At 34.5% G+C, this 134,228-nt stretch overlaps 10 protein-coding genes, 2 long non-coding RNA genes and 4 pseudogenes across 14 annotated transcripts; 6 read left to right on the top strand and 10 right to left on the bottom strand.

Moving 5' to 3' along the window:
- The first annotated feature begins 18,999 nt into the window (after window positions 1–18,999).
- Window positions 19,000–21,111, top strand: LOC124821885 (hexose carrier protein HEX6-like). Of its 2 annotated transcripts, XM_088110195.1 has the most exons (3): window positions 19,000–19,691; window positions 19,923–20,614; window positions 20,816–21,111. In XM_088110195.1, exons 1-3 carry the CDS (start codon window positions 19,242–19,244, stop codon window positions 21,000–21,002), a joined length of 1,329 nt encoding a protein of 442 aa, XP_087966321.1. In that variant the 5' UTR covers window positions 19,000–19,241; the 3' UTR covers window positions 21,003–21,111. The 2 variants fall into 2 exon arrangements, with proteins under 2 accessions (XP_087966321.1, XP_047149786.1); XM_047293830.2 differs by having other exon boundaries at window positions 19,008–19,691; window positions 19,923–21,111.
- Window positions 19,308–22,568, bottom strand: LOC148201580 (uncharacterized). Its single transcript, XR_015785084.1, has 3 exons — window positions 22,206–22,568; window positions 21,746–21,991; window positions 19,308–19,424 (listed from the first exon to the last, which is right to left on the bottom strand). It is a non-coding gene; the product is annotated as an uncharacterized LOC148201580 (long non-coding RNA).
- Window positions 22,569–22,940: 372 nt separating this feature from the next.
- On the top strand, window positions 22,941–25,375 carry LOC148201579 (uncharacterized). The gene is made up of 3 exons (XR_015784928.1): window positions 22,941–23,058; window positions 23,208–23,277; window positions 25,186–25,375. It is a non-coding gene; the product is annotated as an uncharacterized LOC148201579 (long non-coding RNA).
- Window positions 25,376–25,704: 329 nt separating this feature from the next.
- LOC124821883 (Myb/SANT-like DNA-binding domain protein) lies at window positions 25,705–26,817 on the top strand. Its single transcript, XM_047293828.2, is given in 3 exon segments — window positions 25,705–25,783; window positions 26,035–26,171; window positions 26,251–26,817. Coding segments are annotated over 3 exon segments (783 nt in total).
- A 2,458-nt stretch (window positions 26,818–29,275) lies between these two features.
- LOC124821882 (pentatricopeptide repeat-containing protein At1g11290, chloroplastic pseudogene) lies at window positions 29,276–31,217 on the bottom strand (annotated as a pseudogene).
- A 5,561-nt stretch (window positions 31,218–36,778) lies between these two features.
- On the top strand, window positions 36,779–42,175 carry LOC124821884 (phospholipid-transporting ATPase 1-like). The gene is made up of 7 exons (XM_047293829.2): window positions 36,779–38,667; window positions 38,788–39,094; window positions 39,520–40,222; window positions 40,306–40,429; window positions 40,562–40,781; window positions 41,105–41,563; window positions 41,733–42,175. Exons 1-7 carry the CDS (start codon window positions 37,059–37,061, stop codon window positions 41,950–41,952), a joined length of 3,642 nt encoding a protein of 1,213 aa, XP_047149785.2. The 5' UTR covers window positions 36,779–37,058; the 3' UTR covers window positions 41,953–42,175.
- Window positions 42,176–59,654: 17,479 nt separating this feature from the next.
- On the bottom strand, window positions 59,655–63,643 carry LOC148201578 (uncharacterized). The gene is made up of 5 exons (XM_088109439.1): window positions 63,078–63,643; window positions 61,396–61,508; window positions 60,572–60,620; window positions 60,397–60,448; window positions 59,655–59,762 (listed from the first exon to the last, which is right to left on the bottom strand). Exons 1-5 carry the CDS (start codon window positions 63,641–63,643, stop codon window positions 59,655–59,657), a joined length of 888 nt encoding a protein of 295 aa, XP_087965565.1.
- Window positions 63,644–63,758: 115 nt separating this feature from the next.
- Window positions 63,759–66,999, bottom strand: LOC148201577 (uncharacterized; annotated as a pseudogene).
- A 4,033-nt stretch (window positions 67,000–71,032) lies between these two features.
- LOC124832639 (G-type lectin S-receptor-like serine/threonine-protein kinase At4g27290) lies at window positions 71,033–76,834 on the top strand. The gene is made up of 8 exons (XM_047306898.2): window positions 71,033–72,365; window positions 72,453–72,569; window positions 72,915–73,075; window positions 73,154–73,219; window positions 75,100–75,256; window positions 75,353–75,590; window positions 76,090–76,240; window positions 76,317–76,834. The coding sequence occupies exons 1-8, from the start codon at window positions 71,048–71,050 to the stop codon at window positions 76,623–76,625; spliced, it is 2,517 nt and encodes an 838-aa protein (XP_047162854.2). The 5' UTR covers window positions 71,033–71,047; the 3' UTR covers window positions 76,626–76,834.
- Window positions 76,835–78,285: 1,451 nt separating this feature from the next.
- Window positions 78,286–81,996, bottom strand: LOC124832643 (uncharacterized). Its single transcript, XM_047306901.2, has 2 exons — window positions 80,891–81,996; window positions 78,286–79,397 (listed from the first exon to the last, which is right to left on the bottom strand). The coding sequence occupies exons 1-2, from the start codon at window positions 81,033–81,035 to the stop codon at window positions 78,415–78,417; spliced, it is 1,128 nt and encodes a 375-aa protein (XP_047162857.1). The 5' UTR covers window positions 81,036–81,996; the 3' UTR covers window positions 78,286–78,414.
- A 150-nt stretch (window positions 81,997–82,146) lies between these two features.
- LOC124832640 (large ribosomal subunit protein uL5-like) lies at window positions 82,147–84,414 on the bottom strand. The gene is made up of 5 exons (XM_047306899.2): window positions 84,259–84,414; window positions 84,064–84,171; window positions 83,922–83,964; window positions 83,262–83,457; window positions 82,147–82,474 (listed from the first exon to the last, which is right to left on the bottom strand). Exons 1-5 carry the CDS (start codon window positions 84,259–84,261, stop codon window positions 82,279–82,281), a joined length of 546 nt encoding a protein of 181 aa, XP_047162855.2. The 5' UTR covers window positions 84,262–84,414; the 3' UTR covers window positions 82,147–82,278.
- A 1,268-nt stretch (window positions 84,415–85,682) lies between these two features.
- LOC124832633 (serpin-ZX pseudogene) lies at window positions 85,683–87,697 on the bottom strand (annotated as a pseudogene).
- LOC124832638 (histone acetyltransferase of the MYST family 1) lies at window positions 87,697–93,891 on the bottom strand. Its single transcript, XM_047306897.2, has 9 exons — window positions 93,582–93,891; window positions 92,257–92,345; window positions 91,774–91,836; window positions 90,348–90,557; window positions 89,665–89,733; window positions 89,002–89,163; window positions 88,461–88,554; window positions 88,209–88,351; window positions 87,697–88,121 (listed from the first exon to the last, which is right to left on the bottom strand). Exons 1-9 carry the CDS (start codon window positions 93,817–93,819, stop codon window positions 87,918–87,920), a joined length of 1,272 nt encoding a protein of 423 aa, XP_047162853.2. The 5' UTR covers window positions 93,820–93,891; the 3' UTR covers window positions 87,697–87,917.
- A 7,167-nt stretch (window positions 93,892–101,058) lies between these two features.
- GEX3 (gamete-expressed 3) lies at window positions 101,059–111,795 on the bottom strand. The gene is made up of 9 exons (XM_088110854.1): window positions 111,559–111,795; window positions 110,701–111,030; window positions 109,777–110,023; window positions 108,648–108,932; window positions 108,456–108,542; window positions 108,060–108,095; window positions 102,275–102,334; window positions 102,053–102,195; window positions 101,059–101,485 (listed from the first exon to the last, which is right to left on the bottom strand). The coding sequence occupies exons 1-9, from the start codon at window positions 111,793–111,795 to the stop codon at window positions 101,075–101,077; spliced, it is 1,836 nt and encodes a 611-aa protein (XP_087966980.1). The 3' UTR covers window positions 101,059–101,074.
- Window positions 111,796–112,953: 1,158 nt separating this feature from the next.
- BIOF (biotin F) lies at window positions 112,954–119,158 on the bottom strand. 2 transcript variants are annotated; one of them, XM_047306900.2, is made up of 11 exons: window positions 118,746–119,158; window positions 117,790–117,932; window positions 117,546–117,653; window positions 117,089–117,327; window positions 116,951–116,992; window positions 116,059–116,146; window positions 115,679–115,812; window positions 115,473–115,561; window positions 114,015–114,165; window positions 113,715–113,783; window positions 112,954–113,424 (listed from the first exon to the last, which is right to left on the bottom strand). In XM_047306900.2, the coding sequence occupies exons 1-11, from the start codon at window positions 118,987–118,989 to the stop codon at window positions 113,298–113,300; spliced, it is 1,434 nt and encodes a 477-aa protein (XP_047162856.1). In that variant the 5' UTR covers window positions 118,990–119,158; the 3' UTR covers window positions 112,954–113,297. The 2 variants fall into 2 exon arrangements, with proteins under 2 accessions (XP_047162856.1, XP_087967238.1); XM_088111112.1 differs by lacking the exon at window positions 118,746–119,158 and having other exon boundaries at window positions 117,546–117,649; window positions 117,790–117,929.
- Window positions 119,159–127,078: 7,920 nt separating this feature from the next.
- LOC148201576 (uncharacterized) lies at window positions 127,079–129,708 on the top strand (annotated as a pseudogene).
- Window positions 129,709–134,228: the final 4,520 nt, after the last annotated feature.

Here is a 134,228-nt window from a genome sequence, read left to right as displayed (position 1 = left end):
TGATTAATTATTTTTCCCCTTTAGATAATATTCCCTTTTAATATAAGCCATAAATAAATAAATAAGGCATATCAAATAATAGGGCAAAATTTTATTAAACAAAACAAACAACACTAGAGGCAAAATACAACAATAAAAAAAAATCAAATTTTTCATGTTAAAAACTCCCCTTAATTTGACAAACCATATTTTACCAAGTTTTTGTGCACACCCAAAAACTTCTTCCTTAATTTTGAAATAACCTACAAAATAGAGAAATAATATTTTGGTCCAAAAAAAATACTTATTTGGGTCCTTTGAAGTTAGAGACGAGTTATTTTATAATAGGAATCCATGCATATATTCCATTTGGAACACCATAATGTTTTATTCTACATTTATTTAATGTATAACCACTTTTCATGCAATAGAAACAAGTAACAACATTTGGGTTCTTATAATTAGTTCCTTCTTCTACCTAAATTCTACAGGTTCTTTTAGTTCTATTTTTATATTGAGGAACATACCTATTTTTGACAACCTTTTTGTTTTCTAAAACATTTATACTACATTCTCCTTTATGACTCGCATATCCAATGGGGCACCACCCATTAGCCACAACTAGATCTCCTTGTGCCAACAACCACCATGGTTTGTGTTCACCCAACACCCCCACTAACCTTCTCCCTCTCCCCCATATACGTTGAATCACTTGAAAAAATAGAATTAGAGAAAAACATATTGTTTCGTTCATTGCGAGCGAGAACATGTTCAAAACCACTAACGCTATGGACTTTGTGACACTATCAAAACTACCACATATCTTCACACGTCGTCGCAAGCAAACAAGAACCCTGGATCTGCCATGCAGGATGCACCTCCTAACAATCCTACCAAATCTAGTCACCAGCAACAACCCTACCACTAGTGTGACCAACCAACACAACCACTAACAGAAAGGGGGAAGAAGGACGCCTTTGCTAGGGAGAAGAAGGAGCGACATGCCTCCCAATAGTGGCACCTCAACAAAAGAAGAAGGAGCAGAAACCGATTGGAGATTTTTCCAATTTTAGGGTTTTGTAGAGAAATTGAGATTTCCTAATTGTTTGACCATGATTCAAAACTCACGAAACATAGGAGAAAATCCAACGGGCCAACAATTATGATTTCTAAAGTTAAGATTTTACATAGATTCAGTGATGATTCACGAGAATAATGAAGATGACAAATTCAATGGTGACAGAATAAGATGTAACATTAACTGGGGCTTATATTATTTTAACAAATCCTTATGAAAAAAAAATCATATTCAAGCCATAACCAGTTAGACAAAAAAAAAACCTAACTAAATTTCACAATTAAGAATTCTAATAAAATTAGGGAAGATATTAGGATATAAGCGAATAAAACATAAACTAACATACTTTAATACTCATTGTTACATTAATTTTTTTATGATATATATGTTCTTTAACTATAATTTAATTAATTATATTGTTTTAATAAATTAATTAATAAAATATAATGTGTTTCGGTTGCGATGCCGACTCACCGAATACCTTCACAATTTGCTTTCTTCCACTGCCCAGTCTCGCTCCTTGGTCTCCTATCTCGCTCTTCCGTCCGGAGGCGTACCTGTTAAAGGTGCTCCAATCCCAGTAAATGAACCGTTCGGTAGTCCAATACAACTTTATGACATAGTAAATACACAGCAAATGCGATCCTCTACCTCTTACCTTTGACTTATATTTATAGTTTTTGGGTGTGGACCTAGGATTAGCGATATTTTAATCTCAGCCCAATCTCGGTCCAATACCATTAAACGTGGTTTACCTTAATCACCTTGGGATTAGTCGTTCTCTTTGTGGGGTCGTATGTCCTCGCCGAGCGTCCCCTTGAAGGCTCTTCTGACCATCCGGTCATACGGCACATTAGGCCCCCCAAGCCCTAGTCGACGTAGGTGACATTGGGTTTAAATAATCTTCGGCGGTTGCTTAGAAGATGGGTGTCCCTAAGGGTCTTTTTGAATGTAGCGTTTGGGCGAGAAAACACGTGTCACGAGCCTACACGGCCTCCCTCAAAGATAGTGGAAACATCGCTTGATCTGGGTCGTTGGTCGTGGTTGATCTCAACAGTTATCGTGAGGCAACGATTTTCAGAAAATTTTCTATAAATAGGGGTGCCAGGGATCATTATTTTCATTCTTTGCTCTTCCTTACTCCATACAGTGCATTCTTTTTCCAAGGTAACTTAATAATGTTTGTTGTTAGTATTTCTTTGTTTGAGGAGTCGTGGTGACGCTCGGTCTCCAAGCTCTGTGTCGTCTTCTTTCCTCGAGAGGTATGATCAAAGAGAGGCAGAGTCAAGGCCGGAGTCGGCTTTCTACGGGGAGAGAGTGTCATAAACGAAATGTCCTTCTTCCTTCTGAAGGGTGGCGTTCAGATTGAGCGGAGGACGCAGAGCCTGCCGGTGGTTGGCCGCACATCAGGGGGTATGGTTGGGCTTCCCATGATGTCGGTACCTTTGTTTCTAATTACGGTACTTAGGAAGAGCTCCAATGGTGGGTCGATCGATTGCACTAGCGCGAGATGCGGTAGACGCTTGTCTGTTTCGCCTTGGGGTGAGCCACCCGAATGAACAGGTTTTTCATGGGAAGGGATTCATCTAGGAGGACTTCTTCTTTGTGTATACTTATATGTTCAACCAGTTGTTCATTCTGGTGTCGTTCATAGCCTTTCAGGTAGTCGTCCTTCGGGAGCTAAATGTTGCCCCGTCTCAACTTCATCCTAATAGTTGGCCGACCATACAAGCCTTTGTAACGTTGTGCGCTACTATAGGGATTACTCCTACCGTGGCGGTCTTCCTCCATTATTTCAATGTTTGGCCTTTAGCGAGGTGAGGATGGGTGTCGCTTTCATCTGTCCAAGATCGCACCCTATTCAAACCGTACACTGAATCTTTCAAGAATTTCAAGAAAATATATTTCAAAATAATGATAAGGGATTCCGGTCGGTCTGAATTCCATGATGAAGCGGGTCTCCCTCTGTTCCCCTTTTATTGGACAAGGGACCCTCGGAAAATAAACGCATGCACGGTCGATCGAATGATCCCGAAAGAGCTGGAGGGTGTGAGGATCATTAATACCCTGCCCCGCCGCCTAAGTGTCCGCGGCTTTGTTGAGTATTTGGGTCATGAGGATTTTGACCAGATGGAGTTCGATATGGTGTTTTTCCATGGATTTGCTTGTTGTCTTGTTGTTTAACTTAAGCTAAATTTTTGTTTTATTTTTAGGCTACATGTCTCTACTGGTGTCACGCAAGACTAGCTTCACTTCCTCCCAGAAACGCAAGGGGGAGAGTAGTTCTAGGGCTCGAGATCCCCCGACAACCTCTTCTAGTCGCGCATCTGCCTCTATTAGGGACCGTCTGGTGGCTCCTCTAACCGGTCAAGTGACTGCGACTATTGCTCCCCAACCTACTTCAGTGGTTGATTTGGAGCCCTTCGTGAAGACTATCCCAATCGCCCTGGTCGTTCCTTCTACTAAGAAGAAGAGGAAGTCAAAGGAAGGGGAGAAATCCTCTTCGAAAAGGAGTCGTCAGGAGGGAAGCATGTTGCGCCCTATTCTAGCCGATGTTTTCGACCCCGAGTTTCATGTGAGTTCTTGTGTGAACTTTCACATGAGCTCCTCCCAACGTGCTGTTGTGGAGCTAATGTCCGAGGGGGACTTAATTAATGCCACCTTGGAATTGATTGCCCGGGGGGCGATGCTGACTTGGTGCGCTCGCGAACTTGTCAATCGTCACAATGCTCGTGACTTACAAGCTGAGTTGGACGAGAAGAAGACCTCAGATGTACTCCAAGCCTGATTGAAGGGTTTGGCCATTGATCATGCTGGATGTGCCGAATGGTGGACCAGTCTACAGACCAAGTTTGATGATGTTCGCGAAGAGTTGGCTAAGACCGTTGATTAGTTTAAAGTCGCCCAGGTGAAGGATGATCAGGCGAGGGAGGAGGTCAGTAGGTTGAAGGTCGAAGTGAAGAGGCTGGGAAGAAGATAGGAGGAGTTGTTCGGCCAGAACGAAACCCTCAACTCCGAGCTGCATAAGGCGAACGAGGCGATCTCCACTCTGAATTCGAATGTGGTGATCGAACATGAGGAAGGTTTCAATAAGGCCATACGCTAGGCGACCTTCCTCCTCAATGTGGATCCTTTGGCCTCGGGTTTTGATATTAACCAGGATGTGTTCAACGGGAAGATGCTCCCGATAAATGAAGGTTGATGATGACGATGTGGGTGTTGACGAACCCGCTAATGATGAAAGTGTGGCGCCTGAAGGCAATCCGACTGAGGAGGATTGAGCTAGGGGAGAGTAGACGAATGGTCGGTTAGGGGGGCTTATTTTGTTTATTTTTTGCTAGGTGTGGTCGAACGTTAAACATTAGGTTTGATAAGTGTTTGTGTTTTCGACCCATCAATACCATTAATGTATACGACTTCCTCCTTTTCCTTACATGAATAGAATATCCGCTTTTTGTTTAAGTGTTTACGCTACTTTTATCTGGTTCTTTGTTTGTCGAATATTTTTAAATGTGGCTCAGCGATAGTGACCCTCGATTTTTTCAATGGCCGTTTCTTAAATGACAATTTCTTATTCATTTTTGACGAAGTTTCTTGATTTAATCAATGGTTCTTTTCAAAACTCCATTCAATTTTGGGTTTTTGAACCGAGCGGCAAGGAGACATCCTAGAACGCCTTCCCACAGTCGATATCCCATTTGTCGGTGATCCTCTTTTCATTCTCCTCAAGATGGGACGGACGTGCTCCGCTAGCTTAGGAATGAAATGAGACAACACGGTGAGATGTCTGACTAGTCTTTGAACTTCTTTCAGCGTGGTCGGGTTTGCATCTCTAAGACGGCTATACACTTGTTTAGGTTGGCTTCGATGCCTCGGGCGGTGAGCATGAATCCCAAAAATTTCGCTGCCGCCACCCCGAAAGTGCACTTAGTGGGATTTAATCTCATCCCGTACCGCCTGACCTATTTGAAGACGTCCTCCAAGTCCTTCAGATGTTGTTTTCCATCGATAGACCGGACCACCATGTCATCTACGTACACCTCCATGCATCGGCCGATTTGATCTGCAAAAATTCTATCCATTAGGCACTGGTACGTGGCCCCGGCGTTCTTCAAACCGAAAGGCATGACTTCGTAGCAGAAGTTGGCCTTATCGGTGATAAACGCGGTCTTCTCCCAGTCAGGTTCGTACATAGGAATTTGGTTGTACCCAAAGTATGCATCCAAGAAGCTTAACATCCTATGTCCTAACGCTCCATCGACCAGGGTATTAATGTTGGGCAGGGGGTGGGAATCTTTGGGACAAGTCTTGTTCAAATCCGTGTAGTCGGTGTACATCCGCCATTTCTTACTGACTTTTTTAACAATGACAATGTTGGCGAGCCAGGTGGTGTACGTCACTTCCCTCACGAATCTAGCCTCCCTCAACTTACCCACATCTTCCTCTATGGCCCTCCTTTTCTCTTCTCCTACCCTCTATTTCTTCTGAGCGACTGGCCGGACCTCTTTGAACAATGTTAGCTTATAGGACATGACCGAGGGATGTATTCCCGGTAGGTCGACGGTACTCCAAGCAAATAAGTCTCCATTACACCATAGGACGGACCCGATCTCCCTCTCCATCTCTAGCTCGACTCCCCTAGCCATAGTTGTGGTTTGGGAGCTTTCTTTTCCAACTACGATCGATTGTGTTTCTCCTAACAGCTCCAACCGGTCCTCGGTGTTTGTTTTTGGTTCGAGGTCTGCCATGGCTACCTCTGATCGGTTAGTTTTCCTCCTAACTGTTCGAGGATACATATTCAAGTCAGCCGCATAGCATTCCCTTGCGGGTCTTTGGTCTGCCTGGATTGTTCAAATCGTCCCCTTACCGAATGGGTATTTCATGGTGAGGTGTGGAGTTGACACAATAGCCCCAAAGGCGTTTAGGGATGGCCGCCCTAGGAGGACGTTGTATGAAGTGTTAGCTTCTACCAATAGAAAGTGCACTCGCTTCTCTTCACTGTCCCGATTGGTCCCCAAGTGGGTACACAGGTCTACATATCCCTTGGTGTCCACTCTTTCGCCTGCAAATCCAACTATTTGTTTGTTATAGGGGACGATCAAGTCATCTGAAACATCCATCTGTTCGAAAGTCTTCCAGTAGAGGATGTTTACTGAACTTCCTTGATCTACGAGCACTTTGCTTATGTTGTAATGGGTTATCTATGCGGTAATGACCATGGGGTCGTCATGATCGGGGTCAAGGCATGGAAATCTTCATCTGTGAAGGTAATGGGGGGCATAGTTTTTCTAGGCTTGTCCACTACGTAGACGGATCGCAGCGCTCGGACATGACGCTTTCGTGCGGAGGACGTTGGTCCCCCGCCCGCAAACCCCCTCGAGATTATGTTAATGTGTCCTCTTAGTTGGCGGTCGTTACTTTTCTCGTGGCTCCGGCTTCGTCGTCGCTCGGATCGAGGGTGATCATTTCGGTCGTATGTCGGTCTTGCTCACTCGTCCGACTTCCACGGACTCCACCGCTGTGGACTGCGCGATCGTTGTGCCGATACTTTGGGACGGTCGATTTTTGCATACTTCTTCAGTTGTCCTGCCCAAATCAGTTTCTCAATTTTGTCCTTCAGGGTCACATACTCCTCGGTGTTGTGGCCCGTGTTTTTGAGGTATAAACAGTGTTTGTTGTCGTCTGCCCCGAGCGGCGTGGGTCGTCTCTTTGGTTCACAGATTAAGTCAGCGCTTAGGGCTTCCTACAATATTCTTGCTCGAGGGGTGTTCAGCGGTGTATACTACTGAAATCGCGGTCCCCTAGGTTGTTCTCTCTGTTTGAATCCGTTGGACTTTCCGGGTTGACAGTGAGACTTCTTCCCATCTATCTTATCTCCCTAATCTCTTGGCCCTCCTTCTTGTATGATTGCTTCATTTCCTCTACTCTTATCTCATCGGCTGCCCTCTCTCGCGGTTCTTCCATTGTTTTAGGAGCTCACCGGCAAACACTATCTTTAAAGGGCCCTAGCTTAAGGGCAGGCAGAACGTATTGGAGGGCGAGCTCAAGGTTTAATCCATTTACCCGCTGTACAATTTTCTGATAACGATCTATGAATGTTTTCAAAGTTTCCTCTTTCCCTTGCTTCAGGTTCACCAACTCGAAGATGGTCAAATCCTGAGTACTATTACTCGCAAACAGACGATTAAACATGCGTTGCAATCCCCCAAAATTCTCAATGGAGTTGGGAGGTAGTGAATTGAACCATTACAGCGCCTCCCCCTCTAGTGAAAGGGAAAACGCTCGACACCAAATGGCGACATTGCTTGTGCGATACACCATTGTGTTGGTGAAGGTATTAATGTGGGCTTCCAGTCTATCGTCCCATCGTATATTTTGAACTGGGTGGACAAACTACTCTGATATGTGGACATCCATGATTGCTTGGACAAAGGACAGTAGGACGGACGAACTCTCGACCTTCACTACCAGTTGTTTGCTTACAACAACATTCTCAGGATCGACAGATTTGGCTTTACTCCTATCGACCCCTGACTCAGTTGGTCTCCATTTCTCGTCCGGCATACTGCTATGTTCGGTTTTGTCTTCCAGAGGGGCCTTGCAGCGCTCACTAGCGCGCTCCTCTCCTTCCTTTTCTCCAACTCCCGCTCCCTTCTCTTAGGTAATCCGAGCCGAGCATTTCGCTCAAGTGACCATCATCTCTGCCTCGTGGCGCTGCTACATCTCCTCCATTTTTTGTTGCAGCATCCTGATCATCTCTATTGGGTCGTCAACGCTCATGTTTCTCATGGTCACCATTGGGTTGAACAAGTAACTCGACCCCACGGTGGATGTCAAAATGTTTCGGTTGTGAGGTCTAGTCACCGAATACCTTCACAATTTGCTTTCTTCCACCATCCGGTCTCGCTCCTTGGTCTCCTGTCTCGCTCTTCCGTCCGGAGGTGTACCTGTTAAAGGTGCTCCGATTCCAAACTCAGTAAATGAACTGTTCGGTAGTCCAGTACAACAATATGACAGTAGTAAATACACAGTAAATTTGATCCTCTACCTCTTACCTTTGACTTATATTTATTGTTTTGGGGTATGGGCCTATGATTAGCGATATTTTAATCTCGGCCAAATCTCGATCCAATACCCTTAAACGTGGTTTACCTTAATCATCTTGGGATTAGTCGTTCTCTTTGTGGGGTCGTTCGTCCTTGCCGAGCGTCCCCTTGAAGGCTCTTCTGATCGTTCGGTCATACAACATATATATTTTTTAATTTTATTATACACTATTGCATCTTTGATGTTAGATTTCTTTCTATATCCTTGAAAAATAATAATGGAAAAAGTTATGATTTTTGGGTTTAAAATTAGGCTAATATTTGGTTTTTTCTCTAATTCTTACAAAAATTTTAATTAAATCTTTAAATTTTATTTAGTTCAATTTAATTTTTTAGTTTTAAAAAATGATTTAATCAAGACCTTTTCATTAGATTAATATTCAATTTTTTTATTTTTTTAAATAGAATGATTAGATATATAAATTTTAAGAAGAATTTAAGTCAATATAATAGAAAAAATTTAATTGAATCATTTTTAAAAATTAAAATGCTAAATTGAATTAAATAAAAATTAGAGTTCTATTTAAATTCTTTATAAAAAAATAGAAGATCAAAATAGATTTTAACCTTAAAAATGGAAGATTTTAACCAAGTACTAAATCGGCAAGCCATATCTCCAGTGGTCAAGAATAAAGTAAGAAGATGTGAATAATGATTATTGAAGGATTGACGGAATGAATCAGATCTTAAGATGTTGTTATGTGGTGTTGTAATATAAACTCAGTATTATCTTAAAGGGGAAATGACCAACTACCAACAGGAATGGAATAGAAGATTATAGAAATGAAGAACTACAATTATTATCTTTATAGGAATGAACAACTACGAGTGTCCCAACTACGTACCCTTTACAGGGCCTGCATTTATGCACAAAGGGCCGGGGACTTTCCTGGGGCCTGCATTTCGGAAATCATCATATTTTAAAATCAGGTTAAGAAAAGTCATTAAATTTTGCAATTAATTGAATTTTGAAATTTCGTTAACAAATCACCAAATTTTGAAATCAAATTAAGAAATCATCAAATTTTAAAATAGAAAGTTATTAAATTTTGGAATCGGACTAAGAAAGTCACCAAATTTTGAAATCTGAATAAGAAAGTCACCGAACTTTGAAATCCACCTAAATTAGAAAGTCACCGAACTTTGAAATCTAGGTAAGAAAGCTATCAAACTTCGAAATCCAAAAAGAAGGTGGTCGAATTTTGAAATTAAGTTAAGAAATTCGTCGAATTTTGAAATTCAATCAAGAAAGTTGTTGAAGTTCAAAATTTACTCAAGAAAGTCTGTGGACAAAATTTACTTAAGAAAATAATCGATTTTCAAAATCCAGTTAAAGAAGTTACCAAATTTTAAAATCTAATTAAAAAATCACCAAAATTCAAAATTTAATTAAGGCTTAATACCCTGTTTTGTCCCCAGTTTCGCTCGACAATGTCAAATTAGTCCATCCTTTAAAAATTGCGTCAATTACGTCCTTCCTTAATAAAATTTATATAAATAAAATCCCTTCCGTTAAATCCGTACAAACGGCGTTAATTATTTTTCTCTCTCTTCTGTTAACGGATTTAACGGAAGGGATTTCATTGATATAAATTTTATTAAGTAAGGACGTAATTGACGTACTTTTTAAATGATGGACTAATTTGACATTGTCGAGCGAAACTGGAGCCAAAATAGGGTATTAAGCCTTTAATTAAAATAGATAACAAATTTTAAAATTCAATTAAAATTATCACCAAATATTTTATTAAAAATCTCGTCAAATTTTAAAATTCAATAATTATTTTTTTTCTAAAGTTCGAAATATATACTTTTACGAAATTTTGAAACTCAATAATATTTTTCTCAAATTTCAAAATTCCGTAAACACTATTACCGAATTTTAAAATCAGATAATATTTCTCGGGATGTTCTCAATATTGAATAGATTTCACCATTGACAATTCTTACTCAAAGATATTTCTCCTTTTTCGAAATATTTATTATATTATGTTTATCTTTTAATAATAATATTATTATTTAATAAATAATAATAAGAATAATAATAAATATATTACTTTTTAAATATGTTTTACTTATTTTAATAAATTATTGTAACATCTCAAAAATACAGTATAAACTATAAAATAGAATAATTACATTTAATAATAATTCAGATCAGTCTTACATTTAGAAGAGTGTACGGTTATGGCCGAACGGCCTTACAGACAGAGTTACAAACTTAAACTGTACAGCAGTACAAAACTAACCGAACGGTTTATAAAATAATATACCGATCAGTCATACATAACAAAAGGGGAAGGTGATCGAACGACCACCTCACTACAAAAACTAAACTACTGACCGAACGTTCTACTGTTCGGTCTTAACTTCAACCTCAACCAAATTTTCTTCTTCCCACGCATCTTTCAACAGCTCGTCCCCTTCTAGTCACATCCACACGGATGATCATTACAACGACAAGACGAACGTACAAAACAAGACAAGACATGAAACACAGGGTAAGCTTATGTAATTTAATTCATGCATAAACATACATTTTAAACAATTCAACATACAAGGTAAATTTCAACATACGTATCATACAAAACCTATTTCTAGACTGACTGTCCGGACTATATGAAATCTGTGTAGCTACAGGCGTTCGTGCACCCGGGTGATGTAGTAACTGGGATGCCCTCAATAGCTGCCACCCGAGGTTAGTCCTATCTGTCCAAAGTACCCCTAAGGACTAGGACCTCCTGCCGTTCCCACGCATGACCAACCCTTTTCTACGTGAAGACAAGTACTCACGGAACATCAGGATGAACAGCCAGCTTAGCATGCCCACAGTCATACTTTACAAATTCCAATATTCATACATGAGTCGTTCCTCCCCGGAACGCTCGTCCATAATCCACAACATTTCCATATCACCTTTTCTTCATCTTTCATTAATAAGTATCTCCTTTAACCACCTCGCACAAAGATTCATACGAATTCTAAATAACGAACGTTCAAAACGAACTCAGAACGAGACCGAACACGTAGAGCGAGATCGCGAGATCTCAAATTTTCGAATAGATTAAGAATAAGGGGTTGATATCGGGTTGAAAAAGATAACGAACACTATCACATATTCCAAGAAACGAATAGAACGAACGTCCATTACAATACTGAGCCAATTAGATGAACTGACTCTTGAGAATTCCATCTGAACATCAAAAAGACCAGACCAAGAACGAAGACTCCAGAATGAAACCAATGAATAAGGATACTTCAAGGCATTCAAAACTAATACTTAGAATGATTCACATGAAGGAACCGAACACTTGTGAATACTTAGTTTAATTGAGTTTAGTATCAAGAAATCCAAATGCCAATCAAAGACTAAACACTATAGTGAGCGAACCCTAGAGGGCTTGAACGAACGCTCTTATTATGAAGTTTAGCTTAAGAAGCTAGAACGAGTGCCTGGTGTAAGACCAAACACTTGCTTAGGACGAACACTTAGTATAAGACCTAGTGCTACTAAATTTAAAGAGAAGAGGTTTGATAAATATACTAAAATAATATTGGAGTAGTGTTTAAGAATAACTAAAATATACAAATACGTATAGAGATATATATACTTAAGCTTATCACGGAATACCAAGACGCAACTATACTTGGCCAAACGCCAAAGCATAGTATTACAACACGAAGACGCTCGTCCTCAACTAGGATTCTTCCCAAATGAAAGAATCCAATTCTAACCAAGTTCACTTAGAAAACCGAACGGTCAAAGACCGTTTCGTAACGAACGTACACTTTCATAAGGGAATTTCACACTTAGGAATCATTTATCTCAATTCAATTTCTCAACATTTAACTACATAAGTTCATACATCTATATCATATCAATTTCATATATTTCGTACATCAGAACATAGCACAACCATATTTCATTTCCAGTCATCAAATCAACGAACATTCATACAACACAGTAAACATACAAATTAAATTAAATAAGCTTCCCTTACCTCTGAGCGTGAACGAACGTTCCTAGAGGCAGAATACAGTTCACCACTACCAGTTCTTCTACCCTCAATGCTCGACAATTTTTCCAACTAAACCAAGTAAAACCAAAACACTCTCAGAACCTCTCATTTGAAGAATGGTGATCAACACATGAAACCAGATCTAGGTTTGCATGTCTAGGAAAATGAACGGTTGGTGAAGAGAAAGACTTACCAGCTTAGTTTCACAAACCGAACGGTTTAACTGGAAGCTCTTGACGCCGGGAGTGCTTCTACGGTGTCTGAATGGAGATCGGAGAAGAGAAAGGGTGAGTTTCCTTAGAGAGAAGATGAAGGAGATGTAGTGAGAAGGAGGAGAAAAAAAAGATTTTTAAGAATCTAGGAAGAAGGGTGCATGCAGAGAGTGAGACGGAAATTTTCAAAAAATCAGTTTTGCTTCCCTCGTCAAAACGAGTGTCCGCTCATCTGCTGACACCTGTCTTCCACTATCTGATTTCCAAATCCTCGTTGCTTGACACCTGGCGTCCGTTCAGAGGGTTTTGGGTGCGTTTTTAATGGTTTTGACAATTATATATGGTAATATTAAAATATTTACATATATTAAATTACTTTAAAATATTAATTTAAACTAATTAAAATATTTATTAAATCTTATTAAATTAAAATTGATTCAAATAAATGAATTTTATGTTAATTTAGAAGAATATTTAAAAGATATATAAAAGAAAGGTATACTAATTAAAATATTTATTAAATTTTAATTAAAAACAAAATTTAAATATATGTTTAACAAAATTTATTGTAATTTAATATTTTAATATAATTTAATATATGTTAAAGTTAGGTTAACATATTTTTTAAAATTTTGTTTTTTAAGTTAAAATTTAATAAACCTTTTAATTAGTATAATTTTGTTTTATACATTCATTTGAATTAACATAAAAATAAAATTTATTTTATTTGGATCAATTTTAATTTAATAAAAACTTAGATAATATTTATTATATATTTGAAGTAGTTTAATCTAATTGAAAATTTCACAAGTTAACACGTGGCACAACTTAACGAGCCAAATTGAAATTTTTAAAAGAATTGAAGGATTAAATTAAATCCAAAAAAAAAAAATAGGAGACCAAAATAAACCAAATTAACAAATTAGAGGACTAAATCACTAAGTCTTTTATTTCATACCTATTTTTGGATATTTTGAAAATAATTGTTATTCAACCAGATGAAATTTGTTATTGATAGGTCTAATGCAACAATGATGTTTCAAGTGGCTCACCCGTAGTTCAATTGCTTTGATGACTACTTGGAGGTCTGTTGGTTATGAGTGTTTACTAGATCTACTTGAGGAAGTAGGAGATGACGTGACAATTCCTAGTTGGTTAAATATGATAGTAGAGGATTGTGACATGTGATATCTCTTGGTGGGTTAGATTTGAAAGTGTAGGACTTGAAAAGTGGTAGCTTTTGGTTGGATATATTGTGAATGCTAAGATGAGTATTTTTTTAGTAGTAATTTTACACGGCATTGGCTACTATTGATGCAATGTGTTTTATGATTACACATGGGCATTTTTTAACTTTGATGCATGGTGTATGTTGATTTTGCATAGTTGTTGGCTAATATTGACGCATGGTGTAAGGTGATTATATATGAGCATTTGTTAACTTCGATGTAAGGTGTGTGTTAATTGTGCAAGGATATTGACTAATATTGATGCAAGAGGTATGGTGTTTATATATGGATTAAGGCTGGGCATAATTAACTTAGGTACAGTAAACTATAGATAATCTATACTATTTTGTACTATAAAAACTGAACTATTTTTATAAAAACTGAATTATACTGTTTTTTGGTGCAGTTTAAAAAAACTAAACTTTTTCTATTAAGAGTATAGTTAATTGTTTTAAACTCTGAACTATGTTGTTTCGTTTTTTTTCTTCAAAATAAATAAACATTGAACTATCTTTTAGATTATATATATATATATATATATATATATATAATATGGACAAATAAATAAATAACTGAATTTATAAAGTTAACTATAATAATTATTATAATAAAATAATATTATTAAATTTATACCAAAATTCATTAAATATTTTAAAAGAACTAAATTCTATTAAATTGAAATTATAAATCAATAATTATTTTGTAAATTAATAAAATTAAATATATATAATATATATAATATAGATAAATAAATAAATAACTGTTTTTAAATTATTTAAAAAGTTAATATAATAATTATTAAAATAAAATAATATTATTAAATTCATACTAAAATTCATTATATATTTTAAAAGAACTAAATTTTATTAAATTATAATTATGAATCGATAATTATTTTGTAAATTAATAAAACTAAATATATATATATATATGTATATATATATATATATATATATATATATATATATAATATGAATAAATAAATAAATAACTGTTTTTAAAGTTCTTTAAAAAGTTAATATAATAATTATTAAAATAAAAATATTATTAAATTCATACTAAAATTCATTATATATTTTAAAAGAACTAAATTTTATTAAATTATAATTATGAATCGATAATTATTTTGTAAATTAATAAAACTATATATATATATATATATATTATGGATAAATAAATAAATAACTGTTTTTAAAGTTCTTTAAAAAGTTAATATAATAATTATTAAAATAAAATAATATTATTAAATTCATACTAAAATTCATTATATTTTAGAAGAACTAAATTTTATTAAATTGTGATTATGAATTGGTAATTATTTTTTAAATTAATAAAACTAAATATATTTGTAAAAAGAAAAGATAAAAGTGTGTATGAGAAAATAATTATAAAATATAATACAATTATATATATATTTTTCTATTTTGTGTGTGGTGTAAGCAATGATTAGTATTTTTTTTATATTATAAATATTCAATATTATTAATATATAAGCAAGATGTACGTAAAAATTTATTAGATTTCAAAATTTATTAATATAGATAAATAAATAGATGTTGTTTTTCAAGTCTCTTAAAAAGTTAACTATTATTATAATAATTATTAAAATAAAATGATATTATTAAATTTATAATAAAATAATTATATATTTTATAAAAAACTAAATTTTATTATATTGTAATTATATTTCAAAAACTGGTAATTATTTTTATAACTTAATAAAATTAAGGCTTAATTACCTACTTAGTCCCCATGTTCGGAGGTAATTTGCTGTTTAGTACCCGGTTTTAAAAATGTAGGCATTTGGTACCTATGTTTTGAAATTTGTATCAATTGAATCCTACCCACTTAACGCCGTTATAAATCTAACGTTTTTTCTGACTGTGTATGTGATTTGTGGACGAGCGGTTATGGACGAGCGTTCGCTTCGCTGGACGAGCGTCCTCTTCTGCCTGACTGGGCGTTCGCTTCGCTGGACGAGCGTCCTCTTCTGCCTGACTGGGCGTTCGCTTCGCTGGACGAGCGTCCTCTTCTGCCTCGCTGGACGAGCGTCCTCTTCGCTGGACGATCGTCCTGAACGCTCGTCCACAAACGCTCGTCCACAAATCACATACACAGTCACAAAAACGTTAGATTTATAACGGCGTTAAGTGGGTAGGATTCAATTGATACAAATTTCAAAACATAGGTACCAAATGCCTACATTTTTAAAACCGGGTACTAAACAGCAAATTACCTCCGAACATGGGGACTAAGTAGGTAATTAAGCCTAAAATTAACTATAATTGTAAAAATAAAAAGATAAAAGTACTTATGTAAGTAATTATAAAATATAATATTATATATATATATATATATATGAGAATTCAGAAAAAGGTGAGAAGAGAAGAAAGATGAGAGTTTTTATATTAAACTAGATAATTGTCAAAATTAAAAATATTTCGAATAACGTAAAACAGAGATAAACAGAAATATTTTTTAGAGATTAAGTTTTTAATCTATATAAAATAATATATAAACAAATTTATATTATTAAATTAAACTATATTTAATATGAGAATCAAATTTTAGACATTTTATATTTTTAAATTAATAATAAATAGTAATGATAAATAATTATAGTTATTAATTTAATTTTAATAATATGATAAAATAGTACCAATAATATTTCATTAATTTTTTTAAATTTTTTATTATAATTATTTACTAATTCTAATTATATAGATTTATAATTTAATTTTTTTAAATGATGTGATGTTATTGAATATTAATTTATTTGTTTGTAATTATTAAAAAAAATCAAATTGAACTAATTCTTTTAACTCTATCGATAATTAGCCATTGACAGTTGTACAAGTGCAAAACTACATTTATTTATTAGAAAAAGGTGCATTGTAGTTAACTGAATTGTTTTGTAGTTAACTGAACTAAAAAATAGTTTAGTTCAGTTTTTTTGAACTATTTTCTAGTGCAGTTCAGTTTTTTTAAACTATTTTATAGTTAATTGTAATAGATTTATAGTACAGTACAAATAGTGCAGTTTGCCCACCCCTAATATGGATATTAGTTAGCTTTGATGCAAGTGTGTAGTGAAAATAAATTATTGAGATGATTTAATTACAAATGAGTATACTCGCTATAGTGGAGTATGATTACTGGTATAAACAATGAAAATGTGCTTATTTTAATAAGGGTGGAGATTCTTAGGCTAATGAAAAAAATATATCTTGAAAAGTCTCACATTACTTAAGATACACAATGGTGTAAGTGTTAGTGACTATATAATGGACTATAATAATTTTAATTCCCGAGATACTATAAGATTATATTTGATGATACTGTAAGATTATATTTGACTTTTCTTATACTTTGTCATTATATAATTGTCATGATTTTTCTCTAAATTTAGATTTATTTATCATACATAAGAAAAATAAATAATGGATATGAAAAACCAAAACAATTATTAAATTCGCAACTGCATGAAGAAATTATGTCCTTTACAAACAATTTCCTCTAAGTCAATTCGCCTAATTAGTTATTCCATATCCATCTCCAAAAATTTCATCCTCATAATTAAATTCATTCCTATTCTTACCGAGTATATACTCATACTTGTATACGTATTTTCTTTCTTACTATTTTAATATCAACTAATTAATTTTTATACAATAATAAAAAATTATGGCAAATGAAATATAATATTATTAAATATTTAATATCAAAATAAAGGTATTTTTGTTTCTTCAATATCAAGAAAACAATTATTTTCAAATTAGAATACCAATCATAAGAACCAAAAAATTTATTAAATTTACAAAGTTAAAGAAACCTAGTTGATAAAATTTAAAACTAATTTTAAAAAAATATAAAATGGGAACAAATATTCAAATTAAAAAAATATTTCAAATTCTTTACTTCAACTTTTTAAATTATTATGAAATCTTTTTTTTTTCAATATACTAATAAAAATTCTAATTCACCACTTAATCAAAATCAAGAAAAAAATTAAAGTAAGAATATTTGAAATTTTATATAGATATTTCATCGAACTTCACTATATGTTGGATAATGATAAAAAAAATTATAACAATTACATTAAATTATTGATAGTAAATAAAATTTATTTATACAATGATAAAATTATACTTATGATAATGAGTTAGAAAATAAAAATTTTTATTCAAAAAATATCAAAACGATATTCTACATAATAAACAAACAACAAATAAAAATATTAAAAAAATATCAAATGTATTTCTTATAAATAATTTGATAAATTATTTAAAAATTCAAAAAGAAAAATAAATAAATAATTAAAAATATAATAAGACAAAAGATATATTAGAGATTTAAGAATTTTGTTTTTTCAAATATCAATATAGTAATTTGAAAGATAAAAGTTGTTTTATCTCTTAGTATAAAAATAAGTCAGTATAATTTCTTTTCCATCAAATTCATAATGACATCATTACTGTAATGCCACATAGCATTTATTGTCCACATCACATTTTACTTTCATCAATAAATGAACTTTCTCCTTATCCAAAAATATTAGTTGTATTGATGTAGAGAGAATTAGTGAAGAAAGGCTGCAGTGTGTTTTAAGTCCTTGAGTGGTTTGAATAGTCACTCACACTATATATGTCAATTCCAGCAACATATGTTCACTCAACTCTGCACAAGATCAAACAAATTGCAGTGATTCATATAATTTCATCAACTTTAACTAATTGCTAGAAGATGAAGCAATTTCTGGAGAAATTTTTCCCAGAAGTATACATGAAGATGAAGCAAGAGACCAAGATTAGCAATTTCATAGCCAGCTCCTAATCAATAGAAAATTGAGGCTCGGTGTGGTCCTAACTAGTAAGTATACAATATGTGGACATTATAAAACAGCTTTAATTTTTAATAGAATTATAGAAAAATTAAATACAGATAGCCTTCTACTGTGCTATGAGAATAGCAATAATAGTGTTCAGCGTAACAAAAACTGTTCCCAATTGAACTATTATGTTCAGCAAAACTAATGCAATTATATGCTTATCAGTGTTTAAAACTTTATGTTCATATAAGAATTCCTGGCAGTTTTATTTTTTAACAGATGAGATATTAACGGTGATGTTTTCAGTCAGATTTCACTCAAGATTATAGAAATTCCGATCATGTGTGTAATGTTCGCAAGCACATGTCAGTATATGTGTCAGCAATAACTTAATTATGTTGGTCCCATGCATTTCTCCTCCACAAACTCAACTTAGCCAAAATTGTACAATTATTATTACATTCATTAATGCTGTTGGTTTTGTCCTTCATCATATCACATATAAAACCTTATGCCATCAGAGAAGAATGCAAATTTGATATTGCTAACTAGATTTGAGATATAAATTACTTAAAGATAAGATCAACATTAGACAATTTTCTTCCTAGAAGACAAAATTTAACTAACCAAAATTCAACAGTGACAGTTATCACAGTTGTAGTGAAATTCAAACCAATGTTGAGTACACAAATCAAAAAGCACTACTTGATTATAAATTATCATGAACCATATATGAAACCTGAATCAATCTCTCTAAGCTTTTACCTGTCTACTAAAGAAGAGGCTATCAATGGCTGTTGGGTTGGCTATAGCAAGTGAAAATGTCCAAAGCAATGGTAAGATAACCACTTATGTTCTGCTGTCTTGTATGATGGCTGCCATGGGAGGTCTCCTCTTTGGCTATGACATTGGAATAGCTGGTGGGGTGACCGCAATGGATCCATTTCTGAAGAAGTTCTTCCACAAAGTGTACCTTCAGAAAGAAGATGCCAAAGTCAGCAACTACTGTGTATTTGATAGCCAACTATTGACCTCTTTTACATCCTCTCTCTATGTTGCTGGCCTTGTTACCACCTTCTTTGCTTCTTATGTCACCAAAGCCTTTGGCCGCAAACCGTCCATTGTGGTCGGCGGCGCCGCCTTCCTGGCCGGTACAGCTCTGGGAGGTGCAGCTTTTAATGTGTTGATGCTCATATTTGGTAGACTTTTGCTTGGAGTTGGGATTGGTTTTGCAAACCAGGTAGCTATCTTTTCCTTCATTTTTCTACACTATTACAAGTATTTCAAATATTGATTACAACTTAAGATTCAATTGGAAACTAGACCTCTATAGAAGATTAAAGCTGCGTAATTTACTTTCCTGAAATTTGGGATCTAGCTTCTCTTTTGCGAGTTCACTTAGACTGTTGAAGACAAAATGAAAATTGATTATGATTTATGATTTTTTTGTATCTATCTGTAATTTCTGTAGGCTGTTCCTTTGTATCTATCAGAAATGGCACTACCACGACTAAGAGGAGCGATTAGCAATGGCTTCCAGTTAAGCGTTTGCTTTGGTAGTGTGTTTGCTACCTTAGTCAACTATGGAACAGACAAGATTAAAGGTGGGTGGGGTTGGCGTGTGTCCCTAGCCATGGCAGCAGTGCCAGCCTCAGTCCTAACATTTGGTGCACTTTTCCTCCCTGAAACTCCCAACAGCTTAATCCAACGCGGCCATGACCATCAAAAGGCCAAGTTACTACTTCAGCGAATTCGAGGCACAGATGATGTGCAAGAAGAACTTGATGGTCTTATAAAAGCAAGTTCTTCAAAAACCGACGAGAAGCAATCGCTTAAGATAATTTTGAAACGAAGATACAGGCCTCAGCTTGTGATGGCAATAGCTATGCCATTTTTCCAGCAAATGACAGGGATAAACGTCATTGGTTGCTATGCCCCTTTACTTTATAGGACAATGGGGTTAGGAGAAAGTGCATCGCTGTTTTCAGCTGTTATCACGGGAGTTATAGGTACTGCCTCAACATTCATATCAATGTTCATAGTTGATAGACTAGGACGGAGAGCCTTGTTCATGATTGGGGGCATTCAAATGATTGCATCACAGGTTATAGTTGGTGGTATAATGGCCTTTCATCTGAAAGATCATGGTGGATTAAGCAAAGGGTACGCTTTTGTGGTTTTGATTATGATATGCATATATGTTGTTGGGTTTGGCTTGTCATGGGGGCCATTGGGTTGGTTAGTGCCAAGTGAAATTTTTCCTTTGGAAATTAGATCAGTAGGGCAAAGCATCACAGTGGCAGTGAACCTTATCTTCACTTTCACTGTTTCTCAGACTTTTCTGACCATGCTTTGCCACTTCAGGTATGGGATTTTCTTCTTCTTTGGAGGATGGGTGGTGGTGATGACCATATTTGTGTACTATTTTCTGCCAGAGACCAAAAGCCTGCCAATTGAACAGATGGAAAAAGTGTGGCAAGAACATTGGTTTTGGAAGAGAATAGTGACTGAAGTCAGTGATAAAGAGCATAATCGTGAGATATCAATATGATACTTCAAGGAAGTTCTAAATCAAATGTTCTACCGATGTTAGCTTAAACATTTGTCTATGTATCAAATGTACTACAAAGCAATAAAATGGTTTTCAGTTTGGAAAGTTAGATTCTAATTATTAAAACAGTTTTCTCCACTCTTAAACTATACCTCTAACTTGACAGAAGAAGTGTTGGCAAGTGACAAAGATCAAATACAAACCTAAAAGTATCAAGTGTTGATAGAATCAAGGTGCTTTTAAAATCCTTGGTACTTTTCCTTAAGAGTAGTTTATGGTAGAAATGATTATTACTTGATATTGGCTTAAATAAGAGATCTACTCTGCTTGCATTTGCAGAGATCTATATGTCTTAATCGGTATATAAGTTGGAAAGTGTTACTATTGATTGCTTCTTCGAAAGTCTGAGTAAACGTTGTATTTCTCATGACAAATACTCCTAATGTACTTTTCCAATCATCTATATTACCACATTAGTCATTTATCTTAGTACCCAACTCGTCGGTAATTATCCGGCCTAGTATAGTATAGGCTGAGTGACATTATTTCCTAAACATACCTTAATATTCGCTTCAGTGCCTTCCATTATGTGTAGCTCGACTCCTCCAAATACCAACTTACTATCCCAACATTCAATAACTAATTCGGCATTGTACTCGTTAAATAATAAAGACTTCCAACTAGGTTTCGATATTTGCTAGCATTTACTCAGTCTCCTCTATCAAACTTCGAAAGCTTTGTACCTGATTCCATGTGTTGAAACCAGATTATAGTTTCAAGATCTCCTTCCCATACACTTCTTCATAATCAACTCACTCCATTGGTTTGTACCCTTTTGCAACAAAGCTCACCCACCTCACGCCAATAGGTTGAAGTTATTTTGGGAGATCAGACAACTTCCACGTGTTGTTAGGTTCCATTGCACCAATCTTCTCATTCATTGCAAGTCGTCCCTTCTCATCTCGCACTGTCTATTCAAAGCTCAAGTTCTAGGAATATATCAAAAGACATACATATGTCATCGTATCCAATAAAATCCATTTCAATAGTTTTTAAAAATTTATCTATTTTCAGCTACATCAAATCCGAAAATTTCCTTGGAATGAATCACAGGTAATATTATTTTTTTAAAAAGTAAAATTGAATGACAGAAATTTGAAGCAGTAACTAATATTTTTCGAAAAAATGTGAGTGACAGTGTACCATTGGTTCCTTCTAGAAATTCTCTGGCACTGCTTTGTTTTCACCACATCCTTTCACTGAATCCGAATGAACATTTTTTTCTTTTCTTCTTTTGGTCTGCCAGAAAGTGGAAGCTCCAAATTTTGGCCTCATTTTTTTTTCCGAGAAAACCCTAACCATCCCAATTGGCTCCTGCACTCCAATGACGCGCCGCTGCAGTCGGATTCCCTGATCTGCTGTTAAGATTCTATCATTATCAATCCGATTTTGTTGGTAATTTCTCACTCTGATTCATTTTCTGTAACTGTTCAAGTTTTGCAATTTGATTTTTTGAGTTTTACATTCATATTGCTCACTAACTCAATTTACTTCAATGTTTTTATGTAAAAGTCAGTACTAAATTTTCTCTGTAGTTCTACTCTCTTTTTTTCACTAATAAATTCATAAATTTAAGTTAATAAAAAATTCGCTCGTGAAAAGTAAAGGAAGTAAAAGTATAAATAAGAATAAATTTATCTTTTAAAATTCTATTATTAAAAAAAAACCTGAGGATGTAATGTTTTTTTTTCTCCGTTTTGTTGTGACAAGTGAAAAGTGTAATAATGAATTAGAAAGTTAATAGGATATTAACTTTATGAAACTAGAAATTGTTTCTTTAAAAGCACATTTCAGAATTTTCTTATTCATTAACCCAACTCCATTCTTTCTCTAGAACTCAACCTTCTTCTTTTTTCTGTCTTTTCTTTACCAAGTTCATCTTCCGTCTCTCTTCCATTTCTCCTCACTGGCTCAGTGCATGTCTGTTTAGGTGGTGCCAAGCGTTGACAGCGTAGAGGGCTTTATTTCGAATCGATTACTTTCTTCCTTCTCACCGGTAAGTAGTTCTTCCTTTCTCCTACGTTGTCTTGGAACTTAGAGCATGCGAATTTACTGGTTGCATGTAACTAGAAACGTTTTTCTTCAAATCTCTGTCAAATTCTAGCTCTAAGAGTTGTTTCCCATCTCCAATGTGGTGTTCTATAGGGTTTGGTTGAATTCTTGTTGTGAAGGAACTGTTGAGGTGTATGTGTGAGCTGTGCTGTTCAACTCTAAGGTAAGGGGAGCTAGAATACTTCTTTAAGTTGCTTGCATGAGGTGTATGTATACTGAATTCTGAATTGGTGCACTGTTTGGAGATGTATTTTGCGTTTTGAGTATGTTGTATTGTATGTATTGATATGTGAAATCTATGAATTGTGCTGTGATGTTATGAACTGAGTGGATGAGTTTAATTTATTGTAATTGATCAGGTTGGGAATGATTCAGGGTGTGAAGTCTGTTGCAACATTGTTTAGAAAGAAAGCATAGTGATTTGGTAGTGTTTAAGTTATTTTGGAGAAAGTGGGATAGTGAATTTGAGAGTTAAGGGTCTAGGGCTCTTGTAGTCTATGGGGACAATATAGGGAGGTTATTTGTGACTTGTTAGAGTCATCAAACTGGTCAAAACATGTGCAAAATGGTTGAATTGAATTTGGGTCTCTAAGTTGGGGCAATTGGTGTTTTAGAGTTGAATTCGAGTTGTAATTACTTTAGAATGGTAGTAGGAAGGTCTTAGATCATCTATACAAGTTTAATTAAGTATAAAATACAAATTAGAGGTATTAGAAGTTGGGGAAGATGTCTAGAAACGTTAAAGGGTGTGTGAGTTGCATAATTCTGCAGAACTTGCGATCTGCAAATTATGCAGACTCGCTAAGCAAATGTTTTCGCATAGCGAGTCCTCACAGTAAGGTGCTCTCTGTTTAGTCATTCGCATAGCGAGTTGGTGCGCTGTGCGAGTGACTGGAGAAGGTTGCTCTATGTCTAGTGATTCGCTTTGCGAATCTAGTCGCTATGCGACTGGTAGTGATGTGAGTTTAATGTCAATTAATTCGAATAGCGAATTTGGGTATGCGAGGGTTTAGGGTCTGATAATGTGTATTAGAATTTTTAGTTTAGCATAGCGCACAGACTTGGTGCGCTATGCGAATTTTAGCTGTCCCACCGTCAGGAAAATTCGCTCAGCGCACCAAGGGTGGTGCGCTATGCGAATTTTAGCTGAAAAACTTTCCCCCGTCAGGAAAATTCGCTCAGTGCACCAAGGGTGGTGCGCTGTGCGAATTTTTGTTGTCTTGCCTTGCACCTTGGTGCGCTGTGCGACCTGGTTCAGTAAGTTTCACATTTTTCCTCATATGTTTGAGCTGTTTGATGTTGTTTGACTGCCAGGATGTATGTATGTCTATATAACTGATTTGGGTGGCTTGATTTTGCAACATGATTGAGGGTATGTTGTATTGTATGTGAATTATAGTTTGGAAGTATGTATGAAACAAAGTTGTGATTGGCGTAAGTGTGATAGTATGGTTTATGGACGTAATTCCACAGATCTCAAAGGGAGGTCACATGGTGGTGCCCTATGTTATGGACGTAATTCCATGGATCTCAAAGGAAGGTTACATGGTGGTGCCCTATGTTATTGGACGTAATTCCATGATCTTCAAGGAGAAGATCCATGGTGGTGCCCTTGGTGTGTTTTAGAATGATTTGCATGGAAGCTCAGTCTTGGGGGTTATCCTGAAACTACAATGGTCAATCATTCTCAAGTAGAGAGGATTGAACCATGTCGTGAGTAGTAGTAGGAGGTCCTAGTCTTGGGTGCTTCTAGTATGGCACAAGGTGAGTGATAACGGACTAACCTCGTGAGTGTGGTAGGGTGAAACTCATTGGCAATGGCTTTGTAAAGCAGTAGATATCACCACGAGTGCATGACCCACCATAGCTCGACAATCATTCTAAGTCCGGACGAGTCAAGTGTAAAGTGTAACAAGTGGTGTTGTATGGTTCATTAATTTTGAATTAAACTTGCATGTTGTGTGTGATTGTTATAACATGATTTTTATATATCTAGCTCACCCTTCTGCTTGTGTTTGTCTTTTGTTTGTGTGTTTTCTGTTGCAATGATCATCCATTTGGATGTGAGCAGAGGTAGATGAGGTGCTCTGGAATAGGCTTTGGAGGAAGACAATGTTGCTGCTTAGTTTCATTAGGACTCTAAGTGGTTCCTTATCTTTTGTAATACTCTATTACACTTAAGTTTAAATTTACAACCATAAAGGGATGACTGTAAACCTTAAGACTTTATCCACAAGTCTTATTTTAACTGTTCTATTATATTAAAATGTGGACTACTAGATTATATAGTTCAATATAATTTGGGACGTTACAAAAAGTGGATAGTCTTACAATAGTAATCATATTTTTGTTCTTTTCAAAGCATTATATTTTAATTTGTTTTCTTCTTATTAAGTGGACAGGCCTCCATAATCTCAGTTTGTGTGTATTTAATTTGAATTAAACATTTTTTTCTTGTTCCGGAATGCAAAAGTATCCCTTCTCTTCTTTGTTCTTCAATTCAATCTCCTCATTGTGGATTATCTCTGGTCTCCAACCCGCCAACAGGGTAGTCTACTGGCTACCTTATTTATTTTTTAACCTAACACTGATGTTTGTGGCTAAAACAGTTTTTCTGTTTGGTTGTCAGCTCTTTGGGGACTTCTCCTCATTGGAGAAACCCATCACTGGTGAAGCTTTGATTGTTCATGTTTGGTTTGTAGAGCTAAACATGTGAGAAGAAGTGTAAAAAAGGGAGAGTCATATAGTATCTCTAAGCTAGAATTCTAGAAATTCTGTAATTAGCTAGGAATGGGGAAAGAAGAAAAAAAAAAGATGTTTTCTGCGTATCACAGACACCGCACTGCCATGAAACAATTTGGAGAAAAACTTCTACAGGAACTGCAAATATAATCCTATCCAACAATTTTTGGATAATCAGTCTTGAAAACAATTAAGAAGAGGTATAGAGTAATAAAAGATATGCTAAGTCAGGAAGGTTTCTAGTGGAACCCGAGTAGAAAGATGATCTAGTGTGACAATCCTGAGCTTTGGAAGAAATACATTACAATAAGTTGTGTTAGATTTTTCTCCATTCGTGAATGGGTATGGATTTTTGTAAAATACCTATTATGATGTTCTTTTATTTAATGAATAGGCACATCCCGATGCAAAAGGATTCCAATGAAAGCAGATGGAGATGTACGATGAACTTAAAATTGTTTGTGGGAATTATCAAGCTCCTAGTCGTTGGGCTAAGATGAAGAGTGGAAGCAATGTAATGGACATGAAGAATAGTGAGGATGAATCCGTCTCCTTTGTTTGTCCCAGTTCAGAAGACATGAGCGAAACTGATGGAACCGAATCATACACTGCATCTCCAGAATTTGGCCATATGCCAGATGGTTTTCAAGAACCTCCCATGATCCAGCCTGTAAGACAACCTCCAAAACGACCTCGTGCCTCAGATGCTCTTCTAGATGCATTGATGACAGTGGCATCAAGCATCCGACGTTTGGCTGATGCTCTGGACCAAAGCAAATGGTCATTTGATGCAAGTGAGTTATTACAGGCCGTGATGGAGATCGACGGGTTAGAAGAAGGTAAACAGATGTATGCATTTGAATATTTAAATGCTGATCCTTTCAAAGCGAAAGCCTTCCTCACATACAATGCTAGGATGAGAAAGACATACTTGTTTAGACAGTTCTGGTGGTGGAGGTGAGGTTGAACAGTGCCTTGAAAGTTTTTTGTTGTATAGATGATATGGGGACTGTTTCACAGATGTTTTACGTTTCACAGACTGTATTGTTAGGATGATCGAATGTATAGACTCGTAACAGTGATAGGAGATAGCCACATGTCGCATACATTAGAAACATTGCCCCTTCAAGTAGCCATGGTCATTTGATAGCAGGTAAAGGAAGATGAAAAACTGTGCCCACAAACATGTAATATGATGCAAAAAAATAGTGGCATGACTGCTAATAAAGTGAAAAGGAGAGAATATTCTAACGAGTCTTATTTTAAGTATGTCCACTCCTATGTTTTAGTAGGCTATGATCCCATAAAAGGGTATTGTTGAAAGGCTTTTAGGTCGCACTAAAAGTCAAGAAACCCTAGTCCCCACTAATGTAGTATAGGACAACAAGGGAATCAATCCCAAGACTCGGCTAGAATTAAGTTTAAAGTGTAGAATTAAATCTTGTATTTATTTAACACCTAATTAACTACTAATACAAGGTGGGGAAAGGAAAAATTATCTGTAATGTAAAAATATGAAACTAACTAAAGATGCATGTATCTACTAAATCTAATCACCGAATGCAAGATAATGTGATGAAAACATAAACTATGAAAAAAATATATGCACTGATAATGAAGAATTAGAATGAATGGTGTATGGATGAATAACTGCAAAGAAAGAAAATTAATGCATGAATCCTCACCTAAAATGATATACAAATGCAATACAAAAACCTGAACATTATTAATGATAGAATCTAAAATCAGAAGAACAATTAACAACACGAAACCCCCATGGGGTAATTTCCTTAGGGAATGAAAGAAGAACAATATAGAATGAAGTGTAAAATATAAAACTAAATTGTGACTGTGATAGGAAAAGGTAAACAGAATATTCAACACCATATAGCATTTGAAAAACAGAAAAGAAAAGCACAAAACTAATTAACTAATATTGGGACAAATTGGAAAATAGTATAATATCAAACACAATCTTAGCAACAGGAATAATTTGAAGCTTCAAAGCATACTATGTCTCAAGAAGACATCTTGAAAAGTTAGGCCCTCTTTGGGGTCCTAAGGTATCTGAATCAAATACCACTGATATGCACAGTTTCCTTTAAATCTCAAATCAACCTCAATTGCCTAAAATTGTACTTGTCCTTATACTATAACAAATTGCCTAAACCAACTGATCCAAAATCAAATCCCATACTAACCTCACGTTAACACTAATCTATAATGAAACTGTAAACGGAAATGCAAAGGAAATCATAAAGGAAAGGAAACAAACCCACAAGGAACTCAGAATCTAAAACTGAATTGTAAAGTTATTGAATGATAAAGCATAGAAAGTAAAATCAAGTGCAGAATTTAACAGAACAAACTCAAAGGTAAAGTAAATCGAAACTGGAACATAAAAGTGCTTTATTGAAAAGTAAATTCAGAATTTACAAGATACCAAAGTTTCTCAGAGAGCCAATATCTGTCACCCAATGGAAGCTCCAAGAACTCCAAGGATCAAAGTTTCTATCCTACGAAAGCTGGAAATTCTAAAACTAAAGCGAGAGAATGAAAACCCTAAGCTAGATACACTATCTGTCACCCAGTGCACATCTAAACCTAGGAATGGGGCCTGTGACCCACCACTCGTGCTTTACAAAGTTATAAAACCCCCTTTTATAGGGAAAGTTCAAAGGCAGAAAAAGAAACAACAGGGGGAAAAGGGGGAAGAATCACCAACTGTCTTTGGAAGCTTCTCGAGCAACCTTCAACAAACTCTAAACCACTTTGATCTTCAACCGTCGACTGCTTCGCACGTGCCTCCAACCTCCATTGTGACCGATCAACATCTTGGGTTGGCCTCCTTTAGTTAATTTTCTGGATCATCATCCTTTGGGCTGTAAAACCCCTTTCTCTCACGCTCTCTAGAGGCTCTCTCACGAACCCTAGCTGCTGGGTTATTCTTCTCTCATTTAAACTTTGCTCGAGAGAGACTGCTTTTTCCTCCAAATGAAGTCTCGAGCTCAACCCCCAAAACTGCCTCCTTTGAAACTCATTGTTTCACTTAAGCCCATATCCAGCCAAAGCATTTAGCCCAATTGCTCCTCTGCTGATAAATGGTCCAAACCCAATTCCTAAGGCCCAATCTGCAACAAAGAAAAAATCAGTCCAAAACTACAGAAAGGAAATGAAATTTAAGAAATAAAAAGAAGTGTTTTTATCAAAAGATTTTCTAAAAAAAATTAATTCTCTAATTATTTACAACTACCAAAAATACTCCTAAAAACCTATTTTTAACTAAAATTCTATAAAACTAAAGAATTAAGAGAAAAACATAAAACTAGCCTAATTCTAAGAAATTAAAAACTAAAGAAATCTAAGAAATGACTTTTAACAAAGAAAAATATGTAAATCTAGAGTGTTATCAGGTATATTCACCAGTAATCCTCACAAGAACAATTTCCATTTTTGAAATGATGAAACCTACGTAAATCACGCACTATAATTTTTCTTCCTGTCACAAGTGAAATGTACTTAGTGGCTTCATGGCAATCACCACAAACTCTTAGATTCTTCCTAATGTGTATTGTTGTGCCAGGACTTGTATTCAGAAGTCCATAGGCAATAGCAAGCCTTTCACTATGACTACTGAGCAACTGTTCTTTCAGGTTTTCTTCCACATCCCCACTTGAATTAGTTTCAGGCACATAACCAGCAACCTTTATCTCATCTCTAAGAGTCTGAAGAAAAGCATAGATTCTTTTGGATTGAGGATGATTGGTACTTCCTGAGTAGAATGTGTGAACTTCATTTCTCATCTCCACCAAACTGCATCCTGGAGTTTTATGAAGCCCCTTCTTTTCCATGACTGTTCTCACCTCGGCGACTTTATCCCACATTGAATTAGAGGCATATATGTTTGCAAGCAACACATGATACCCTCCCTCATCTGGGTCTAACTCAAATATTTTGTCTGCAGCCTGGTGGTTGACTGAGAATTCTGCAAGAGTAGTAATTACCCCTACCAACGTAAAGCAATCAAAGTTTAGTGCCTTGAGATTGCATCGTACAGAATAGATTCAAAGCCTCCTCTACACACCCGTTTTGTGCATATCCTAATATCATGGCATTCCAAGTGACATTTGTTTTCTCCTTCAAATGATCAAATATTAAGGCCGCTATATCAACTCTCTTGCATTTAGAATACATGGATATTAATGAATTTGTGATTGACACATCAAAATCAAGTTTCATTTGATCCAATAATTTATGAACAAACATCCCTCTTTTAAGATCACCTAAATTAGCGCAAGCAAGTAAAGCTCCCATCATGGTAACACGCGTAGGTACCTCCCTTTCTTCCAACATCTTCAGAAAAGTTGCAAAGGCTACTTCAGATTCACCATTTTGTGCACAACCACAAATCACGGTATTTCATGAAACAACATTCTTTCTACTCATCCCCTCAAAAACTATCCTTGCAATCCTTTCAGACCTGCATTTGAAGTACATATCAAGAAGTGCATTTGAAACATTAACCAGTGATTCAAATCCTGATCTGAAAGCATAACCATGGATTGACCTTTCAATTCTCAAAGCCTTCATATCTGCAACAGCTGGTAAAACACTGACCAATGTGACAGAATCAGGCTTTAGGCCAGCTTCCTGTATCTTCGAAACCAAATGCAACGCTGTCTTGGCAAAGCCATTCTGAGCATATCCCGCAACCAATGTTGTCCATGTAACCAAATCCTTGTGCGGCATTTTTTCGAACATCTTGTATGCATAATCGATCTCGCCACACTTGGCATATAAATTCACAACAGCAATCATGGAAAACAAATTGAACCCAAACCCATTAGTTATTAACTGCCCATGAATCTCTTTACCCCTTTTGAGGTCCAAATTCTCTCCACACAATTCCAACAAGCATGTATAATCACCCGCGACTGGTCTAACCTCATCACACTTCATCCTATGGAAGAAAGACAGGGCCTCATCCAAACTTGAGTTTTTTGCATACCCTTTGAGCACGGTGTGGTAAAGCACATCGAACTTGTGCTCAACAGGTTCAAAGACAAAAGCTGCTTCACTGATACTGCCAAATTTGCAGAATAATCTGATAACCTTGGCTTGAAACACATGCTCATTGTAGAAACCGTTTTTGATGATAAGGGGGAGGATTTCATAAAGCTCTTTCTTTGAGGTGCAATTTTCTAACAGTACAGCTGAAAGGTGCGTATGCCAATATAAGTGGCTAGGAATGTAATTACGTTGCCATAAAAAGGTTGCTGCTGTGCTAGTTTTGGAGTTTGTATTGCTAACTGTGTTGGACCAAATTGGTAAAGGGCATAGAGCAAAAAGTTGCAAGCTCATTGTTTAGACCCATTGTACCAGGTTCTTTCGATTCATGGTACTATTTTGTAACCAAACAGTTGAACATTACGTGCATGAAAACCATGGTATTGCTCTTTCAGTGGTGATTGAGTTGGTTCTTGCATGCATGGCAAGAGACACCACACACAGAGTAGTTGAATGTAGTTGGTTTGACAAGACATGTTCAAGGATTGAAATTAGTTCAAATTCCCAAATCTTTCCATAATTAATAATATTTTCTTGTTCCTGTGTTTCACTGCTTTCTTACCGAAAAATATGTCCTTTTTTTTCTTACTGGGAAGTATGTGATAACCATGACCTGCTTCCATTGATTATGTGATGGTAATAGGTGGTGGAGATCGACTAGGTTTCGGATAGTCAAACAAATATCATATTCAAAAGTTTTCTTTTATTTTAGGTTTCTTTTATTTTAGGTTTAAACTTTTGAATGGTTCAGTATTTGTTTGAAAATATCAATTTGGTAATCAGATTTTGAATAATATTAATTAAGTTCTTTTCTTTTTAAAATATATAACAAATAAGTTTTTTTAGTTAATTTTGTTGAAAATGAGTTGTAGTATTAAATGAATGACCGTGTTATTTGGTTTCATAATTCATTCCAACTACGTATTTAATTCATCTTCTATTCTTCTTTAAAGGTGTAGGTTTTGAAAGAAAAGATTGTCTTTCTGTTAACCATTGTTTAGCTTATGTATATCTTACTTTCATTCTTGTTCATCTTGCATATGTAATGGTTGGGAGATGCAAAGTAATAATGTGTTTTCTCATGTTCATCTTGTTCTTCTTTTGTTGTTTTGTTAAATAGAGTGTGTGTGAAGAATTGGTTGGTTATAATTATTTGCAATGGTACAATGAATAAGGAATTGAAGAAAGTTCGAAGAACAAAGAAAGGAATACAACTGTGATGAAGATGAAAGAAAAGTGATGGTGAAAGGATGAAAATATTGAATTTAGAGAAATTTGTTTTTATGTTGGAAAAATGGTTGAAAGTGTTAATAGGGATGGTGTTTATTTCTGTGTAATTAATATAATTGTAATATTATTTTTGTTGAAAGCCCAATGGTGTGTTGTAAGAAGTTGAAGTTGTTAATGTAATGTTTTTAAATTAATGAGATAATTTCAATACTTGTTAAAACATTGTGTTTGGAATCTTTTAAAGGTAAAAATAAATTGGTGTATATCCCATAAGCAATACATAATGACCTACCAATTCAAATTTCATTGTCTACCAAAAAACAAAGGAAATTCCAACAATTATACTTAATTATTACGTCAAAATGAAGTTGCTAATATTTTCGGTTTTCGAGCTTCTCGTACTTGGGCACTTACCAATATATCATTGTCATTTTGAAATAACGGACCACACTCACTTCACACCAAAAGACTGAGCTCCTTTTGAGTTATCAAGACTATTCTAACTATTAATATACTCTACTTAGCTATTTGAGTTGTTCACTTGCTTGCTCAATTCCTCCTTAGCCCTCATCTTCCAATCCAGAAACGCGAGCATTTTTGCCTCACTGTTTCCAAATTCATCTTGGCTCAAATCACTTACATTAGTAAGTTTCATCTTGTACTCAAATCACACACACTAGTAAGTTTTAAACTCCTAGACTTCATTATTGCAGCAAAAGTTGTTTATTTATAAAAAAAAGATAAAACACAATTGGAAGTCATTATCATGGAGCATGACTTCATATTTATATTGCACAACTAAGTTGTTACTGCTCCTTGCAAGGTTAGTTAAATTGGAAATTGCTATTACTTATCACAACTTTAATTCAAAATGTTAACATAGAAGTCGTTACGATACCACACAACTTTACTTTTTCCAAATTTTAAGAAGTTGTTCCCATAGCTAAACGACTTCAATTTAGATGTCATCTACATTATGTACAACTTGCCTCCTACCAAGAAATTTATTAGTAAATTGTTCCATTTTTGCAAATAACGGGCAAAGTTGCTCCATTAGTGTAAAAAGAACCGAAATATGAAGTTGGATGTCAAGCAAATAATGTGTTTAGAGATATGAAGTTACACATGAACAAGTCTTGGATACTCTTACGACCAGAGCAATGATGGCTAGTTACGCATAGAAGCTTTTTTGCCATGCTTATGATTTTTGTAAAAAATGTTGTAGTAAAAGATGGCAACATGATGCTCCTTTATGTTGTGGTCCACCTATATGCATGATCACCAAAGCTTCCAAAATAGAAGGAGGCCACGAGAGGTAGAATGGCTCCTCATGCAAGGAAGACGAGAATTGGAGGAAACTTTGTTTGATCGATGTGAAGGAGGAGCCTTGCAAAATGGATTGTGTTCAAGAACTTCAAAATCATGTAGAAAAAGACTTAAACAAACTTCAGTATCACTACAATAATGAAGGTAAGTGTAGGTATGATGTTGATCATTGCAACAATAAAGGTCGAATTTGTGTATTTTAGGCTTGCAAAGTGCATATTAATTGGTAAACTAACCTTGAAATTTTTTTAAGTTAGAAAATGAAGGTTCGCAATTTCCTAAGGACTATGGTGTAGTATTGTAAAACATGCACATTCCTTGTCCATGAAAGCTTGAGACACACCATTTCTTCATGCATGGAGCCAATGATGTGTTTAGTTACCATTTCTTCATATAGTGATTGAATGATGGTGAATGTGCACATTAAAAAATGAAAGGCGTGGAAAGGGAGGAAAAAGATGAGTTCATGAAACTAACTGCATGAAAGAAAATATTTTCCAAATAGGTGCCATGGAATGCGGTTGAGATTGAGTAAATCAGCGTAACTATGAAACCAAACAGTTATCAAATTCTATAATTTCTTGTATTTTCTTCCGGATTCGATAATGCATACTGAATTTTTTAATTTAGTTAGGAAAACACTATATTAGATTAAGCAATCCAGTATGCATTACCAAATATGTGAAAACATATCAAATTATGTAATTTGATACACACTTTTGCAAATCAAATTGACTATACAATCTTCTAGTTACACGTACCAGATTGTCCAATCCAATATTCAACCAATCTCAAATTTCAATTTTGTAATCCAGTTAACATTTTTGGATCCGGTAATTAATACCAAATTATCTAATCTAGAAATTTTTTTAAAATACTTAGTCAAATGCATACCCTACCATAATTCTACTACTAGAGAAACTACAAAGACATGGCTGGAAGCAAGGAAAACAATTTAATTCGTTTTTATTTTAATAACATTTAATAAGGGTAAATGTGAGATTTCAAAACTTAAGAAGAAAAAAACAGAGAAGTGCAGGAAGAAATGCTCGAAAGAAAGAGGCCACAGTGGTCCATTTCATTTCCATTAAAAAAATTAAATTAAATTTAAAAATATATATAACTTAATAGCACTTACGTCATAAATTACCACATATATTTTATCCCAAAACTAAACATACTTAATTTGAAAACATATTTAATTTTTTTTCTTATTATTTCAGACTAATTAAGGATATTTAGTTCTACTTACAAAAATTGAAGTTATTAGAAAGAAATAAGTAAACAACTCAGAAAATAAAACTAGTGAAAGTTGACAAAAACAAAAAAGTTTCCTAGAATATCATTAATTATCACTTACATTAAATAACTTTTTTCTCTCCATTTACAGTAATAATTCAATATTTTCTCTCTATTTATTTTTAACTCAATGATGTTTCTATATTTTCTATAAAACATTTATCTGATCTCTCATGTTTGATTAATATTAGTGTCATCTTTCTTATTTTGCCTCTGAAATTGAACAATAAATATGTAAAAAAAAGGTAAGTGGTTGTATTGTCGAGATATTAGTTCATCATCCTCTAAACAAATTTAATGTTATTTAAGAGAAGAAACTTCATGTTCTTTTTTCAAATATAGAAACTACGTTGAATTAAAAATAAATAAAAATAAAATATTGAATCATTATAAATATAGAGATAAACATTTATCAAATTTATTAATGTATTATTTAAATAATGGTAGCCACTAACTTGCTTTGAAAATATTATGTTATCGAAGGAAAAAAAATTGGAATCTTAACAATTATAAAGATTTTGTTGTTTATGTTCTTGAAATAAAAAAGAAAAAAAATCTTAGTAATTTATTTAATAACATTTTAAATAAATTAAGTTTAATTACATCAACCGTTAAACTAGAAGTTATTAATTAATGAGTATACAAAATCTACAAATTTTATAAAATTTAAAATGATTAGGAACTTCATTAAATTAATTTAGTATAATGCATAATATGCTTATTAAAAAAGTTTAAGTAAATGTGAACAATAAGGGCACATTTAATGGAGGATAATATTTTTCTTATCTATTCTAACATCACGCTTCTTAAAAATCTGCAAAAATTCAAAGTAACACGAAACAAACTTGCAAAAGGGTCCTTCATTATTGAAAATCTGCAAAAGGGTCCTTAAAAAAGTAAAGTTAATTATTTAATTCAAATTAAATTAATTAGGAGGAGAATGCCATAAGAGCAGCCTTGTTATTGTCGTTTCTCAAAGACTGATCTCATATACAATAAATCCAAATTATTAAAAAATTAACTAAAAAATCTAAATTGATAATGACAAAGAAACTGCACAAGCAGGCTGCTGCAAATAAAATAATAAATTTTGTTATTATCATCATCATCATCAATGTTGCTATGTGTCTGCTCCTATTTGTGAATGTTTATTATCTATATTTTTTTTAATAAATATGATTGTTTTAGTAAATTATTTCCATAGATAATATGCATGCTATTTTTCTTGTGTAAAAAAAGTTCTTATCCGTACCTTTTGGATCTATTGGTATTTTATTAATAGTTGATTTTTTTAATTAATTATTTAACATGATTGTAACAAATTTTTAAAGGGATACGATTCCACATAATATAAAATAAAATACGTCAAATGAATATAATAGCTCTTTTTGGGTCAAATTCTGACACCCCTAAAGAATGAATAGTAATATTAATATTAATAATAAAAAACCCTCTTCTCTGACTTTCTAGAACATCATCCTTCTTGACAAAATTAAATATATTTAAATTGGTTATTGACCCTTATGCATACATGTTTTCATTCTTCTCTCTCAAGAAAGAATTTTCTTCCAATTACATAGATAAACACAATACAATTATGCTATTATTATTTTTATTTTTAATTTTTAATTACTACAAGTCAAAGATACCAAAGAACGTTTATTATCTTCAATCTTTTTCTCTCTCTCGAGAGAGAATTACTTTTCAATTATGTGTTCTTTAAATGTTAGAAACAACATTATTTATTAAGCAAAAAACTTTCTAATTTGAGTTAAAAGAGACATAATAAAATTATTAATGGATGATATGCTTGATTAATTAATGCAAATTAATTAATTAATTATCTTACTTAAGTCTAATCTACATCAATAAGTTATTATAATTACTGTTATTATGTGTTTCTAGAGAAACATGGTGTGGCCACCCATTACGACTTGTTCTTCAAAGGTGCAAATTTTTTTCAAAGATTCAAACTTTCTTACGCTAGTTCTTCATCTTCCCTCTACATCGTCTTTGACCTTAAACCTCTTCCTCCCCAACACGCTTTTTCTTATTCTTCCTCAACAATCTCACACCTCTTTCATATATACCCTTTTCTCTGTTTTCAACTACCCTTCTCAAAGTGTTCAGGTTAAACTGCTACATATATTTTATATTATATATACATACTTGTTGCACAACCACAACATTGGTTAGTTAGTTCCTTAAATTTTCCAACGCTGCAGTTTTTGTTGTTTCTCCAAGCCTTCACATGTTTTCATTGCAACTGACTCATGAATCATGGGTTCCAAGAGACCACATGTGATCATGACACCGTCGACAACAGCTCCTGATAACTACCAACAAGACCCTTTCTCTGTTAATATTTCTGAACTCCCAACATCAAATTCAAATTTTGGCAACGTCTTCAACCCGTTTGAGAACACTCTTGTTAGCTCATCATCACGCAGAAGTTCCATGTCCAATCGCTCTTCTGGGAGCAAGAGCAACAACTCCATCCATGAAGTGAGTTTGAGCGGCTCGGCATCCAAATCCATTCCCGTTAGGTATGGCTCAAAGGGTGCAGATTCTGAAGGACTAAGCGTGTCTCAGAGGGAACTCAGAGATGAGGATGCGAGGTTAGTGTACATAAACGACCCTTTGAAAACGAATGAGACCTTTTTGTTTGCTGGAAACTCTATCCGCACGAGCAAATACTCCCTCCTCAGTTTCATTCCCAGGAATCTTTTTGAACAGTTTCACAGAATTGCTTACGTGTACTTTCTCATAATTGCCATTCTCAATCAGCTTCCTCAGCTAGCAGTTTTTGGAAGAGCTGTTTCGATCTTGCCACTGTCCTTTGTGCTGTTTGTCACAGCTGTGAAGGATGCGTATGAGGATTGGAGAAGGCACAACAGTGATAAAGTTGAGAACAATATGTTGGCATCGGTTTTGGTTGATGGAAACTTTTTGGAGAAGAGCTGGAGGGATGTTAGAGTTGGTGAGGTGATAAAGATCAAGGCAAACGAACCCATCCCCTGTGATATTGTGTTGCTCTCAACCAGTGATCCAACTGGGGTTGCATACGTGCAGACTATTAATCTAGATGGGGAGTCAAATTTGAAGACAAGGTATGCAAAGCAAGAGACGCATGGTAAGGAGGGGTTTGGTGGGGTGATCAAGTGTGAGAAACCCAATAGGAACATATATGGATTTCTGGCTAACATGGAAGTTGATGGCAAAAAGTTGTCACTTGGATCCTCCAACATTGTGCTTCGTGGATGTGAGCTCAAGAATACTACTTGGGCCATTGGTGTTGCTGCGTATTGTGGGAGTGAGACCAAGGCTATGCTGAACAACTCAGGAGCTCCTTCTAAGAGGAGCAGATTGGAGACACGCATGAATTTTGAGATCATTTGGCTCTCTTTCTTCCTCGTGGCATTGTGTACAATCACCTCAGTTTGTGCTGCTGTGTGGTTGAAGCGCCACAAGGATGAGTTGAATCTGTTACCATATTATAGGAAACTAGATTTTTCAGAGGGGGAAGTGGAAAGCTACGAATACTATGGATGGGGGTTTGAAGTTCTCTTCACATTCCTCATGTCAGTTATAGTGTTCCAGGTCATGATTCCCATTTCCTTGTACATTTCCATGGAGCTTGTGAGGGTTGGTCAGGCCTTCTTCATGATCCGAGACAACAGAATGTATGATGAGGAAACAAAGTCAAGGTTTCAGTGCAGAGCTTTGAACATTAATGAAGATTTGGGGCAGATTAAGTATGTTTTCTCGGATAAAACTGGCACACTAACTCAGAACAAGATGGAGTTTCAATGTGCAAGCATCTGGGGGGTTGATTACAGTTCTACGGAGAACAGCATGGAGGGTGATCAAGTTGAAAATTCTGTGGAAGGTGAGATTTAGTTTACTCATTTATTCTAGTACACACCTGTTTAGCATTGCCTTATCATGATTTTGGTTACTGGTGAAATAGTAATACAAAATGATTTTTTTTGTCTTATTATGTGCTCAGTGGATGGAAAGGTCTTCAGACCAAAGATGAAGGTGAAAGTTAATCCAGAACTTTTGCAGCTAGCAAGAAGTGGATTTCTCAATTTGGAGGGAAAACGGATTCATGATTTCTTTCTAGCACTGGCAACCTGCAACACTATTGTGCCTATTGTTGTTGACTCGCCTGACCCTGATGTCAAACTGATAGATTACCAAGGAGAATCACCAGATGAACAAGCATTAGCTTATGCTGCTGCAGCCTATGGTTTTATGCTAATAGAACGAACGTCCGGCCATATAGTCATCGATATTCATGGACAAAGACGAAAGTAAGTTGAAATTTTCTTTTACTAGTTTCTCTGTCTTTCTCCACAAATGTTACTGACAAACTTCATATTTTTTACGATGGAAATGATGAACCAATTCGTAGTTCACAGTTCTATTCTAGTGTTGTTTAAGCAGATAGGAAATCATGTCTAAATATCTTTGTTGGATTTTCATGTCTGTTTTAGTTGTTAAGAAGTCTTGATTGGAGAATATGCTGTATACAGTTTATGTTTTCTTTGTTCCCTGGCTGTGTAGTATTTATGTTATGATACATGAAAAAACATAAAATTTTTACTTATCTTCTTTTTTTGGTGACTTTAAGTTTAACTTTCTCGATGGTTAGGTAATAAACATGAGACGAAACCCTCTTCAATGGTTATTACCCTTTTTCTTTTTCTAATGAATCTTCCTATTATGAGCATTGCAGGTTCAATGTTTTGGGTATGCATGAGTTTGACAGTGACAGGAAGAGGATGTCAGTTATATTGGGGTACCCTGACAATTCTGTGAAAGTGTTTGTCAAAGGAGCAGACACATCCATGCTTAATGTGATAGACAAGTCATTTAACATGGACTTAGTAAGAGCCACGGAAGCGCATCTTCACTCTTACTCTTCCATTGGTTTGAGGACACTTGTTATTGGAATGAGAGACTTGAATGCTTCAGAATTTGAGCAATGGCATGCATCCTTCGAGGCTGCAAGCACGGCTGTTTTTGGTAGGGCTGCTATGCTCCGCAAGGTTTCTAGCATTGTGGAGAACAGTCTCAGCATATTAGGAGCATCTGCCATTGAAGATAAACTGCAACAAGGTGTGCCTGAATCCATTGAGTCTCTAAGGATTGCAGGGATTAAAGTGTGGGTTCTGACTGGGGACAAACAAGAAACTGCCATATCCATTGGCTACTCCTCAAAGCTCCTTACAAGCAAAATGAATCAGATTATAATCAACAGCAACAACAGAGCAGCATGCAGAAAAAGTTTGCAAGATGCCCTTGTCATGTCTAAAAAGCTCACGTCCACATCTAGCGTTGCCAACAATTCTGGAGGAAGTTCGGAGGCAAATCCAATAGCCTTGATAATTGATGGTACCAGTCTTGTGCATATTCTTGACAGTGAGCTTGAAGAAGAGGTTAGTTTAGTCCTATTCAATCTTGGATGATGTTTACAATCTACTTTACTTCTTGTTGATTTTGGCTACTTCTGTTTATTCAGCTATTTCAACTTGCAAGTAGATGTTCTGTTGTTCTATGTTGCCGAGTTGCTCCACTGCAAAAGGCTGGCATCGTTGCCCTTGTGAAGAATAGGACATCAGACATGACTCTAGCCATTGGAGACGGTAACAGATTTGTTAAAACTTGTCATTCACCATTTTAAAGTTTGGACAACGTTTGAAAATTTAGTAGTATTTTATCAGTTTGATTTATATTGAGTTGCGTTATAGATTCATTATGCTTGTGTTACATTACAGGTGCTAATGATGTCTCAATGATCCAAATGGCTGATGTTGGAGTTGGCATCAGTGGACAAGAGGGACGGCAAGCTGTAATGGCATCTGATTTTGCAATGGGGCAGTTTAGGTTTTTGGTTCCTCTCTTACTGATACATGGGCACTGGAATTACCAACGACTTGGTTACATGATTCTATACAATTTTTACAGAAATGCTGTTCTTGTTCTAGTCTTATTTTGGTAAGTTATTTAATCCAATAATGTGTATAAATTTGTCTGTAACTGGTTTGGTTATACTCTTACAACTTCACATTATCCCACCAATTTCACCTTCAAAAGTTTTTGTTATTGGGTGACAGTGCTTTGAAACCTGCTTTTCATTCAAACATAAACCAACACTGATTGAAAAAGAAAGAGAAGAACATAGCTTTTATATTGACTTTTCACTCGTTCAATTTTCTGCTAAAGTATGATAACAATTGTATTTTTGTCTTTTTTGCTGGTAGAAGTATTCCTCCAGATCTTAACATGTTGGTAAATTTGTTATGTGTATGTGTTTGTAGGTATGTGCTCTACACTGCTTTCACTTTGACAACTGCCATAAATGAATGGAGCACGACGTTATACTCAATAGTCTACAGCTCAGTACCAACTATAGTTGTTGCTATTCTAGACAAGGATCTAGGTAAAAGGACACTCCTAAAGTACCCTCAACTTTACGGGGCAGGTCAGAGACATGAGGCCTACAACAAGAAACTGTTTGCCTTGACAATGTTAGATACTTTGTGGCAAAGCATGGTCATTTTCTGGGCACCCCTCTTTGCATATTGGAGCAGCACAGTTGATGTGTCAAGCATTGGAGACCTTTGGACTTTTGGGGTTGTTATTTTGGTGAATTTGCACTTGGCCATGGACGTTGTAAGGTGGTATTGGGTGACCCATGTTGCCATTTGGGGTTCTATTGTTGCAACTTTCATTAGTGTCATGATCATTGAAGCTTTTCCCAATACTCCTGGCTATTGGTATGCATTATCTTTTCCTTTCTTTCTTAATTTTATGCCGTAAATCTAATATCCTAGAGACAATGAGTTTATAGGTCTTTTTTTTATTTTTATTCAATATAAGATTTAGACTCACTTGTATTATTTCCGATAAATAAAGACTAACCTTTGCATCTCCTTGATTACGCAGGGCCTTCTTCAATGCTGCAGGAACTGGATTGTTCTGGTTATTGTTGCTTGGAATCATAATAGCAGCATTGCTTCCACGTTTGGTTGTAAAATATGTTTATGAATATTATTTTCCCAATGATATTCAGATTTGTAGAGAAGCTGAGAAGATTGAGTATGAGAGAGCTGTTGAAAGTGCAGCAATAGAGATGCTTCCTATCTCAAACATTCCACCAAGATAAGAGAAGCGATCTTCTGTTGTTTTCTTTTTTGTAAAGTTGCATATTCTTTAGTCTACTTTACAGTTTTTCTCTGTTTCCGGATTTCATTGGTTGCTATCCGAAGGATAGAGGTTTTGTTATTCAGAGGTTTGTTGAATCTTCATTCTTTTGTATCATAAAATGTAGCATGTTGTAAATTAGCATTGATTAAAGCATAAAAGCAAATAGTTGTTACTTATTGTTATTTTTTTTGAATTCCTTACCTCCTTGATGATGTTGAATTTATATTGTTCAAATTTAGTAATTTATTTTATCTGAAGAATCACAAAGAGTAAATAGAGTATTGATAGAGAATTAAAATTTGGATCATGCAGTGAATTGTTTGTTAAATGTAATACTGGTAGGGACATCTAAGATTGGATTGTTAAAGGGGTGTAACTTTGTTATTTTATCTTCAAGTGTGCGATTCCCATAGCTAAATTTTGGACTACAAAGAGGTGTGTTTTGGAGTTGCGTTATTAGACTGGTGGCATTGCTCAATTTATTAGACTTGGTCCTTACCAACATCGGTTAGACTAAGAAAAAGTTCACAGAAAAAAAAAAACTCAGAAAAAAAAAAGTTTGATGGTTATTGCTCACAAAATGTGCATGAATCAGGTTAATCCACGAAAAACTTTTAAAATAAAAAATATTAATTGGTTCAATCTTTTAAAAATGAGAATGAAAAAAATTCTTTACAGTATTTTTATACACATGAAAAAAAATACTAATTGTTATCCAAATTCATATTTCAAAATTAAGTTTGAGTCAGTTATATAATTTTAGACTAAACTAGATTTTGATAAAACAATAACGAGTGAGATCAAACTAAGAAATTAACATGAGTAGGATCAAATGGGCAATGTCAAGTTAAATTAGGTTAAGACCGTATCAAGTTAGTTTGGCGAGACTTAGATTGGGACAAATTAGGTTGGACTTAGATGAGCTCAATTCAAGTCGGGCTGGCATGTATATGACCTAGATCGAGTTGGGACGTGTTTAAATTAGGTTAGACTAAGACAAACATGGCTTAGGTTGGTCAAAGACTAGACTACATTAGGTTGGATTAAGACTTGACCAACCCAGGTTGAGCTAAGACAGGTTGGACCACATCAAATCAAGTTAGAGTGAGTCCAAAATGGGCTTGGCCTAGGTAAGGTCAAGTCAGGTTAGGGTTAAGTAAGGTTGAGTCAAGTTGGGCTCAATGAGAAAGTTCGAGTCCATGTTCAGCCAAGTTAGGTTTGGTTCATATCAGGTAGGGCGTAGTTAGGTTAATTCAAGTTAAATTTAGGTCAAGCGAAGTTGGCTTAAGAATAGAACAGGTTGAGTCGGGTTAGGCCTAGGTCAGGTTGGCTTGGTGGATCAAACCCAAGTTAGACTAGTTCGAGTTAGGCTTAGGCCAGTTAGGTTAGAACGAATTTAGGTAAGGCTAGGAAGTTACGCGAGATTGGGTTGAACCCAGATGTATTGGGTTAAGTACGACCGAGGTTAGGTTGAGATTGAGCTAGGTCGAACCCATATCAATTTAGGTTAGGTTAGGGAGAACTCATGTCAAGTTGGCTTGATCTTAACCTAGGTTAGGATAACTCATACCAGATTGAACTTAAGTTAATGTTTGTCGAGTTGGATCAAGCTCAAGTTCAACCAAACTAAATCAGACTAAGTTGGCTCTAATGTAGGTTAGGCTAAGTTGGGTCAGACCCAAGTTAGGTTGAGTCTAAGTCAGGAAAGGTTAGGTTAGGTTGGGCCTAAGTCATGCAAGATAGGTTGTTGAGCCCAAATTAGAATGAATCTAGCTAAGCTTAGGTAGGTTAGGTTAGGCTCCAACCTTATAATTAGACTTATTAATTTGGCACAACATAAAGGGTTTAATCCTTACCCACATGGATTGGGGCCAAAAACACCACAGAAATAAAATGCCCACATAAGAAGAACTTCGAAGGGTCAAAATAACAATAAAATCACCATATACAGGGTTTATTTAAGTTGGTCTCAAGTCAAACCAAGGTTAATAGAGTCCTATTGTGTTGAATCCATCTTACATTGGATATAGTCGAGTAACACCACAAAAGGTCGAGTTGAATTAAACCCACATAGGGTTGAGTCTAGTTGGGTGCACCACAGGTCGAGGTAAGTAAAACGTATCTCAGACTAAGTCAAGTAGAGCTCACTTGAGTCCAATCAAGTCAAGTCAAATTGGACCTATGTCATGCCTAATTAAGTTAAGCCCATATTAGGCCAAATAGAGTCGAGCCCATGTTGGATCAAGTCGGATTAAGCTCACATTGAACCCATGTCAAACAAAGTCAAGTTAGGTGATAACGGTTAATTTTACATGTATTTGTGTATATATTTTGGTGAATAAATCAACACCTTCATAGCTTTTACCTTGTTTTATCCCAAGTTTAGTGTGCTTTCATTTTTTCTTGTGTTTTAGTTAGTATATGCTTAGTTTACCTCTAATATCTCTTTGAGTGTGAAATAAGAAAATTGAAAGCAATTATAGTGGAGAAAAACAAGTTTGAACTCAAGAAAACATGATTGGACAAAAAAAGATGGATTTTAAGTGAATACCCACACTAGGTGCCACAAGAGTCATGTTCAATGTTGCAAACACAATGAGCAAACGAAAGTATTCACTTGGCACTATTCACTATTCATTTGACACTGTTCACGTGTTGACTGACACTGTTCATTCGTTGACTAACACTACTCATGCCTTGACTGACATTATTCATGGGTTGACTGACACTGTTCACTCGTTGGGTGAGTTGACTTTTGGGCTGGTTGAAGTTGACCAGTTCGCTGGGCGAGAATTGAAGCTCGTTGGACAAGCTTGTTGAACTAGAAACGCCTAAAATAGGTATTTAGTCATGTTTTCGTAGAGGTTTTGGAGATTCTTCTCCTCCTAGACTTGATTCTTCACCTAAAGCGACTAGGAGAGGCTTTTGGAGGATGTTTGGGGTGTTGGGAAGCTCTCTCTTCTCCTCTTTGAGCTTCAAGCTTCATCAATCGTTATTTTGTCCCTTTTGGGTTGAAGAAGAAGATGGGTCATAAATTGGTGATGAAGATGCGAAGGGGAAGCGCAATTAGAGCATGGAGCAGCTGCAAAGAACCTTGGGAAAGTTGTACACCTCTTTATGGTTTCAATTTCTTCCTTATCTCTTCAATTTTGTAGAACCTTAAATTCTCCACCATGAAGGACTTTTCCTATTTATTGATATTGGTTGTAAAACATGGAATTCTTATGTATTTTGTGATGTTAATGCTATATGTTTTTCAAATTCATGTTAGTATTCAATTTTTATGCTTAATGCTTGCTTTGGATTGGCCACCCATGCATGAATTGTGGTTCTTGATGTATTAGGAAATATGATTTGAACCTAAAACTGAAATTAAACACTTAATGGATGGAAGATGTTTGTGAATGCATAAGAATGAAGTGGATGAAATTTTAGTCTTGATAAATTGTAAATACTCTATGTTAAATTTCCTTGCACACCAACTGTTTGATAAAAATACCAAAAAAGTTTCTTGTGTTTTTGTGCACTTTAATGTATAATTGAGTTATGAAAGGAAGAGTTGTCATGTGTTTCACAAGTCCCTTGGGAGAATGATATTTATCACTTGCTACGCTGTGATTGGTGCACTTGTCGTTGGTTTTGCAAGGACAAGTCTAACTGTAGTAAAGGGATTACCTCAAGTCAGTCCAAGGACAAGTCCAAAATAATAAGTAGGAATGCAAAAGAATATATGTTTGGGGATTTTCTAGCGGAAACAAAAAGTAGTAACCAACAAGTAAAATACAAATGTAATGAATTTAAATGAAAATCAATTAGACAAATTGAAAGACAAGCTATAACATAAATTAAAAGACATAAATTAAGGTAGCATAAACTTAACTAGTATGAAACAAGGATAAACAAATGGGAAAAAAATGAACCCAAAATTATGTATGATTGAAAACGGACCAGTGCAAGGTAAACAAGAAAAGTAAAATATGTCTTGGAAAAGCTATACATCAAGGAAAGCAAACAAATTATCAAACCAATGAATAAAAGTTAAAAGAAAAGAAATTATCCAGCTATTACTCAAAACTCAATATAGTTATGATCAATAGCAAAGTGGAAAATTCTAATAGAACAACAACATTAGTCAGGGCCTTGTAGTTAAAACATGATATTAACCCACTAGAAATTAAAATGGAACTAGGAAATCAACACATCATTATAAGAAGCTAAAAAACGCAAAGGTCAAGTCTACTAAACTAATAAAACAATGACCAATTAAACCTATGGAACCAATGAGAACAACAACGTGTATTCAAGTGGAGTGCAGAGGCATTAGTTGAAATTGAAAGCTTATAAAGATGTAAGGTAACATTGACTAAGATGGATTCAACATAAATAAGTATTCATCTAAGCAGCAACAACCAAAATGCATGAAAAACATAGTAAATAGATGTGGAACGTCTAGTGTTAGGACATCTATCCCAATCAAAATCAATATAAGAAATAAGTTTCTCAATAAAGGTCGATTATAAGTGCAAACCATACTATAAGATACCCTAAACATAACGTAGAACGCATTTCTATGCTAGCATCTTCTTAATGCAGGGCATGCTCTGATATCATGTTAAGAAGTAGACTTTACGTCTAACTCAACCCCATAAAACTGACTTGTAAGGTGAGGTTTTCATTTGCACCCATTTATATACTCTGAATTGGTCTTATCTTTAGTCTATATGGGATCTCGAACAAACCTCATTCACATCAAGATACATACATTTTGAGCGTGAGACTAGACATTAATGAATGATCTAATAGCAAACTGGTAGCGGGTAGAACAATTGATCCAACAAACAACAAATTTCGCTATGATAGCCTCTAATATGTGGCTCAGATAACATTTAAGGGTGTATGATAGCTTGAATATGTGTCTTCTTATTAATTGGAAATAGGTATAAGTACTAAAGCAATATGACTTTAATCAACTCTCTAATTTATGTAAAACATAATTACTGAAAACTACTAAATTAACTACATGAAACTTATTAGCTTAATTATAGGAGAATAGTCCCTAACCTAATTGCAGGAAATTAATTGGGTTAATTACAAGCACTAGTGTAGCGAAGAGCATTGACACCGATTTTTTTTTTCATTATACTTCAGCTCTACAACCGAAGCATATATAGGCAAAGCAAAAAAAATAAGAGTTTGAGCTTTGATTCCTAACCAAAGCGTATACTTAATAAATAAGCTTCAATTGGTAAGATAATTGAAGCATAAAATGATTAAAAATAGGTTTAATGTTTCGGTAGGTGCCTATTCTCGTCCAGAATCTAAAATAGGTCCCCTTCTTTTTCGACGTCTCAATTGGGTCCCTATTTTTGTAAAATTCAATCAATTAGAGGCTTGTCGTCAAATTGGGGAAACAAACATTAAGATTGGATTACGGTGGCATGGTATGTGTATTGTTTAATCAGACGTGGCATTATAAACGTGTTTGAATTGTATTTTGTATTAAAAAATGGATTGTAGAGAGGGAAAATCAGATTTACTTAGGGTAAACTGGGCAAAAGAAAATAAATTAAGTGCAGCCCTTTCTCTGTAATTGAGAAATTGAAATCAGATTGGACTATGAAATCCTGAAAAATTCATCCATAGTTAGTGCAGAAGCAATTACATTACGTGCTTTGACTTCATATTATGCTCTACAATTTTCATCCTCAGTCCAGTTAGAAAAAATTTTCAAAACAGTTTTTCCATTGATAACATCAGTTGGCTCAAATGGACCGTTTAGTGTTGCATCCCAAACACCTTTATCCACGAATTCAGAAAGATTTGCATCCGGAATGGCTTAGTTTCAATACCAAGAAGGGGGTGAATTGGTGAAACACAAAAATATTTTTTTCTTTAAATGTTTTTCGTAAAGTAGATGCCTTTAAAAGCTTTCTTGAAACGCAAGGAAAAAGACTTTGTAGTGCAGCAGAATATAGTCGAATGAGTAAAATGTAAAGTCGACTGAATGTAACAAAGTAGGAATAGAAAGATCAAACACTGAGTTTTTATACTGGTTCGGCCAAGCCTACATCCAGTGTCCTTCCACCACAGGAAGTAAATGCACTATAATGATCAAGGTTTTTACAACAAGGCTTTTATAGCGACATCCACGTCAAAAATATAAAACACCTCTCTAACCCTCTAATCAAAATATAGGCATATACAAACAAAGAACAGCAGCAAGATGTCCCCTCTTCTGCAGTCTTTAACACTTTGAACAATCCTCAAAGTCCAGAACGTCGCACGTTCTCTTCCTGTAATCACAAGATTGATACAAACTGATCACGAAATAGACAACTCAAGTGTAGGTTAATCAGACAATAAGAGCACACAGATTCTTGCTCGTCAAGCAATCACCAAAGATGAACACCACAATCTTCTTGATGAATTCTTGGAGCTTTCATATTTTCTGCAAGAGATCAATAATCTGAAAGAAATCAATCAAATCGTTATAATCACAAAAGTTCTTGCAGAAAACAAATTTACGTTAATTTATAGCAATTTGCAACTCTGACGCATTTTAATCGACTTAGCTACTAATGCAGTCGAATACAACACTTCAGTCAAAGCAATTAGCAGCAATAAATGTAGTTAATTGAATAGACACTTGATGTAGTCGAATCACAATAAATGTTTGGTCAACATATTTAAAAATATAGTCGTTGTAACATTTAATTCAAGCATTAACGGAATTTCAAAACTGTAACAGACTTAGTCGAATGCAGGTTGCATGTAATCGATTATACAACACGGTTAAACAAAGCTTTGAAAAACTTTCTCTTCAAAAATTCTCACAACACACTTTGAAAAAGTTTGTGCAAAGCCACGAGTTTTAATCGACTTACTTCATAATGAAGTCGACTTAAAACTGTTGTTTTGCCACATATTACAAGTTCAACAAAAGTGCATGTGGTTTTCCTTTTCTCAAATATATGTCATGCATTCGCAGATAAAATCTCATGTAAAATACAGTGAATTGCAGCAATGACAGTATCAACACAAACATGTTCTCAAATAATCATAAACTTGAAAGTTATGAACATGTAACATATAAACACATGTGTTATTAATAATGTGTTGTAATCATAAAAAACCAGAAGCTTTGAGATTGTAAGGTTTAGCTAAACCAGTGCTCTCCCTATCAACAATCTCAACAGAACCTAACACAATCAACTTAGGCGAATTTGTTACTGTGAAGTTGCTATACTTTTTCTACCATTTCACAAGCTTTCTTCTGCCTTTCATGATGTATTTTCGTAAAGGAAACATGATGGTGATGTTAACTCCTGTTATTCATACTGCTATTTTCTCCCATAAAACACAGTAGTCTTTCATCAGTGCTATAACAAATCAAAAAAGTACATACATCCAAAACCATATACATATGGCATCATTGTCATTCATAAAGTACATAACAAAAAAACCATAAACATTGTTCCTTAGAAGTGAACTATTACATAATAAAATCCTTAAACTTGGCATCATTGTCATTGATACACACTTTTATGGTTAAGCTTGAGGGTCATGACAAACTTCAGATAATTGTGATGGTGGCATGATTGGTTGTTGGGTTGCTTGGTGGCAATGACTCCTATTGTGCCCAACCTCCCTACATAGCTCGCATCTCTTGCGCAAACCAGCCTTGCTCAATCGGGAATCATCCTTTTTTATCTCCCACTGTTCAAGTCTTCTTTTCCTTATAGGTCTTCCAGGCATAATTTTTTTCCTAGGAGGCATGACATCCAGAAAAGGTGTTAGCTCCCACATGTTGTTGTCGTTGATTGGGTATACGATTGATGCATATGTTTCTTCATAGGTGGACTTCATAAAGCACGTTGGAATGAACCGTTGTCCATCAATATTGAGAAACTTCATTGCGGCTAGGGAATGACAACGTGGAATTCCTGTGATGCTCCATCTCATGCAGGAGCATGACAAGTCGTCTATGTTTACAACCAATTTGTCTCCACTGTGGGGACGTGTCTCACTTCAAACAATTTATTTGTTGACCAGCTGTGAACAAAGTTTAATAAAAATTAAGAAAGTTTATGTAGGAATATAGACAACACAACACAATTCAGAAGTGGAGAAGAAAGTTTACCCAGAAATTCAGTGTTTGGTTAATTGGGATTCCTTTGTAAATCTAGTCTGGATCTTTGGACAAATAGATCCTCCAAAGGACTGTTTCTTTGACCTGTTTTTGGCCCATCTTTGCATGGTGTACACCCTGATTTCTTCCAGCATTGTTATGATTGCTTTAGTCTTGGTATGAACCAAGACACTGTTGAAACCCTCACTCATATTGCTGACCAATGTGTCACATTTTGGTGTTGGACTAAATCTGGACCTTGACCAGTATCTACAGCATATGATGTAAACAAATGTTAAGAGTATAAATTAGAAAGGGTAAATATATAATTACAAATCTGATTTTGACCTTGGAGGGATGGCTATCAAATGCTTGAATGCGTCTTCATTGACATATTTAATGTTTCTCATTTTCCTCTCCCAATTTTGTGGGTGAGTGGCTGTAATTGCCCTCCACATCAGCCGTTTCAGATTTTTACCAAGAAATTTCTTCCTAAACTCTGAATATAAGTGTCTCACACAAAATCTCTGATCATTACCAGGGAGTAGTTGTTGTATGGCTAGTAGTAGACCATGTGGTTTTAAAATAATAAAGAGGAGTTACGACCATATATAAGTAAAGAATTAACGTAGGAAAGTACCAAATTAAATATGAATATTACCTTTTGTTGGTCTGACACAAAAGTTATTGATGAACATTCTTCTTGACCACCAAGATCATCAATCAAAAGATTCAAAAACCACGACCATGAATCTTTGTTTTCCACTTCTACCACCGCATATGCAATGGGCAATATTTGATCATTTCCATCTCTCCCAACAATTGTTAACAGCTCACAACCATACTTTCCTTTCAAAAAGGCTCCATCTAATCCAATAATTGGCCTAAAAGAAACAAAACTGTCTTTGCATGCCTTTAGACAACAGTAAAACCTCTTGAAAATTACCTCACCCTTATTATCCTCAACATGCACCTTAACTGTAGATCATGAATTTCTTCCCAACAACTCCTGTGCATAATCATATATCCTCTTATATTGTTCCTTAAAGGACCCATCAATGTGATCAAAAGCAATAGCTTTGGCTCTATAAGCCATACACCTAGATATACCTATGTTCCACTTCCTTTGAACTTTTTCACGAATATCTACACCCTTCATTTTAGGATTCTCCCTTACTGTTTTCTCCAACTTTTTGCTCAACCACTTGGCGTCAAGTAACTTTAGGTTGAACTCCTTGCTGCATGTATGAATGTCTATTTTAGTTCTCAACTGCCATGATTTCACAGCCTCCATATAACCACAATTTATGGTCCATGGGCATTCTTCTTTTGCACCAAAGCACTTCATCCTCAATCTTGTTTTGTCATTTTTTACAAACTTTATATTCCTCCCATTTTCCAAGGCATACCCTTTACAACATCTAAAATATCTTGCTTTTCTGCAAAAAAAAAGTCCCTACTTCCCTTGTAAAGCCTACCATACTTTTTGACATACAAAAAGTATCAAACCTCCCATAACCTTCATTGTCATTAACCTCTTCATCACTATCTGTTGCACTAAGTAATTCCTCAGATTTCCACTCCTTATCTGACAAACTTCTATCATCATCAACATCAATCTTGTTGTCTGAACTCTTAGAAGGACTTTCTATTTCTAGTTCTACTTCCACATTACCATCTATGTCACCATCTATATAGCATTCAACACTCACATCTACTAGTCCCTCTAAGCACTCGTTATTTCCATGTACATCACCTTCATCAGTAGATGTACTCCAACTACAAAGATCAACTTCCTCCTCCACAACGCCTTCACACACATTCAACTCTTGCTCTTCATCACAATCACCATGATCTTCAACTTCAACTTCAACACCATGAACATCTTCTTCAACCTGATGCAACTCCTCTACGTGACTATGACCTTCAACCTCTACTTGAACAACTTCACCATCTTCTTCACCCTCATGCACCTCTTATAAGTCATCATCTACTGCAACACCATCACCATTTTCTTCACCCTCTTTTTCTACTTCACCATTACCTTCAACTTGTCCTTGATCATTAGTAATATATTCAAGCATATGTATGACTTCCGGCTCATAAACAACATGTACAACATATAAATGAACATCACCATTAAGCCTATCTAAGTTAGCCATATGCATGGCACCAGTGTCATCAATCAATTCTTCCAACCTATTTTCCAACACTGAACCCCCTCCTACACAGTACAATAACTATTTAAAATTATCATATCCAAAACTTTTCACTACACTAACAACCACAAAATAACTCCACATATCAGGGTCAAAGGACGAAGTTGTTGTCTCCCCTTCATACTTTAGGGTACCATCATTAATGAACTTCCCTCCATGGTGGAAAACGCAATATAAATATATCTACACATCTATTATGTAAACATATGACGACAAAAAAAAATATTAACACAATAAAAAAATACACTCAGACAGAGTCAAATAACTTTAAACATACGTGGGGGACCATCGAAATGCAATGAACAACGCAGACCAAACCATACATCAATGGGAGACCACCACCGAATATTGTAGTTTCCTAACTATAAAAACTAAGACAATAAAGCACAAACACTGACCTTCATTTAGATTAACCTCCACTCACCACATGCTTCAGCCTCGTGCTTCCAACGACACCAGGTCTCACACCTCTCTTTGTGCTTCAACTTCTTCCAAACGTCGCACATGCACCCTCGCGCTTCCAATTGAAAACACTTTTTTTCTCCCACGAACCCTAATACGAAGTCCCAATCTGATTTGGATTTCTCAATTGTAGGGCTGCACTTAATTTATTTTCTTTTCCCATTTTTCCCTTAAGTAAATTTGACTTCCCCTCTCTGCAATCCAATTTTTAATACAAAATAACATTCAAACTCATTTTTAATGCCATGTCTGATATTGACCATTCTACGTAACCCAATCTTAAACGGTTGTTTCCCCAATTTGACGGCAAGTCTCTAATTGATTCAATTTTACAAAAGAAAAAGAATGTGACATATTTGAGATTCTCGACGAAAATAGAGACCTGCCGAAACATTAAACTTTAAAAATAAAATAAAAAATTAAATTAGTAGGTTTTGGTCAAACAACCAAGAATGAGAGTGAAAGAGACCAAAACCAACCGCTCAAACATGAACAACCAACCAAGACAACATCAATGTTGTGACCTCCAAAACACAACAGATCAAGACCAACACACACCTATAATGTTGTGATGCCCCAATGCGAAAAGATGACAATGGTCACCAAAATGCAGCGCAGACACCGAAACAAAAAGAAAACAAGTTTGGAGAAAGAAGAGAAAAACAAGTTTGGAGAAAAAAGAGAAAAACAAGAACGAAAGAGAAAGATAAATGAGAAACAAGAAGAAAGATAAACAATAATGAAGACAAAATCGAATCTCAATAAAGGATATAATGAAGGAAAAAGCAAAATTGCAATGACATAAGAGAAGAATATGCACTAATGTTATGCAACAATGACCTTTCATAAGTTTTTTTTATGTAAATGGACAAAAATCGTAAGGATTTTACATAAGTAGGCAAAAATTTTAAAAATTACGGATTTAGACAAGTCATGGGAGACCCAAACAACTTCATCACATGGCTTTTCATTATAAATTATTCAAATTAATAAAAGAATGTCATAATTGAAATTGTAGGGGTGGACGACTTCTCCTATTGAAGTTGTGCACTCTCCACACATTTTTACTTTTTTTTTAATTTCTTTATTAATTAAAATGATTTATAATTTATAAATAACGTTTTTCAATGTATTTAAAATAATGTAAATTATATCTAATTAATAATTAAAGTTTTTTAATATTATTAAAAAAATAAACTTTATGATTTTAATTATTTTTTAATTAAATTAAATTTCTTAGAAAATAATTTCCATTAAATAATTTATAACCATAACTATTGTAATTATGTAATTAAAAATTCAAAAAAAAAATATTTCATTATAATTTATTTTTTCATTTTTATTATTGTACTATAATTTTTTACGAATTATAATTAATTAATAATAATTTGTTTTCATTATAAATTATTTAAATTAATAAAAATAATAAATGATTGAAATTGTGGGTTGACGACTTCTTGTATTAAAGTCGTCTATCCTCACACATTTTTTTTTATTTTTTAATCTTTTTTAATTTTTTATTAATTAAAATAATTTATAATTTCTAAATAATGTTTTTAAATATGTATACAATGTAAATTATATATAATTAATAATTAAATTAAAATTAATATTATTATATAAATAAACTTTATTGTTTTAATTATTTTTGTATTTAAATTAAATTTCTTATAAAATAATTTAATTAAATAATTTCTAAACATAATTATGGTAATTAAGTAAATTAAAATGCATAAATTTATTTTATTTCATTATAAACTATATTATTATTATTATAATTAATTTAAATAAATTTAATTTAAGTAAATTTATTATACTAAAAAATAATTAGTTATTTACTTAAATTAACTATAATAAGAAAAAATAACGTATAATGAAATAAAATAAATTTATGTTTGTTTATTTACTAATTACAATATAATTATGGTTAGAAATTATTTAATTGAAATCATTGATAAGAAATTTAATTTAATTAAAAATAATAATTAAAACAATGAAGTTTATTTATTTAATAATATTAAAAAAAATGTAATTATTAAGTATATATAATTTGCATTATTGTATATACATTGAAAAATGTTATTTAGAAATTATAAATCATTTTAAATAATAAAAAAATTAAAAAGGTAAAAATATGGTGCACGACCGTCAACCGTATAATTTCAATTATTTAATATTTTTAATAATTTAAATAGTTTATAATAAAAAAATTGTTATTAATTAATTATAAGTCATAAAAAATATAGCATTATATTTGTTTTTTGAATTTTTAATTACATAAATTATGGCTATAAATTATTTAATTAAAATAGTTTTATAAGAAATTTAATTTAATTACGAAAATAATTAAATCCATGAAGTTTGTTTATGTAATAATATTAAAAAGTTTAATTATTAAATAGATATAATTTATATTGTTTTAAATATTTACAAATTATAAATCATTTTAATTAATAAAGAAATTAAAAAATGAGAAAAGTAAAAGTGTGTGAGGGGTGCATAACTTCAATAAGGGTGGGCAAATCAAACTAAACTGCACTGCACTACTAAAAACTATATTGAACTAAAAACTAGTTCAGAAAAACTAAACTGCACTAAAAAATAGTTCAGAAAAACTGAACTGAACTGCTTTTGTTTTATTAAACTGTATTGAACTGAACTATACTTAACTGTACTAAACTACACTATAAACTGAACTGAACTACTAACTATACTAATTTTGAACTGAATTATACTAATTTTAACCAAGAACTGCACTAACTATACAACACTAATAACTACAGCACTAACTAGTAAATTTGAACCAGAAATATGATTCGAGGAGAGATTAAGGTTCTTGAGGGAGCTTAAGCTCCAAAAATCTGAAGGCAAGCTAGTGATATTGTTGTGGCTAAGATCTAGATTTTGAAGTTTGCCTAGCTTGCCTATGGTGTTATCAGGTACAGTGCCAGAGAGGTTCATACCAGAAAAGACTAAGCCAACAACATGTTCTCTATTGGCATCACAAGAAACCCCTTGCCATGAACAGACAGAAGTAGAGAAATTGTAGGCTTGTGAGGATGCTAAACTCGTATGCTTCAAGAACGCAGATACAAAAAACTCATCAGTATTTGGTTGCTGAGATTCCAAATGCTTGAAAAAAAGTACCAAAACCAGAACAGAACCAAACACTTCCAACCCCATCAAGGAGTGATGTCGGCTACTTGCAAGAGATGCAAGCCAACAAAGGAAAATGCTCCCTCAGAACTTCAAAACATATCATCAAGCATGGATTTTACAGTAAGAAAAATCTCAGCCAGGGAAACAACTTTTTTACCGCACAAATTGTTTCATAGAATAGAAGGACAAAACACATGCTAAAGGACGCGGTAGTTGAAAGAGTAAAAGTACACAGCACGGACTTATAAAACTAATACTACTTTTTTTCAGAAAAATCAAAGCCACTATGATAAAATGAAGATTGTGGACTGTAAACAAGAGAATGTGAACCAGTTTGTCTGGATGTGAGGATCCCCGAAAGCCAACAAAAAGAAGGATAGATAAAGAAGCAACCGATGCAAGAAGCAAACTATTGGCTTTGTCTGGACTCAAAGTTGCGGAAAAGTTGTGATGCTTTGGTTTTGTGGCAGAACTTTTTGTGTAGAGACTTAGTTTTCAAGAGGGCTTTTTCCCCCTTTAAAAGAGGCAGAGACAGCGCAACATGCAGTGAAGTGTTTACAGGGAAAGATATGTGAATGAACTGTGGCAGACTCGAATCATATTTCTGGTTGAATTTGAACCAAGCAACTCTCCATCCCGTCTTAGCAACTGACAACTGTACAAGTTGACATATTTAATTTACTCCATTTTTTCTCTAAGGAAAATAATAAACATGGCAGGAACAGAACAGCAAAAGTAGATAACAGTTATCATCGTTTGTGTTGATGTGATGAAAATGAAGCTAAAAAAACTGTCACTAACTTTATAAGTATTAAATTATTCAACCCTATTAGAGATCTTATATAATCTTGAATAACCACACACTGTATCTCACTGGGAATAAACCCTCCAATCTCCTCCATTACCTCAATAAGGTCCTCACTCACACCCAACTCCTTGAAACTTTTAACAAATACAAAGATCAATATGTCTCTTCTACTGTAAAATAAGAAGGCACATAATTTCTACCACTCTAGTAAAGGCCAAACTCACAAAGTCAACTCCGATGGTGCTTATGTAGCTTTCAATGTATGAATCATCCTGTAGCAAAGCATTGAAAAACAATATTGAGCATTTGTGTACTGTTTCCAAGACAAAACAACATGAAAAACAAAGCATTAAGGTTATAGTCTTACGCACATGTACTTTAGATAACTAACAAATTGTGGCAAAACTTCAATCATCCAAATTAATAGCAACACTTGAAGGTCCCACTTCATCTTGAGAGGTTATCTCTACAAAAATAAAATAAAATATTTCATAATTTTTTAACACTTAAAATATAAATTAAAAAGTATATAAATTTGTCATATAATCTCACCTTGCTCAAATTTATCAAGTTCTTTAGGATCCTCATCAAAAAGTATAGAGAAAGGTGTTCCTTTTAACCAATCTTGTGTGCAAACAAGCACTTCCACTATTTTAGGCGTTAGGCAACTACGATAAGGACTAACCACTCTTCCTCCTGTACTGAATGCACACTCTGATGCTACGGTAGAGATAGGAATGGCTAACACCTCTCGAGCCATGTTCGCAAGGATAGGAAATCTAGTCGAGTTGACTTTCCACCAATGTAAAATATCAAGCTCAACTGACTTCATATAAGGTTCAGGATCCTCTCTCAAGTATTTATCAAGCTCTGATATATAATCAAATCTACGTCCTGTAGCTCTTAGGTAGAAACTCATGCCATGAGGATCATCATCATCATCATCTAGTTGAGATTCTTGTTGGCTACTTTGAGAACCCTCCTCAATACCTTGATATTGTTCATAAAGTGTTTTTAAAGATGACAATAATTTTGATTTCAATTCACTAGCCATACTAGATTCAAAGAGGTAGTCAATGAAGTAATTAACAAAATCCAACTTACTCCTAGGGTCAAGCACAACAGCAATCAATAATAAGATATTAATTCCATTAGGATTTCCCCAATATTTTTCATATTTACCCTTCATCCTCATTGCCATCAATTTTATGCTCACATCACTACTCTCAGAATCTTGTCGAATCCTTTTACCAATTCCAAACACCTCCTTCATATACATATGACTCGTGACATAAGATGAACCAGAAATGCGTAGGGTAGAGTCATAAAATATCTTTAAAAATGGTAGAATAGACCTCGCATATTCCCAATCTTCTTCTAATGGCACACCATCATTACTTTTGGCCATTTCAACCCCAAATTTCTTATCTTGCATATCTAGCAAGACAAAGGCATCTTTATACTTCAAGCTTGCCTCTAACATTAAGTAAGTTGAATTCCACCTAGTTTCAACATCAAGACAAACAATACCTTTGTAAGAAATTCCCTCTTGTTCAACACATGCCTTGAATCTAGCAAATCTAGCAGGAGAAGATTTCACATATTTAACTGCACTCCGGATTTTTGAAATTGAATCTTTTATCTCTTTTAAGCCATCCTTCACAATCAAACCTAATATATGAGCACAACAACGCATATGAACATATTCTCCCTTCAAAACAAGACAATTCCATGATAACATCCTTCTTTTAAGGTACTGGACCCCAACATCATTTGCGCTAGCACTATCCACTGTGATGCTAAGGACTCGCTTCAACTCCCAATTATTCAAACAAGCCTCAACATGTTTAGCAATGAGCTCTCCTGAATGTCCCGTTGTTTGAGAAAAATTCAAAATTTTCTTGAAGTTTCCAATCATTATCAATAAAATGAGCTGTTAAACTCATGTAATTTAGGTTTTGGATTGATGTCCATGTGTCTGTAGTTAAACAAACCCTCTCACACTGCTTTGATAGAAACATTTTCAACTTTGCTTTTTCCTCTTCATAGAGTTCCCATATTTCACGCCTCAATGTAGTGCGGGATGGGACTTCAAATCGTGGTTGCAAGGACCATACAAAGTCACGGAAGTCCTCATTTTCCACAAATCGAAAAGAAAGCTCAGACTTCACAAACATCTTCACCAACTTCATTCGAGATGCATTTTGGTCAAATTTAGAAATAATTGGTGAAGGACTAACACTAACTTCTGCAATTGATGATGAAAGCTTTTGCCTTTTGAATGCTTCTCTATTAGGATTTTCTTTACATCTCGCCAAATGATTCCTTATCCCACTTGTTCCAGCCAAATATTTAATCAAATCACCACAATAATTGCATTTGGCCTTCTTCTCAGAATGTGGTTTTTGTTTAGTAAAATGTCCCCACACATCTGATCGACCCTTACTATTCTCAGTTGACGATGAATCGATACAAGGAGGTAAATAATCCATTCTAGAAGTATTTGGTGTGAGGGTTTCTACCGTTTCTGACATTCACGTCACTACATTAATTAAGAGTTCAATCAAACAAAAGGCAAATTCATCTAAATAATTTCAAACATACTAGTTAGATAAAAAAAGATTAATATCTATTTAGATTTTGAGTTAGATAAATTCATCTAAATTCTTCTATTTTTAAATCTGTATCGTTTTTTAATCTTAATGAATCTAGTTCTTTATGTGGTACGTTGAATAACTTATATATTAGTTTTATAGGTTCTTTATGTGGTATTTATAAGTGTCAAAGATTTCATCTTTATTCACCTCAACTGATGAAACAACAATAGACAAGTGTGAAGCACGTACTCACAATAATTAAAAAGTTGTTAAAGAATTATACTCACCTCAGCAATACGCAAAGTAACTAAGGTCCTTGTCTAACGAAACGTCAACTACTGTCCATTTCTGTTTTTTGAGGTTCAACACTTCAACATCACCATCAGCATACAAAATCTATTAAAAATCATTTCACAGTATTAACAAATATAACTATGAAACTCATTCAATGGTTTAAGCTTTTCATGTTCAGAAGTGTAAGTCTAATTCACACGAATGTTCTTGTTCCATAATCAATAGGTGAATTTCAATTATCATTTTTGTATTGAATAATTGTGCACGAGAAGAATGAAAAAAAGGAGATTGTATGATTAGTTGATTAAGAGATTAATAGATTCATTACATTTTGCTTTGGTCTGGTAAGGCGGTGAGTGGCACAGTTCAGTAGCCTGAAGTTTTAAATTCAAGCTCTTTATTTACATCTACATAGAAAATCAGAACTAAATATGGGAAGTCATCAAAAGATCCATTGTGTTTGACAACATGTTCACTATTTTTATTTCCTATACAAATCTTTGAAACAAGAAAGTGAAGACAAAGAAGCATTTTGTAGTTAATAGTGAAAACATTTAGTTGAAAAAAAGGACTGGAATATCTTCAATCAGCATGTAACATGGTTTTGTGATAAAGAATAGCATACATAATGCATTCCAAATAAGTGGCAATATAGAAAGCTTACATAGGCAGAGATTCATTATTGAATTCTAGAGATAAAAAGCATAAAGATTAGCATCAGTAACTAACATCTCACCTTGTGCTTTCCTTTGATAGGATCATAAGATTCGATAACACCTTCATAAAACCTGTAGTGAAGAATTAAACAAACTAAAATTACAGAAAAATATAAAGTAAGCAACAACAGCACGCACACATGAAACAGGTTAAATACTTATTATGCTTAGGAAAGATCTTATATAACAACTAACCAATATCTCTCAAGGAAAAACTTCCAGAACAAAGCATTTAACTCTGAAGCTAAAGTCAGAAAAAAAAACTGATTTGAATCATTTATCTAAATCACATAGCATATTTCTTAATTCAAGTGTTCCAACACAGTCCAATGGGCCACCCTAGAGAAAAGAGATAGTAGATGACCATAAGTGCCTCCATACTATTTTCAGAAGTACATGCAATTATCTTATGAGCCTACTGAATGAGTTAGCAAGACACGGATAGTGTTTTTCTATTCTCTTCTCACTGTAACATCAGAGGGCCTAATGAATCTGAGTTTATAGTATACTTGGTTAGAAATTGGTAACAGACTAGCGTAGAGATGCCACCAAAATACTTACTTCTTATCTTTTGGCCACCAGACCTTTATTCTCTTACCGACCAATGATTTATCCTTGTAAAGACATTCAGATGCTTGCAAAAAGAGGTACAGCAAATGGTAATTTATTGAGAGGAAAAAGGTTAGCAGGGGTATAAATTAGGATAAAAAAATTAATAAAGGGGAAATTTCCACCAAATAAACAACATTTGATAACAAAAATTTTCCTAAAACCACCCCATCAAAAAGCCTAATGTTATTTAGACCACTATTGCCATGCAGTAGGGTACAATATCTACACGAACAATGGCCAAACACATACACATATGCATAGTGAGAGAAAAAGGTGATCAGATGTAAATTTTTAATTACAAAGTCAAAGCAGCATTAATAACGAGAGGACGGCGAGCAGCAAGTCCGCAACGAACTTCAATGGCGGCAAGCGAAAACTGTGATGGAGAAAGAGAAAAGAAAACTCACCTTTGACGAGGGCAGAGTGCAGCAAGTGACGAGCGGACCTTTGACGAACGGGAAGTAACGAGAGGACGGCGAGCAGCAAGTCGGCAACGAACTTCAATGGCAGCAAGCGAAAACTGTGATGGAGAAAGGGAAAAGAAAATCTAATTTTGAGAGAAATTGTGATTGAGAAAAAGAATTTGGGAAACTGAAACAGTTAACTGTTAACTGTACTAGAATAAAAACAGTTCAGTATTTTTAAACTAAACTATTAATAAGTATAATTAGTTTTAAGTAAAATTAGTTTAAGTTTTTTAAGTTTAAAACAGTACAAATTAACTATAGTTTAAGTTTTTTTAATTAACTATGCCCAGCCCTAAACTTCAATAGGAGAAGTCGTCAAACCCCTTACAATTTCAATTATGGCATATTTTTATTAATTTGAATAATTTATAATAAAAAGTCATCTATGAGGAGGCCTAGTAATTGATTACAAGGTCTGGTAATCGATTCCCAAGTCCTAAAATTGCTTTTGGGTGCACGACTTCACCTTTGACCACTGTGTTAGGGTGAAGTCGTTTATGGGACATAACTTCTTCATTTGAAGCCGTCTGGCCCCACGACTTGCCTAAATGCACAACTTTTAGAAATTTTGTCCATTTATTAAAAAAGAAACCCTTTCATAAATTTATCCTATGTAAATTGGTATAAGTTTCGGTAAATAATCGAAATTTATACTCATAAAACTAGGGTATAAGCTTTAGCTTAATCTTTAGTCTAATTCTATACTTTGTCTTCTATTATAAAGTATTTCAAAAATGCATTGACATTAAATTTATGAAATTATTTATAGATTTTGATTTAAAAATAATGAACTTTATAATTATGTAAATAATTTCAAAAATATCACTACATTTTGAAATAGTTTGTTTTTCTCGAAAAGCGAAGCCTATTAGACAAAATTAAATCATATTTTTGTACTAAGAAAAATATTCCTATTCTATCACTTTATAATTAGTATTTTTTTTAACTTAAAATATATTTAAGCTTACACTACAAAAATATGTATTTTTACCGGGGGTTTTTTAAAATATTACCGGCGGTTTTAACCCCCGCAAATCATATTTCCTGCGGTTGGAAAAACCGGTGGGAAAACGTCCGTCGCCAAGCAAGTACCGGCGGTTCTGGAAAAACCGCCAGTATTAGCGGGGGTTCCCAGAAACCGCCGGAATTTCCAGGGGTTTTGTAGAAACCGCCGGAATTTCCAGGGGTTTTATGAAAACCGCCGGGAATAGCGGGGCTACTCAAAAACCGCCGGAACTAGCCGGGGTTATCTCAAAACCGCCCCTACTTTTGATGGTTTAGTTTACCGGGGTTTCAAAACCGCCGGGAATTTGTATAGTTCATTTTTTTTTATTGTAATAAAATTAGATTATAATAAAAATGGTTTTATTGACAAAACAAACAATAAATTAATATGAACTAAAATTTAATAATATTGTATAATGTTTTGTATGATGTGTATAATTACATATATGAGAGGCACTTTGCTGTGTATGATGTTTTGTCTCCTTCTTCTTATATGTCATTTTCTTCATCTTCAAATGGTCTACAAACAATTACATAAATAAAAATTAAACCACCTGTATAAGATATAATAAAGAAGAAAACAAACAGAATAACTAAATTAAAATTAAAATTAAAACCTTGTTAATGGTATATTTCTTTCATCATCGGGAAATAATGTTTCTAAGTTTTGTTGTTGAAATGATTCACATTCATGAAATTTGTCAACATCATCTTCACCCATGTTGTACAAGTCTCTAGGCTTTATATGTACAGGGATGCACCAATTTTTATCAAACTCATCATCTACATAATATACCATTTGTGCTTCTGATGCCTGAATGTATGGTTCATCATCATCATCATCACCGGTATGAATCAAGCGTCCAAAACAAACACTTGTAAATCCCAACTTATCAGTCACAATCCCCCTAGAAGTAGTTGTATTAGCCCACATACATTTGAACAAAACAACTGAGAAACGACCATGGTAGTTTATTTCAATTATGTCCACTAATCGACCATAATAAGGCACACCTCCAAATTGCATTTGATTATCACTAGTACTTGCATAACTCCTTGTTCCAAATGTACCAAACACTCCACTATTTTGTGTTTTAAGCCATAAGTCACGCTCCAAGATCCTAAACTTGAATCCGTTAACATTGTAGGCACTATATCGCTTTGCAATATCAATTGGACCCATGGCTAAGAATTTGAAATCAGTTGAGTGAAGGCTAGTTGAGTCATTCCTTATCTAAAAGGAAAAAAGAAATAACATGTCCAAGTCAATTATTAATTATAACATAGAATGAAACCAATCAGCAATGACCCAATATACGTACACGACGTGAAAACCAATCTACAAATTCCCTATGAACTCTCTTGTCTATCAAAGATGATTGTCGCCTCCGATTTCTCAATTGTCTCCGTATAGTGTCTCTAAATTCCCTACATGAAGTGTCTAAATTATACATAGTTACTTTCTAATAAAAGACTAATTAATACAATTGATCAAGTGAAAATACTTACTGAAGAAATGGATCAACTATGGCACTATTTGTTAAGATATAACGATGTGCCTGTAACTTTTCCTTTTCAGATAAAGTGAAATAAGTGAAACCTCCAACTGCTTTTCCGATCGGTGGGAATAAAGTGCTTACAGTGCAAGAGCCAATACTCGGTTCATCATCAACACGACGCAATCTATTGAACACAGTCTCAATTCCATCTAAGTATCTAGAACAAAAAGTTAAGCACTCTTCAGCCAAGTACCCTTCAGCTATTGAGCCTTCAGCTTGTGCCTTATTACGCACATAAGACTTCAATTTTCCCAAGTACCTCTCAATAGGATACATCCATCGATATTGGACAGGTCCTCCACGCTTGGCATCTTCTACTAAATGCACAATCAAATGAACCATCACTGTGAAAAAGAAGGAGGGAATAACATCTCCATGTGACATAATGTGAGGACAACTCTATCTTGTAATTGGACAAGTTGATCTATCTTCAAAACTTTATTACATAATTGTTTAAAAAAAGAGCATAGATCAATCAAAATAGAGGACACTTCTTTAGGGAGTGTCTTTCTTATTGCCAAAGGAAGAATTTGCTCCATCAACACATGTGAGTCATGACTTTTTAGTCCTCTAATCTTACGTTGTTTGACATCAACACATCAACACAATGTATATATAGCAGGAAGATATCTACCATTCTCATCAGGCCACAGATCTGGTCTAATACCCCAAAGTTGTAAGTCCTTTCTTGCCTTTAGATTGTCTTTGCATTTATTATTCGTACTATCATTCAACAATGTAAACAATATATTGTCACAAACATTTTTTTCAATGTGCATAACATCCAGATTGTGGTGCAATAAGTTATCTACCCAATAAGGAAGGTCAAAAAATATACTCTTCTTTCGCCATTGTAGAGTATCTACCTTAGGATGATCAACTCTGCGTTGTCTTTTTGACCTTTCTTCAACTATAGGTTCTTTCCCAAACTCAACGTGAACATTCCCAAGTTGTTGTAGGATATCATGTCCTGAGATTTCCATTGGTTGGCTTCTATTTTCAATAGTTCCATCAAATCTGCTATGAGCCAATCTGAACTTATGTCTTCCATCTAACCACCGACGATGACTTATAAAACAAAATTTCCCACCTTTGACAAGCTTCTTAGGAGTAGTGTCAAAATTACATCTCGGACATGCTAATCCTGTATGTGTGTTCCATCCAGATAAGGTTCCAAGTCCTGGAAAGTCACTAATAGTCCACAATATGGTTGCACGCATATCAAATACTTCATTTCCATATGAATCAAAAGTTTTAATTCCAGTTTTCCACAACTCCTTCAACTCTTCTATTAATGGTTGTAAGTAAACATCAATATCATTGCCCGGTGCTCGCTTTCCAGGAATGATCATGGACAAAATGAATGAACTTTGTTTCATACACATCCAAGGAGGAAGGTTGTATGGTATGAGAACAACTGGCCAAATACTGTGATTGGTGCTCAAGTTCCCATATGGATTGAACCCATCAGTAGCTAAACCGAGTCTCACGTTTCGAGGGTCTAAGGCAAATTGAGGGTGCATCAAGTCAAATTTCTTCCATGCTTCAGAATCTCTTGGATGTCTTAACATGCCTTCATCCGTACTTTCTGATGCATGCCATCTCATATGCTCAGCTATTTTAGATGACAAAAACATCCTCTGTAATCGAGGCTTCAAAGGAAAATACCTTAACACCTTTGCAGGAATCTTCTTTCGCTTATTAACAACAACATCGTCACCAATTGTATTTCTCTTTTTTGGCTTCCATCTTGATGTCTTACATTTCTTACAAGAATCTTTATCTTTGTCTTCTCCAACATACAACATACAATCATTCGGGCAAGCATCAATTTTGGTGTAATGAAGACCAAGCTTGCTAATCACTTTTTTGGCTTCATAGAATGAATTTGGAATTTTAGCATGTTCAAATGCATCTGCTAGCAATTCCAGTATCATGGACATAGCTTTGTCACTTATTCTGCATAGACATTTGATGTGATACAACTTCACCAAGAAAGAAAGTTTTGAATATTTATCACATCCTTCATATAAGCTTTGTTGTCCATCTTGCATTAATTCAAAAAAATTTGTCCCATCATGACTTCTAGTATGGCTTGACTCTGCACCCATATTATCATTAATCATTTCACACATATTATCATTAATTTCAACTCTTCCACCATCTTCTTCGGCCATTACTTGAGGAGCTTCGGCCATTACTTGAGGAGCTTCGGCCATTACTTGAGGAGCTTCGTCATTTACTCTTCTCTCCCCGTGTAGATGCCACATTGTATAACCTTTTGGAAAAGGTTTAATAATTAAGTGCTCATATACTTCTTCACGACTTTGCCATTTCTTAAAATTGCATTTCTGACATGGACATACTATCTTTCCCCTAACACCACTATTAGTGAATGCAAAGTCCAAGAAGGTATTCAATCCTCTCATATATTGATTTGTATTTCGAGGCATGTCTATCCATGATCTATCCATTACAACGACCTCTGTTCATGCCAAGAGGATTGGAAGGTTAGAATAAGTGACGATATTCAACGAAATACACTACATGAGATGAATTTACTAAACTTTGAGAACTAATCCAAGGAAAATCATTTACAATCGACTTTCCTTTTATGGGGAAAGTCAACTCACAATCCCTTAGATCAAGGGATTTATTTCACGAGCTAATTTCACAATTAGCTACTTTATTAGGATTGATTTTGTTTCACTTTTTATCTACATAAATCATATTATAAACTCTTGACAAACTACCAGCTTATCATTCCAATTTCTTAACAACATTTGAAGAAGGAACTTCAGATTTTAAGGAAAGAATATTTTAGGAGTAATATTAAGGAAATAATACACAACATAAAGAAATACAAGTATTTTAAAAAATGAGGACAAAGTCGGAATTTTTTGTATTACCACTTGAGATTTTTTAGCAGAATAGTCTCCAAATCTTGTAACACAGCTAATAGGACTCCCTGATACACAAGAAGTGAATACAAAAATGTTGTTATAATATTGATTATGAATTTTTAGATCATCAAAATAAATTAGAATATATACAAGAATACACTTACTAAAAAGAATGAAATTGATCTCCCAACATAAGTTGTTGTGCCAACAGAAAAATTCACAAAATATGAAAAGTTCTAATGTTGATTGAACAAAGCAAAGAGAATTAAAAAAATGAGTGAAGCTTTGATTAAGATCAAGAACACCTAAGAGGGTGACATTAAATATGCATCCATATGCAAATTGACTAATTCTAAATCTCCATTTTCTTAGTTCTTTTTCACCCTCTCTCCTTATTTTCTGCTTTATAATATTAATTATTACAATTTAATATTCATCATTACTTTCATTTTAGAAAAAAAGAAAGTGATTTATTATTAATTCACCAGACTGTGTTGGTAGGAACCATCGTCCTCCCAAGTCAAGTCACAGGTCCTAAAAATTGGCCATGATGTATGATCATATTCTAAAACATACATTTTTATTAATAAAAAAACACTTTTTACAAGGAACTAAAATATAATATTCAGGTAAATGCATAAACTTAAAATATATTTAAGTATAAAAATTATTATCCAATCTAACCTAAAGTAACCACCCAAAAGATTATACACTAAATAAGAAAAGACAATATAATGTGAAAAATGAAGCATTAAAGTATGTTGCAATTACAATTTTTAACTAACCAAAAACACTTGTCAATCACTTCTATGTAGCTTAACTGCACATATTGTAATGATGAATGTAATAAAATAGAAATAAAAAAGTATGCAATTATTTAACTTCATTACTATATATACAACTTTAAATGCAATTCAACTCCTTTCTAGTTTTAAAAATCTAAACATTTGAACAAATAGAGTAGGCCGTTTAGATGTCTATTTTCCTAATATACCAATCTTTTAATTTAAAAGTGCGGAAACTAGGAATCTCTACCTTCCAAGTTCTAACATATCTAAATCTTTTAGAAATTAACCTCTGCTTCAACCAACAAGAAGATGATATACTTTTAAGATAAAAAATAAAAATATTTCAAAACAATAATTCATAGAGTAAATTAATTCAAAAATAGAAAAAAGAAAATAGGTTAATATAATTGATTAATGATGATGTAAGTGTGTATTAAAAGTTGCTTACTGCATCAATTTTTTAGAGTCTTATTGTGTCAATTCAATCTAAAATCATCCATGTTCACACTAAGACACGTATAAGGTACTGCAAGCAAAAGAGTAATAACAGAAGAGAAAAATTGCTTCTTTAGAGGGGAGCTGCCTCCTTGCAACAAAATTGAAACAAACTGAACATTCTATTTCTGCATTTTTTATTCTATCCTAATCCTACTATTACATATAGCACAATCATGTGTGACAAATTTCACGACTAAGCAAAACAAAATTGCAATGAAATCCTTCTCACGCTTGCAGGTAGTTTTGTTCTTATTACTCTCTGCAAAACTAAAATTGTTCATAGCCCTTGAAACAGTTGGGCTTAACACTATTACGTTTGCATGCAGTTTGTCGTGTTGGTCCTGCTGCTTCCAGTTGGTCTGTCAGCTCAATTGGGCTTAAAGGGTCAGTAGCTTGGGCCATAACATTCTATTACAGAAGTGAGTTATTTCTGAAAGCCTTAGTTGTTGTTCAAGGTTGTTAGTTGGAATAGCTTTTCTGGAGTTAGTTAGCTGTGGTAACAGTTTTCACCTACTGTACAACAAACACTAGATGTAATGTCTCATCGCTTATTTCACCAGATAAGAAAATGAAAAGCTTCATTAGATATTCTCAGATATTACTCTCCGCTTTCTCATAAATTCCCAGAGTTTTATTTTGTTGCTCACACTTAGACTTTTTTAATTCTGTTAGAAGGTTGAGTGCCTCATTAATTATAATCCAAATAGTAATAAACTCTTGAATGGTTGTTCATACCAACACCACCTAACTAACCACTCAGTATCCTAACTACCTTTGCTCTAAGTTAGAATGTAGTGTGTACCAACTATGATGGTCTGGTGGACACAGCATCATCAACATGTCCACTCCACTCCCATCTGATATGCTTCCAACAAGCAGTAAAGGCAGTTCCGCAAAGTGTGTGTGCGTTTCATATCTCATGACTACATATCTTAAGTGGAATGTAATTTAATAAATTTCTTCAATATAATATTTTCTACTTAAAGAAAATCTAATAGCATGAAGAAGACAGAGAAGCTAACATTTGACATGGAAGAAATTTTTGACGATTACATTGAGTAAAATTTGCATTGACAAATTATTAACAGTTCCAGGCATATATACATGAATTGGCCAACATATCTTATGGAAGTCTAAGCTCACCTTTCACAATTTTTTCTTTTCTCGGCAAGGGCTACTGCAACTTTAGCTCCACACTGATTCTTTCAGCTATACTGTGTGGATCAGTAGCCTGTCCTCTTCTAGCGCGAACTCTAGGTCACACTGCCGGTGGATGTGGGGCAGTCGGAACAGTAGTTGGCATAATCGAATACAAGAGTTAACAACAGCAGCAAAATACAAGAGTTAGACACAATCGAATCAATGAACGCGTTCAATAGACTAAGGTACAGGAGACAAACGTGTAGAGTGAAAATGAACGAAGAGAAAATGAAGTGACCTCGCCGCTTTCTAAGCCGCGTGAACCATAGATGCGAGAAATTCCAAGAGCAAATCTACAGTTCAGTTCCGAGAGCACCTCGACGAACAATAAGGCGCCTCCACGCTGCCTCGAAGCCTCGCTCAACCCACAAATGCCTCCACACCTCGACACTTTGCTCAGCCCTAACAAGGGGAGACCAACACGAAGATGGTGCAGAGAAGGAGCGGGGAAGGTAGAAGAAATGAGTGAAGGTAGAAGAATTAGGGATTGGGAGAAATTAGAGAATCAGGGAAAGGTAGAAGAAATGAAAGGCGCGGGGATACATAATCAGTCCTACTCATACTCATAATCAGTCCCCAAATTGAAAAAATGAAAGGCACCTTCATTAAAATTGAAGGAAATTAAAAAATTGAAAAAAATTAAAAAAGGGGGTAACTGCGGTTTAGTCAAAACCGCCGGAATTTATTCGGGGTTTCTAAAACCGCCGGAAACTAACCCCTCCTAAAATATATTATTTTTGTAGTGTTAAATAACCTCAAATAGTTGAATATAACACAATCTCCTATTATTTATGGTTAAAAACATATAAACATTCAAATACAAATTCATTTCCCTTCAAAAATTACATTATAAAATATTCAAACAGTAATACATTTTTTTTCAAATTATTAATTAATTGTTAATGTTAATCACAAACTCTTCCTATAGTCGATATAGACGTCACTAGTTTTTTATGTTAAATAATTTGTTACTGAAAACGACTTAACTTCGTACGACTTTTATTCCAAAAAAATACCTATTAAAATGAATGCGTTTCTCATTTTCTGTACATAATAGACATGTACCATCAAAACTTGACATTAAAGAGAAACAACTGTTCAAAACGAGAAGAATGCACCACTAGTCAAACCAATGCAATAAATTCCAGCTAAACGCCGCCCAAGTTTGGAAAAAAAAATTAAACTATAATTGGTTCAATGGAATATCAAACATCATAAACTAAAGTTTGAATTCGACAAATGTGAGTCTTTAATGTTTAAATAGGCACTATGAAACACACGAGAAACAAAAAAACAAATCACAAAATCAATCATTAAATCACGTTATTGAATTTTCTTCTAACGTAATATTAGCCAACGAATCATAGTTGTACAACGATGTTTTTGAAGAACAAGTGAACATGTTTTGTCATTTGACCCAGCAATATTGTATGTGATCAACTTGGAATTTTCTCTAGATAACCCTTTTGTTTCATCAACTTCCTCTTCACTGACAAATAGTTTGATCACTCTGTTACCGTCCATTGACCGCCATGGATGTGCAAACTTTCCATTGACCACGACATCTCCAGTCAACTCACCTTTTCACACATATTTCATCGTTTGTGCTTGTTGCATGCACTACCAATTAACACAAAAAATGGCATCTCATCCATTCATTCTTTCTATCACCATTTTCAAGCTAGTAATAATCTTCTTCTCTCAATCTTCCACAGCATCAGACACCATCACTCAATCTCAGCCACTTCATGATGATGGCAGTACCTTAGTTTCCAATGATGGAACCTTTGAGTTAGGGTTCTTCAGTCCCGGTAGTTCCACAAACCGCTACATAGGAATATGGTACAGAATCATCCCAGTCAAAACCATTGTCTGGGTTGCCAACCGTGACAGCCCAATCGAAGGCAACAACAACATGTTAACCATCACCAATGAAGGCAACATGGTGCTTCTTGACAACAACAATGAAACTGTCTGGTCAACAAACATCACATCACTCACAACTCAACCTCTGTTGAATCCCATGGTGCAGCTCTTAGACACTGCAAACTTGGTAGTTAAAGAAGGGAATAGCAGCAACAACAGCGACAATGAGAAAGAAGAAAGCTTTTTGTGGCAAAGCTTTGACTACCCTTGTGATACTCTCTTGCCAGGAATGAAGCTTGGATGGGACCTTAAAAGGGGTATTGATAGGAAGTTAAGGGCATGGAAAAGCTGGGATGATCCATCTTCAGGGAACTTAACTTGGGGTATGCTCCTTAGTAGTTACCCTGAATTGGTTCTGAAGAAAGGTTCGGTTGAGTATCAAAGAAGTGGACCTTGGAATGGAGCAGGGTTCAGTGGCCAACCTGTGCTGAGAATCACTCCAATTGTTGACACAAAATTTGTGAATGATTCAAATGAGCTTTACTACTCATACTCTCTCAGGAACAAGTCTGTGATCTCAATAACTTACTTGAACCAAACCCTTCTTCATCGCCATCGCATCACATGGATTCCTGAAAACAAAACTTGGAGGGTTTATGAGTCTGTTCCTAGAGATGATTGTGATCCTTATAACACATGTGGTCCAAATGGAAATTGCAAGGTTAACGAGACACCGATTTGCCAGTGTCTGGAATGGTTTGAACCAAAGTCTCCCCAGAATTGGAACTCGTTTGACTGGACACAAGGATGTGTACGCAGTGAACCTTGGAGTTGTGGGGTGAAAGATCAAGATGGTTTTCGAAGATTTGCTTCGATGAAAGTTCCTGATACGAGAAGTTCTTCGACTTATGGAAACATGTCACTTGAAGATTGTAGGATCGAATGCTTGAAAAATTGTTCTTGCATGGCTTATTCAAACTTGGACATAAGGGAAGGTGGCAGTGGTTGTGCCATTTGGTTTGGTGATCTCATTGATTTGAAATTGGTTCAAGCAAGCCGACAAGACATATACATTCGAATGGCTGTTTCAGGTAACTATGTTTCATGTTTTCTTGTTCGAAATATTAGAATTGTTGTATCTGCTTCATCATCATACACATGAAATTTGAAAAATGCAGGTTCAGATGAAGATACAAGAAAAAGGGTTTTAGTAATCACGATTCCAATTGTGTCGGTCACTATTTTGCTACTTGTTGTCTTCTTATGTATTTACATGAGAAAAAGAAAGCATAAAGGTAAGTTTCTTGCGTGTTTCATTAACCTAAACTACGTGCCACATGAACATAGATATGTAAAGTTGAATTTTTCATTTCAAATCATCATTTGACACCATGAAATTGAAGAGGGAAGTGTTTAAAGTTGTTTTCCTTTACAAAAGATATGTGCACAATTGATTTCACTTAATTATTGGTGAATGAATTATTTTAACTTATTAGAAAAAAAAAATTCTTAAGTTAAAATCTATTTTATTTTTCTTGTAATTTCTTTTATGAAAACTTATAAAAAATTAATAAAACTCTTAAGTCAAAAAAGCTTTGGATTTTTATTTTTGATGATTTTGTATCTATATGTATATGTAGGAAATGAACACGGCACAAAGAATATTGTATCAACCGAAGATGATGAAGAAAACCAAGATGTTGAGCTTCCTTTGTTTGATCTCGCTTTAATATCCGTTGCCACCAATGGTTTCTCAAAAGATAACAAGCTTGGAGAAGGTGGTTTTGGACCAGTATATAAGGTATGAAATGCTGGTTATTAAGACAAACCCTAATTCATTTATTAATCAACAAATTATATACTAACTATAAAAGTTTAGGGTACACTCCCTAATGGAAGAGATATTGCCATCAAAAGACTCTCAACGAGTTCATCTCACACTAGTGCAGAATTGATCTTTAACGTCACCCCATAGACGTCCGTCCACGAAAACTCCAACGTAAATAATTGACCGGTGGCATAAATGTAAATAATTGAGTGTGGAGACGTCCGTCCTGGAGGGGGACGGACGTCTATAATATAGTAGACGACAGACCCCTCTAACGGACGTTCAAAAGACTGACTGGTTGAACTACCCGGTCAGCCTCTTGAACGTCCGTCCTGGAGGGGGACGGACGTCTATATGTAGTAGACGTTCGTCCCCCTCCAGGACGGACGTTCAAGAGGCTGACAGGGTAGTGAACCAATCAGCCTCTTGAACGTCCGTCCTGGAGGGGGACGGACGTCTACTATATATGGACGTCCGTCCCCCTCCAGGACGGACGTTCAAGAGGCTGAGGGGTTGTACTACCCTGTCAGTCTCTTGAACGTCCGTCCTGGAGGGGGACGGACGTCCATATATAATAGACGTTCGTCCCCCTCCAGGACGGACGTTCAAGAGACTGACAGGGTAGTACAACCCCTCAGTCTCTTGAACATCCGTCCTGGAGGGGGACGAACGTCTATTATATATGGACGTCCGTCCCCCTCCAGGACGGACGTTCAAGAGACTGACCAGGTAGTACAACCCCTCAGTCTCTTGAACGTCCGTCCTGGAGGGGGACGGACGTCCATATATAATAGACGTCCGTCCCCCTCCAGGACGGACGTTCAAGAGACTGACAGGGTAGTGAACCAATCAGCCTCTTGAACGTCCGTCCTGGAGGGGGACGGACGTCTACTATATATGGACGTCCGTCCCCCTCCAGGACGGACGTTCAAGAGGCTGAGGGGTTGTACTACCCTGTCAGTCTCTTGAACGTCCGTCCTGGAGGGGGACGGACGTCCATATATAATAGACGTTCGTCCCCCTCCAGGACGGACGTTCAAGAGACTGATAGGGTAGTACAACCCCTCAGTCTCTTGAACGTCCGTCCTGGAGGGGGACGAACGTCTATTATATATGGACGTCCGTCCCCCTCCAGGACGGACGTTCAAGAGACTGACCAGGTAGTACAACCCCTCAGTCTCTTGAACGTCCGTCCTGGAGGGGGACGGACGTCCATATATAATAGACGACCGTCCCCCTCCAGGACGGACGTTCAAGAGACTGAGGGGTTGTACTACCCTGTCAGTCTCTTGAACGTCCGTCCTGGAGGGGGACGGACGTCTATTATATATGGACGTCCGTCCCCCTCCAGGACGGACGTTCAAAAGACGTTTAAAATAAAGATACACACTTCAAAACGCGAACCCGCGAGGAGTTATGCGAACCTTTCCCTCTGCGCCTTGCATTTCCAGGTTGGTTTTTATGCGTTTTGGTCCATTTAATCTTACTTTTGGTCCGATTAAATTGTTCAGTGATGACATATCTTTCATTTGGACCGATTAAAAATCGTTTTCGGTGCATTTTGGTGCAGTTTGTTGCGTGTTCGTGGGCGGCGTTTTTTGGCCTACATTTTTAGGTCGTTTACTCCTCCATCTTCCTCCATTTTCATTTTGAATCTGTTCTTCAGACGTGTTGCAGTGCACAAACAAACGTTCAAACCCGTAATCCTAAATAATCCTAACCCGTAATCCTAAATAACCCTAAATAAGCCGTCTAATAAAGCCCTTTCTGCAGTAGTATATAGACGTCCGAGAGGTTCACAGCGGACGTCTATATAGACATCCGGGCTGACACAGCGGACGTCCATATAGACGTCCGGCCGAACACAACGGACGTCCATATAGACGTCCGACCTGACACAACGGACGTCTACATAGACGTCACCCGAATAGACGTCCGTTGGAGGTCGAACGTTAAAAGGCCTAAAGAACGGACGTCTATGCCCGTTTCTGCACTAGTGTCAAGGGATCAAAGAATTCAAGAATGAAGTTATACTGTGTGCAAAACTTCAACATCGAAATCTTGTTAAGGTTCTTGGTTGTTGTATTCAAGAAGAAGAGAAGATGTTAATATATGAATACATGCCCAACAAAAGCTTAGATTCATTTCTTTTCGGTTGGTATCTATGTAAATTTTGTACATTATTTGATTTATTTTGTATTTCATTTTGAAAAGAAAATACTGATCAACAAAAATGAATATCATCAACAGATTCAACTCAAAGTAAACTTTTAGATTGGTCAAAACGCTTCAACATCATATGTGCAATTGGTCGTGGACTTCTTTATCTACATCAAGATTCTAGACTAAGGATCATACATAGAGATCTAAAAGCAAGTAATATTTTGCTAGACAATGATATGAATCCAAAAATTTCAGATTTTGGCTTAGCAAGACTTTGTGGCGATGATCAAATTGAAGGGAATACAAAGAGAGTGGTCGGAACATAGTAAGTATTTGTTAGAAAATATTACACTAGATATTTTTGAATATACTTATGAATTTTCATTCTCCATAAATCTTACAATTTAAAGACAAACATTTGATCTTTTATTTTCAAGTTATAATGTTTTCAATTATTACAATAACAACCATACAATGACCATAAATCAGAAAAGAGTAATGGTACTATGACACACTTTAACATTCATTTGACATAGACTAAAGGGTAAAATGGTCATAAAAGTGTAAATTTTTGTATTGTTTCAAGAAAGAAGAATAAGAATAGTTTCAAATGAATGTAAAAGGTTTAGGTGTGTCAAATAATCCTTTCTCATAGAAAAACATAACATAGTAACTTTTTTATTCTTCCTCTTCCAATGCAATATTCACGGTTACTTATAATAGTTATTTTATAACACCTACATTTAAGTTTATTTCTAGAATATTTTACTACCTATATTCATAACAATTTAATATCAAATTAAGTTTGTGATAATTTTTTTCAGTGGTTATATGGCACCAGAATATGCCATTGATGGTTTATTCTCCATAAAATCGGATGTATTCACCTTTGGCATACTATTGTTGGAGATTGTGAGTGGAAAGAAAAATACAGGAGTTACATATACAAGTGATACTTGTAATCTCATTGGACATGTAAGTAACAAAATCAGTTATATATAAACATAAAATTTAATGAAATGTATATAACAATTGGTTTTAATTGTCACAGGCTTGGAAATTGTGGAAAGAGAATGATCCAACAAAATTGGTTGATATGTATTTAGAAGACTCATACGTTGTATCGGAAGCCTTACGTTGCATTCAAGTTGGTCTTTTATGTCTACAACACCATCCGAATGACAGACCAAACATGGCATCAGTGGTTGTTATGTTGACCAATGAAACTATTTTAGCTCAGCCAAAGGAGCCTGGTTTCTTGATGGAAAGAGTGGTCGCTAATGAAGTAGAATCTTCTACTGAAAAACAAATATCTTTTTCAGTTAACGAGGTGTCTATTTCACTAGTGCATGCTAGATAATGTTTTTATTTCTTACACTACATATCAATCTAATACCAATCTATGTTTGACTCTTATTCTAATGATTTTATAAGTCTTATTACATTAAGTAGAACAGAATGTTTATGGTAGCTAAGTCATTATACTTTCATGTAATAGACTAATGATTTCGGTTGAGTTTGTTAATGTGTTTAATTATGTCCGTTTTTAGTGCCTTGTTGGTTTGACTACTTCTGACAATATAAAGATTCAATTCATTTTCATAAATAATGTAGTATTGTTATTTACATATTTACATAATGCCTACACCTAGTGGATAAGAAAAATTCAAAAATAGAAACTAGTAGTAGTAAAATTACTTCAATGTCATATGTATTTAAAACTCATTTTTAATGAAAACCAGCAAAAAATAAGGAGATTTTAAGAAAATTTTAAAGGTGTGATTTATTCTGTGATATTCATGTTCGTTTATATGTTTGTGGTACTAAATGATCCACACAATTAAAATATCTAATAGACCATTTAGAGACAGGTCGATCAGACAACGTGAATCGAGCGGTCAACCTTAGATAACAATTAAGATTAATGATGATTAACTTAAGTCAAAACACGAATATTACTCATTAGGTTGTAATTAAGTTGATGCTAATCCGAATTTCATTATGAAATCTATAAATACATCTTTACCAACTTTGATATCGGAGTATCTTCTACAAGTAACCTCCCAATATAATCGAACAAAACGAAGGACAAGTGGTGACACGAACAAATACTTGAACCTACAAAACTTGAAAGACTTATAACCTCAACCACGTAACCAAAACATTTGTAATAAACCAAAATAGAATTATTCTCTTATAAAATTGTACAAAACAGTTGTAATAAACCAAAATAGAATTATTCTCGTATAAAATTGTACTGACATAGATCTTTTACAAATCAACATTTCTTTCTCTACTACTTCTCCAAATTGGTATCATACACCTATGTGTTTTATCTTAAAATGAAATAAAAAAAAAATTTTTACAAGACACTTTGATCGTCACAACTCAATCTTCTACAACTTGTGCGTGAGTTCTTTCATTGTTCTTTGAATTTGGATAGCTTCCTTGCATGCTTGGATAACTATCATGTACTCAACTTTAATAATATACAAAGCTTCTCTGACTTGGATAATAACCAACTCAATGTCCCTCTAACAAGTGTAAACACAACTATATATTTGCTTTTATCAATATCACTCGCAAAATTTGAATGAATATATAATCTCTAACAACTATAATTTGATACTCGAAAACATTATTTAGAAAGTACTTAAATATATAACAGAAAATTAAGGTGGTATTTAGGTTCTAATAAGTTTCCCCGCCTAATAGAAAATTATTTAATTAGGTTTCTTCTCATTCAATTAAATTCTTTTTTTCAAAGCAAAAAGGAAGATATAATTATGAAAAAAGTTATTTTTCCATTTGTTAGGTCACATATATTGATTAATTATTTTTAACCTTAATTAAGGATACTTTTCTTATATAACTCAAATGTAACGATCCTTTTCTTAAAATGACATCTATGTAATCCTTTTGAAGAATTCAAACCTTTTAACATTAAAAATTACTTTCTATATTCATTTTGCCAATATCCAAATCTAGTAATTCTTTTGTAAAACAAGGAAACTAAAAGGTGTGAAATATCATCATTCTCATACATACATTCACCATTATCATCACTTGTATTACACTTTCAAAGATTCCAAAGAAAATGTTGCAAATGAATATAAAAGCAGACGATGATGGCCACAGGCAGTTTCATTTCATGCTTTGCTAGAAGACGTGAACTTGTAAGTCACATAAGCTCCCAAGGCCATAATCACAAGAATTGCAGCACCCATGTTTGCAACCAAAGGCTTTTCTTCTTCATTCAACTTTCCTTCTCCAATTTTGGTTACTATCTCTTTAGCCGAAGCAACCACTTCTTTTATTCCTTTCCCTATTCTATACATCTCATCATCCTCTTCTCTCTTTCTTTTCTCAGTGTTACTCTCACTGTTTTCTTTTCCCTTCTCTCCACCTTCTTTTGCTCTTGTCTTCATTATTTCTGCTCCTTTCCAAACCTCATCGTGATTAATGTATCTCTGACCTGACTTCATTCTCTCTTCAAGACTACTCCAATCAACTTTATCTTCCTTTTCATGGATTCTCTTCTTCACTTTTTCTATATATGTTGCAATGTCATTTTGCTTATTTTCCTCCTGCTTCTCCTGTTCTATTTTTCTGTCATCACCCACTGATGTCAGTTTTGGCTCAATTTCCTCTTGACCCTTTTGAGATTTACCTGTTTCCTTTACTGGGGTTGAAGCAAAAAGTGGTGAGGATTTCAACATGGTTTCCTCTTGAACAGTTTTTGGCCTTGGTGACCTATCTCTGATAGATTTTTCTCCTGGTTCCATTCTTGGGGTTGGAGATTTTGGAGGCATGGCTACTTCTTTAGGCTTTGGTTGATCAAGCACTGGTTTTTCTGAGGAACTGAGTAATGGAGTTGGAGGTGTTTTTTGTGCTGTTTCTTCTTGTGATTTGGGTGAAACTTGAGAAGCATTAATGGATTTCTTTGGCATTGTAACAGTGAGAGTTCCAAGTTCATACTTACCATGGAGTTTCTCCACCTCGCAATCTTCTGGAACAGAATATGTTTGCTCGAAATTGCTTATTCTGTTTCCTGCCAATGGTCGTTCTCCTGTCACCCTCACCAACCGAGAAGATTTCAAAAAATTTATCTTTATCTTCTCCTTTACAAAACCTGCATAATGTCGAAGATACTCATAGATTAATTTTAAGTTTAATTAATAATTTGTTTAGTATATTTAAGTATTTGATTTGTTTTAATTTTACTTAAATAAAGTTAATATTTATTAAATTGGTCATGATGTGATTTAGAAAATTTCACATGTTAAAATTTATAAAATATCATTTCTTATAATATGGATAGAATATGTTGCGTGTTAAAATTGAAAAAATAAAATAGCACGTGTTAAATCAGAAAATTTCAAGATGAAAAATAATTCAAATGATATATTAATGCTAATTTAATCGAATATACTGAATTTGAGGCTAAAGAGAATTAAAAACTTAATTCCAGAACCGACCTCTAGATTTGCATGCATGTCACACGTGTTGAGAATAATGATATATGCTTTTATATATATCAACTAAAATATGTTAATCATTTTTTTTAACAATTATTTTTACAATAAAATATGTATTACTGTTTTAATGGCTGTATATTTGAAACATATCAATCACAAATTATCTTGTGAAAAAGTTATAAAAAATTGTTAAAAAAATATGTTCATATGTATGTGTATGAAATAGAGAGGTTTTATGAACAGTTTGGTTGGAATATGATTGCATAACATGTGACTTTAATTTGGAAAAATCTTCTATGTTTATAATTGTGTCAGGAAATCCTTTTGATGTAACAATAACATTTAACTAGTTTTCTTCTGTTAGAATATTTCATATGTATAAATTATAAATGCATTATTTAGTTTAAGAATAATATATATATATATATATATATATATATATATATATATATATATATATATGCAGTCTAATCTAAAGTTTTTCTAAAAAGTTAATTTTATAAAAAGAAATATAATTAATGCTTGATAAACGAGTGCCTCAATAATTTTGTTTGCGACAGAGATATTTTGATGAACATCGCATATAAATCTTACACATAATCCAATAGTTACTTTAAATTTTAAGTATATACAAAGTAAAAGATTAAATAAATAGGATTTAAAACACTTTTACATATGCTTGCCAATTTACAGTTTCTTTTTTCAACTATTAGCATTTTTTTGGGATACTTGTTTTTGCAAATATGTTTGTAAACTTAAAACTTTTGGAAAAAAATTGCAGATAATTAATTTTTATTAAATTTCACATAAAAAAAATAAAATATAGAAGAAGAAAAAATCCAGTAATGAATCTTGACCATATAGTTATTGTGTAATATTGTGTCTTGTAAGTCGTTATAATTAAATTAGATATTTGATATTTATTATTTAATTGTTGTTATGAGTGAGATGAAGTGGTATATGTAAAGTGATTAAAAAGATTTATACTGTCCCTAGTATTTAGTTCCTGACATAATTATTTACACTCAGATGTAATTTTATTGATGAATAGAAATAGAAAAATAAAAAATATGTTTGAAGAAAAGCACGTATAATTAATAATGATAAAGAAAAAAGTGAGAGAATGAAAAGTAGTGAGTGAACTGACCAGGAAGATAAATAAGAAGAAGATATGCATTTTCATTTTCCTTCATCTCTGACTTGGGCTCAAAGGTTTCATACAAAGGACGAATGGAAGATTGTGTTCTTGTTGATCTTGATCTTGATTTTGGTGTTCTTGCTCCAGAAGCCATGATTTGGCACTTTTGGTTGGAATCTCACAAATAATGAACTGAAATGTTTTGAGATAGATAGGGTTCTACATATGTAAGTTATGGAATTGAATTTATATACATGTGCCTCTTGCTTTCCTTGTTCAAGAGACTATTCCTTTTCTGTACTTTGGTTCGTTAATGGATTAGGGTTTGATTTTCCCTTCCCTGCCTAGGCAAGTTCAAGCATAACTTCTTTCCCAAATAAAGCAATTGTTCTTTGTTTTTCCTCTACACTTACAGAACAATGTCAGAATGCCAAAAATTATAAGGGTTTTGCTTATAATTTTAGGTTTTTGAACCCAATTCTACCAACTTCTATTGGCTGTTCACATGAAGAAAACACTTTCGGTCATTTATCTTTCTTTCTTTCTTTCATCTTCGTGTTTCCTTTTCTTTCTTTCTTTTATGTCAAGTTTTCTACCTAAACTATACCTTCAAACTACTCCAACCAAGGTTTTTATACCCATCCTCATTTTTGTGACCTCTATTTTTCTTAATTATATGTATCGTCGCTTTTTATTAGTAAATAAACATTTGCCTTATAATTTAGGCTCGAACATATTTTTAATTCATACAAAATAAGCTAGTCTTATTGTTGATCCATATAATTTCTTTTCTTAATTTTTTTATAAAATTAAGAATTAGTTTCGAAGTCCTAAAAGTATTCAAATTTGAACTTTTAATTCCTTTCAAGTAATTATCTTTAATTTTCAACTTCCAAAAAGCACATCATTTAAGGTATACAGTATAAGAGTCAATAAATTAGGGAATACTGTGATTATATGATTGTAAATATTGTTTTAATTTGCTTAGAACACTATGTCTGAGATAAAATAATTGATTATATAAAAGAACAAAATTCATAATTGGAAGTTAGAAGGATGAATAAATTTGGTAGTCCTAATCTTCCATTCTAAAGAAGAATATCAGCTAAGTGTCATGATTCTGTCAACTACCAAATAGTGACAGGGACTCTCAAACTACAATAGCAAGATCAAATGAAGCTAAAATATTACGATATTACACAACCAATTCAATTTCATCCGGATGGTAAGCAGATAAATGACAGAAATACATGTTATAATAAATATGCATGTCAAAATTTAATGATATTGAAAAAAAATTGTCAAACAGCTAGTGACTTGTAAAAATAACATCCGGTACTGATAATTGAAAAAAAGAACAAGAAAGGGTAAGGAAGAACAGAAGGGCCTGACTAAACCTAAACAATGTTTTGGGACTTGTTTAGGATGACACCTTCATATTTAACTTGGAACCACTTCATGGCATCCTCCTTTGTCACTCGGTGCTGGATTCCAACACGAGACTTGCAACGACGACGACGTCCCACGCGATATCCAGGGCGCTCCAGAACAACAAAGAAATCCATTCCATAAATACCAGTAGAAGGATCATACCTAATTGATGCACACAAATCTTATTGACATTGATTGTTTCTAAAGCACCAGAGAGAAGATAAAAATACCAAATTTTCAATGGAAGATAATGTTACATACGTTGTTGCAAGTAGAAAGGAAAAATGGATAATAAGCTAGAAATATCAGGTTTTCAATTAAATGGAAATAGTATATTCTGAAGTCAAATTCATCATGAATCACAGACATTCAGCACGGTAGACAAGTTCAAACTATGTTACTCATCATGAAATCCATCCCAAACGAATAGTAAAAATATAATGGTAAAGATTTTCACGCTGACAATTAACTAAGTACAACTTTTATGCTGACAATTAACCAAAAAACAAAAATAGCCATATATAACAATGTCTACTTGAATGATATTAACTCAAATAATATAACTATAAAAAAACTCATTGTAATAGACTTAATTTTTTAACTAGTACACCTATTTCTTTGATTTTTTCTGTTCGACTCTTTTCCCTCTTTCAAATAAAAAGTCAGAAATTTCCCCACTTCTTTCTTCGGTTCTTCCTAAGCCATTGTCATCCATCTAAACAGACCAACTATTATATTTGTTTTATTCCATATTTCCCAATTTCTTAAAAATCGTAGTTTTCTTCCACTCCCTATTTCAGTTCTACATACATAAGCATCTATAAGAAAAAAAATTCAATCATTTGAACTGTAAGAAGTTACTTACAACATACTATATAAACTCAGAAAATGAAATTGGTGTGTAAATATTATGAGCAAGCAGTTATGTCATTCATAATGAGAAAATTACTTGATTCCCAAATCAATGTGCTCCTGAATGCCGAAGCCGAAGCAACCAGTGTCGCTGAAGTTTCTCCTCAGGAGCTCGTACTCCTTAACTTTCAACCCACTTTCCAAAAGCTGCATCGCCTTGTCACCCCTCACCGTCACATAGCATGCGATCTTCTCGTTCCTTCTAATCCCAAAGGAACGCACAGTGTACCTTGCTGCAATACCCAATAATCAATTGCCAAAGAATCATAATAATATTAATGCTAGATCAAAGTTTCTTTGTCAAAAAAATATGGTATGATTTTTTTAACTTAGGGATAACTTCATGATTAATCCAAATTTGAGTTTAAACCCTTTCTTTGAAGCCTTTATACACTTGCATTACAAACAATGTTACATGAAATAAGTTAATTACAAATTGTTTACATGAAATAAGTTTGTTTTTGTTGCAAAGCACGTATTCAGTGGCATGAAGGAGTTTGAACAAAGGGACTAAACCTCGTTTTCTTTTAAGTCACAAAGACGAATTTTAAAATTCAAGGACAAAAACAAATATAATATAAATAAAGAAAATTAAAAGTAATTTTATCTGCATTACTTAAATTATTGTTTGATCTTAACAATTGCATCAAAATCCAAAACCAGATACTCAATAATAGCAAAAACAGAATGATAATACCTTTGGAGAAAACAGGAGTTTGGCCACTGAGTTGTTCGAGCACCTATGTAGAGAGAGAGAAGACAAGAGGCATAACTGAAGGTGAAAAACATGATAATATTATCTCAAAAATTAAAAAAATTAAAAAAAAAAAAATCAGTGCCTTGGCAGCGCGAGTGAGACGATCACCGCTCTCGCCGACGGAGATGTTGAGGACGAGTTTCTGCACTTTGATTTCTCTCATGGGATTGGACAGTTTCTTCTCGGAGGCCTGCGAAAACGATAAGCACATGAGAGAGTAAGATAGAAAGAAAGAACTGCAACGAAAGAAAAGAAGAGTAAGAGATTTTGAGTTTACCATTTGTGAAGGAATGGTGTGGAATCCCGCGCAGAGAGTAGTGTTTTTGCAGCGGCAGAATAAAGGAACGAGACTAATATGCGAAGGAATAGGAAGAAGGAGACTAGGGTTTTTTCTTTCCTAGACTCCATTGGGCCCGATTGCAATGATGCCCCAAAGGCCCACAAGGGCGTGCCGGATCAAGCACAATAAAGCCCATAAAATACTAGTGTTTTCTTTTTCACATCTCTCTCTTTCACTATTTCTCATCTGTCCCTATTGTCCTAAGGTGTCCTTTTTTCAAATTAATAAATATTTATAATATTAAGCAAAAAATACACTTATTTTCCTTCCGATTATTATGAATAGCTCTCTATAAATTTAAAATAGATACTAATTTCTTTTATTTTAATAAAACTAATTTTGGAATGAACATTCCTTTGCTTTATGTTTTTAATAATAGTTTATCTTCTTCTATTTTAATAAAGTAACCTTTCTTATTTTATTTAAAATTGATGTTAACTAAAACTTGTTTATAAAACATTGTAAAAATTAAAAATTAAGTTTTAAATAAAGAAGTAGAGATAAAAAGAGTTGAATGGTTTAATTATTATATTAAATATATAATAAAAGTTACACTGAATAATAAATTGTCTATCCATGTAATGTTCAAGAGATTCTTTTCCCATATAATAAATAAATAGCCGAAAAAGACTTAATTAACTTTATTTGTTGATTATATTATTATTTCATCAATAACATATAAGAAATTTTTACATAGTAAAAATCTGTACAAAATTCTCACCTTCATCATAAGGTGAGTATGCTATTTCATACAAGTTTAGAATAGATAAGAACAAACTTAAATTTTATATTTTATATTTTTAATTTTTACAACTTTTATGTACAAGTTTTATTGCATATCTTTTCGAGTAAAAAAAGAGTACATTTTATTTAAAATATAAAAAGTCAATTTATCTATTAAAAATACAAAAGAAATAAATGTTTATTTAAAAAATTAAAGGGAGTTGATAACATTTTCTTGAGGTATAAGAAAAAAATTAAAGAGAGTCTCAATGTCATTTAAATAAGTTCATTTTACCTTAATATTGAAGATTCTGAATGATTAAATATTTAAAAAGTGACTGATAATTATTTTATAGTTATATTAAGATTATACTTTTTAATAAACTTTAATGGGTTAAATATGTTTTTAGTCCCTCTATTGGTCGTTTCTGGTTTTAGTCTCTCTTTCAAAATAAGGTACAATTTGGTCCCCATTCTTTTCGAAACTTTGGTTTTAGTCCTCTAAAACTAACACCGTTAAAATTTAGCTGACGTGGCTAACGGTAGACTGATACACTATTTTTTTTCAGTGTTTCTCACCATTTCTCCCTCTCTCTCTTCCATCTTCCACCCAACTTCATCTTTCACAGCATCTCCGATCACAAAGCTGGCAACTTCTCAACCAAAGCTGGCAGCCCATCTTTTGCATCTGGAAGGAAAAAGTACATAGTGAATTGGCGTTTATCTTCGCCTTGCTTGTAGGGAAGACCAAGGACTTTAAAACCCTCAAAAGGCCTTATGAATTACTTCTTCTTGCTAGTCATGAAGGGAACCTTGACTGATTTGCCATCAAGAAGGTGAAAATCATGGTCTTTTGTAATTGAAGCATCAAACTTCTCATTCCACGCTCCTTTGAAGTACAGTACATTTGCAAAGATGAGTTTGGTTGTACTGTCAACAGATCCAGCAGGAAGAAGCTCTTTTACAAGGCCATTTGTCTCCTTTTCGGCCCAAGAATTAACTTCATTGGCCACTTCAACAGCCTTAGAATTTTAAAATTATTATCAAATTTAAAATCAATTGTATAAATGGACAACAATGAGGAGAGCTACAAAAACAGACCATCAAGTCAATAAGGGAACAATTCCAAGGGAAGTTGACAGTCGTGGTGCTCTACAATCAACTTGACGATGGATCGAGAGATTTGTGTTCTATCTAGTACTACATTACGGGAGCAAAAGACCAGAGGTTCGTTAAGTTATTGCAGCACTGGTTAGCACATGGTCACAAACTCGAAAAGACTAGCAAGTCCAGTGATTAAATGAAGATGCTTGGATCAATTTTAAATTGGTAATGACTACAAAGACGACAATTGGATGTTTTCCATATTTTATGGGCAGTGGCAAGGTTGTATCAACAGAATAAAAAGCATTTCATACTTATAAATAGCTAAAGCTTTCAAAAAGGATGAAAAAGCATCCACACTGTTACACACAATGCTATTGAAATTTGTACTAAATATTTTGGTTTGAAGGTGGCATTGATCATAGTCTAATGTCAATGTTTAGATGAAGACTTGTTTAAGAGGAAAATAAGAAAACAAATAAATAAAATAAGTTTCTCTACCAACATAAAATTAGGTATATGCATAAACTAATTTCTGCTTTTAGAGTAATTAAATCATTTATCTTATCCAGATATCGAAGCTAATTTTAGCTTGCGCTTATTTCTCTTTCCTTGTTTTCCTCATATAAAAGTGTTTTGGCTAGTTTTTGGAGAACCTAATATGGGAAAACTTCTGCAAATTATCTTTTATGCATAAGATCTTAGAGGAACTTCTTCCTTTTTCTTCTCATTTCTTCTTCATTTTTTAAAATCAATTGTATAAATGGACAAGTGCCCCTTTTATCTCATGCATTTCAATAAAAGTGTTTAAGTTTTTGAAAAAAAAATTCCCACATAAATACGACTGTAACAGACAACAATGAGAAGAGCTACAAAAACAGACCATCAAGTCGATAAGGGAACAATTCCAAGGAGAGCTACACCACGTACTTTTTCCTTTCAGATGCAAAAGATGGGCTGCCAGCTTTGGTTGAGAAGTTGCCAGCTTTGTGATCGGAGATGCTGTGAAAGATGAAGTTGGGTGGAAGATGGAAGGAAGAGAGAGGGAGAAATGGTGAGAAACACTGAAAAAAAATAGTATGTCAGTCTACCGTTAGCCACGCAACTAAATTTTAACGGTGTTAGTTTTAGAGGACTAAAACCAAAGTTTCGAAAAGAATGAGGACCAAATTGTACCTTATTTTAAAAGAGGGACTAAAACCAGAAACGGCCAATAGTTTAGGGACTAAAAACATATTTAACCCAACTTTAATTGATTAATCAAAACAAAAGTTTTGAAAATAAAAGAAAGTTAACTCAAAATAATTCAAATTCAGAGAAATGAAAATTCTTAAATTTAATGCAGTAAACACAACGTGGATATAAATTTCAAATCTAAGTATAGGTGTATTGTCAGTAGGATGAAAAATAAACAGATAATCGAACTTCATCCAACTTAATTGAATAAGATTTGATTCACCTATAGGCATGTCTGACATTGAATTACCACTGAGCTGCAGTAATAGCAAGCAAAGGATTCTGTACTAGTGTCTGACCTGACACCAAACATCATGCAATCACCAATCTCATTAAAATAAAATAAAATTTTGCTTCTGCCATTCATCATTACAAGATAGGAGGAAAGATAACAGAGCAATACATGCAGGTACCTACGCTACAGTTACATCTACAGCTACAACTAGGGTTCAGCACTATACAGTAATGTTCCTATCCTCATTCTCACTATAAACAAAGGTACAAGTTACTATATGATATTTGTTTTTGAGGGATCAACTCTGTTCTTTATAAGGAGTCCAGATCAATTTGCTAACATCAACCTCCAGGCCGCCCCTTCCAGCAGCTTTAAGATGGCGATCCAACACTTTGGGATCAGCACAGATCACATGTTGACCTTTCCTGTATTGAATCAACTCTAGACTCTGTAGGGTTGTTAATATATCTTCAGCTTTAATGGCAGTCATATCACTCAGTTCCTGTTCCAAACCAAATCATAAGTCATTCATTCATTCAATAAAAACCACACCACTCTCATTGCCCTCCAAACATTCACATCAAGCTACCTTGATAGAAATGTTCCCCTTGTGCTTCTTCAGAATGTCCAAGAGAACCCTGGTCCAATATCCTCTGTAGCTTAGCAGTCCAAGATCTGAAAGGGGTCTTTCAGGTGTCCCAACTTTGCTCTCCTTCTTCGACAGTTCGTATGCTTTTCAATCATTCAAATTTCAACAACCAGTTTCAGTCACACTTCATCACATATACTCTAGCCACTGCTAAATAACAAAAGGCCCATTTTACAGAAAAAGAGAGCTTACAGAAAGCAATTAGAAATTTGCCATAGCCTTTCCTTTGGTAAGGTGGAAGGGTGAGGATACATGCCAAATTGTAAGATTCCTCGGAATGTTTTTCCTTCGCAAGAAAAAAGTAAACAAAATCAACAAGATTAACCACAACGTGCAGAAAAATAATAAACTAATGTGTATGGCTAACAAATGAAAAGTTTGAAGACTAAATATATTTAAATTAGAACCAAGTTCTTTCCTCATAATGCACAACTCAGTAAATCGGCAATGAAAACTTATGTCAGTTTCAAAGAGACTACTGCTGTATTGCAGGAACTTTAAACGAACTTCAAAAAACCAAGTAAAAGGTTTAACATGAACAAGATTGAACTCGAGACATGAAGAAAATGACAAGAATGAATCACTGCACCGGAAGCAAATTTGAAAAACTTAAGTACATGTATAAATATAAACACTAGTCCGACCACAACTTTTAAAAACACTGACTAAAAGCAAACATTATTCTCTTTGCAATTATTCAAAGCAAAATAATTACAGCATTGTAATATTTTACCTTGGAGAAATAGCCAACCATGTGACAACCTCGATCATCACATTCACACAAAACATAAAACAGAAACAGATCTACGTCATAATAGAGTGTCTTGTGATCAAGAAATAACTTGGCCAAATAACAAAGATTCTGCCCATAAACCTTGTTCTTCTTTCCATCAACCTGTTTCCAGAAATATAATGACTAAAAATAATAATAATAAATTCAAACTTCCATAATAATCAAGGACTAATAATAAAAAATGTGCCGAGAACTATTGCAACTTGTAACTGCCAGCACAACAAAACAACTGCCATTTTCTAAATCGAAATAATTTCCAATATTTGAGATTTTTTAACGTGCACTACATATCATTTAACTATTTCAAAACAAAATCACCTAATTTCTTTTAAAAAAATTATTGGAGAGCTGGTGCTCATCAAGTTAGGGAGCCGCAGAAACTTGGGCAACCATCAATGTCTTTAAAAAACGAACTCTACCACAATCAAAGGAGGATAAAGAATTTTTATAAACAAATTGTGAATATTCATTGTCAAAAGCTTTAAAGATAAGAGGCAAAAAGAAAAAACTTATTTTGAACTAAAAAAATTGAAGATAATGGAATGGGTACTGATGAGAATAAAGGAGGAATTTGTGATATTGAGAACAGTGTCAAAAATGTACCTCAAACATTGACAGTGTACCACTTCTGTAAATCTCATCACCAGGGGGATGCTTCAGATCGCATTTCCTCTGCATGAACAGGAAGCCAACGTTAGCACTGAAAATGGTGCTTAAGTGATCTGCATTGGGTATATAAAACTGGCCTCTTTCCTCTAGTTTGTGGGGCCCAAGGGAGACCGAAGAATAAATGGTAGCAGATGATTTTCATAGACTATTTTCTTTCATCAATTTTCAAGCGGTAAAGAAACTAAAAACATTCATTTCAATAAAAAAAGTTCAATTTCAAATAAGTGGAAAGAAGAAATAAATTTTAAAGACGACTAAATGATTAAAACTGAAATCCTGAGTATAAGTAAATTTCAAATGGCAAACAATACAAAACCACATATTGTTTGGAATCCCGTAGAAACCTACAAGACATAGAACTTCAATGAAGAATAAGCATATTATGATCACTACAAACTAAGCTGCTTTTGTACAATTACTGCAATAAGGAGGACCATCGTAGTAAAGTTGGTAATAGGAATATTTTTGAAGAACAAACTTTCCCCATAGTTTCAGTGCCTTAGATTGTTTATAGAAAGCTATCAGCTAGTATTTATTCTTCTCTCAAAAAAATAAAAAGATGGAAAACACAAAACAAAGAAATATAAAGTGAAAGGACTTTTTCAGTCACAGCTCACCATATGCCTCTGAAGCTGTTCTTTGCGCTTCATGAAATTGAGGCAAAACTCACAAAAGAACAGCTTCAAACAGTCATTGTATTCTGGAGGGAAGGGGGAGAAGTACCATGTCTCAATCTCATATCTTCCAAGCTCAATAGTAGCTATATTTTTCACTTTTGTAAATTCCTCATGTTCTCGCAAACTGGCAGCATCAAGCTCCTCATGTCCCTATAATTTAATAATACATATACAAATTTAAAATACAATGAACAAATATGAGAGTTGAAGCAGGAATAATCGGACCACCAGTAGAATATATTGGTTTCAACTTTCATGCTCAAGAAATCAATGATTACTATCCAGCTCCAACAAAACAATATCATAATCACAATTACATGCTTCAGACAACTTCAATCTTACCATTAAAGATACTCACGCAAACATTGTTAGTGTTTTGGAAGCACTATGCATAAGTCGTCTTAGTGTGTTAGCAATTGGGAGCACTAAATTTTTTTGAAGAACGGCTCTTTTCATGACAAAAACTATAATAACTTTATGCACAAGAAATTTAGCTTTATGAAAATTGCACAATACAATAACAATCATAATTTTAACATCCCCTTAAGTTAGAGCATTTGAACTTTATGCACCAAGCTTGGAACACATAAACTGATTTCTAGACCTCTCAAGGACTTAGTGAGAATGTTTACAAGGTGTTCATTAGAGCTAATAAATCCAGTACAAAGTTCCTCGAACAACAGCTTCTTCTTGACAAAATGATAATCAATCTCTAAGTTTGTTCCACTTGAATAGATAAGATGGAGAAAACACCGTGTATTCAACTTGTGCTCCTAATTGATTGATGTATATATAGATTACAAAAAGAGACAAGGCGCTTACCTTTGCCCCTAACCCTAAAGTTGGATACATACAAAAGAAATAATAATAATAAATTATTTCAACAGTCCCCAAGAATAAGCTTCCCATATTTTCTAAGATTGTCATTGAGTTCCTGTATATAAAAATCTTATGTATCTCATAAAAAGTATATATAGTTTATTCCTAAACTTGAGTCGAACAAAATAGATTTTAAAATTATTGTTCACCTCACCATCCTAAAAAAACTTCTTTTATATAATCAATAACAATAATAAATTATATACACACTCTATTTTTTGACAGTCAATTCAAACACATTGTTAGGCATCAATTTGAATTATACTCCAATATTGATAAGATATTCAAATAGAACGGTACAGACAAAAAGTTGTGCAAGTGCAAAATTAACAGTTTATAGCATTCAATTTATTTTATGCCAATATAGCACCTACACACTGTTGAAGCATATGCATAAGAGAAGTAAAAGTATAGCATACGTTCTGTGGTGTGTATTTGTGTCCAACAGCATACTTTGAAACTGTAACTGAAAAAGTAATAACTCTACCTCTACATGAGTCTCATCAATCTTCCTCTTTTGATGGCGCGTCATCTTCAAGCCCGTCGCACCCTAAAAACCCATAATTGCAATTTTCTAAATGAGTCCAGTCACAAAGAGAAACCAAATTTTGAAAAAGTGGCAGACATAACATAACCAAGAAAGTAAACACCATTCAAGATATTAAATTGAAGAAAGGCCAGTACAACTGACTACAAAAGGTCCCACTGAAAGGAGACACCATTAAAAAGAAAATATGTCTGCTTTAAATATTATAAAACCAGGGCTTTAACCATAACTCAATGGCATCATTTGTTCCATGTAATCAGTCCCATCTAGTGGAAAAGATAAAGTTGTGTTTGTAAAGCAACAAAGACATGTCTGGACTACATTATCACTTTTTCCTTGGGAAATTCCCATAATCTTCAAAAATTAAATTGATGAGGTCAAAACAAATGCGGCAATGTACAATTTGGAGTATATATTCATTACCTTCTCCTCCACTTTCTCATCCACAACAGCCTCCACTGAATCAAGATCGAGCTGTTCAAGCCTAACCCACTCATCAAGCCTTCTATTGACTGCCAAAGAGAACAAGGTAAAAGAATTACAATAAGGCTAAGCAGTGAGCATATTATCATCATCCCTGCCAGGCAGTGTTTTAAATCCCAGTTCACGACATGTAGCAGCCAACCCCAAAAGCACTATATTAGGATAGGCACTATTTTGAAATTTGTATATCGCAGATAGCTTCGATTCTAAAGAATGATAAAAATCTACCAAAATTAATGACATTCATAATTAACAATAAAATGTTAAAGGTTTCCTAAACAAAACATACAAGTAAATACCAACCAAAGTGAAATCCAAGTTTCTTAGAAAGGGACCCTCAATTACCAACTATCATCTTCTAAATTCAAGCTTTCTCCTTTACCATTTTCTCCACTATTACAGTTGTAGATTTCATTTGTATAACTGAGATCCCAACATTATGAACCAAAATGTCCTAATGCCTCTCTGTTCATGGCATGCTTTAGGAATCAACACACAGTGCCCCCTTCTATCACTATTCAGCCGCTATTTAGTGTACTACAGCAACTACATTAAACCTCTCCACTACGAGAACCCCTATAGTAGGTGGGGCCGCTCCACAACACTGTGCTGCTGTAAAAGAGCCATTAAAACCCTAATTTTATTACACTTCTTGGTATTCAGAAAACCAGTTATGACTGTTGTAATTAATTCAAGAGTTTGTTGGTTAGTGTGCACCCAATTACTCTATAAATAGAATATTTGTAACTAATATTCAGCTTCTTCAGTAACGGAAGTATTCTACTTTTCTCCTCTCTATTCTACTTTGTTTAACTTTCATTTTTTCCTCCAACGATGGCTTCCCTGCCCAGCCCTAATTGGGAAAAAAGTACCACACAAACACAGATTATTCCTTTCTCTTCAACATGCAACTTCTCGTTCCGTAAAACAAAACCTAAAATAAAAAATAATCCTCACTCCCGACACTAACAAATTCATAACAAATAATTCACAACAATCGAAGTTCTGGCAACGCTTCACAGGTATTCCCACCAATTTCCCAGTGAACCTTATTCGAATAAGACACAATTACACTCAAAGCCACCGACACAATACTCCCCGTTAACCCCAAACAAAAGCCCATTCGAAACCAATTCAAATTACAACCAAACAAACCCAAAATCAACACACATCCCAACCAACCAACCAATCCTAGAAACCGAAACCCTAACCTTTCACTCTATTCATTGAAATCGAGAAACAGAACGAAGGACTAGAGGTCTTACACTCGGTGTAATGGACGTAATACTCATAATCGGCGTTGTGAACCTTCCGCCGTTCGATGACCTTCACGGGATGGTACTTGTTGTCCCTCCACCGGCACATGACGCGCGTGCCGACCTCCAGAGGGAGCACCGACGATCTCCGCCGCTTCGACGTGTTGGACTCCAACGCCGTCTCTGCGCCGTCGAAGGGCGGCGATTTTCCGTTGCCGTTGGCGGTTGGGATTTCGATCGAACCCATGGGAGAGAAAGATGAGCTGAAAACCGCAGGAAGAGGTGCTGAAAGATGACTGAAAAAACTGCAGGAATATAGAGTTGTTTTTTGCTGTCTCATAAATAATGCTAATATAATTTAAATTAAAATAAATAACTATTACAAATCTTATATTATTTTTATTTGTGATCATTAAAATATCCTAAAATATGTCACAATATATCTTATTCAAAAAGAGTAAATATAAATTTAACAAGTATTAGAAACATAAAAAAGAAAAAAAAAAGTAATTTAAAAAATATATTTCGGTGTCCTATGCTTTTCAACTTTGTATTGCATGCTTCTTCTTCCTGTGGTTCCAATTTTATTTTTAATTAAAATTTTTCCTTTTCATTCTCATAAGGAAAATAACTTTTGTAAATGTCTTTTCCAATTGGTTTTTAAATATAATTTTCAAAATACGTTTGGAGAAATGGAATTGAAAGGAACTTTTGCTCCATTTTCAAACACTTCTATATTAATTTTCATAACAAATAAAAAATTAATCTTAAGTTTAACTTTGGTTTAATCATCTCGGATGTTTCTATTTGTGTAGAATTATTTCAATTAGGTCATCGTATTTTTGTAAGTCCAATTAAGTTCTTTTTTTTGTAAAATTGAGTCAATTTTGACTTTGCCGTTAAATTTAGTGGACGGTGTTAAAATTTGTGTCTGATGGCATGCTGACTAGGCAATGGTTAAGCAAGTGGTAGTGGAACTTCATACTCCTCTAGACTCACTCAAATCTCCAAAATGTTCAATCCTCAAACCTCGCCATCGTCACTGCCACTATCGGTCATGACTCCACCGGCAACCCTTCTCAACCATGAAACCACATCATTGACCTTCCCAACATCGAGGACGATGATGATTTACGTATCCTTAGTTTCACTCTTTCAAACACTTCATTTGGAAAACGAAAAAAGTTCAGGAGAGAATCCTCTAACATACCAAAAAATGAGCTAAATAAAAAATAAATGATAATTTTTTTAACAGTTTTTAGAGTGAATTATTCTGGTGTTGGTTCCAGTTTGTAGACGGTGGTGAAAGCAGGTGTTCCATTCAAGTTAGCAGAGATGAAATTATTTTATCAATCATAGTAACTGTAGATATTTTGTTCAGCTACACAGAAGCCTATAGATAATGGAAAATTAACAGAGATGAAACATGAAAAAGGTTAAACGAAACAGAATATATGATTCCAGTGTCAATAGAAAAGATATGAAATTTACAAAATTGAAACAATGACAGTGAAAGGAAAATGAAGAATCCTAATAGGAAGGGGTGGGAAGGGGTGGAATGGTCCCAGGGTGAGAAGAAACGAAGAGAAAGGTGTGGAGGATGAGAAAATGAACCTGTCCAGGAATAGGGGTGGAATGGAACACTGCTCCACCATTCTCCGCCACCGCCTTAGACTAAGTCTGAACCCACGGTTTCTCCACCTCCTAGATCTGCCGCATCTTCTACCTAGCCCCCAAGCTCTTGGTATGCCCTCACTATTTTCACTGTGGCACTTCTGGCTAAAATGGTTGTTTCAAGATAACACATTTCCAGCAACATTTTCAGGTGAGTAGACCTATTAACATTCAGGGCGTCAATGGCAGCCCCCATCCATCACCATTACTGCCACCACCTCCATCAACATTCAGGCACCTTTTTAATTAGGGATTCTCTCAAATTAGGGATTTAAGAAAATTTCATATTTTTTATTTATAACAGGCAATCAGGTATACAAAGAAGAATTTGAAGAAGAATCAAGAGCATGGAAAGGTGGCCATGGAGATGTCAACAACACAAGTGTGAGATCCATGAAGGTGGCCATGGAGGATCAAGGAAGGGGATGAGAAGCTGCCTTTCTCGTTTGCTTTTTCATTTGTAAATTACAGGTAAAAAGACGATTTTGTGACACGTCATTAAAAATTACACAGTCAACATGCCACTAAACACAAATTTTAACGTTGTCCACTAAATTTAATGGCAAGGTCAAAATTGACTCAATTTTACAGAAAAAGTAACCTAATTGGGATAAAAAAAATACGAGAACCTAATTGAGATAATTCTACATAAATAGGGACATCTGAGATGATTAAACCTTTAACTTTTAATAATAGTTGTTAGATATATTATATTTTTTATCTTTTAGTTAGTTTGTTATTATTTCTCATTTGTATTTTGGGTTTAGCCCATATTTCTTCTATTATAAATAGAGAACCCTATGTGTGTATTTTACACAAGGGAGATTAATCCAAATATAGTTTTTCACTATATTCAACATGGTATGAGAGCAAGTTCTCTGATCCTCTTCTGGTGGTCTCTACTATCTGCCGGCGGCCGGCCGCCATGGTCGCCGACAGCCCCTAAAATCTCAGTGGGCAGTCCATTTTTTCTTCTTAAATCTCTATCACAGTCAGCACCAGTCCAAACCCAGTGTGCCACTGCTGTCGCCACCACTTTCCGCTGCCGTCGCTGCTAACTCTGGCCACCGTCGGCCGCCGTCACAGTTTCGACCGGTGACCAGCAGATCTGAAGCGTCTCCTCGAGCGACGGCCAACCCTGCCAGAGTGATGACCAGACTCCTCACCACGCGCCTCCACGCGCCGCTTCTTCTCGGCCAGTCTCGGCCACGTGTTCTGCACGCGCCGCCTTCCCGATGTCGGAGTTTCACCACGTCACTGCAGATCGTCTCGCCGGAGCTTCTTGAGTGTGTTTTGGTTCCTGTTTCTCTGTTTTGTTGGCTTGGGCTCATACCTAGGGTTTCCGCTGTCCAGGCGATGTTTGCCGTTGTTCAGGCGCCGTTTGCCGCTGTCCGCGCCGTTTGCCGCTGTCCGTGCCGTTTGTCGTTGTCCCGCCGTTTGCCGTTGTCCCGCCGTTTACCGCTGTCCGACCGTTTGCCGTTGTCCGACCGTTTGCCGTTGTCCGGCCGTTTGCCGCTGTATGCTTCCAACCACTGTAGGCCCCCATCACCTTGTTAGTTAGTGATGGCAGTGCCTGTAGTTTTGTCGCTTCCAACCACTACAGGCCTCATCAGACAGTAGTCCCTGCAGTTTTATAGCTGTCAACCACCGTTGCAGTCGCTACCGTCTGAAACAGACGCAACTGCGGCAGTTCTTCTTGGGCTAGAGTTTAGCCCGATCTTCTTGTGATACGCGACTAAGTATCACCACTTGGGAGTTGTCCAGCAAAGAATTTTGGACCTCCAACATGTCTTTGGATCTTTGATGCCTTTGTTTCAACATTGTAGGTTAATATTTTGTTTTGTTTTAGTGGTCTAGCAATTGTGATATTTCACATTTCCGCCCTTCACACTAAGGGGGAGTATGTTTCCAAGACACTGCAAGTCACATAAATATGGGTGTAGTCCCTGCAGTTTTGTAGATTTCAGCTACTACTGTTGATCCCGTCACTCATCCATCATTGATGAGGATTTAGTGTAGTCCCTACAGTTTTGTAGCTCTTAGCTTTCAGCTACTACTGTTGATCCCGTCACTCATCCATCATTGATTGGGAATCAGTCCTTGCAGCTTGTCATTGTCCACCACTGCTCTCCTTCATCCACTTTTGAAGTTGAAGTTTCACAAGCTGTTGTTAGTCCATCTATGTTTGCCTCACACTCTTGAAGACAAATCATCTAGTTCAACACTGAGTTTATCTATTCCAAGCTTAGTTCATACAATTTGTATGCTCCAGCTTGATGGGGAGTGTTAGATATATTATATCTTTTATCTTTTAGTTAGTTTGTTATTATTTCTCATTTGTATTTTGGGCTTAGCCCATATTTCTTCTATTATAAATAGAGAACCCTATGTGTGTACTTTACACAAGGGAGATTAATCCAAATATAGTTTTTCACTATATTCAACAATAGTAAACATACTATTTTTTATTATTATTTCCATTTTCCAGCTCTCATCATCATAAAAATAAAGCTTAATATCATTGTTGGTCTCTATTTTTGCCAACTTTATTCCGTGTGGAAATCATTTTTATCAAATGTTCAATATAGTCCCTTATATCGTAATTTATGTTCAATATGATATTTCTGGTTGACGACGTTTAAATCACGGTACAATATCCAATATTAGTGGATGTGTTGTTAGTTTTTCTTATATATGTGGCCAATTAAAAGGAAATATGATATTTGAAAGTGATTTTGTTGGAACTCTTGCTCATAACCTTCTACTGCTACAACTCCATTATCGCTGCATCGTCATCGTGAACTCTCCCATCTCCTTCCTTTCATCGTGTGGAGAGATATTCTTCTCCTTCCTTTTCTCTGTTGTGGGTTCGACTCATCATGAAATCCTTATTCCTTTTCCCTTTTGAAGCAACCCGCGAAAGTGGACGCAAGTTGGGTGTGAACAATGAAGCGGTAGCTGGTGAAGGCAGCGATGATGCGTTGTGAGGGTATCGAAGACGACAACAGAGGGAATCATGGTCCCAAATTTGTAATTTAGGGTTTCTAATCTTGTTTTATGATTAGCGAAATTAGCGTTCCTTTATGCTTTCGCGTTTCAGATTATGGTTTCGAATTGGAATCTGAAATTGAGTGTTGTTTTGAGAAGTCATTGTGTTCTTGATATTTTGGTTTGGGAATTTCATATGTTCTTGATGTTCATATGCAGATTGTTGGTGCGATTTTGGGGGTTAGAGTTTCGAATTTGACATTTATGTTTTTAGGTTCTATTTCTTGCGATTAGGGAACAAAATCACTTTCAAATACTATATTTCATTTTAAGTTGTCACACGTATATATAAAAACTAACAACTCATCCACTGATGACTGACCTAGACAATGGGTTGTTACCGATTTAAACATCGTCAGCTAAAAGAACCAAATTGAACATAAATTACGAAATTAGAGACTACATTGAACATTCGAAAAAAATAGTCTCACATTGAACAAAGTTGAAGAAAATAAGGAGCAACAATGATATTAAGCCTAAAAATAATAATAATAAATAAATATATTATTATTGTTATTAATTTTAATAAAACATCTAATCGTAAGTTTTAAATTTAATTTATAATTTAATTCTTATATTTAAATTTTTTACTTTTTTTTCATCTTTATATTTGTTAACTTAATTGAATCATTTTCTTTTAAAGACACCGTTCAGTCTTTACTGTGAATCATTATTTTGAAAAAAAAAATTGGGTTAAATATGTTTTTCGTCCCTGAAGTATCATTGATTTTTGGTTTTAGTCCCTACTCAAAACTTTGATGGCTTTTAGTCCTCGTTGTATTGAAACATGTAATATTAGTCCTTAAAAATGGACGGCGTCAAGTTTTTGTTGATCTGGCAAACGATGAGGTCAGGTCTTTTGCTAGCTTTTGTCTTAAGTATCTGCCACGTTACATTTTTAATTAATGGAATGAGATTAAGTGATTGGCACGTGTGTTGAAATTAGATTACGAATTAGGGTCGAAACCTTCGAATTGGGAAAAAATAGTTTTTGGAAACCTTCCACTCGAAGCGATCCTAGTGAGGCAGTGGAAGTTCAGAAAAGAATTCAATCTTTGAGTCGTATACTGGATGATACTTTGCGAACCATTCAGACTCATCCCACCTCCTAAGAACATTTTATAATAGTATTTTAAACTCAACGATTTAATTCATATTTTATTATGAATCACAATAGGCTTGAACATCTTGGGCATCTTCAAACTATCAGAATCAGGAAGATTAATTTTCACCGTCTTAATCTTTCCTTTTCTGGTGTTCGCAGTGAACTTAGAAGCCAAAATGGTAGCCCCAAGATTCTGAAAACCCAAACTGGGACCACTCGAACTCTCACCCGCACCACCTCCATCATCACCTGCATCACCATCAACATCATCCTCCTCTACTATCTCCACCACATTCGTGTAGTATAGGCTCTCCTTACCCAGCAGCTCCATCGTCAGCTTCCTCTTGCGGTGCCGCCGCCACGCCGTCTGGATGAAGTGGGCCCCTCATGCCCTCCACTGGTGGGAATAGTAGCGGAAGGCGTGCTGCAGCTTCTTGCTGTGGAGCCGCTTGAACTGGTTCGACACGAACTTTAGGTCCTCAGCGCGGAGCGCGAAAGCCTCCACTTCTGAGATGGACTTCACGGTGCGCGTGGAGGAAGGGAGGTTGAGGTTAGAGGAGGACATGAGGGCCCATGTGAGAAACTCCTCGCCGCAGAAGTCCCCAGGGCGGAGGGTGATGGAGTTATAGAACCCTGTTCTGCCACTGTTGGTGGTGGAGCTCTCCACCTGACCAACATAAGGACCACTACCACAAGGACCGCTTCGAGTGGAAGGTTTCTAGAACAATCAGGTTTCCAGAACAATGTTTCCAAAAACTATTTTTCCCCAATTCGAAGGTTTCGACCCTAATTCGTAATCTGATTTCAGCAACACACGTGCCAATCACTTAATCTCATTCCATTAATTAAAAATGCAACGTGGCAGATACTTAAGATAGAAGCTAAGAGAAGACCTGACCTCACCGTTTGCCAAAACAACAAAAACTTGACGCCGTCCATTTTTAAGGACTAATATTACATGTTTCAATACAACGAGGACTAAAAGCCATCAAAGTTTTGAGTAGGGACTAAAACCAAAAACCAGTGATACTTTAGGGACGAAAAACATATTTAACCCAAAAAAAGTTTAATGTGTGTTTTTGATTATATTAACGTTAAGGAGTTTAAAGATGTCATAGGTGTAAAAATCTAAATCTATTACATATTAAAATTGAATCATGTTTGATGATGTTTTATGTTTTATATAAGGATTAAATATGGTTTTGTTTAATTTAATAAAAATTAAAATTAGTTTCTTTTCTAAATTTTGAATTAATTTAGTTTCTCATATTTAGAATTATGTAAATTTTTTTTTAATTAAATTATATTAAGTTTTTTGAGATTTTACATGATTCTAGCTATTGAAGAAAAACATTTATATAAAAAACTCAAATTATAAAAATTATAAAATATGTTTGAAACATAAAATGAACTTCAACAAAATTTAATTAAAAAAACTAAATTCACATATTTCAAGTTAACACTAAATTAAGTTTAAATTTTGAAAAAAAAGAGACTAATTATAATTTTTAATAAAAGTTATTGGATAAAAACATATTTAAGTTTTTATATAAAAACTCTTCATTGGATAATGTTTTATATTGAAAATCTACTTGTGATTTTGATCATGGTTTAACAATCACAAATATTACTACTACAGAAGACAAGTGCTAGTGTTCCTTTCCCGATGAAACTATTAACTGCTTGAAGTATCCAAATGCACCACAGGTGTTTGTGCTTTGGCCTCAGTTGATGATGACTCCATGTCTTCAACCATGCAAGCCTCTTCTTCAGTGCTGCTTTCACCAGAAGATGTATCACTTAAAGTGTGCAATTCTGTCACCATTTTTTGCTTTGCATCTTCAAATGAGTAGCTTTTCCTTCTTCCCATTTGATGTACAGGAAGCATAGGTTTTGGTTTTGAGCCAGTCCTGTCCCTTCCCAAACTATAGCTGCTTGAGAGCTTCCTCTCTATATGCTCCCTTTCTCTTACTGTGTCACCCAACTTTTCAAAAACTTCACTGTTCATTGCTGTTTCCTCTGCAGCTTTTTGCTCAAGCTCTGTGATTGTCCTGTCCAAAGCTTTCTTTTTCAGCTGAAGAGAGCACTAAAAGATACACAAAGTATACCATGAGTGAACTATGATACAAGGAACCATTGTTCTTTTGGTGAAACTAATATGAATGTCCTTAAGCACATGTTTGGTAGAGAAAAGAGAAATAAGTAAGATAAAAAATAAGTAGAGAGGAAAGAAGAGAAATAAGGAGAAAATTGAAGTTGTTTGTTTCTATCTGACTTTTTTTCCATCCTCACTCATCCTCTATACCAAACAAAACAAAGGGTAAAACTAGACTTATAATAAGAAAAGTACTAGTTCACTGTTTATTGGTTTAACTTGTTAAACCATGGTTGAATAGGAAGCATTTAAGTTTATATCTTAAGTAATAACATAATACAGAATATAAAAAAATCAATGTACACAAAATTAATGACTAAATTATGTTTTATTAGAAAAAATAATGATACTAGTTCAAACTGTTTTCTACATGGGTGTTGGACTAGTTAGAGCAATCAAATCAGGCTATTTGTTTAAGAAAAATAGCTGTTGTAAGAGACAAAAGAACAAGGGGAAAAGGAAGAAAAACAAGAACAAACAACACAATTTCAGACTAACTCTCTTGTCAAGGAAGCTTCCAAGGCCTTGATTTTTGAGCTTCTTTTTTGCCCAAAATGTGCAGCAGAATCTTACAAGTCCAATTAGTACCAACATGAGAGAAGACTCAAAGAACAGAAACATTATTATGGTCCTTTCGTTGCCTGCAAAAAAAGAACTTAAAACTAAGCTCAATTCTTGAAATGATGCCACATTCTCTTAGTTTACAAAGTTGCACATTACCTGTGTATATGCTGACAAGCTTGGTTCTTTCTTGAGAGCAGCTTGATGCAAGCTTCTGACCTGTGAAGTGATGAGAGAAATTACATGAACAGAAATTGTCATCACCTTTTACAGAAAGAAATTTGAAGTTGTACCTTTTTACACTCTAAACTGAAAACAAGATACTGTAGTTTTGCATTTATAGAAACACTCAACTAAAACACTCTTTATGTAACAACTTAAAAAGTTGATACTATGGCCCTATTCATATGCAAAATCAGAACTAACTTGTTCTATTAAATTTCCTTGTTGTTCTGTCTTCCTGATATATCAGAAAAGCTCATGTTTTACATTAAATTAGCATTTGAGGATTCATGTCTCATTTTTCCAAAATTCAACTGGGGCAACAAATCCTCAGTTTATTTTCATTGAACATTGAGAAAAGAAATTGATCTTTATTTTGTGAAAATCAGTGTTGTGATTTGTTACTAGCGCTCTAACATTTATTTTAGAAAAACAATTGTGGCACTCAAATGATGACAGCCACAGAATACTTGATAACGACATATTTTACCATGATTTCAGTATTGAATTGAGAAAAAATGTCAAATCTTTCTTAGCTTTTTGCCTTATAAATCTTAGTTTTCTTTTAGTTTATTAAGTGGTTGCATCTTAAGCTTTAACGAGATAAATTGATCATTAACCCTTGCTTTTATATGCTTAAATCAGTTGGAAGAAGTCTCTGCATCTAATAAAGGCACTAGAACCCAAAGAAGGATGGAAAAACTGCAAAAATGAAGAATCAGGACCCTGCTGAAGTCGCGCTCGGGCACCCTTTCTTTATGGGCGCTGGAGTGCCATTGCAACATTTCTAGCTCGTGCCCGAGCGCCCTCTGCCTTGGGGCGCTTGAGCAACACTTTTCTGACGACGCACTCTAGAGCGCGGACTTGAGTGCAACTTTTGCTGATGTGGCAGATTAAGCTTATTTAACCCTAAAACGCGAAGGGGTTGATATTTTTGGGCACCAAAACACGATTTCTCTCTGTTGGAGTACTTGGAGGCGAGCTAGGAGTTGTGAGAACAACGCTTCTTCATCCTTGGGTCTTCATCTTCTTCCATTTCCACCATTTGTAAGCTTGAGCTCTCCATGACAATGGAGAACTAATTCCATTTATTGTTGGGGATTAATGTAACCACGAACCTCTTATGTAAATTACAGTTGTTTTGAATGATTACATGCCTCTTTCATTGATTGTTAGTGTTTAATTCCTTTACTTAAAGCTTGTTATGATTTAATCAACCATGACATGTGTTGAAATATATTGTATTGTATAATTGGACTTTTAGTTTTGGGCTTTTAGGTGCTGGTCCATTGTTCCTTATATAGGACATTTTTGTGTAATAGAAACCTAAAACACACACAGTAATAATATTTTTACCATTAGATTTTCTCTCTCAAACTTTCACATGGTATCCAGAGCAGGTTAGGGTTTGTCGTTCACCGTTGCTTCCACCGCCGTCGTCGTCGCCGCCGTCGCAGCCTTTTCTCCGACGAAGTTAAGGGTTCGGTGTGCCTCGATGAGCGCGACCCATCCCTGGTGGTCGCCGCCTCATCCTTCTCTCGACGCGCCGTCACACGTCGTTTCTTTCTGACCTCTCTCGGGCACGTGGGCTTCACGCGCCGCCTCTCCTGTGTCGGATCTTCATCGCGCCACTGCCGGTCGTTTCGCCTCCGTCTCCTGAGTGTATTGTGGTCTCTGATTTGCTGTTCCGTTGAGGGTTGCTCCGTTTAGGGTTTCTTCCCACAATCTTATTTTCCGTTCTTTTCTTGTTTGGCTTTATAATGGCTGGTCTTGGAACACCGTCTCTCTCTGCTGCTCCAACCATTACTTCTGCAAAACTCAATTGGAAAAACTATCTATCTTGGTCTTCTTCCGTGGAGTTATGGTTTCTTGGTCAAGGATACCATGATCATCTTGAACAAGATGTTTCCACCGTTCCTGAAGAGGAGAAATCTCAATGGCAGAAGCTTGATTTTCAACTATGTGCTGTCCTATGGCAATCTGTTGAACAAGAAGTCTTAGAAATTTTGAGACCTTACAAAACGTGCTCCTCCTTTTGGAGAAAACCTCAGGATATCTTTGCTAACGATGTGCAACGTCTCTTTGATGCAACTCAAAGAGTGACTTCCCTCAAACAAAACAATCATGATATGGTTACTTACATAGGAACGGCCCGTGCTGCTGTAGAAGAATTGAAATTGAAGAATTTCTTTGTGGCTGATTCTTTAGAAGGCCTAAACAAGAAGCTTGATAAGTTTCACATGTCCTCACACTCCACAACAAAATGGTATTGTAGAGAGGAAGAATAGACATCTCATTGAAACTGCATGCTCCTTGATGTTGAATACTAATATTCCTGTGCATCACTGGGGCGATGCAGTCCTCACTGCTTGTTTTTTAATCAATAGGATGCCTTCTTCCTCTCTTGAGAATAAAATTCCTCATTCTGTCATTTTTCCAAATGAAACTCTATATCATATCTCCCCACGTGTATTTGGGTGTACATGTTTTGTCCATAATGTTTCTCCAGGTCTTGATAAGCTATCCGCAAAGGCTATTAAGTGTGTCTTCTTGGGATATTCTCGTCTTCAGAAAGGGTATAAATGTTATTCTCCCTCCACCAAGAGATATTATATGTCTGCTGATGTCACATTCTTTGAGGATACATCATTTTTCTCGTCCTCTGTGGAGGATCGTTCATCTGTTCAACAAATGTTTCCTCTACCATCGTGTGATCCCTTGGTTATTCCTGCTTCTATACCTCAAACTCAAAATGTGAATGACATTGTTCCTCCACCTCTTCTCAGAACAATGAAGATCCTCTAGACTCGTCTCCTCCTCTATCAGCTCACCAGACCATGGATCCTTCATCCTCCTCGTCTTCTACTGACTCAGATGATAATTTGCCCATTGCCCTTCGGAAAGGTATTCGTTCTACTCGTAATCCATATCCTATTTATAATTTTTTGAGTTATCATCGTTTGTCTTCTACCTATTTCTCTTTTGTTTCCTCCTCATCCTCCCTTAAGACTCCTAATAATATTTATGAGGCACTTGATCATCCTGGATGGCGTCAAGCCATGGTTGATGAAATGCAGGCCCTTGACCACAATGGTACTTGGGACCTTGTTCCTCTTCCTCCTGGTAAGAAGCCTGTTGGCTGTCGATGGGTTTATGCTATTAAGGTTGGTTCTACTGGTGAAATTGATCGTCTAAAAGCTCGTCTAGTAGCTAAGGGATATACTCAAGTTTATGGCATTGATTATTGTGATACCTTTTCTCCTGTGGCTAAAACCAGTACAATTCGTATTTTACTTGCTATGGCTGCCATTCGTCATTGGCCACTTTACCAGTTGGACATTAAAAATGCCTTTTTTCATGGTGATCTGGAAGAGGAGATATACATGGAGCAACCTCCTGGGTTTGTTGCTCAGGGGGAGTCTGGGTTAGTTTGTAAATTACGCCGTTCCCTCTATGGCTTGAAACAATCACCTCATGCTTGGTTTGGTAAATTTAGTCGGGTTGTGCAAAATTTTGGATTGAAACGATGTGAGGCGGATCACTCAGTGTTTTATGGTCATTTTTCTCCTGACAAATGTGTTTATCTCATGGTGTATGTTGATGATATTGTTATTACAGGGAATGACAACACTAAAATTACTCAATTAAAGAATCATTTGTTCAACCACTTTCAGACTAAAGATCTGGGTCGTCTAAAATACTTCCTTGGTATTGAAGTGGCACAGTCAAAAGAAGGTGTCATCATTTCACAAAGGAAATATGCTCTTGATATTTTAGAGGAAACAGACTTGACAAATTGCAAGCCTATTGATAGTCCTATGGACTCAAATCAAAAGCTAATGAGAGATCAAGGTGAACCTTTCTCAGATCTAGAGAGATATAGAAGGCTGGTTGGAAAACTCATATATCTTACAATAACAAGACCTGATCTTTCTTATCCAGTGGGAGTTGTGAGTCAATTTATGCAGAATCCACATGTTGACCATTGGAATGCAGTGATTCAAATTCTCAGATACATAAAAGGAAATCCAGGACAGGGATTGTTGTATGAGGACAAGGGAAGCACTCAGATTGAAGGATATTGTGATGCAGATTGGGCTGGTTCTCCAATTGATCGAAGATCTACTACAGGATATTGTGTTCTACTTGGAGGGAACCTTATATCTTGGAAAAGTAAGAAACAAAGTGTTGTTGCTAGATCTAGTGCTGAAGCTGAATACCGATCTATGGCTTTGACTACATGCGAACTTGTGTGGATTAAGCAACTTCTCCAAGAGTTGAAATTTTGTGGAAATGAGTCGTTGAAACTGCACTGTGACAACCAAACAACCCTTCATATTGCCTCCAATCCAGTGTTTCATGAGAGAACAAAACATATAGAAATTGATTGTCCTTTTATTAGAGAAAAGTTGTTGACTAAGGAACTTGTTACTGAGTTTGTCAATTCTAATGAACAACTCGGAGACATTATGACCAAATCTCTAAGGGGGCCTAGGATTCAATTTATATGTTCCAAGCTTGGTGCATATGATCTATATGCTCCAGCTTGAGGGGGAGTGTTGAAATATATTGTATTGTATAATTGGACTTTTAGTTTTGGGCTTTTAGGTGCTGGTCCATTGTTCCTTATATAGGACATTTTTGTGTAATAGAAACCTAAAACACACACAGTAATAATATTTTTACCATTAGATTTTCTCTCTCAAACTTTCACAACATGATTTTAGGGTTTGCTTGATATTGGAAAATATTGTGTGAATCTGAAACTGGATTAAACACCTAAAGGAAATTGTATCTAGGGATAGAACTAGGACCTTTGGTTGTCTTGAATCTCAATTCTTGATGAGGAAATAATTGTTAGGTTTTCCAAGGGATTGGAGTCTAATAAGGAAGTCTAGGCTCTCTCTACCAAGGGATTGAGTTTGAGTAAATTAGTAGATTGACATTGGCATATTAATGAAGAGGAAGTGATTTTCATGCATAAGAGTGAAGTAGGTGAAATCATCCCCCAACAATACCATTCCATATCATTTATAGTCTTTTCCATTTCCAAGTGTTTTGAGTTACCAAAGTTCACTTTTACCATTCTTATCTTATATTTACTTTACTTGCATAAAAACCCAAATTATGGAATCATTCTTTAGTCTAAGTTAGTTAGAAATTATACAATTGTTTGGTGACACGAGTCTCTTAGGAAACGATATCAAGTCTTACCGATTTTATTACTTGAACGATCTGGTACACTTGCCGAACCCTCAACAATACTTACATACAGGAAAAAGAAACTGCCGAACATTATTGTTCTGTTGGCTGGTCAAGATATAATATTTTTAAAATGTCTACAAGCTACAAGGATTTCTCATCAGTAATAGATGTCATTTAAATGATTGATAATGTGATGTAACAATTGTATGGCAGATTCACAAGCATTGCAATGGATAAAAAGGCATATGAACAATTTTGTTTCTGAAATTTTTATTTATATTACTTTAGTCCTCTGAAATACAAAAAATGCAGTCTTTTACTCATCACATTAATCCAAAGTTATATCTGTTAATGTGATCTAAATGATAATGTTAACATGTTTAAAGACTTTTTTTGTATTTTGTTCAATATAAAGAATAAAGTGATAGCAAATCGGAATTAAATTGACCTTTTACTCATGAAGAAAATTGGATATTTATCTGAAGGTAGGTGAAGAACAGATAAGGAAGATCTGTACCTATAGTTCGGCATTGCAGTGGAGTGCCAATCTCTGCTGTGAACATTAGGATTAATCCATTAGTAGTTCATTCAAACAAACTACTTCATATGAAAAATATAATTCCCTAAGGTAAATTCCATGGAATTTTTGGCTATCCAATTTGTACTCAAATGAATGATCAGCGTTCTGCAGAAAGTGTTCAATTTTTCATCTTTTGATTTTATAGGAGCAACCTTAATGAAGTGGATAAAGTTATTTGGTACTCTTATTCAATCTCATCAACAGCATTAAGAAATTTGTCAGGATTGATCCATATTCACTATATTGATGAGTTTTACGTTGGCTATAATTTCTTTATTCAGTACTTGCAAAAAAGTAAAAAAAAATTGATTAGATAAGAGAGAGAACTCTTACTTGAGGCAGCAAGGAAAGCAAGAAGAGTTTCCTCATTCATGACAAAACGACTTAGATCACTCTCAGAAAATAAGGTAGAAACATGACCTGATTGAATTAACCACACAGAAAAAATAGTTTGTTTTTTGCTGCTATGGAAACTTCATTTTTAATGCCAAGTGTTATGAGGAATGAGAAGTGAAAAATATGTACCAGGATATCTTTCAGACCAATAGATTGATCCTGTTGCAGGAACCAACATAGTGAATAATGCCCCTTTTGGTCGAATTGCTGAAACAAGAGTGTATTCACCAGTTGTGTGGCTAACTTTTCCTTCCATCTCTATCTGTGAACTGTACACTGCAAATCCAGAGCAATCAAGAAAAGGTCCAACTTGAATCATAGAGTTCTCTGCATTCATTCTTGAGAATTTCTTAAGAACCCCATTTGGAGAAAATGAGTATAGGAATCCATCCAATGAACCAATAGATATCCATCCTGTTACATCAAGTGTGCTCCAGTATAGTAAGTCTATATACCACAAACAAATGGTTGTACTAGTAAGAAGTACTAGTAAGGAATACTAGCAACACTCTCTATTATTGATTTTTCTTAATTACCAAAATTAGGAGTGAGGTGAGACTCATTAAATATGAAGTGGACCCACAATTGGAGTGGTTTTCAATAAATTCCAACCAATGATATATAATGTATTCAAAAGAGTATGTTTTTGAATCTGTTGATAACATTTCTCTTGGTAGTACTGATTGCTCACTGAAAGAACTATACTAAAAAGAGTGAGAACTAGGAAACAAAAGGTAACTGGGAAAAAAGAAAAAGCATGAGTCAGTATGAATATATTAAAAATTCCAAGTTAGATATCAATTTTTGCATGAAAAGGTGATAAGGGTAGATCCTTCATGCAGTTCCATTGCACATATTACCTCTCAAGAAGGGTTATTGTAAAAAGAGAACTAGGAAACAAAAGGTAACCGGGAAAGAAGAAAAATAATCATAAGAAAGAGTTTAATGTCATTCACGCAAAGAAAGAGTTTAATGCTTATACAGTGACAGCATAAAACAGTTGTATAATGTCATTCAATATCAAAACCACTATGTATTTGTTAACTTTAAAACCTAAGCTGTTTTACACTCTCAATGCATAACCATTTTTCTCACACAGAAATGTTGAGTTCTAAATAACTAACAGTTTAATTGCAATACATAGATTATAACATTGATCATGCATTTACTGATTGGGAGACCCCATATACAGGTTTAAATTAATCAAGTTTGATTTTCTAGGGTAAGGCTTCAAATAATCCAACAGCAAAGGACTTACCATTAGAGTCCACTATAGGAGCAGAGTCAACTTTGCTTAATGGCCCTATACTTCTCTGCCACAAAACATTGCCAGAAAAAACATCTAGAGCCAGAACCAGAGCCTTGGTTGGAACTGTTACATACAGATGACCATTGTTTCCAGGAGTGATAGTGAAATTTTTGTCTAGTGAACTAAAATCCTGAATCCATCTAAAGTAACGGCTTCGAATCGACAAACAATAGAGTTCACCTTCTGTGTTTGAGATCTGCAAGTGCAAGAAACGCATGTAGTTTCAAAGAAGTCATCTTAATCCTGGGAAATGAACATTTCTCAGCAGGATAAAAGTATACATCACACACACTCTGACAGCACTAAAGGGCTTGTTTGTTTCAAATTTTGGAAACTGATTTCAGTTTTTAGAAATGAAAAAAGTAGTTTGATATAAGTAGTTTTCAAAAACAGTTGTCAAAAGTAGTACCTGTTTTTCAATTTTTAAAAGAAAATGAAAAATAGACATCTTCTAAGTTGTTTTGGCTTTCTACTTACAATTTTCTGTTATTCAAATTCTTTCTTTTCAATCTTCTCTCACTCTGACTGTCTAAAAATTAGTTTATGAAAACTGTTTTATACAATAGTTCTCAATAACTATTATTAAGGAACAATAACTTCCACCCTTTCCACATTCTCTGAGCCCACATATAATAACCATCACATACAAAATTTGTAGAGCTATCAACATCATAGCTGTGGCAAAAAATATTGTTTTGGTTTGACTGTTGAAGTCTTAGATTCAAAGTTCAGATGTAAAAGCAGCAGCTACTAAAATTAGCTTCAGTTCAATGTGAAAAAGGGATCTACATTTGACTTAATCCAATGTCACTGCTAAACTCAAAGTAGAGAATAAGTAAGTATTACAAAAAACCAAGGATGAGTAAACCTTACATATATACTAGCCTCACATTGATCAAGCACAGGAGGTGAATCAAAGTAACAATCTGTAATATTTTTCCTGCATCCTTGACGGTAGCCAAATTGGTAAAGCACAGGACCCACACTCCAAAGCAAACTTCCATGTGAGTGATATGCAAAGAGTCCTCTATTCTTGACATTGATGTAAACAGTTGAGCCTGATGTGCTCACTGAGAGACCAATAATTTCAGCCTCGGCTGGTTGACCTGGTCTTGGACCAAAGAAAACTTCTGCTTCTGGCTCAGAACCTCCAATGCTTCCATACTTAATCACCAATATTCTGTTATCAGCTATCAAATATACCTGCATTTGCCTTGCAAAAATCAGCAATTCACCATCACCCCACCACAAACAAAAAAGCTTTCCCTTTCTCCCATCAAGCGTGAAGGCTTACATGGATCAATAATGTCCTTTATACTGTTGTTATAGCAGTTACACGTTAGTTTTTGTATCAGTTATTTCTGTTTTACAGGGTTTTATATAAGTTCTGTTTTTCCTCTTTCTGTAATACGCTTATCTCAGTTTCAATGCAGTGAGAATTCTTCCCAAACCTGAGTACTATAATGGTATCAGTTATTCAATAATGGCTTTGATTGGATACTTATCAGTTTTCATCATTTTTATTTGAGTAAATAGTATATATACTACCAAGTAAAAGATTTTATCACTTCACTTTTATTCACTCACAAATTGTAATATAGACCCCAGTAGTGCAAAAAAGAAGAGAATTCTCAATTTTCCAATAGACATTTATACGTGAAAAGAAGGATAAACGTAAATTCAAAGCAATGCAACATGAAATAATTAATGAAACTGATGAATTTAGATGACCTTGCCATGACCCCCACGAACTGGAGCAGTACCAAGGTTGCATTTGTAGTCCAAATGCAAGGTCCATGCAATGGTTCCGTTGCTTTCAAATGCAAAAAAGTTGCTATGAGAACAAGCATAGATCCTTCCATCATCATCTCCAAGAAGAGGTTTGGAAAGCCAGTGATATGAAGAGACAGAAAAAGAAGAGAACGTAGCAATCAAAACCAATACGAGAAAGAAAAGCAAAAGGGTCATTGCACATTGAAGAACCAGGCAAGTTGTGGTTGTCACAGTTATTTCTTCATGACAGTTACCATTTTAAACTCAGAATGGAAGTGTTAGTTGATTCCAGTGGTGTGGGGATCTAAGCCTGCTATAAGCACTAGGGAAACAAAATTGCAACTTCCGATCCTTCTGCCCATGCAACCATAGGAGTGTAATGATGAATGAAAGTTGCAATGACTACTGCTATAACCAAAAGTTAAAACTTCAAAAAAACATTAGCAGTGGTGGACGAAGTTGAAAGTGGTGAGAGAGATTTCCATGCACATGAATCAATGGCCTTTTGAGTACAAGTGATTAAGGCACACAGAAAAAGGAAGTGATTGGTGGTCAACAAAAGGGGAAGAAACTGCACTACATCTTTGATTTGCATGGGCAAGTTGTTTAATCTGTCAAACATTGAGACTTAAAACTTGATTTCTTAAGATATTTATATTCTCAGTGAATTGAAAAAATATAATTAAAAAATATCTGCATTTTGTAAGTATAATACTCTTTTAAAAATATATAGTTTTGTAAGAATTAAAAAATAAAATAATAGAGTTTAGAAATATACATAATTTTGTAAACATAACATTAAAATAATATACGGTGGTTACTTTTAAGAAAAAGAAGTTATGAAGTTATTGTGTAGAAGAGGGATTACTCAATGATTTATTTTATTGAATAAAAATGTTTTTTAATTATTAAAAGATAAAATTGTTTAGTTAAAAAATAACAAAAAATATATATTTATCAAAAGGTATATCCTTTTTAGATTGTATAGATTTATATGGGTGGAAATTACAAAACACAGATATATGTAAGCGTTGCTGTGGTTGAACAAACTCTCTTCCAGTTGAACTATTCAATAGGTTTTAGGACTTGCAATAGGGTAGACACTTCCAATTCTAATAGAAGCTCTTGCAACAAGGAACAGGAAAAAAAACATATTAGGCTGGTCATTTATGATGTCTCATTATATTTTTATTTGTTAATAATATAATTTTTAGACCAAATTCAAATACAAGGGTTGAAAAATGGTAAGAAAGAGCTAAAGAAAGAAATGGGTGGAGAGGATCCAAATCCTCTTTTCAAGAGCTGGAAAACTCCCCAAAACAGGCTAGTGTTGTATAGTTCTTGAGACTATCCTAGAATCGTGCAATAAAAAATACTCTTCGAATACCAACTACTCATGACAAAGTCTTTTAATAATGATGTGATTATGCATGACTAATGAATATATTAAAAAGAGAGCTCCTATACTAAACGTTGATCAAAATTAATTACATCCAAACATCAGCATTATTTAACACTATTCAACTAGATGCTGATATAAATAGCTTGTCATTTTGTCATGACATGAGGAGATGAACGACCATTCCAAAAAGAAAAGTCATTGAATTGAATTGCTAAGGGAGGCACCAAGGGTGTGCTTGTTTCTAATGTAGTCAGTCAATAATGATGCAATTCATCCTGAAAGAACCAAGAGCTAGCTATAGTCTTGCATAGCCATTGCAGCCATATATGCGGGTGTCTTGAAAATTGATGCAACGTGAGAGTGCAGCTGCGAGGTTTTCCACATCTTGCCTTGTGTGAACTGCACTTAGAGCCACTCGCAGCCTAAAAATAAACAACATAATCAGTTTTTGAGATTGTAATTAATGTAAATATACTATAGCTATAGTAATATCTCCAAATTAATCCTTGAAATAATCTCATGTCGGGCCTTTTCCTTCAGATTTTAAAACTACCAAACACTTTCAATAATTCTTAGCGCAAAATGATACTAAGGTGAAGAAAATTACTGAAGTAAAGGACCGTTTTGTAAAGTTAGGGGCTAAGCGAAGATTTTTAAAATTTTGAATCACAAATGTGGAGGTTTACTCATAATCATTTAAAAAGATACAAACCTGCATGAATTTGGAGGCACGGTAGGTGGTCTGATTGCAGTTACGTGGAAGCCAGATTGCAATAAATACCTGCTCCAGAAACACTGAAAATGCTTAGTATTACAATGCCTTCATGATCAGCTTGTGAAGCTGAAGAAAAATAACTTGTCAACTATTACAAAAGAGAAAGATATGATTTTCTCATAATTAAACTTTCCCAAACATGCTGGAAGAGGTTGACTGATACAAGAACGAATTATGAATAGTCTGAGTACATAGAAAGAATAAAGCTCAAGGGTTTATTAATGGAGAGAAATCTACCGGCTTGCTTGGAGTGCCTTGTCTTCACTGCCGACTATCAGGGATATGATGTGACTTGTAACAGGGATTCCTGTAAGTAAATGAAAGTCTTTCACCCGGTTCCAAATAGCCTCTCTACGCCATGTCTCAAGTTTTGCCACTTCAACCGCAGCTGGAAATTTGCATCATGCTTTTAACAAATAAATAATTTCGCAAGACATGGAGAGCAATAGCAAAAGAAGAGACAAAATATTTTTGATCTCTAAACAAATAGTTCAAGAAAGGTAGAAGATCAATTTAACCATGGGTATATCAAACAATTCTTCGTGAGTACCAGATTGAAATTACGAAGTCTCATTTAAATCACCCGTGTTCACAAATATACACAACTGTATTGGTTGCTCCATCCGAAGTTGTCCTAATTTAATATTTTTCTATTAGAATTTAGACTTAAATATTAATTTGGTTACTATTTTCATTGAGTTTATTCAATTTAGTCTTAATATTTTTTTGGTTCTTTCATCTTAATTTTCGTTAATTTTGTTCAATTTGGTTTATTTTGTTAACGTTGTTTAAATAATTAACCAACACTGAACTATGTTTATCACGTATAAGTTCGTGGATTTTTTTTTTTAATTTTATAAAAAAATGTTCACATGTCTAATCAACATCTTCTCAAGATCAATATTTTATATTTAATTTAGTTCCAATATTTTTTAAAATAAAGTAAATTAAATATAAAATATTGACTCTGAGATATGTTACGTGTGGTACAATGTTGATTTGATGAAAATTTTTTTAAATTAAAAAATTTAAAAAAATCCCAAACTAACTAGTGACAGACACGATCCACTATCCACAATGTTATGACCTAAAATTGACAAGAATTGGGATCAAATTGACAAAAAATATATTAGGACTAAATTGAATAAATTCAACGAAAATAGGGATAAAAATCTATAGTAGAGCATTGTTGTAAGTGCAATATTCAAGAAAAAAATCTAAGAAAAAAATCTATAGTAACACGACATTTTTTGGCTTTTAAGAAAAACAGCAAATAACGTTATTTCTCTAAATTATTAGATGACGTTAGAAGTGAATATGATAGATAAAAATTGGATCACAGGACTACACCGTATAAGGATATAACTTGACAAAAGAAATGCTAGCAATGTAGTCTCTAACCCTAATACACTCACTATTACAAAACCCCCTTTTTTATCATCGGTAAAGAAATCATTGAGAATCAGAGTCTCATTCCTTATTTAACTAATTTTCACTGATGATTTTATAGTTTTCAAACGCTTTCAAAGAACAAATAAAGAGCATATTAAAAAGTTGTCTCACAAAATATGTTGCCAGCACTTATCAACTTGATAAATAAGAATGAGAGAGCTAGTAGTACATACGGAAATAGGAATAACAAAAGCATAAAGTGCAATCTGAGTAAATCAATTTAAGTAGAACAATGGAGCTTACCATGAGCAGCGGCAGCAATAGGAACTGGTGCAGAAGTTGAAAATATAAATGAACGACCCCTTGACTGTATTAACAGTTTCAACTTTTTGCTATAAGAATTCATAGAATAGTAAATGTCGTTGGTAAACTATTTGCAAAACATAATATGTTCTGTGCCAATGATGTGCGGAAACTAATTTCAGGAGCAAGTGAACTCAACTAGTTACCTGCAAGCTATAAATCCTCCATGACAACCAGCAGCTTTACTTAGTGTACCAATGCATATGTCCACATCCTTCTCACAGTTGAACTCCTCGGCAACACCACCACCATTTTTCCCACAAACAAATGTTCCATGAGCCTGGACATACACATATTTTCATTGTAATAATTCATAGTTAAGATTTTGTTTGTAGCAAGTAGAAGCCATGTTTCTTGCGGGTGATTGCTTTTTACAACAATTAATGTAATGTTATAATGTATTGTGAGTATTATTATAAGGTCCCCATAAGTCTTAATCCAAAGATCAAATTCAGAACCAGTAGCTTCTAATAAATAGTCTTCATAAAGAAAAAGACATTTTCTGAAACATATCAAGAGGTTTTACATCATCAATGACTAACAAAAAGCCATGTTTCTTGCGAAGGCCAGCAAGCTCAACCATAGGTGCAAAGTCGCCATCCATGCTAAACAAGCTGTAAAAAATTGGATGAACTATAATTAATATGGAAAATTATTCGCAGAGTATTGCCAAAGTTCATTGTCATCAGAAATATAAATAAACAATTAGAAATAGGATCTCAACCAACATCCAAAAGTAATTCTTAGGTCTAGAGATTGAAATTTCAAAATGGCCACTTACGCCTCTCTTTAACAAGGCAGATGTAAGCTATGGAGACGGCTGAAATATTCAAGAGAAAACAAATATGCATTCTTTTATCACAATGACATTAGAATTTTCAAGTAAAGCACTTGAATCATTGCTTCATTACATCGTTTAGGTAGAAATAAATATAGCATTATGAACTACGTGTGTTTGCATCTTAGACAGAGAGGGACAAACAAAGTAATTATCCCATGCTTTACTCGCTCAATTTGAAAGTTACCCTGAAGAATTACTAGGGATCAAACCCAAACGACTACTTAAACAAATTCTTATGAAAATCTAATCTCATAAAATTAAAGAGACCCTCCTAATCAAGGACACTTTCAAGAAAAATCATCAGCTTTTATAATTATCAACTTACAGCCGTCGACAACAAGCATATAAAGCAAATTTGGTGAAAATTCAAGTGTAGAAACCATAAACAAAGTATTCATTAAATATGCTTTTATAAATTTGCCAACACCAAAGACTGCATAAGAAGGACAAATTTATTCATCAGTCAATTCCACGACATTCAAATATTGTTTAGTTTGTTTGAGGAAATATATGAATATAACAATGTGGATGTTTAACCTTGAAATTTTTCTATTTTCCAAGTAGCACAATGACTAACCTGTCAGTCACCACAACTTTCTTCCTCATTCTGCAATTAGATCTGTTGAAATCATCAAGGACAATATCAACACATTGAGTGACTACCAGAAGGGAAAAAAGAGATGATTATGCAAATTTCAGGAAAGGTAAAACCTACAATAGCATATTGAGGTGGGACATGTCACAATGTCTATATATATAAACCTTTACACTTTTTTGTCGCTCAACAAGACGAATGCCATCAATTATTGATGCATGATTTAATGCATCAGAAAAGACAGCGATCTTTTCATCCTCTGAAGGTACGCTATTCCCAGCTAGGAGAGTACCAATACTTCCTATTGCCGTCATCACGGCCATATTGGCAGCAAACCCTGTGGGACAAAGAAGGCAATCCTATAGCATGGATTTTAAACCAAAACTGAGTCAGAATTTTCATAAAATCCAGACTTATTATCATCAATTGGGTCCTTTCTTCAATTCATTAGACAATAGGTGGGTCTGAGAGGCCGGAAAATTTTATCATAGCAATCATTAACTGTTATTCATGATACAAAACAGGGCTAGTAACAAAACCAGAACAGTTTATGCAGTTCTTGCAAGGCAGTCATTACCTCTTTCTTCTTCAAGTCTGCCAGGCTCGACTCAAGTAGCCTATGATAATTGGTATAACCACAGATAAGAGCAGAACCCCTTGGTCCCATACCATGTTCCTGGGCTGCCTGATTCACAAGAAGGAACACTATGGCAACGAATTCAAGCTAAGGCTAAGAAAACAAAAGAAACAAAGACTCATAGACCATAACTCAGAAAGAAGAAAGAAGACCACTAAAACTCATACGAAATTCACAAGCACACCTTTGCAACAGCCTCTCCAATAGTCGGATGGGAACTTAGGCCTAGATAATCATTTCCAGAAAACAAAATTAATTTTTTAAACTTCTCATAAGATGCCCCTGCTTCGTCATCAGCACCAGCCGCACTACAAACAATCTCATCACCTACCCAAAAGAATTTCAGTAGTACTGTCAGCAATCGGAACTAAACACATGCTCAATATACTCGAAACATCATCGAAACCGCATTCATGCATTCTATGAATTTATCGATGTAAAATATAGTGGTTAAACAATAGGAAACATAGTTGACAGGATTTTTAAAATAGTTATTATAAAAGTACACGAATGTTCTGTCATGCCATGATAATGTAAAAACTATTTATTCTGTCAACGCATACAATATTTACTCTACTTTCTTTCTGTTTCCCCGGAATTAGTACATCCTATGTTTCATTTTAATTATAAATGTTTAAATTAAAAAATAAAAATACGAATAACGTGACATATAGCAATTGAGGGAGTGCCGATCAATTTAGCTTCTATAATAACAAAAAAAAAAATAGTTTAGTCTTTACTTTCGCCATTTTAAGAGTAAAACGACAGCAGATGTTTAACAATCTCAGTAGCTTAAAAATTTAACTTTATTAATTTTTAAGAAATAAACTGAGGGTGTAACTTCAACTCTTCCTTCACGAACAAGTGAAACCATAAAAATAAAAATAAAAAATAAAAAGATTAGCAAAATGTGTTTTTTGTTAGTGCAGACAAACTTCGTTTTGGTCGTAAGCTTAATCAATAAATTAATTCGCAAACTCTAGAAAGTATGTGGATTTGGTCGGTTTTGGAAGTTTCACAAAGGGAGAACTAGTTCGTTGATTAGGAAATGGAAGGATTAAAACCAAGTTTCACAAAAGGTTGGGGTAATAAAAATAAATCTTTTATTTTTTTAGAAAATGGGCGAAGATCGAAGGGTACCAGCACTTGGGGTGTCATGCATCCATCTAGTGAATGTGGACTCCGCAATTTCCACTTCAACAGAGGAGCGGTCCCAGTGCTGCATTTCATCGAACACCTGGAATGCGGTGTCACGGAGGCCAAACTGGAGAGAGCAGCTGCGGAGGCAAATGGGTCTGAGAGATCGGAGAACTTTGAGGGAGTGAAGGGTTGTGAGAGCCTCTTCCACCCACGAGTCCCACCAATCACTCGGATTCTCCGCCATTGGTGTGAGAGAGAAAGAAGAGAAACGAATGCAGAAATGATAAATGAGAAATGAGAAACGAGAAAACGTGAGATGAAAAGAATGCAGAAAAAGTGTTTTGGTTGGTTGATTCGGTTTGAGGCTGCTGATTCTGATGTGAGCTGAGTCACGTGTGCTGTTAGGCTCATCATCTCTCAACTCTATTCTACTAACTCCCAATATAACTTTCAAGCTTCACTGTTCTTTTTTCTTCATTTTCACAAAATCTCACTTTTTCTCATTACCTACTCATTAAACAATAATAGTTTAACATAAGTAAAGTTATTTTAGTAATTTAAAACATCCAAGAATATTAAATATATACTGTAAAATTAAAAAAATTTAGGTTTATCGACTTTTACCATTTAAAATACATATAAAGTTTAAATACATATTTAGTTTTTCTTTTTGTAATTTTTGGTATTTTCAAATGAATTTATATTAGATATTTAAATTTTTTTATACTTTTCAAATCAACCTTTATTATTTCATTTTATCATTAATTGAGCTGAAATGATTATTTTTAAATGAAATATAAAAAAATAATTAATTTGTAAATCTTTTTTAAATTTAAATATCTAAATTTAAATGGTTAAGTGTTTATTAAAAAAATCACTATATTGATTCAAAATCTTTATATTATTAATTAAGTTTTTATGTTTAATATTTTCATCAAATGAAATGTTATGATCTTAAATATAACACTACAAACTCAAACTATCATAAAAACAAATATCTATTTTTGTCAAATTTGACATTAAACTTTTTTTTTATTGTCGAAGTTTATCAAATTTATAATAAATTTAAAACTTAATTATGCACTTTTTAAAAGTTAAAAATAAATAAAATACTCAATAAAACATTTTTTTAAGAGAAACTCAATTAAGAATATTAAAAAATTTGAGAGATTTAATTTTAAAAAAAAAACTATTCTCTTTAGCTTTTTAATTTAATATAATTTTCTGAGAAAAAAAAGTACATTAGTATCAATTAAGGAAGTGACTAACAATATTATTTTGTTTCTCCTTCCATATAGCAAATTTTATTTTCAAATTAAAATTTTCCGAATTTTATGAGTGAACTTCTAATATTATCATTTTTACTATCAGAATTTTAAAAATGTACATTTTTGTTTTTGTGTGGTTGCTGGGATCATTTCCTTACCAATTTGATGGTAGTCCTTACCAACCACCGCTGAAGCTGCCATGACAAGGTCAAAGGAAACATGTCGTGGACCACATAGCTTCACAAGTTGCTACACAATTTTGTTCAAACTTGAGTACCACTCAATTACACTATTTACAACCAACAATAATATAACACTTTTAAAATAATTTTATCAAAATGTTTTTCTTTCATTGAGACTACAAAAAAATATCTGTGAATGACGAAATTTTATCAACAACAAAAAAGATTCGTTCATAAAATAATATTTATTGTTGAATTTTACTTAAAAATTTTAAGATTTTAAATAACAATAAAAATATGGTTGATAATGGATCCTTTATGTCGGTAGTTTGAAATTTTTATTATTAACAAAAATTTTCGTTGATAAATTTTGTAGTTAAAGTTTTAATTTTAGTTTTGATAGTGGTAAAATTTGTTAATAATTAATTTTTTTAAATTAATAAATTTGTTGGCAATTACATTTATTGAAATATGGTGAAGCTTTTAGTAGATTTTAAAATCCAATAAAAACTTAAATGAATTTCAAAATATGATAAGTATTTAATTGAATTTTGAAAACTTGTTAAGGCTTCAATGAGTTTTGAAATCCGTTAAACCCTTAATTAGTTTTCGAAATCGGTTAAGGGCTCGTAAACTTTCGAAAGACAATTAAGGGTTTAACGGATTTTGAAATTAACTGAACTTTTAATCGACTTTTGAAAGCAGGTAAAGAACTTGCGACTTTTGAAAGTCGGTGTTGGGTTCAACAAATTTCGAGTTATTTAATGACATTTAGTGATTTTGGGATACTTACTATGAAGAAGAGGATGAAGAGGGCATCCACCACCACGTAACACGAACTCAAAACTCGAGCAAGATGTCGGACCACCAATGTCAAGGACCACACAAGAACACCACGTAGAAGAATGAAATGAAGAAAAAAAGCAGTATTTCCAAATTAATTAATCGTATTTCGAAAGTCTATTAAGGGTTTGATTAATTTTGAAATTCGTTGAACTCTTAATCGATTTTCGAAATCTGATTAAAGGTTTGTCGGATTTCGAAAACCAATTAAGGGTTTAACAAATTTCAAAATCCGACAAAACTTTCTCAAATTTTGAAAGCCAATTAAAAGCCTTCAATATATCTGGTTTCACTTCACAATGTTCGTCTTCTTCCACTCACCAAAGAAGCTTCCAAGTGCTGTTGTAATTTACCATAGAGGAAACATTCTCAATCCCAATTTTGCTTTAGAATTTTCATTTTCTTTTTACTTAAAAAATTGAATTATCCACGTGCTTCAGCTGCCCTACTTCAGTCAGCCACATCAGTTAAGAAACTGACTACAGCGTGCCACGTCAAACACACACTAACGTCGTTGGAGACAATTTAACGGAAAGGATCCAATTGTTGCAATTTTCATAAATTTAGGACCCAATTGAGATTTCCAAAAACAAAGGGACTAAATTGAGATTCCACGCGAAAAAAGGGACTTCGTGAATGATTAAACCAATTAAAAATGAAATTAAAGAAAACAAATTACAATACTGGAGCCCTAAATCTTATGCATAACTCAAGTAGCATAATTGAAAATGGAATTGAAGAAAACAAATTGCAATACTAGTGCCCTAAATCTTACACGTAACATAATTGACATAATTGAAAATGAAATTAAATAAAATAAATTACAATACTGGTGGCCTAAATCTTATTCCTCCTTTGGAATCGACATAACTCCAAGGTTTCATATCTTCCCATTGTTCGTCAGGTGTTGGTAGACATATGTCTATGGTTTGCACAAAGATTCGATGTATTTCCAAGTGTGAGGACGATACACAAATGGATCTATATTTGACTTTTTTGCCACCGATTGATCATTTGTGTGATGTCATTATCCGATTTGATTTGAATCGTGTCATGGATAAGTTTGTTATTGACTACTCTCGTTGGATGAAGGTAGTCAATTTGAGTTACTATTTTGCGATCCCCACAATGTATTCTTTTGGTTATTTTTTGTAGAAGGTCATTGAAGGTATAATTGTGTGAAATTGACATGTCAGAGGGGTGTCTGATCTAAAGTATAGACCATATCCATATGGACTATCTATGATGGTTGCACATTTTAGAGGTCCACCATAATAAAATATTGCTGGTGATATGGGATACGATTTGGAGTAGTGGAAGAAGAAGATGGAGTTTGGTTAAGAAGAGAAAGTATTTCTTCAGTGGACCTTGTGAACGTAACAAACAACTTAATTCTTGTGTTAATAGGAAAGTTGGACTTACAAATAATCATTTGTGCAACATCGACATCAGTTGATATTTCAGGAGCATCATATACAATGGATCCTTCTTCATTCTCTCTGGGTCTTCTGAAGTATACCTTGTTGATAGAGTTTATGTTTTGTAATTCGAGAGTTTTGAACATTTTTGCTTTAGGGGTCTAAAGTGCAGTTGTATGGAATGCAAAATAATTTTAGATTTTGACAACGAAACTTCACACCATCTTCAGACTCAGTCATTTGACATTTGAAAATAAGGTAGCAAGGTAGGAATTTGAGTGGTTATGTTCTTCATTCATGCCAATGTTTTCCATCACAAAGAAGTGTAAGTGTTGATGTGTGCAAACTGGTTGCAAGTGGTATGTGTATGATGGAATAAAAGATTGTAATCAGATTCCATTTAGGTCTTATTATCTATAGTAGAACTTCATTGTCATCTTTCTGGTGTTAATACATTAAATGTGTTACGTTGTAGTACATGTCAGATTAAAGTCTATTGACATTGAAGATTGATTTTGGCACGCTTACCCAATAAAGGTGTTAGGTGTTTTCTTTGTGACAGAATGCATGTGAGGGGATTCATTTCTTAATTAAAACTGGTTGTAGTAAATGTCAGATTAAAGTCTATTGACATTAAAGATAGGTTTTGGCACGCTTACCCAATAAAGGTGTTAGGTATTTTCTTTGTGGCAGAATGCATGTGAGGGGATTCATTTATTGATTAAAACATATTGTAGTAAATATCAGATTAAAATGTACTGACATTGAAGGTGTTAGGTCTTTTCTTTGTTGCAGAGTGCATCTGAGGGGATTCATTTATTGATTAAAACATATTGTAATTTGATGCAACTTTTTCCTTTAACATCATTCATAAATAAAAACACGATAATTAACTTTAATTGAGGACAAAGTCATTGACATTAGTAAATGAAATATTTTCTTTAATTTTAACATAATTGTCTTCCATAACAAAGTCTGAAACATGATTGTTGTTATGACTACATCGAACATTAAAACTAGTAATTAACTAATCATTCCCCATAATGGTGACTAGTTCCACAATGTGATCACCGCATGTTCCTAATTGGATTTCTCCTTCCCTGTGGAGGTCTAGGTGGTTCTTCGTGTGGAGGTCTAGGTGGTTCTTCTTGTGAAGGTTGTGGTTCAATATGTTCTTCACCTTCATCTCCTCCATAAGTAGCAAAAGAAGTACCTATTTTGTTATGGCTTTCAACAAAATAAAACGAGTTATCATAAGGTCCCCTAAGAGCATGGGCGGAAGCTGGAGTCGGGGCATAAACTCCAAATATGCTTGCCATGCCAAGATTAGAGAACGATGAAATGGAATGCCTTCTTGCATCCATACTTGGATCTACATGAGGAGTGTTTTCATGGTCCTTATTGTTATGGTATTAAGGAGAATGAAGATGTGTCGATGTCGAGGCATGATGTATCCTAGGGTCATTCAACATTTGTGGAATGGACAAAAACAAAATTGCGTTCTCAAAATACTAGGACATGTACTCGTTGGTGTGGACAAGTGGCCCTAGAATTGGAAATCTCGTCAATGTCAGCTCACACATGTTGTTCCATACGTCTGTCCACTGGGCATGTCTAGTAACCCAATTCTCATCTTGTTTGCCCCTCATATCAACTTTATGGAGGTCATCAAGATTGTTTGGTAATTCAGGAACATGTTGTGATAAGAACCCCTTAAATTACCTGTTTTAAGGGTTAAGAACTTTATTACCTGTTTTACTAGGCATAAGAACCCCTTAAATTAGTCCTAACATATATGCCCTTGCATGGGCATTTATGTTGTCTATACTTGAGTCGTCATGTACAAGCAACATATTTTCCCGCAACCACTTTAGCTTCACTATAGATCCAACAAGGGACTCCTCCATAATCGGTGTAATCCCTAACAATGTATCACACATATCTTCCCAATCAAACATTGTAGGTCCAATCACTAGAGGACCATCAACTGTAAGCCCCAATTGTAGTGACACATCTTGCATGGTAATTGTGCATTCTCCAGTTGGAAGATGAAAAGTATGTGTCTCAGGCCTCCACCTTTTGACCAACGCTGTGACTAACCCGTGATGTACTTTTAAGTGTCTCAATTTACATACAACACCAAACCCAGCTTCCTCTATAACAAGAAGAACTACATGTGATTTAGGCATGGAATGACAACATGAAGAGATAATGCTTCCCTCTACATCCTAAAAATCAACAAATAAAGAAAGTTCAGGACAAAAGTTAATTGAAATTTAAGTTTTTTTTTTTAAAAATAACATACCATGGATGCAATATACACAACTCTATGTTTTTCTTGCCTCCACAACAACATCTTTGAAATGTTTTGGTCGTCTACGATTTTATTGCTGACAATAATATCAGTATGTCATGAGGTTATGAACAACCACAATTGAAGATATATGTAGACAATTCCTCACTACATCAATTCAATGTCATCCGTTGGATTAAAGTTAACAAAAAATATCACAATCTCTGACTGCAACAAGTATTTGAAATTTTGTATATCCCATGGCCAATGTCTGCATAGGTAATAAATTCGCATATGACCAAAAGCAAGTAAATAATTGACTTTGGCATAACTCTTTTACACCACCACATTCACATGTCCCTGCAACATATTTGATTTGTTATCAAAGAATATAATAATAATACTAAAGAAATGAATGTGTTTACTTTTTGCGTGCATGGAAATAGTCATATTTCACATGGCAAAAGTGAATGGGTACAACTAAAGGTGTATTTGGTAGACCCCATTAAATTCACCAAAATCTCCATGCGTTGAAAAAATGACATCCAGCCATGTGTAAGATGCATCAAAATAATTAACTTTCGCACATGAAAACAATAAATGTCAGTTGCTTCATACATAGTGTTGCAAACATGGACAAAACATTGACCATGACCTGTCAGACTTTCAGCATATGGGAAAACAATAAATGCACTCATTCACCTCTACTTTATTGTTAACCCTTACATTAAAGTGATACACAATGTGCATAGTGAACATCTCAACTTATAAATGAAGGAACTTCTAGCTTATTCGATCAATCTAATCAAGTCATTAAAATACCATTGTAAAAAGCCATGACATCTACACCATTACTTATGTTAGTGTACTTCAATGACACCATCTTCATAGAAGAAAACTATTCTGAAACAACTTGGGTCACCATTGTTGATACGATGAATATTGTCGAAGTGAAGCAAACAATTCTCAACCACTTCAACGTGTGAACGCTAAACCAATATCAAGTTGAAATACAATATAGTTTACCAATCTACATATGTGGTGGCAATGCACATTATCGTTCATGTAATATTTCTACAAATGACGACTTGGAGGCAATATTTTTTATGGTAACACAAAAAGTTGTGCAGATTCATGTTGAGATAATGCCATTTATTACACCAATTCAACCAAACACAACCCCTAATGAACTGTATTACAATTTGTCTAATAACTTCAATTTCTCACTAAATCTGCATTAAGGATGACTTACCTTATTTTTCAAAAGAGTAATGAAGTATTGTATGTTATTTATCGTTGTTCCACTTATTTGATGTCAGTCTATACATCAGTAAATGAATGTATTATTGCAAGTGACATTATCAACTAAGGTACTCTGTAACTTTTACTTACCTATAAAACATGCACCTTTCAACCATTTTCAATACACACATTGAAACATCTAAATTTACTTTACATTGTGTTGTTCTTCTCCATTCGCGCACTACATTGTTCTTCCTAATTGTTCATCTTCATTCATAGGTAATTTGGTTCCAACCTTTTTTTTTCTTTAAATTTCAATTATATTAAAACTAGTAATTAATTAAATATATTTTAAATTATACAAAAAAAATTCATAAAATATATGAACTATATACATTAATTTAATTTATTTATTGTTTTATTATTATTATTATTAATTGTATTATTATTTTTTTTCTTTTTAATAATATTATTATTACTATTATTGTTGATATTATTATTTTTTATATTATTGTTATTATTTTTACTATTATATGTATTACTTAATTGCTAAAATATATTATTTATTAATGTAAAATATTATAAAATTTAACATATGAAATACTTAAACATTTTTCAAGAAATGTTTTCAGTGTCCAATGGGTTTGGTAAACCGTTTTCTCCTTTAACGATTTTGGAAAACCGGTTAACGTTTTAACAAAATCGGTTTTTGAAACCCGGTTAATGTTCTAATGGTTTTCAAAAACCATTGAATTATCTCACGGTTTTTAAAAATTGTTTAACCAATCTGACGGTTTTCAAAAGTCATTTAATCATCTAATGGTTTTCAAAACCCGTTTAATGCTCTAATGGCTTTCGAAACCCGGTTTAATGCTCTAATGGTTTTCGAAATCCGGTTATTGAAGTAACGATTTCTAAGTTCTATAACATGGATAATGATCTATTGGTTTTTTAATGTGCATTCTTCAGGCAATCATCTTCTACCACAACTTCAAATGACAACTTCCATCTACGCATGCATCTACGATAATGGCGACATTGTTCCTAATCCTGAAAGTGGTGTTCTGTTTACACGGACACCAAAACCATGATTCGCATTCACAGAGGTTTTACGTTGTCTAGGTTAATACAAAAACTATTGAAAAAGACTAATAGAGATCCAACCCATGCACCACCAATCCTCCACTTTAGATTTCCAACTCAAATATTTGGGAGACATATCACCTTCACAACAACTCAAATTCAAGATGACGATGACTTGGAAGGTGCAATCGACATCATAAAGGCCAACCCAATTTTAACATCCATACAAGTTTATTCTACCTATACTACAACCATTCCATCTTCTTTACCGAATTTTGGAACACAATCTAACCAAGATGAACCACCCTCACCTACCCAACCCACACATCACTCTTGTGACATTAACAACTCATATTTAAGGGAATGGCAAAATGACATACAATCGTACAGTGAACTATTAACCGGTCTATCTAGCTCACAACTTTTCCAATATTTCCCACATCAAAACACAAAACACTTATTGCCTCCTACTTTACAAGAAAATGAAATACTAGGCTTACCTTCATCGTCATTAGATCCATTTAGCGAAGATGATGATGAAATCCTAAGCCAACACGATCATGATGAACAACAAAACTTAGATATCCTCTCCATACAACAACAACAACAACCCTATAACCCACCCCAGTAGTTCCAATCCTATGAAGAATTTCCCTCGCATCTACAACAATATCCTCATGCATATGATCACTATTCGGTTTTGCTTAACACTATCGACCATCAACTTGGAACACTGACTCAGGGAATGAGATTCCAAACCAAGGAACAAGTCATTGATGCTCTAAACACATTTCACATACCAAACCATTGTACATACAAAATGACACATTCTAACACAACAAGGTTGAGGGTGCAATGTGTACATCAACAATGTCCATGGAACTGTCAAGCCATCCTTCGTACACGAGATCAAGTCTGGGAAATAAGAAAAATTGATGGTGCCCACACATGTGCCTCGCAACTCATCACATAAGATTACAATAGGCTGGGATCACGAATCATTTCCCATCACATACGTGAGATGGTCAAATCTGACCCATCCACACCAATTGCAACAATTATTGCTTCCATCAAGACCTCTATGGGGTACACTACATCCTACAAAAAGACTTGGTTGGCTAAAAAACATGCAATTGAACATGTGTATGGAAATTGGGAAGAATCGTTCAACAAATTGCCATGCCTACTGCAAGCCATGCAAACTTTTCTTCCCAGTTTTGTGTACAAATTGAAAACACAACCAATTATTGATGGCCAAAAGGCCTGCCAAAATCAACAATATTTCAAAAGACTTTTTTGGACCTTCAAACCTTGTGTTGATGGATTCCCATATTGCAAACCGTTGGTGCAAGTGGATGAAACATTCCTGTATATAAGATATAGGGGGACTCTTCTGGTGGCTGTGGCACAAGATGAGAGAAACAACATACTCCCAATTGCTTTTGCTATAATTGAGGGTGAAACAGTAAACGCTTGGTTGGTTTTCCTAAAAAACCTTAGGAGACATGTCACACCTCAACAAAACTTGTGCTTAATTTCGGATTGCCCGAGCTCCATTAGTGCAGCATTCAACAGACTGACCAATGGGTAGACAGAAGGACAATGTGTGCATGTCTATTGCATTCAACACATTGCACAAAATTTCACCCGAAGATTCAGGTATACAAGTTTGAAGAATGACCTTTTCAACATGGGTAATTACTTCATTTTTACAAATTTTAACCAATTAAATGTTGTCTTTTTTATTCTTCGTTATCCGTAATCATTACTATTTTCTTAAATATTTTTGCAGCATACGCAATGACTGAGCCACGATGTAACTATTACTGCAATATCATTAGGGAAAACAATCCCGAAGCAACAACTTGGATTGATCAAATTCCAAGACAATAATTCACACTTTCATATGATGAAGGCAGAAGATGGGGTCACCTAACAACAAATCTAGCCGAAGCAGTTACCTTAGTCATGAAGAAGACAAGAAATTTATCAATCTCCTCCATAGTATTGGCCACGTACACAAGATGTAACGCCTTTTTCACAGAAAGAGGGAAACAAATAACTGCAATGATAAGTGGTCATGTCTATTCTAAAAATGCCACGAAGGTCGTACATGATGGTGATTCAAAATCAAACACCCACAGGGTTGTTGAATTTGATATAAATACAACAAGATTTAGAGTCAAGGAGATAGTAAACCCAAGAGAAATACGACCTGTAGGAAAATTTGTTGTCAGATTAGATGAACGATGGTGTGATTGTGGTAAGTTTCAAAAGATTCATCTACCGTGTTCACATGTCTTAGTAGCTTGCAAACATGCTCATCACGACTTTAACATTTACATCAGTCCCTACTATAGGTTAGATGTCATCATGAAAATGTATAATAATATGGTTGGGGGAGCTACAACATGAAGAATATTGGCCACCATACCAAGGCACAAAAATTTGGCCTCATATCCAGCCACAAAAAGGAATGCAAAGGGTCGACCAAAATCATCCAGAATCAGGACTGAAATGGATATTAGGGAACGACCACACCCACGAAATTTCTCATACTGTCAAACCCCAAGCCACACAAGAAATCATTGTCCTCACAATTCTGGCATTAGAGGATCCACATCTCATCATTAAATTCATTGAATAAAACTTATATTTGTCTTAAAAAAAATCATTCTCCTTCTTCATTTCAATTAAATAAAAATTAAACAATAAATTACCTTTGAAATCGATTATCTAGATCACTACTAACAAAAGTCAAAATTCAGTTACATGATAATCAAATTCAAACCTACCTTTTTGTACAATTCACTCAAAACAAATTTACCAAAAAAACAAATTACAATATACATTTTCATAAAAATATAGCAAAAATAAACTTAGAATTCAGTTTCCTGGATCGAATTTTAAAATACTTTTCATAAAAATTTCAAAACATAGGTTCATAAAAGAAATTCTAAATATAAGTGAGAAATTCCAAATATAAGTGAGAATTCGATTGGCTGGAAACCAAACTCCAATTTACTTTATGAAAAAATCTTTACAAAATAAAACTCAGAAACCGATTTTTCGTAAATCGAATTTTAATCTATCGTTTATAAAACAAAAATATAGGTCAGAATTCGGTTTTCCAGAAACCAAATTCTAACTCAAACTTGTGTAAAAAAAATGCATAACAAAGTCAGAATTTAGTTTTTCAAAACCGAATTCTGAAATAAGCAAAAACCGTGCTATCTGTGTAAATTTAAGGCACATGTTACGTTGGTAATTTCAAATCTAACATGTGTTATGTGAGAAAAAAAGTCCACATATAAATTAAATAAGAAATAGAAAAGGTAAAAAATAAGTTATACTTAGTGGAAAACTTTTACTGTTGTGTCAAAAGGATTGGGTGGGAATTTTTGAAAACTTTGGAAGTGTAGGAAGAATTGTTAGAAGTGAAAAAAGAAACACGGAAAGACACTAAACAAAGAAGGAGATGCAAATATATAGTCATGAATTAAATTTTGTTAGTAAGAATTAAATTGAATTCAATAAAAATTAATTATACTTTACCTATTTTTTTCATTAAATAAAAGATAAAATTGTCTTTTTGGAAATGCAGAAAGGAGCTGAGAGGTGCATGGATAAAAACCCTCCTAATATTACTAAGATTCATTAATGCCCTCACTTCTGCTACCACTTTGCTTTCTTATGCAATAACAACCCTCTCTTCAACTATACTCTTGCAGCTTAAAATGTTTTTTAACCAATGAACCCGTTTGATTTGCTACTTTTTGCAAAATAATTATAATAATTTTCTTTTGTTCTTTTAATTGATTTTGTGATGGTGAATATATATTAATTTTTTACAAAAAAAACTACATATAATTATATTTGAAAAATATCTTTCTTATCTAAATAAAACTATTTCTTTTCAAATTGAATTTCGAACGTTGTCAAACATCATTTTAAAAATAACGATTTCTTTAAAAGAAATGATTTTATTAAAATTTAAACCTTTTGTAGTTAAGCTATAACAATTTTCCTGTTTGATTCAGATGTTTGATTTTGTACATAAGATACTTAAATAATATTTTTCTTCCAAACTAGATATTCTTACTCGGATTTTAATATGAATTATGGATAGCTCACGGTTATTTGATTATTTATTTTTGTATGGTATATATGGTATACAGCTAGCGGTGAGAAGAATGAACCGTTTGATCCATATGTTGTGGTGAATAGAATAAATTAATTTGTCTATAATGGGTCGTAATTGGGCAGCGATAAGTTATGGGTGTTGCTTCTTCCATCACCCCATTCTTCTTTTACCCTTTTCTTTATTTTCTCATTCATATTTTATCTTATTAAAATTTTATGGTTAATATTATTTAAAATCTCATATGGATATTTATTCTCTTTATCATTCTTCCTTCTTTCTCTTTCTTATTTTTTCCAGGTTGTTTCTTACGTTCTATTACCCTTGAGTTGTCTATCATGTTTCACTTCTTCTTCTCTTTTACAGAATTGTGACGTGAGAGTGTGGTGGACTTTGTGTTTAGTAAGATGGAAAGTGGGGAAAGCAGTTCATCTTCAGCCGAGAGTGTGGTGGTGCTTCAAGGTGCTGGTTCAGAGGCGTGAGAGGTTCAGAGGTGTGAAGGTGCGTAATAAAACCCTAAAATATAAACCGTATAATGTTTAAACGGATGTGAGCATCCGTCAACGGATGTCAACATCCGTTTAAAGATTATATGGTTTATATTTTACAATTTTTTTTATATTAATTTTGAAGATATTTAAATAATATAATTTATATTTTTTGATATATTATTTGAATAATGGATATGGAGGAAAGATGGAAGATGAGAAACGGATGTGATGGAGTTTGGGTGAGAATCTGAGAGGGTTGGGAGGTGGGTGAGAAGGGGTAGAAAGATAGATTTTAGGGTTAAAGTAAATAATTAGAATTAAAAAGTAAAAAGGTTATTTTTGTAATTATAAAAGGTTAGTTTTGTAATTCAAAAAATATGTAATAAAATTGGGGAGGTGGAGAGAGAAAATGTGGTGGTGAAGGGAGTAACACCCTTGAGTTATTGGTATTGGGTCATAACAGGACCAACATTTGAATTATGGTTAGTGGACTAATAATTTAATTGAGCCAATAACATGACTTTTAGCAAAATAATAATAGAATGATTTAAGATATTGATAATTGATAATGGTTTCTGAACGACAAATCGGGAAAAAGGTAACTTGGTATTATATTGATTCATCAGGTAGCCTATAAATATAGGGCTAAAACACAAAGGTACACACTTTTTACTAAATACTGAATACATTGTGATCAAAAGCTCTTTGAACACATGCCTAACTTGAGCGTCGAAGTGCCTTTTGTAGGTGCTCACCCCTAATCTGGAAATGAAGGAAGCGAAGCAGGTGGTACAAATATAGAAAGGCAGAAAGAACACGTATGAAAGGTACATATCTCAGCCCGATAAATATCCCTACAGAAACATTTTGGTGTCCACCGTGGAGCATAAAGAAGTAGAAGAAACCCAATGGTGACCACGAGAAATATGGAGGAGCAACAAAGCATCAGAGAGATGATCAGGAATATGCAGGCACAAATGTAGGCGCAGCCGCAAGCATAGTTGGAGATGCAGCGAAAGCACGAAGAGGAGATTGCGGCACTAAGGGCAGAATGAGCTCATCCCGAGCAATCCGCTCAGCATTCGGTGTCGAACCATGAGAATGGCCACGAGGTCAGCCGCAATCAACAATCATCCCATCACACTAATCCGAACGGTCGCAATCAACAGCCATCCCATCACACTAATCCAAACAGTCGCAATCAACAACCATCTCATCACACTAATCCGAACGACCAAGGAAGAAAAGAGGCAAATAGCAGGATTATACCCACGCCTCTACAAATCGTATGACCTACCAGTCTACTTCCGTTCATGACGACCATCATGTAGACTCCTATGCTGGAAAAAAAACCCTCTTGCATTAGAGAAATACGATGGTTCGACTGATCTAGATGATCATCTCAGGATATTCGCTAACGTAATGGCATTCTACATGGACAACAACCAGGTTATGTGTAGCGCTTTCTCATTATAACTCAAAGGAGAAGCGTTGGAATGGTACAATACACTTCTCAGAAACACAATGGATTGTTTTGCTACTGTGGAAGATCTTTTTGGGAAACAGTATGTGTCCAACCGGGTACAGGAGTTAACACAGGCATAATTGGTGAACACTAAGCATGAGAAGGAGGAAACCTTGAAGGCCTTTATGAAAAGTTATAATGAGACCGCATGACGAGTTAAGGGTATAAATCACACTTTTATCATCAACATTGTCTTCCTGCTTAAAAACATGATATTTCGCTGAAAAGTTGTATGCGTGACCGCCTAAAACTATGGACGAGCTCCAGGAAAGAGTTGCTGAGTTCATTCGTATTGAAGATATGAGAAACTCAAGGACAAAAAAACAACAAGAAGCTACTAAAGGTGGGAGCAAGAAAGAAGGAAAACGATCATTCAATAATAACGACAAAAATGGAGGTTTTCCTCAGAGAGATTTCACCCGGACACCCAAGTTCAATCATTATACCACCCTTAACGTACCCAAGGCAAAAGTTCTTGAAGAAGCCCTTAATGTCGAACTTCTCACAGTCCGAAAAAAGTATTCTCCTAAAAACGCTGATGAAAGAAAAAACTGCCGGTTTCATATAAACCGTGGTACACTACAGAGGAATGTAGTGTATTGAAGGATGAAATAGAAAGGCTCACTCGAGCAGGCCATCTCCAAAAGTATGTAAAAGAAAAAGAGGGCCAAATAAGAAGCCCCCTAGAGAATAGTCTCTGCGTAGAAGTTCCGAATGGTCGTATCAAAAGGACAACCGAAGTCGAAGGCACAATTGCAGCTGCAGTTACGGTCATGAATGTGAGTGGTTGGTTCGCGGGCGTATCAATACCATTTCTGGAGGCTTTGCTGGAGAAAGGACATCATCTTTGGCCTGCAAAAAGCACCTAAGGAGCTTGGAAACTGTTCACATGGTGGATAGATAACCTTGATCTATGTCACCTATGACCTTTACTGACGAAGACTTCCATGCTCCTGACCTTGATCAAGATGATCCCATAGTCATCACAGTTGAGATA

Source organism: Vigna umbellata, chromosome 3, assembly GCF_029865625.1.
Source record: "Vigna umbellata cultivar VRB3 chromosome 3, Vumbellata_1.0, whole genome shotgun sequence".
NCBI lineage: Eukaryota > Viridiplantae > Streptophyta > Magnoliopsida > Fabales > Fabaceae > Vigna > Vigna umbellata.
The sequence above is the reverse complement of the archived record's forward strand: the minus strand, read 5'-3'. Positions and strand labels throughout refer to the sequence as shown.

Excerpts from the sequence above, each read along its gene's own strand:
- LOC124821884 (XM_047293829.2), top strand. The coding sequence starts at position 37,059 with ATGGGTTCCAAGAGACCACATGTGATCATGACACCGTCGACAACAGCT. Across the intron at positions 38,668-38,787 it reads AGTTGAAAATTCTGTGGAAG|TGGATGGAAAGGTCTTCAGA; the intron begins GTGAGATTTAGT and ends TTATGTGCTCAG. Across the intron at positions 41,564-41,732 it reads CCCAATACTCCTGGCTATTG|GGCCTTCTTCAATGCTGCAG; the intron begins GTATGCATTATC and ends TTGATTACGCAG.
- LOC148201578 (XM_088109439.1), bottom strand. The coding sequence starts at position 63,643 with ATGGGTCCAATTGATATTGCAAAGCGATATAGTGCCTACAATGTTAAC. Across the intron at positions 61,509-63,077 it reads AGAAATATACCATTAACAAG|TTTTCGCTTGCTGCCATTGA; the intron begins GTTTTAATTTTA and ends TCTCCATCACAG. Across the intron at positions 60,621-61,395 it reads GCACTCTGCCCTCGTCAAAG|CTTCAGAGTTAAATGCTTTG; the intron begins GTGAGTTTTCTT and ends TTCTGACTTTAG.
- LOC124832638 (XM_047306897.2), bottom strand. The coding sequence starts at position 93,819 with ATGGGTTCGATCGAAATCCCAACCGCCAACGGCAACGGAAAATCGCCG. Across the intron at positions 88,555-89,001 it reads TGGTTGGCTATTTCTCCAAG|GAAAAACATTCCGAGGAATC; the intron begins GTAAAATATTAC and ends TTTCTTGCGAAG. Across the intron at positions 88,352-88,460 it reads CAAATTTCTAATTGCTTTCT|CATACGAACTGTCGAAGAAG; the intron begins GTAAGCTCTCTT and ends ATGATTGAAAAG.
- LOC124821885 (XM_047293830.2), top strand. The coding sequence starts at position 19,242 with ATGGCTGTTGGGTTGGCTATAGCAAGTGAAAATGTCCAAAGCAATGGT. Across the intron at positions 19,692-19,922 it reads GGATTGGTTTTGCAAACCAG|GCTGTTCCTTTGTATCTATC; the intron begins GTAGCTATCTTT and ends TAATTTCTGTAG.
- LOC124832640 (XM_047306899.2), bottom strand. Across the intron at positions 83,458-83,921 it reads AACTCCTGTTTTCTCCAAAG|CAAGGTACACTGTGCGTTCC; the intron begins GTATTATCATTC and ends TGGGTATTGCAG. Across the intron at positions 82,475-83,261 it reads CACATTGATTTGGGAATCAA|GTATGATCCTTCTACTGGTA; the intron begins GTAATTTTCTCA and ends TGCATCAATTAG.
- GEX3 (XM_088110854.1), bottom strand. The coding sequence starts at position 111,795 with ATGACCCTTTTGCTTTTCTTTCTCGTATTGGTTTTGATTGCTACGTTC. Across the intron at positions 111,031-111,558 it reads TTCGTGGGGGTCATGGCAAG|GTATATTTGATAGCTGATAA; the intron begins GTCATCTAAATT and ends AGGCAAATGCAG. Across the intron at positions 108,543-108,647 it reads TTGGTCTGAAAGATATCCTG|GTCATGTTTCTACCTTATTT; the intron begins GTACATATTTTT and ends TAATTCAATCAG.
- LOC124832639 (XM_047306898.2), top strand. The coding sequence starts at position 71,048 with ATGGCATCTCATCCATTCATTCTTTCTATCACCATTTTCAAGCTAGTA. Across the intron at positions 73,076-73,153 it reads GTTTTGGACCAGTATATAAG|GGTACACTCCCTAATGGAAG; the intron begins GTATGAAATGCT and ends ATAAAAGTTTAG. Across the intron at positions 73,220-75,099 it reads CGAGTTCATCTCACACTAGT|TGTCAAGGGATCAAAGAATT; the intron begins GCAGAATTGATC and ends TTTCTGCACTAG.
- LOC124832643 (XM_047306901.2), bottom strand. The coding sequence starts at position 81,035 with ATGGCTTCTGGAGCAAGAACACCAAAATCAAGATCAAGATCAACAAGA. Across the intron at positions 79,398-80,890 it reads TCTTCTTATTTATCTTCCTG|GTTTTGTAAAGGAGAAGATA; the intron begins GTCAGTTCACTC and ends GACATTATGCAG.
- BIOF (XM_047306900.2), bottom strand. The coding sequence starts at position 118,989 with ATGGCGGAGAATCCGAGTGATTGGTGGGACTCGTGGGTGGAAGAGGCT. Across the intron at positions 117,654-117,789 it reads TTGGAGAGGCTGTTGCAAAG|GCAGCCCAGGAACATGGTAT; the intron begins GTGTGCTTGTGA and ends CTTGTGAATCAG. Across the intron at positions 113,425-113,714 it reads GTGCCTCCAAATTCATGCAG|GCTGCGAGTGGCTCTAAGTG; the intron begins GTTTGTATCTTT and ends GTTTATTTTTAG.